The sequence below is a fragment of the Amblyomma americanum genome, unplaced genomic scaffold (genome assembly GCF_052857255.1).
Source record: "Amblyomma americanum isolate KBUSLIRL-KWMA unplaced genomic scaffold, ASM5285725v1 scaffold_428, whole genome shotgun sequence".
In the NCBI taxonomy this organism is placed as follows: Eukaryota; Metazoa; Arthropoda; class Arachnida; order Ixodida; family Ixodidae; genus Amblyomma; species Amblyomma americanum.
In genome coordinates, this window is record NW_027526899.1 from 1,273,415 (window position 1) to 1,417,593 (window position 144,179).

At 43.9% G+C, this 144,179-nt stretch overlaps 3 protein-coding genes across 3 annotated transcripts; all 3 read left to right on the forward strand.

Moving 5' to 3' along the window:
- The first annotated feature begins 50,741 nt into the window (after positions 1-50,741).
- On the forward strand, positions 50,742-52,485 carry LOC144112598 (uncharacterized). Its single transcript, XM_077645394.1, has one exon. It carries the CDS (start codon positions 50,851-50,853, stop codon positions 51,559-51,561), a length of 711 nt encoding a protein of 236 aa, XP_077501520.1. The 5' UTR covers positions 50,742-50,850; the 3' UTR covers positions 51,562-52,485.
- Positions 52,486-60,124: 7,639 nt separating this feature from the next.
- LOC144112608 (uncharacterized) lies at positions 60,125-94,072 on the forward strand. The gene is made up of 3 exons (XM_077645406.1): positions 60,125-60,139; positions 85,579-85,704; positions 93,932-94,072. Exons 1-3 carry the CDS (start codon positions 60,125-60,127, stop codon positions 94,070-94,072), a joined length of 282 nt encoding a protein of 93 aa, XP_077501532.1.
- A 44,891-nt stretch (positions 94,073-138,963) lies between these two features.
- On the forward strand, positions 138,964-142,525 carry LOC144112597 (uncharacterized). The gene has a single exon (XM_077645393.1). It carries the CDS (start codon positions 140,784-140,786, stop codon positions 141,498-141,500), a length of 717 nt encoding a protein of 238 aa, XP_077501519.1. The 5' UTR covers positions 138,964-140,783; the 3' UTR covers positions 141,501-142,525.
- The last annotated feature ends 1,654 nt before the right edge of the window (positions 142,526-144,179 follow it).

The following is a 144,179-nucleotide window of genomic DNA, read 5'->3' on the forward strand; positions in this document are numbered from 1 at the left end:
GTAGTTGTATGTTAAGCACAGTGCCTGTTTGCATATCTTTCTTGTCCAGATTCTTTCATATCTCTTGCTTCTTTAAGTAATGAATGGTCTTGAGTTCTTTTTATGTGCTGTCCAAAGTGCAGTCATATTTAAAGGAAGCATATTAACATAGCTGCTTTGGGCATTACAGTTTTTATTTTACTTCCGCTGCTTTTCTCTGTTAATTTTGCAGGGTAATATCAACGAGCCAAGGAATATATGCTACCAGATGAAGAAACCTGCAATTACAAATCTTCCCAACCCTCATAGACTCAATTGCCTGATGTTCATAGCCTGTAAAAAAGCTTGTTTACAGACCTTAGTGCATGGTCTATACGGACAAAGTGGGGTAGATAATAACACGTTTATTGAGAGCACAGATACTGGGACATCAATGATGGTTATTGTTTAAGATACCATGGGCAAGATGGCCTAAGCATAAATAAGGATATAAATATGCAGGTCACCTTGTTGTCATTTGATAGAGCAAGCAGAATATTTTTTTTCTGCAATATTTCAAGATTTTTGCTGAATTAATAAGGTGCAGCAAAAGTAATACATTCTGTGCAATGATGAGCCATTGAATGGATGTATGTGTGGTGAACCATCCTTGATCTCGTTTCTGGTGCTAAAGGGCTTTTAGTTTTTGGAAATGTCTTGCCTTACTTGACTTTGTTGTTATAGTACCATGCGCATTTCTGATTATTTTGTTTATTTTCTCTGCTGCTTCTTGTTTTTGCTTTAGTCATGTCTGAGACCGTATGAAGTATCTCTACCAAAGCTGCAGCAACAGCTTTTATTACTGTTCAAGCAGATTTTCGGTGTTGAACTTTAACCAGTTCTGTTTTACCTGCTCTTGAGGAAAAGCCATAATTGGTTGCTTATTCGAAGTGCACATAGAAGTCTGATGATATTTTTTATGTGTATGACACTGCTGACACTAGCTGGCTAAACAGTATGTGTTGCTACATGAGTTTAACTCAAACCTTGACGTCAATTCCACTTTTCGGTTTGTGTTAACAGCACGTGTCTGTTTGCAGAATGAACTGTAGCTTTCTCATCTTTAACTGTAATTTTTAAAAATCTTCCTTATCTTTAAGTGTTTTTTTTTAAATTTTGTGTCTGAACATGGAAACTATGTTTATGTCTATTACTAAGTGTATGTTAGCTTGGTATGGGACGAGGTATGAACCAGCTTTAAGATAGGAGGGTTTTGCACTCTTACGGTCTGCCGGTAACATGCGCTTTTTGCCAGCTGAAATGCGAACTGTATGCAGAATTCAAAGAAGGAAATTTCACTTCACAACTGTGCACTATTTAATCCCTCCAGTCATAGTTCATTCATGTGTGCACATTAAATTTCTGTCTGTTTTTACTACTGCCGTGAATTTTTTTGCTGAAAATGGCTGCTACCTATATATATGGAACCCTTTGCAGCAGGCTTTGAGAACCGTCTCAAGCCAGTCTTGTAAAATTAACGAAAAAGTTTTTGATGTGTGCCTCTTGTTTATTAATAGGTGTAGTGTGTGATGTCAGTGCACGTTAAAGAACATCAGCTGGTCGATATTTCCGAAGCCCTTCACTAGAGTGTCCCTGATAGCCTGAGTTGCTTTTGGATGTTAAACTCCCCTATACCATAAACCATCTTCTATAATAATATTAATAATAGTTCTGGCAAGACTACTTCATGTGTGCTTTCATTTGCTTGTTTTGATACCTTAGTTCTAAAATGGTACTCTAGTGACAGGAATGAGTCGGAACGGTTTGAGGCTCTGAAGTTGTGTCAGATACAGACTTATGAGAGGATGTCGATATTGAAAATAAGGGTGGCAGTGTAAATATTCGAAATTCCTATATCGAATTGAACATGTTTGTTATTCGGCTCGTACTCAGTTCAAGAATTTAGTATCTGAGTTTTTTATTTTCGAAAGTTTTGAAATATTTAGTTAGCAGCAATCCAATATTTTGCTGACTTTCATTAATCCATTCATGGCAGAACCAAAATATCTGGGCAAATTATCCAAACATTAAGTTTAAGGTGTCAGGTAAACTGTACAATGGCATTTGTTTCTGTCATTTATCGGGTCGACTGTTATCACCCAGGCACCGATTTTCTTGGATGTTTAGCAAATTTCTGCAGGTGGGTTGGTCACATCACACAAGCTGTTAACATGATCGTGACCACCTGCTTCAAACTATCACAGAATGAGAACACATCTTTTCATCATCAGCAGCAGCAGCCTGACTACGACCATTGCAGGCCAAAGGCCTCTCCCATGCCTCTCCAGTTATCCCTGTCCTTTGCCAGCTGTGCCAACTGAATGCCCGCAAACTTCTGAATCTCATCAGGCCATCTAACTTTCTACCACCCCCTGCTACACTAACCACAGTCAGAAAAAAAAGGTTGGGAATTTTCTTTCGATCCAATTGGACATTCAAACTGGTTTCATTTGGATCTTCGAATTGATTCTAGCTGTGTTTTTAGCCACCCGACCAATTGAACCTCACTGGATTCAACTGGACCAACAGATTGGACGAATCAGGTACTAGCAGTTGTTGCATCCAGAATATATTCCCAAAATATGCCTCACAACATGTGAGAAATACTTCTGCAACTTAACATATTATTAATATGGAAAAGGAAAACTGATTTGTGAGGAATTTAGGGAAACATTGTGTCTGTGTGGTTCTTCCAGTGCGCCGAAACTGCACATTTGTCACGGGCTTATCACTGTTTGCACTGTGAGCCTCCCCACAAGGATTTACCGCAATTTTTTTTATCAGTGATGTGGGAGGGGGCGTTTTATAACTCAACCGTTGGATAAATCGGTAGTTTCTACCAGTCCCTCGAAATTCAAAATTAGGTATTGTTACCCATAATGTTACCCTTAATTGTTGCTTCATATGAATTCATTGATTTCATTTTGTTTCTCATCGCCTGTGGCATACTTTTAAGTACTGTTTCTGTTAGCTTGATCTCTCCTCCTTTACATATAAAAAGGATCAGAGCTAGAAATCACGAAATTATTAAAAACCTGGGTTAATGCTGTTAATGCTGGCATTGATTTCCAGCCATAGTATAAGCTAAGCAGTTGTATCATAAGCACGATGTCTGCTGGTATTTCTTTCTTGTCCACATTCTTTCATATCTTTTTTTCTCTGTAACTGATGGATGGTGCCGAGTACTTTTTGTGTGTTGTGCAACGTGCAGTCATTTAGAAAGAAAGAATTTAAGCATCGTTGTTTATGGCAGTGCAGTTTTTTTTTCACTTAACACTGCTTTTCTCTGTTAATTTTGCAGACTAATATGGACAAGCCAAAGGAATACATGCTACCACAGGAAGAAGCCTTCAATATAAATCCTCGCCTTCACAGATGCTTTGGCCTGATGTTCATAGCCTGTGAATTAACTTGTTTTTAGACCTTAGTGCCTGGTGTCCATGGACGCATAATGCCCCATCCATGAAAAGCACAGATACTTTAAGCATCGATGAGGGTTATTATTGAAGATATCATGGGGCAACATGGTATAAGCATAAAGAAGGGTATGAGTATACAGGACATCTTGTTATCATTTGGTAGAGCACAGTGCAAGCAGAATATTTTGTTTCCCCCACTATTTCAAAATTTTCATGGAGCAAGGTGTTGTAAACAAAAATACATTCTGTGCAATAAGTAGCCATTGGATGAATGTGCTATTGGTGGCCATCCTTAATCTCCCTTCTGGTGCTAAATGGACTTTAAGAAATGTCTAGTCTTACTTGTTTTTGTTGTTACAGTGCCATGCGAGTGCATTTCTTATTATTTGGTTATTTTCTCTGTTGTTTTTTGTTTTTGCTTTAGTCACATTTGGAACATTATGATGAAGCATGTCTGCCAAAGCTGCAGCAACAGCTTTTATTACTGTTCAGCCAGACATTCAGGGTGGCATTTTAATCCGTTATATTTCAACTGCTCTGAAATGAAAGCCACATTTAATGTGCATTTCACTGCAGTTGCTAATTCAAAGTACACAGTGTAGCGTGGCTTGTTGTGGCTGGGCATTGGAGCTTGGCATTATTTTTCATGTGTATAACACAGCTCACACAGGCTGGCTGAACAGTGTCTGTTGCTACATGGGTTTAGCTCGCACCATGACGTCTGTTTCATTTTTAGGTTTGCGGTAACAGAAGGTGACTTTTTGCTGAATGAAGTATAATAATATTATATTTACATGTAATTCTTTATAATTTTCTGACCGAAAATGGAAACCGTGTTTATGTCCATTGCTCATGATGTATGTGTTTGTTATGCAATCCATGACTGTGGTATGAACTATGAACCAGCTTTGAGAAGAAATGAGGCAGGGGGCTATTTATAGCTTAACCTTTGAATAATTAGAGAATATCTTCCAGCCCCTTGAAGTCCGAATTAATGAGGTTTTACTATTCTTCCTGTTAGCTTTAAATGTTGCATCTTATGAATTCATGGTTTCGTATTGTTACTTATTCTGCGTGTCTACATCACCTATTGCATGCTGTTAATGCTGTCCAATCAAGAAATCTACATTTCTATGGACATCATGTTTTTTTTAGTATCGTAGTCAGTATAGTTTTGTATATTTTGGTTGCAAAGACCAGATACTATTTTAAAAAAGAACATGGAGTTATGTTTGCAAGTTTATATTTTTAAATTGTTTTTATACAAAACATACATTCGATTAGATATTGGAAGGTATATTTTTCTTAATATTCACATTTGATAATTTAAGCATTCACACACCTCTAATAATTGGGTAACTGGAACGGTGGGAATTTTTTCTGAGCTGTTGGACATGTTCCTTATAGAAATATAAAAACTAAAAATTCTAGTGGACTGTTGTTCTTGACTGAAGGGATTAAGCTCTACATATGAAATTTAACTCTACTCAAGTAACGCAGCTATTGCATAGCACTCTTGTCTACAGTCACAATCTGATAGCCCTAGCAGTATGTGAGCTGTGGCGTATTGGGCCCCACGTTTTAATAAAAGTGGTCAGGTTTTTAATGCAGGAATGGCCACCACAGACTGCAAGGCTGGCGTGTTTCCTGGACATAGTCCACCTGATGAAAAGCGCCCTGTCAAACACAGTGAGCCATCCATTAGTACAAGCATGAGTACTCACCGGGACAAGTCCACAGGCGAGCATATTCACCAATGCCCACCCTGCGGCAAGATTTTCAAGAAGAGATCACACCTGGTGGAGCACATTCGCACCCACGCAGGCGACCGCCCGTATCATTGCAGTCACTGTGATAGCACATCCGCTTATAAGAACAGCCTGGTCAGACACCTGCGCACCCATACCGGTGATCGTTCATATCATTGTGACCATTGTGACAGCAAATTTGCAGTTAAGAGCAATTTGGACAATCACCTGCGCACCCATACGGGTGATCGTCCGTACCATTGTGGCCACTGTGGCAATGCATTTGTACAAAAGAGCCACCTGGTAGATCATGTCCGCATCCACACTGGTGAGAAGCCGTTCCAGTGCCAGCTGTGCCCCATGGCATTTGCACGAAAGGGAACCCTTGTGGCACACGTGCGGTCCCACAAGGGTGAAAAACCATTCCAGTGTGACTTGTGCTCAAAGGCGTTCTCAGTTAAGTGGAATTTAAAACCACAAAGAGACACGACACTAAAGGAATAATAGTGTTCCGTGATGCCCTTTGGAGAGAGTTTTGGTAGCAATCTTGCTGGCAACCAGATAACGGCATGCTAGCTAGGTGGCCTGTTACAAGTGTTCTATCCTAAAATGGCGCTCGACTGCGGTCCCGATAGGCACGACTTCGATCCTGGCTGCGACAGCAGCATTTCAATGGAGGCGAAATGTTGAAGGCATGTGTACTGTGCGATGTCGACCACCACAGGTGGACAAAATTACCAGAGGTCTGCACTACGGCGCCACTCGTAGCCTGAGTCGCATCGGTGTGTTAAACTCCATAAACCGAATGAAACCCTATGTCCGTAGTTAGTTTGATTTGCAAGTAATCTTTAGTGTTGACACTGCACTGGCACTGGGCTATTCTGTTTCCCCTTTCTGAACCACGAGCCTGCTATGCTTCCAGACTTACGTGGACAGGAAAAGATTGACATGTAGGGATGACATCACTTCCTATTGAAGGAATGTTTTCAGTGATAATGTGTCCAATATTTTCGCCTCGTGTTCTCAGCTTTCCGATGAAGATCAGAAGAAAATGTGGCCTGATTATTCATTGAAATTTATTTCCCTAAGCACACTTGTGTTATTTAAATGTTTTATCAATTTACGGATTCCTAATGCAGCAGCTCTATTTGCATAACACCAAAAGATAATATGCTGCTGTGATGTTTTTTCAGTGTTGTGTTCTTGTAGTACTAGCAGAATGTATGAGAGGAGAGAACAAAAGATTGTGTGGCATGCTTTTGTTTTTATTCTTTAAAACTACTTTTTTAACCAAAAACGTTAAAAGAGTTTAACTGCACCAGTACCACTTCTCAGAACAGTTTCGGTGCTGCATGCAAATGGCAGATTTGGCAGAATATTGCAGCCTTTTTTCAGCCTTTTTGGTCAGAATAGCAGTTGTGCTGGATTTGTGCTTTGAGTTAACTTGTTTGTAAGGTGTATGTGTTACTGAAGCTAGCCTTGTGACATTTTCAATGGGTGTTAATGACAAGAAGGCTATTGGGTTTGTCACCACTGATGTCAGTGTTGTTCTAATTTCTCTGATTCATTATAAGCTGTTCAGCTGATGTGCTTTTAGAAACATTTAGTCCACTGAGGCAAGAAGTCTTTCAGTGTATTTTCAGATTCTATTTTATTTCTTCTTGTGTGTTCTTGGTTCCCTTGTATGAATATTTTGTTACAGCTGGTGTCAAAAAGTGGTCTCAACATTTTGGCTCTTTGCAGTACTAATTCCTTTTATTACTATTCTGTGCATTAAAACTCAAAAGCATTCATACTCTTTGGTTTCCCATTTCTGTGAGTAGCTAAGCTGCTCCTCTCCCTAAACTGAGCTTTTATGTTGACAGGCAGTTCTAGCCTCCCGCCCGAAAATAATTTTTGGTGTCACTAGTTGTATTGCTCAGCGCAATGTCTGCAACTATACTACTCTGTGTGGTTGCATTCCCTGCCTATTGACACAACATTGTACAGAGGTTTAGTTGGTTTGTTCGGAGAAATTTGTTTACTTTTCATTCTGCACATCAACGGTTGTTTACTTAAGTTAGGGTTGTTAACAAATAAACATGCGGCAACCAGAACTGGGCTCTTAAAAATTATTCCCCAAGTTCTGGTTGCATCCGTCTATAGGGCTGTCTGAAAAATTTGTGGAGAAAAGCAGTGCAGCATTCCTTTATAGCAGCTCTAATCTTGTCCGACATGTTTGCAGGTCGTAGAGGTTCAACTGGCATCAATGTTTTTACTTTATTGGGGCAGTGTTAGTTCACACTTACACTGTATTGTTCACAATAAAAATAGTTATGTGGCTCTTTCTGGCTATGATGATGTCTGTTCAGTGGCAAAAAAATGCAATTATTGCCAGGAAAATTTGATTATAAAAGTTTGGCCCCCACCGAATTCAAACTCGTGACATCAAGATCAAGACAAACTCTACGATGACTGTTTATAAGTGAATGGCGGCGTAGCCTCATGGATCACATGAAAAGAACTGTCTTGATGCACTGCAGACTGCTTGCAAAAGCCGCTGGTTGTGGTGACATGTATATATCATTTTAAAGCAAAAGCATTGCTTGTCTCATTATGAGAAACACCAGCAGCACGTGTTAGTGTACTCGCAGGTGGTACAGTAAATCCCAGGGTTGGAACCCGACCGCAGTGGCCATGTTTCGGTAGAGGCGAAACACAAAAGGCACCGTGTGCTGTGTGATATTGGTGGATTAAAGATGCCCAGGTGGTCGGAACCCTCCACAACAGCACCTCTCTCTTCTTTTCTTCTTCCACTCCCTCCTTTATCCTTTCTCTTATGTGGTGTCCACCAAGATAAGCGAGACAATTACTGAGTCATTTCCTTTCCTCAAATCCAATATTCCTTTTCAAGTGCTGGGACTTATCACACCCGCAGCTAAACACCCAAAGGATTGTAGAAATAATTTCTATTATGAATATGCACTTAATACTTGAACATGCGATGAAAATAATGCTGCGACTGGTAGCTAAATATGTGCTCACAAATATGGTGTACAATGAGCTACACCACTTACTGTTTTGGAAAATGTCATTGGCTACGTTGACTGTATAGCATAAAAAACAACCTTATTTGCGAGATAAAGGATAAAAAATTCATCTGATACAAAGAAATCACCACTAGATGTAGCCCACTATCAGAAAAAGCTGTGAGTTTACTTTCTATGTACACAATTGTGTACATACAGCACCAAAGGGTATTTCGGGGTGAGTTGCTAGTCCACTTTATAGCAGACAAGGATAGAAAAGGAGATGTAGGGAAACCAGACCACTATGCTTTACCATTTTATGCTTTACTATCTTTACGTTTAAGCATCTCCCTTACACAAAGAAAATGGTGTGAAATACGGGTACAAAAGAGAAACAAACACAACAGGACCAGAGATCTCCCTTAGTCTTTTTCTCCTACTGTCTGCTTCACAGAACTAGAACTATGCTATGGAAGCCCCTACTTACCCTAGATAATGCTTCCCTTTCGGTGGCAGATAATTACTGTGGAAATATTGATTCCCAGAAAAAAAAAAATATGGTAATGATTGCTTAACATGCTTGCTGGGTACAGAGTAATCAGTTTTCTGCCGTTATTTTCCAAATGATTCCCTTTACAGCCTTGTCATCACCTAAACACTGTGCTGTCTTTTGAGGCAAGGTTCTCCATTTGTATTGAGGCATCTTTACAGCCAAAGGAAAGATCTGGTCATTTCCTTGTTATTGATATGTTATGTGAACTGTATTAAACTTGCATTTATGTCAACCTTGCTGGTTTTGCTTTGCTGTTACTTGTAGCTAGAAGAGTTGTTGTTTGACATGACATGATGACTTTGCTTTTTTGTGACAATGGAAACAAAGTGCAGATATTAGAGATGCTTGAATGATACATGAAGCAGTCAAACTTCGATATAATGAACACATATATAACGAATAATTGGATATATCAAACTCTCGCAAAAATTTTGGTCAAACGTGTATATTTAACTTCCTCGCTATAGCGAACGCAGTTCGGCATTAAACGTATATAACGAACTGCGCGACGCCAAGCCCTACCTCACTTTAATAGCAGGCGGCAGGCTTCGTTTCACTACCAGATTGTGCTGCGGCGCAGCAAACGTCCAGGACTACCTCGCCGGCGCTCGGCATCGAGAGTTGACAGCCAAAGAAATCGTCCGCATCTCACAACTGCTGGCAGCGGCGCTTCAGCAGCGGCGGCAGCGGCGTGATCGAATGTTTTTTTTTTTTTGCCTTTTAGTGTTAGCAGCGGCGTGTCCGCCGTTGCGTTCTTTGGAGGCTCTGTCGGTGGTCGTGTCGTGCAGTGTGGTGCGCGGGTAGAGTCAGCGCTGGTAGAGTGAACTAGAAGAGTGTCAAACGCATATGCCGCCTGTGTATCAAAATTGAGGTAAAAACCGGTAATTTCCGCTTGGAGCGCTGCGAACGTTATCCTTGCCTAATTACCTCTTTAAAGGCGGCAGAACCCACGCGGTGCATAAGTACCGCTGGCGAACGTGGCCCGTGCCGTGACAACGCAAGCACTGCATCGGTCGCCCGGGCACAACCACGAGGGCCAGCTCACCGGCTACTCGCAACTGGTGTGGCAAATCATCCACCTTCATTCCAGGCTTCAACTTGAGTAGCACGGTCCTGGTGGTTGAGCCTTTCTCCTTCATCCCTTGGACGCGCCAACGCTCCCGCGTCACCTCCGTCACGTTTCCGAACGCCGCGAAAGCAGTCCTGATGTCTTCGTCAGCCACACCGTGCAGCATCCAATGCAGGCGCAGCTTAACCTGCTGATCCTCCGGGTCGAAAATGATGCACCGGCGTCCTTTCACTTGTAGCTCCTTCAATGCAGCAAGCTTTTTCGTGGCTTCAGCACTGCTGAGCGTCACCGCCCACACATGATTTATCTGATACGCCCCCAACGCCACGACGTCGGGGAGCGCACCAGCGTTGGCGTCCCGAAAATCTTCCACCCGGTAGGGCCTCGCTCGCACGTCACCATGCAGAAACACCGTGTTAAACACAACACGTCCTGTTGGCAGAGTAGGCAGAACAATCTCGTAGTCCTTATCTGCGTCGGCAACAAGCCTGTTTCCGCGGCCAGCAAGGGCCGCAATCGCCGCTCCGCCGGAGCTCATGATCCCGCGTCCGTCACGCTCGGTGGCCGGAAGTAGAATGCAAGGTTCCCAGGTGTTCCCAGTGCAGGCGCTATGGACACGCGGACTGCGTCCGTACCTACGCGTCGGCTACCGGTCTCGGAAAGGCGAACGACACCGCGGAACTCATGGACGTCGCCGAGGCGGAGGAAGCAGCGACTGGCACGGACGAGGCGGGCAAGCCGGCTTCAACGCTTGCCACGTGTGTGAGTTCCAGGAATAGCACCAAGGCGGCCGACGAACCAGCGAGCCAACCGCCGACGGTAGACTGCCCCCGCTTTGCTAACGAGACGTCAGGGAACGGGGCCTGCCCAACAGAGCCTGAGGACGTCGAGGCAAAAGAGCCGAGCGAGGACATCCACGAGAAGAGCGGCGCCCGTGTAACTAGCGTCACGCCCCCCGTCACTACAACGGCGAAGCGTCCCCACGACCAGACCAGCCCCGAAGGGGACAAGGTGGTAGCGCCCGGCGTCGAGGAACCCCCTGCAAAGACGGCTCAATCCCGGCGTCCGAAGTTACGGCCGCGCCCGAACCTTTCGGATGACAAGCGGGCCGGCGGCAAAGTACTCCACGAGCAGGCCGATGTTCTTCCGCCGGATGATACCGGCGGCCACAGTGGCGTCTAGCCGCGCGCTAGACGTGGGAGGTAAGCGCCATGCTGTTGGGTCCTTCCTCTTAAGTTAAAATGGCTCCCGCCTCTGCCTTTAAAGTCGCTACGCTGAATGTACGAGGCCTGGCGACTAGGAAAAAACAAGGTCAGGTGTATCGACTTATTACGGAGCGCGAGATAGATGTATTGGCCGTGCAAGAGACGAAAGTGGACGGCAACGAAGGAACCGACAGCATGGTGCAACGTTTCACGACTAGATTCTTTGCTGTCGTCAGTCATGCAGTGGGGACATCTACTGGTTGCGTGCTCTTTGTAAAGAAGATCCCGGGGCTAGAGGTGAAAGCGTATTTTTCGTGTGTGTCTGGCCGGTGTATTGTCCTTGACTTTTCCCTGAATAGCATTGAGCGGCGCATTGTTGTCGTGTATGCACCGAATGGGGTAGAGGAAAGAGTTGCTTTTTTCCAAAGCCTCCTAGAGCGCGTTTGCACGGAGAGGCAGCTCATCGTCTTAGGTGACTTCAATTGTGTCCTAAATGCTCGCGATAAGTCAAGCATCCGGGGGTTTCGAGACAGGAGCACTGAAGTGTTGATCAGAATTATTGATAACGGAAACCTCGAAGATGTGGCTGAATGTCTTGAGGGTGCGCGGGCAGAGAAGTTCACCCATTTTCAGGGCTCAAGCCATGCACGGCTGGACCGCATTTATACATCAGTTGACCTTGCCCCTGTATGCAGCCAGTACGAAGTTGTGGGAGTGTCATTCTCAGACCACTGTTTAGTTGAGTGCTGCCTCGGAAGTGTCAAGCGAAGCAAGGCATTTTCATGGGAAATGTGGAAGCTAAACAACACGCTTCTTCGACGATGTCTACTGTTGAGCAGTAAAGGATGAAATAGGAAAAATAAACCCGTGCAAGTCCCTGAAGATATGGCAACAGTGGGAGTTAAGCAAAGAATCTTTAAAAATCAAAGCAATAGAAAGGGCCACTTGCATCCGGTATAAGGAAAAACAAGACGAAGCTGAGTTAAAGGCACAACTGCAAACGTTGCTGAAGCAGGAATGCAAGGCGCCTGGGAAATGGATTGAAGATGTCAGGAAAACCAAGCAAAAGATAGAACTCATCGAAGAACGGCGTTATCGCGGAGCACTGGTGAGGGCGAGGGCGGAAGACACAGCTGCTGGCGAAGCGCCATCAAAACGTGCTCTCGGTTTAGAAAAAGCCCACGCTGAAAGTAATCACATCGATGAAATAGAATGGGGGGGTATCTTATCGGCAGACAATGACCACATCGAAGCAGCCTTTACACAATTCTACCAGAGGCTTTTTTCGTGGCATGCGGCAGACGCAGTTGCATTTAAGCATCAGTTTCTTGGTGCAATGCCACGGTTGGACGAAGAAAGGAAAAAGAAAATGGAACTAGAAATAACTGAAAACGAAGTAGGGCATGCGATAGATGAATTAAACCTCGGAAAATCACCAGGACCAGATGGATTCAGTGAGGCATTTTATAAAGAATTTAAGCATGAAATTGCCCCGGTGCTATGTACAATGTTTAACGAAGCCTATGGAATAAACTTTTTGCCTCCGTCTTTTGGGACTTCCCATACGGTACTCATACCGAAAACTGATGATATAGAGAAATTAAAATCTGTTACCGCATATCGACCGATAGCACTCACTAATGTGGACTACAAAATTTTTATGAAGGTAATATGGCGCGAAGACTACAGACAGTGATAATGGATATTGTTGGACCCCACCAGACATGTGGAATAAAAGGGCGATCGATTTTTTCCAACATTCACAAAGCACGCAGTGTACTTAATTGAAACCTGCGATGCAATTAATGGGTGGGTGGCCATGCTTCAGATTGATCTCGAAAAAGCTTTTGATTGTGTTTCTCATGAAATCTTGTTTTCCGTTTTAGACCATGTGAATGTCGGTTCAGTTATCCGCGAGGGTGTAGCCCTGGCGTATCGAAACTGCACGACAAGATTGATTGTTAACAAGTGCCTGGGGGCCCCCATTAGCGTGCAGCGTTCGGTGCGTCAGGGCTGCCCCCTCAGCCCTCTCTTATTTTGTATTTACATCGAAACACTGTGTAGGAAAATAATAGAAGACAATAGTATTAATGGCTTTAGGTTGCAAGCTGCTGAAGTTAAGCTGCTGGCGTATGCTGACGACGTTGCTGTATTCACGGCTGATCAGGGGAGCATAAGCGAAGCTGTCGGGTGTGTACGCGAGTTCAGCGAAGTCACCGGTAGCGGGGTTAATTGGTCCAAATGCCTCGGACTCTGGCATGGATGGTGGCCATCCCACCCGGACCATTTTGCCAACGTACCGTGGACGACGACACCGGGCAAGTATTTGGGCGTTCCGCTCGATGCTTATCGCGAAAGCGAGGAGTATTGGAAACAGCAAACGAAAGAAGCACGTGACAGAGCTGGAAAATGGAAAGGCACCAATCTCTCCATTTTCGCCAGAGCTACAGTCTGCAACCTGTTTTTTATTAGCAAGCTCTGGTATGTGATGCAGGTTTTGCATTGCTCTCGGGTGCACATTCAGAAGTTACACCGGATTTTTGCCGTCTTTATATGGGGTTCCGAATGGGAACGTTGCAGCCGAACGAACCTGTTCCGGCGGGTAAAAGACGGTGGGTTGGGGCTAGGGCACCTCTTTTTAAGGCAGCTTTTGAACCGTTTTTTGTTTTTTCGCGACGTCTCAGACCCGTTCTTGCGCACCGTGTGCCAGGTGAGGCTGCGGCGATTGCTGCCCGAGTTTGTTGTTACCACAGAAGAGCTCTCGGGTGGAATTTTTGGTTACTACAAAGAGATTGTAGCAAGCGTTAGGTTTCTTTCAACGCGTTTTTCTAGCGATTATTTGTATATAACTAGAAGAAAGAAGTTGTACCATGATCTTTGTGATATTGTTTTCCCAGAGCCTATGTACAGGGCCTTGTACAGTGGAGGTCCTGGAGCTGATGTTTTAAAAAGGGTAAAGAAAATGCAGGTGCCACCAGGAGTAAAGACCATCTTTTTTAAATTACACACCGGGACACTCCCAGTTAAAAAGTTTTTGGAAGGAAAGGATTTCTTTTTACCGTGGGGATCGAACAGCTTAATTTGTAAACAGCCCGAAACAATAGACCATGTTTTTTTGCATTGCTGGGAAGGGGTTTATTTTTGGGATGTGTTACAAAGGACAATAAAGAAAGAGCTACCACTTGACGCGCAGGGAATTCGTTATTTAAGCACAGACAATGAGGATGGGGTACCATTTGATCTCATAATGCTCTTGGGCCTCTACTGTATATGGCGCTCCAGAATGGCAGGCTATTATTGTGACAAAGACGCACGACCTGCCCGAATTTATTTTCGGGAAAGAATGGACTGCTTTCTGGCCATCCAGAAAGCAGCTGCGGAGCCTCCCGAGTGGCTCTCGAGGCTAGAACCGCTCTGTATGCTTCGTGAATTTTAGAATGACGAAGCCAGACTCATGCTGGCTGACCACGACAGTGTCTTATGTACATAGTGTTTTGTGTGTTTTTTTGTTGAATGTTTTTTTTTGTTAAATGTTATGAGCCAAAGCCAGGCAATAAAGAAAAAAAGCATAAGTACCGCTGTGGTTAGTGAACTCGCTTCACACGCGGAAGACTAGAGTTCAATTCCCGCTGAATGAGCGGTATATTTTATTTTGATTTATTTTAAATCACAGTTTATTTTAGTGCAAACAAGTCGTGCTAGCTAAAAAAAAAGACAACCGAAACAAGTTTGTGCAGTGCTGCCTTGCTGCTACCGTGGACTTCACCTTGTCGAAACATATTTGACCTGAATCTCCGTGCCACGCAGTGCCAATTTTGAATGCGCGTTTAGAGCACATACGACGTTACTCTCCAAGCTCCGATCTGTACTTTTAGCAGATGAGTAATACAAACACGCCCTTCAAACAGTGCTGGGAATTGTTTCGTTCAGCTTGACGTCTGCCAGCTGCAGAGTGCGTCACGCAGACTACAGTGAACTAGAATACTATTAGGTATTCTAGTTCACTATAACGCAGGTACGCTGTCGATCACTGAACGGAGTTTTCGTCTGCGAGGTGACTGTAGTGTTTTCTTTCAACTTGTGAAAGAGGGAAAAAAATCACAACTGGATCAGCTCAGACTTGGCGGCGGCTCACAACACACAATGCAGCGAACGTTAATGCGTTAAGGATCCTGCAGCCATCGGTTAAACATGTCCGCCGAAGGATGCGCGAGATGCATGATTGCGAAGCATGGACGGCTAGGTCATCGATAAAGTGGGCACACTTCGTTCTTGTCACTGTGGAAGTATGAGTGAATTCAGAAGTACAATCAAGCCGCCTTTCTGAACTGCAGTGCAGCGTATGCAACAAGGATAGTTTTATTCAAAAGCATGGGCGCATTGCACTTAACTGCACGAAGAAAAAGATTGCAGTAATTTAGACATAATATAGCACCATCTCCGCACATCAGGCTATAATGAGAGCATGTGTGCAGTAGAAATGAAAGAAAAATCAGCTAAAGTAGGTATTCTTCATTGTTTTTAAATCGAAAATGTTGTACATAATCTTCATTTCGAATAGTAGGCAAGGAAAATGCTATTTTAAATCAGCTTGAGCGGTCCCCCAAAACTCCACAACTGCACCTTTAAATGGGAAAGGATTAAAATTTTTGCATTTCGCATTTTCTCATACAGTGGTAAATATATAGATAACCACGTGGTAATCAACTATAGGTACCCGGTAAACAGACTATGATTGCGATCACAAAGACAGTTGTTTGTTCGGTCGCTCACATTCCGGCTTATGGGGAAGGCTACTATACGGTTAAGAGGCACAGGTTAATAAAACCGCGAGGGAGTCATTGTAGCTTTTTGTACATATGTTACGTGAGCACTAAATTTACATGTTACACTGCTTCACTGCTGAAACCAAACTGCATGAAAGAAACATTTGTATATAGAGTTAAGTGGACAGGTTTTATATGGAGCAGGGAACACGGCGCAGAAAAGATGTCAAGTAAATGCCGCTCTTGGGGCGAACACGGCAGGCCACCAGATGCCGTGATCGCCTCTTCTCGCCGGCTAATTCGCTCTAATCGTCTTCATCAGACGTTCAAGCAAGGTTAGAAATTAAACAACGTGGCTTAGGGAGGCTATCTTTGGGAGCACATGGCAATACACCAAACCAAGGGGTACAGAGTGATATGGGATGGGCGTCGTTCGAGAGAAGAGAAGCTAGCAGTAATTAAGATAGCACTTGAGGAGCGATTGATAAAAAAAAATGTGAGAAAAGCAGTGGGCTAGGAAAGTTTTCAGATACCTGTATATAAGGATATGTTGATACGAAATGGAGAAAGCGAACTAGTAAAGTAATTTGGCAAGAACTAGTAAATTGGCAAGTAAATACCTGGACAGCAGTAGGGGGGCAAATCAGCAATTATCGGTTAAGAAAAAGGTCAAAGAAACAGAGAGAGCTCTGTGGAAAACAGGTATGCTGACGAAATCAGCACTGGGAACATACAGGATTTTTAAGCAGGAAATTACCAAATAAAATATCTAAGATAATTGTAGGGGAAGCTCTTTGTTGTTTGAGGCCAGGACTGGAGTTCAGGTACCATATGAGTCAGGTACCATATGAGATAGACACGTTGTGCGTTGCGTACGGAGAGGAGGAGGAAATGGCTGAACACTTGATAGTTTTCGGTAAAGGGCTTCATGTGACCCTACAGTGGAAAGCAGCGCAGCTGATTTATCCAAGGCATTGGAGTTTAAGGAAATTGAAGGGAAAGTAGATTTTAAGCGGGTAGAAGTAACCAAGCGAAGGTTATCTGATTGGTGGCTAAAATCAAGAGAAGAGTAAAATTTAATAAGTCATGGCTAGGTGCCTTGAGCCACAGCCTAATGTAAAGGGTCGGCCGTATCCATCCATCCATCTAGCAGACGACACGCATGCAGCACAAAATTTTCTTGTGACTGCCGTTGCAGCAAAATGTATGCCTTTTGGTGCGCTGTTTCTCATATTATTTGTGTGGCACGTGTGTTTAGTGTTACCGTTTTACAAGTGACGCGTTGATGACTGCAGTTGCTGGAGAGAGTAGCGAGCGAAAATGCATTGCTGTTGCGTTCCGTTTCGCATGTTCAGTCAGCGAAACAAGAAACCCGGCGTTTCATTCCATGAAATTCCTGCCGACTAAGACCATTGGGAAATACTGCTCAAGGTAACTCGAAGAAAGGACTGGCAGCAAAACACAATATCAAATTATTCTGCAGTTTGTAGCTTGCATTTCCAGCCTAGGAAATGCTACACGTAGACAGTTTACTTTCCATCAAGACAGGTGTGGACTCTTTTACCTGACATCAGCGCTCCTAAGAGTGTTACATGGCCCCAAGAAGTATGTACGTCGATATCATGCTCAAAGCCGGCGAACGCATCTTCAAAGGCCATTGGACACATGCTTGCTCTACAGTGTGAATAAAATCGCGGGTTTGCCTGTCCTGATAACAAGGACAGCGGCATATTATGTGCAAGAAGTTCATCAAACCATTGCTAATAAACCATGCACTTGACATAATTAACAGACAAGAACGCAGTTGCAAAGATGCACAACAAGAAACCTCTTTCCAGAAATTATTGAAACTGGAGTAAAACGAATTCCGCCGCCCTCATCGCACCTACACATGCCATTTTTCCTTGTGAGTGCTAACGTGTCTCTGTCTTCAAGTGCAGTTTTTTTTAGTATTAACAAGTCGCCCGCCATATGTCTGATACTCCTCTTGTGCCAGTTGTCATTTCATTAACGCACGCGCTTGTCATTTGGTGAAATCCGGTCAGTCAGGCCTGCTGTGTTACTCCCAACGTCACTGTGCGCGTGTACATCACACAGGAACCTAGTGAGCTGTGTTTCTTGCGGAAAGAATAGAGAGGAGGGTCATGGGTTTATTTGAAATTTGGCAACGTTATTCAAGAGGGTACCGTTCAGCGAAAGCTCGTCGGAAAAATGTCCAGAAACAGCGCAGGCGGGGCCTTCCAAGATCTGCTTCATCCGATCAAGAGATCTCTCACAATGCTCCGCAGCAAGATTGTTACAGAGGAGTGCTTCACAATGTTCTAAGAACATTATAGATATGAGGGACGTGCCCCCTGCGGGCCAGGGACTCCCCAGGAAGCTAGTTTACCGCGTCGTCTCGGCATTCATCCATTGAGCGCCATTCAGTCCTCCTTTCCCACGGGTCACCTGACTACAGTTGAGAGCGCAGGTAATTCCGGAGTTCCTCCAGCCCTTATTCTATCTCATGGATTATTTTCCCTTTTTGCTTGTCCTAAGTACTTGTCGATTTCTTGCCACTGGCAGCAGTACAATATACAACCATGCATCATGCAGTGAAAATACTTATTTTGCTGCATTTCTAGCCACTTCAAGCACTGGTTGCTATATGGATGTTACGAACATGTTCCTTTTGCTGTAAATCGTCCAAAAGTTACTGATTATGCAGCAGACAAATGGTCCTAACGGCATGATAGAACAGCGTGCATAGCATGCTTTCAGATTTCGAAATCGAAGCTCATGGTCCTCTTTCAGTATTATGTGGAAGTCAGCTCAGACTTCTTAAGCATTTGCTGCACTCTGAGACATTCAAAAACAAGTTTTTTGCCATTAACAAAATAAAAGTTGTTGCTCAAAGCCCGAAAATAAGGATGAAAGAGCATGATCGAGTGCCGCACATCACAGCCTCCCAGCCATTGAAACCGAAATTGGATGGATGGATACGGCTGAACCCTTTAAATCGGGTGGTGGCTCAAGCCATATAGCCATGACTTATGAAATATTACTCTTGTCTTGCTTTTAGCCACCAATCATATAACCTTCGCTTGGCTACTACTACCCGCTTAAAATCTACTTTCCCTTCACTGTCCTTAAACCCCAATGCCTTGGATAAATCAGCCCTGCTGCTTTCCACTGTAGGGTGAAGCCCTTTACAGAAAAGTATCAAGTGTTCAGCCGTTTCCTCCTCTTCTCCACAAGCAATGCACAAGTTAACGTGTCTATCTCGTGGTCCATAACTCTGTATGTCTTTGTCCGCAAAACTCCAGTCCTGGCCTCAAACAACAAAGACCTTCCCCTACTATTATGATAGATATTTTCTTTGGCAATTTCCTGCTTAAAGATCCTGTATGTTCCCAGTGCCGATTTCATCATCATCCCTGTTTTCCACAGAGCTCTCTATGTTTCTTTAATCTTTTTCTTAACCGATAATTGCTGATTTGCCCCCTTACTGCTGTCCAGATATTTGCTTGTCAAGTAAACAGATATGTCAAGTAAATGCCGCTCTTAGGGACAACACGGCAGGCCGCCAGACGCCGTTCGCCTCTTCTCGCCTTCTTCGTCAGGTCCCTCACACGCAGCTTCTCCCTGGATCCCTGGGCAGCCGAAGGTCCCTGCGTGATGCATGGTTAACCGCTCGGGCACGGCAGGCAGGGACACGTGGTCGACTACAGTCCTAGAAGAACCACGTGCACTGCTATTGAGCCACTGCATGTAACCTGCAACTGTGAGGTCGCTGACTATATAGATCGACAACATAACTAAAGTGGAACGTAATGTGGCAACATTTATGTTTACATGGTAGGGAGAGGGTGTGCAGATGGTGTCTTGGCACTCACAAAGTGAAGAAGCTAGGCCTTCTGCTTCGAAACAATTATCTTTAAATAATTACCCTATGAATCTGCAATTACTGCATGAACACCACAATGTAAAAAAAAAACATACGCTCCTTGTTTTCGGTGACATCAAGGGAGGGGAAAGCCTCAGAGTGCTTGCCAACGTTTCAACTAGAGGAGTTGTCGTCGTCTGGGTAAAGCCGATGGCGGGGAGTATCGCCTTGCCTCCGAGGAAAAAGGCCCGGTGGGGGGGAAAAGGTTTTAAGTTGGAAGGGTGTTGGAATGGGGAGGGTGAATCTTGTCTAGGCTTGGCGGCTGCTAAAGCGGCTTGACCGGTGGACCTGCCAAATAGAGAAAATAAAAAGGCTGGCTCATCAGAAAGGAATATGAGCGTGGAGAGATATGGCGAACGTGGGGGCTTTGTGTCCACCTGCAACAGGTGGCGTGGTACGACTGGCTTCGTTGACCTGAAGAACGAAAAAAATATGATGAAACAATTTGAAGCACCACTTTGAAGGCAGAGTGAAATGCGGGAGAACAACGAAAAAGGGAATTAGAGGAAATAGAGAATAGGGGCGAGATTAGAAAAATTGCGAGAGGAGGGGGAGGGAATGTGGAAGCCAAGGGTTCCTGAGAAATGACAGCAAGAGCTTCAGGGCATAAGGAAAAAGTACAACGATCAGAAATAAAAGGGAGGGAAGAGGAAAAACTCGGGTTGGGGCGGAGGGACAGAGTGAAAGGAAGGAGAAAGCGGCGATATGAAGCGCCAAAAGAACATCTTACCACGTGCAAGACATTTTTACAGAATTATGCCAGCACTGGAATAGATTCTAAGTTTCCTTTTCACATATGTTGTTCTCTGCATGGTTTCAATGCTTTAAACTTGCGGATTACGGATACCTCTCTTTGTTTTCTATTTCTTGCAAATTTCAAGCCATTTTTGCATGCTATATAGAACACATTTTTCTCACTCGCCGAGCATAAAGAAGGCGTGGGGTTCGAGCCACCTTATCTGCAAAGCCCGTACTCCAGCGCTTTTCTCCCGAGGACTCTTTCCTGTATCCAGCTGTGCAGAACGCAAGCTTTATGAGCACCTGCTTTTTTTTTCTCTGTGGTTTGCCACTGGTTGATATGCACCAAGTGGTTTTTTGCTTGCAATGGATCCACTGGTCCCAGAAGAAATTCCTTCTGGTCTTGTGCTGGGGTCTACTGCTCCCAGAAGGAAGCCTTCTGGTTTGCGCTGCTGGTCAATTGAAATGGTCCCTGTAGGAATCGAGCCTCTTCTGGTCACTGCTGGGCTTCTGGTTCTGAAGTGTCTACTGGTTCCTGCAGATAACTTTTTGTTGTTCGATTGACAACTTTTTGCTGTTGTTTATGTTCCAATGGTATTCCTTAAATAACAAAATTTTTCACTTAAATTTCTTTAAGTTTTTCTGCTATAAATTGCAGAAATAGTGCTAAAATTTAGTGAGAAAACTATGGTTATTAACTGTTCCCCACTAACACCTGTGGGATGCCCTTAATCAGGGAGTATATATAAGCATTCATGAGCTCTTAGTAACTTCTTGTATACTAACGTGAGTGCATGTTTCTCATATAAGTTATGTATAATGCAGTGCTTTGTTGTTGGGCTTGTTGGCGCTTGCTACGATTAAAGCTGTGTGTTCTCACCACCCAGTAAACCACAAATATCCATTCGACGTGCCGGAAAGATCCAAACGTCATGTCCTGAAAGGAGCGTCTATTAGATGTCCATCATAAGGATCACCATATGGACGTGTTAGACGTTGATAGGACGTCAATAACATGAATGTTTTTTATATCTAGAGCACGTCCGCAAAGCGTGGACACTAGATGCCTAATATATAGCTAGTGCATGTCCACCAAGCGTGAACACTCGATGCACAAATTATGTTCTAATGTGTGTCCAACAAACACGGATATTGGATGCGCAAACTGTACCAATTAATATTGCCCATATATCTTTGGCAGCTTTAGTGCCGCATTTGAACATACGAAAAGCTTGAATCTTAAGATGCGTGCCATATGGAATCAATTTATTATGGCGCAGTATCTGTCTCATACAGTATCGTGCGTTTTTATCGCTGACACTTTCAAAAATTTCCCCGCCTCAACCGCTGGCTCGTTTGCGGTGAAACTGCACACAGAGCTTGCGTATTATGGTAACTTTTGTACCGTAGCAAGTTTGACTACGGTACTTACTTAGTTGAGCCGTGCATGATGCGAAAACATAATCGTCTACGTAGAGATCGGCAACCAAAACCCGCAGACGACGCTTTTTCGCTGAATGGCGGCAGTGGCGTCATCTGTTTGCGGTAGCGCAAAGCGAACGACAAGGCCGTCGAGGAGAGCGTTGCAAGGAGCGCGGGCCGTTTGAATATGCCGTTCCTGTCGTTTCGTCTGCTTCTACTGAAGCGCTTACAACATTTTCGACTAATTAAGCGGAAAAATATCAGAACAAATGATTTAACGAGGCTTTACCTTTTAAAGAATATTGTTTGTAATGCTCGCCTCGGCGGCCTTGTCGTGACGGTTTCCACTGCCCAAAACAGATGGCGCCACTGCCGCCCTTCAGCGAAAAAGCGTCGTCTGCGGGTTTTGGTTGCCGATCTCTACGTAGACGATTATGTTTTCGCATCATGCACGGCTCAACTAAGTAAGTACCGTTGTCAAACTTGCTACGATACAAAAGTTACCATAATACGCAAGCTCTGTGTGCAGTTTCACCGCAAACGAGCCAGCGGTAGAGGCGGGGAAATTTTTGAAAGTGTCAGCGATAAAAACGCACGATACTGTATGAGACAGATACTGCGCCATTTCCTTTCCCCCCAAAACCAATTATTATTATTATTATTAATCGGAAGCTTAATTCCTGCATATTCCAAAATGCTAAAGCATACGTGCGGTGCATTTGCTTGCAAACTGAGTCGTTCGAACTCGGCAAACTAGAGAAACAGCTTTACAGTGAAGGCAGTTATCCAAAGGCGTGCTAAGCGAAGTGCATACCGTAGCAGACGACGGCGCAGGCCGCTCGGCGTCCGTGTGGGCGCGCGACCGTGTCACGCGTCCACACAAGCGCAAAAAAAAAAAACTTCAATCATTCTTTTTTTTTGTATAAATGGTGCATGAGAAAGACAACGCAAACATAATTTCTGGCCTGAAAGGTTTTGTATGAGCACAAAAAGCCATAACGGGAAAAACTCATGCCAGCCTCACCTCGCGGCACCTATCAGTACATAGTAGTACCAGTAGTACTCGATGCTCCGCATGTTGCGTGGTAGCGCGGTCTTCGACTCGGCGCGGCAGCTCAGCTTTAACTGCTTTAGCTTTACCAGCGGTAGCGCTGAAGTTGTCGGTTTGTTGGGTTCTGGCTTCCTACCACACAATATTTTTGCGTGTTCTACCATTTCTGCACTCCACATATGGCTCGACATTCATGAAAAGTATGTGCTATAGCCCCGTTTGCATAGCGGTTTCTTTCCATGTGCTCTGCATGCCGTGCAGCCGTTTGCTGTCAGTTGACTAACGTTTAATTGAAAAGGCTTAGACCTTACTTCTTTGTTGCAGCATCGGACGATTTGTACTGAACTATTTAAGACCATCCTTTTCTTAGGTAGCGGTGTAGGTTGATTATAGATGCCCACGAAGAATAATTGGTGTGTCTGCTGAGTGGCACCGCTTCGTGGCGATGCCGAAACCAAGCAAAGCGCGGTCTGTTCGTTACAAAGCCCGGATAGAAGTTCAGGCGCTTTTCCGAGCATCTCAAGCGCCGAGCTCTTCGCAGACTCGCTTTACGAGTTCAATTCCGAGTCATTCAGGTGAACCGGATGGCGAAATTAACTCGCCGCGATGCGAGTGATGCCGACTACTTTGCACTTCCTTGCGACAATGCAAGCGGTGCCAGCGGTTCTTCAGATGACCCTTGCGCCAGCGTTCTTGAGCAAGCTGCTGATTCTTCGTACGCTCGGCTCGACTTGCCTTCGGAGCACACTGCAAGCTCAAGTGACTCTAGCGATGCCGACATAATGAGCAGCGTGGCGAGTGGCATTTCTCAGTGTGCACTGGTCGCTGCTTCCCAAGGATTGGGACACGACGTCCCGACAACTGAAAGCGTTGGAACCGTTGACGAGTTTTGTTCTCGGCTGGTTGGTTGGGCGTCACTTGAACACAACATATCCCATCGCTCTCTAACGGACTTGCTGCGTCTTTTGAAAGGTCGCAGCTGCTTTTCTGATTTTCCAACAGACGCACGAACGTTGCTTAAAACTCCTCGTCGAACTACAGTTATAGCTGGCGTTACTGAATTGCCTCCTGAACACTACTGCAATTTCGGACTTAAGAAAGGCTTGGAGGATGTTCTGTGTCCCGCAAAGCACCCGCCACAGGTCGTTGGCCTTTCTTTCAGCATAGATGGCCTGCCTTTTTCAAAGAGCTCCCGTCTGCAGCTCTGGCCAATTCAATGCCAGATTCAACTTAGTGCCACCCATAAATTACCAGAGCCGGTGATCGTTGGTGCTTTTCTGGGCCCTGCAAAGCCAAACTCTGCCATTGAATTCCTTTGCCCTTTTGTTCTCGAGCTAAAAAATTTAATTCGGGTAGGTCTAATGATCTCTGGCAAACTGGTTAAGGTAGAAATGAGAAGCTTTATCTGCGACGCACCTGCGCACGCATTTATATTCTTGACAAAATTACATGCTGGCTACGCAGTGTGCCCTAAATGTACTGCAGAAGGCAGTTTCAATGAGAAGATGTTTTTTCCTACCTCAGAATCGACGCTAAGAACTGATAAGTCATTCCGGAAACAGGAAGATTTTGTGCACCACCACGGTGTGTCATTGTTGACGGAACTTCCTATTGACTGTGTGAGCAACGTGCCACTTGGTCTCATGCATTTGCTGTACCTTGGTGTAGTTCGTAAGCTGATAAACTTGTGGTTTGCGGGACCACTGACAGTCCACCTTAGTCCCGCAGATTGTAAAGAAATATCAGCCAAAAGGGCCGCCCTTGAGGGTTGTGTTCCACTTGAGTTCGCTAGTAATCCTTGTGGACTCTGGATGAGAAAGGCTGCTGGAAGGCTACAGAGTTTAGGCTTTTTCTGCAATACACTAGCCCACTATTGCAAAGGGAGTAACTGCCAAGTCCCAAGCTTTTGAATTTTCTGACTTTGCATGCAGCTGCAACTATTCTTAGCACTCCATCACTTTGCCAACAGTATGCAGACTATGCAGAAACACTGCTTCAGCATTTTGTGAAATACTTTGCTAGAGTTTATGGACAGGAGGAGGTTTCTTACAATGTTCACTGTTTGTTGCATCTAGCAACAGACGTTTGTTTGTATGGAACGCTTGACTCTTTTTCTGCATTTTCTTTTGAGAAGAACATGCAGGCAATCAAAAAGCATCGTAAACCTGGTCGTGCATTGAATCAGATATATAATCGGTTAGAGGAAAAACGTGCCACCAGAGCACAGCAAAGTTACTTTGAAAGGCGGGCAAGGGAACTCTCCCTCCAAGCTGTAGACTCCCGCAGTACAAAAGAAGCAGCTTTAAATCCTTCACTCTGAGCTTAAGACCTAATGACAGCTGCTGCCAAATCAATGAAGATGTCATTCTCATAGAAAATATTGCTCATAGAGTGTCTGACGGAGAACCGTGCATAGTTGGCAGAAAGTTCTGTGAAACGGAACCATTGTACTATAGCCCGCTTGACTCTAGACGGGTTGACATTTCAGTTGTGAGCAAACTCTCCTCAATAATGTGTTGGCCTATTGAAAATGTGAAAAAACTGGTGAAGCTGCCGTACGAAGGCAAGTCTGTTGTCTTGCCACTTTGGACACAGCGTAATTTTCGGGTAGTGCCTGTATGAAGGTTGTAAAGCTTCCTAAGAAAGGTTGTTTTTCGGCACACAAGCGTGGACTTTGACATCATTTGGGATGTTCATCTGGTCTGATGGCTTCTTGAATTTCGTTTCGCAATGTGCTTTGTATTTTCATTATCACAACTTTACAACTCCTTTCATTTGCTCATTTCTTACGGTTTTTGTGGTGAAGCACCGTTCAGCACGCCTAAAGCATTAGGATGCTTAGCACCAGTATTTATTTGGCTCAGCTAGATAAGCTGTATTCTGGTGCTAAATTTTTAGCATATTTGCGCTTTAGTTTTTTGCTCTCTGGACGCCTACCCAGTTCTTGTATGCGCTTGGAGCGTTGGACTACAGTTTGTCTTATGTGCTACCTTGTAATGTTCCACTCATGCACATGTGCACATATGGAAAGTGGCTCAGTCTTTTCTTGCTCTGAGAACAATAAAAATTCTAATTTTGTGACCTTGTTAAGAATGCTACGAGCATTCAGCAGAACTATCCTGGGCTATGAATTATTTGCACTTTTGGAATGCGATCTGTTATGGTAGTCACCTGCTGTTGGTGATTCGTTATGGTTTTTTCAAGCACCCTTACGTTGGGTCCGGCAGAGCAAACGCTTGTTTCGAGTGTCGTCCAGAAAATACAAATGGTCATCGATCTTCAGCTTATCGTGAACCAACGATACCCTTTGTCTGTTCAATCTCTCGACAGCAACGGACTTCCACAATTTCTTGTACAACTTGTACAATATCTTTTGCATAGTCATTGGTGATGCTACCAGATGTGCCTTTAAGTTTCTGGCAGTTCTTAAGAGCACTGTCTTTTTCTCCGGAGTCATAGAATTTCAAAATTACTGGTCTAGTGGCGTAAATGATGTAAATGTACTTTTCTCAGCTCCTAATAAACTTGGTAAGGCGGGGAAGAGAAAGCGGGAAGATTTGAGACAAAAAGCGCCTGCAATATAAACCATGCGAATAATTTCGTTTCCTGCAGGTGGGCGTAATACATCATATTCCCTTTGGTTTATAGCCTCGCTTACATGGACCAGACAGGCTGTCGCATTGTCAGGCTCATAGAACACAAGACTTCTTTGGAAAAGAACGCAAACCTGGCAGAACAATACAACTTCTCAAAATCCAGTTGTAGGTTCAGTGCCGTGTTAGTCTCCACGTTCTTTGTCCTGCTGTCCTGTGCTGCTGTAAAAAGCTCGTTATGGATTACCAACTCACTCAATATACCACACTTCTGCTCTAAAGTTACATATGCTAGGGGCGTTGTTTTCAACTCGCGACTCTAATGGCATTCGTGCATCCTTTGGCGCAAGGTGGCCAAAATTTGTTGAGCAACAATGCCGAGGGTGATTGCATTTTTGCCAGATCTAACGGCCCGGCACAAATCATCGTAACCACATGTCTAATCGGGGAAGTCCAAAGGTTAGCTATGAGCCATCATAAATTAGAATCATTTGACGAACTTGGTACAATGGTACGATGCTACAACTAAAAAAAATAGCAGTTAACACTTGGCCATGGCCCGTGCCATCACATATTACTTGGCTAACTGATCACAACAATACATGAACTGAGCTTTTTAAAGTTTGAAATCATTAAAGAACCTGATATCAAAACACTCGAGCATACAATTTCTTTTTCTTGCGATTAGCTTCTTGTTTAGGTAACAAGATAGCTTTTAACTACGGACTATTTTTTTTGTCATAGAGAAATTTCGTGCGGTGGTCCTGAATGGGGCGAAGCTTCACTGTAGACATAGTCAACATGCTTCGCTTGTTTTCTTATGTCTATCAACACTATTTCTATGCTGCAGAAGCCATCTTTATATCTCAAAAAACCCATTTTATTAAATTAGTGACGAGCTTCGTTGAAACACCTGTAATTATTTGAGTTCTGGTCTGGAGTAACTTGTCTCGAGCTAGTTGAAGGCTGATTCTGCTCTTTGGATCTGTGCGCATTAACCCACTGTGCATGCATGTGCTGAACCTCTGCATGAGAAGCAAGCCGCCGCGGTGGCTCAGTGGCTATGGCGCTTGGCTGCTGACCCAAAAGACGTGGGTTCAATGCCGGCCACGGCAATTGAATTTTGATGGAGGCGAAATTATAGAGGCCTGTGTGCTGAGCGACGTCAGTGCACGTTAAAGAACCCCAGGTGGTCGAAATTTCAGAAGTCCTTCACTATGGCATACCTCATAGCCTGAGTCTCTTCGGGCGTTAAACCCTCATAAACTATTAGCCATCTGCATGATAAGCAAGAGTTCTAGCAAGGCACGATTAGACAGAGGGCCTCTTTGGGAAACAAATGAGCGAATTAGTGTGTGTTGAATGTATACTGTCCCAATTCTCTTCTGTGGTCAGGTGTCCTTCAGAAATGTGCAGCACAAACCACTGGTTCCTGTCGAACCGTTGCGTAAACAGGAAGCAGTTTCAGCATTCCACAAAACTCTTTGGCATAGAAATCATGCATGTCTCCTACCAAATGCATTTCTACATCTTAAAGGGACCATGAATTGACATACCGAGGTTAAGAAAAGCACGAGTGATAGGTATTCTATCAGTCATCATCGCACCGCAAATATTTTTAAGCCACCTTCGTTAAAACTGAAGGTCATCATCATCATCATCACCAGCCTTACTACACCCACTGCAGGGCAAAGGCCTCTCCCATGTCTCTCCAATTAACACTATCCTAAAGAAAAAAAATCCGCGTGTCGATGGAATTGCATAACCAGGCCTGGAGTGCGGCCTGATCTTGGTGACCAGAACCGACAACGCACTCTCGCACCAGAGCAGGATTTGGCCACCCTGGTGTAGTATTTGGCCACAACCTTCTATGATCAAACCAAAACTGAAGGTATCGGCGATTAAAAATGGTGCTCCACTTCGTATCCCTCAACTCATACACGCCAATGTTCCAGAGAAAAAAAGATAATAAAAACAGGCTTGGACTCTACCCCTGCACCCCATCCTGCCCACTCGCCCACATACGCTCTCTCAGCATGCCCGATGACGTCAGTAGGCTTGTCCAGACTGCCCTTTAACGTCATTGAGGTAGGGGATATGTGGTGAACAGTCGCCGTAATCGGTTCCGAGCTGCTGCGATAAACAATTAAAAATAATATTTGTAAATTATAAGGTCCACACAGAGCTTATAAATTTGATTCGAATACTCACAAAGATCATCTCTACAGATCTGTTGCATTAGAATGTGACCATCAGAGTCATTCCAGGGACCCTCTAGTACATACTTGACTGTGAAGAACTGTTATTACCCAAGGCCATCTTAACTTCACTAATCCGCTCTTGAAATCAACATAGTTCTGCCATATTATCATCGTTTGCTCTTAAAGTAGGTAAACATCTGAGCGAACGGAATTTGGGTTTTATTAGACTTTTTAGCCTTTGTTCTTGAGTTTACAGTACAATCTAGGCGAACAATCGCAAGCTGTTGAGAAATGACCTTTCTGTTATGAGTACATTGATATTCAAGGCGTGTAAATTTACATCTGTAGTTGCAGTAATGTGTGGTGTATGCACACACCTGCATCATTAGCACTACCTCATGATGCCTTTCCAATGCACGATTACCTGCGTTTGCAGATGAACAATGCCCTTGTGTCTGTGGGGCTTTTCACCTGCATATGCGACTATGCTTTGCTTCACTTTGCAGGCATCGTAGCCAACAGAGAGAGTTCAAGGAATACAGGAAGCCTAAGGGAGGTCCTCCAAAACAACTGCTGCCAACTACGCTGTCCCACAACGTTTTGCTCGTATCCTTTATCGCTGCATATTCAGTGATTTGCGTGCGCAAAGATGAGTGTGTAACAAGAAATGTGGTGGCACTTTGGGCAGGATTACTTCATCATCATCATTAGCCTGATTGCACCCACTTCAGGGCAAAGACCTGTCCCATGCCTCTCCAACTGACCCTGTTGTTTGCCAGCTTCTGCCACCGTATGCCAGCAAGCTTGTTAATCTCAACCACCCACCCAGCTTTCTGCCGACCTTTGCTACACTTGCCTTGTCTTGGAATCCACTGTTACCTTTAAGGACCAGTGGTTATCATGCCTTCGCATTGCATTACCGTGGCTAAAATGCCATGGCAAGGATTGAGAATGATATCGTGTGTGATATTATTTGGAGCCCGTAGAAAAACATCAGGTTTAGAACTTAGTAATCATATCCTGAAGCACAGTACCAGGTGTACTTTTGTTTTCTATCCTTGTTATTTGAAATCTGCCTGAAAGAGAACAAATGGGCAGCTACATGTGCTAAGGCTGTTCTTGACCTCGCCTTTTATTCATTAGACCCTTTAGTATTGCTCATATCCTGTCTTTGCTCATGTACCGGGATCAAGCTCCAACTTGTTTCACTGCTGTTTGTTTCTGGTTTTCTTTTTAGCTTAACAACATCCTTGGAACCTTCTGATGAGACTATATGTCATGATGGAATTACATTAAAGGGGCCATGACAGCCTATTTTCACACATACCCTGCTTACTACAGTTAATTCTCAACTTGTTAAATTAAAATTCTCCCAAGTTTCAGTTGATTCTGTGGGGTAAATATTTTTAAAATGATTTTTTGCCGTTTCTTCAGCGAACTGCTTGCTGGTCTGGCAACTTGTGATTGCTCACGTCACAAGGACATACCCATCCCGCGTCGTCTGCTGCGTGCTGTTGTGCTGTTGAGGTGCTTGCATACACACCGTACACGGCGGTCGCTCGGAATTTTTCTCTTTTTTAGCTTATCGAAATAAAATGCATTTTCAGTGTTTTCTTTTTGGTAGCCCTCAGCTTAGTACGCGACCTGAGTGATCCTTAAAAAAGCGGACTTACTCGTGGCACCCCTTTTCTGTTTGTTGAGGAAAGAGAAATCGGTGGACCCTTGCTGTATTATTTACGCTCATAAACATGTTATTTTTATGTTATGAGTGTAGTTTCTTTTGAGCAGTCAAGCTCTCCTGTATGTGAAAAGCGGCATGTGCCGTGCATGCCGTCGCCGATGTGCGCCATGAAAGCCACTGCGTTTTGTAGCTGGCTCCCAGTTTCTTGTCCGCTATGCATCGGCTCGATAATTAAGCTCAAATCATCACAAGGTGGCACTAGAGTAACCTTGGGGCGCGAAAAGAGCAGAGGAAAGTGCCGAATGAGACGACTTCCCTCTGCATGTGTGCATTTGTAAGTCGAACACACATTCCCTTCGGCTCGTAGAACCCTTTTGCAGGAACCAAGTCGCTTGCAAAACCCTAGGCAACTTGAATGCTTTCACTGCCCGCACCGATGAATAATCTCCGCCGTCTAAATGAGTGCTTGGAAATAATAGTACATCATTTATCGTTTACTGTGCGTGCGCATTGTGTCCTGGGAATGCGACGATCACGGCAACTGCAGTGCCGCGCTGGGGTTGTTTACATAGCTGTGTGCAAATAGTATGGCTCGTTTGCTTGGCATAAAACGCAAGGTGGGCTCTCCTTATCTTAAATATTACATAGTGTTGCTCACAAATTGTAGTTTTACTCATTTACATGCTATGATAACACTGCAATAAGTGCCGCTGATGCTATATCGCCTGCCTGGGAAACACTTCGCATAGGACCGGCGCTTCCCGCAAATTGTATCTGCATCCTTTTGTGTCATCAGTATATTTGATTTTAATGCGCTTTTGCTAAAGTTATGTTCAGACATTACTTGAATTAATTTAAGCAACCAGATTTGTTGTCCACAGTCGTCGCCGGCGGCTGCTACCGGCTGGTTTTCAGCACATGCTATACAGACTGGGTTACATATCGGCACTTCCGCCTTATTGTACTCGCACCCTGCGATGTAGGCAGTTGTCGCTTTGAGGGCACTGTGGCCAAAACTATGCTCGACAGCTATTTTCAGGCGCTAAAACTTGCGAATTCGCTCTCCGCAATCACCGAAATCGCACACACGATTCCTGTTTACTCGCTAGGCCTCGTCACAAAAGGGGCTGGCGGTCCACCGTTGGCCGAAATTCAAGCATCTGGCAGGATTTCCCCACTGATTAGTAAGGAAGTAGTAGTAAGTGTTTATTACCCTGTATCTGCCATCACGGTGGCGGCAGCACCTGAGCTGGGGCAGTGGAAATAAAGGATAGCAAGCAGTATGAAGGAATTGAATGTTAGAAGTGAGGGGATAGCGAGAAAGGGCATAGGGAGTGGTCATATATACACTATTTACAAAGGGTAACAATAAAGGTGTCCAGGTTGTGCGTATGTACAGTCAAGAAAGAAAAAATAAGAACGCGTGCACAACACTTTGCCCGCAACACCTGAAGTTGGGTGCCCAGCTGTTAATCGTCCTAGGCAGTGTATCAGGAGCGTTTGGTCACTGCGCGTCACTACCTGGCGCAAACAGACGGGACGTCAAGCCCGTCTCTTCAAGAAATGCACAGAGGCTCACCAAGGTTCGCTCACGGGTGCGCACACTGCCCTGCGGCCACAATAGCGTATTGAGCGAGTCCAGGAGTATGCCCAGTGCCCTGTAGGCTGCGAGCATATCACGACGAGCGTCGGCGAAACGCGGCACAGCAAAGGAGCAGGTGCTCCAGTGTCTCCACTGCACTGCATCTATCACACATATCACTCGTCGCGAGCCCGTGACGCACTCTTCGTACCCCAGGCCACGCGCAGCCTATGCGCGCGCTGAGGATCATTACGCGTTGGGACCGCGAAAGAGCTCGGCAGCCGTTGATGTTGGTAATACGCTCACCTGCGGCGGTGCGTGGGTCGGGGTGCTGCCATCGGAGATGTTCATGGATGAGCGCACGCACGTCCTCCAGCACAAGGGGGAGATCACTTGGAAGTAGTTGGTGCGCGACGGTCGTGAGTTGGTTGGCCTCCTCATTGCCAGCGATGCCGCAGTGGCCGGGCACCCACTGTGCACGCACAACGTACCTTCTCTGTGCTGGGCACTCGATGCTTGTGCGAACGCCACCCACTAGTGGGGTACCACGGCCATTGCACTGCAGGCGGGTGAGGGTGGTGCGGGAGTCGCATAGCAGAGCACTCCTGGGTGGCGGAGGGACGATGGAGAGCAGCATGTCCAGCCCGACCCAGATTCCCATGAATTCCGCCATAGTGTAGGAGCCCAGGAAGGTTGCGTGTTGCTGGCTGTGCAGCTGCAGGGTGTGTATGGTAGCCGCCACTGCGAGGAGCGGCTGTCACGGCCCACTGAGCCGTCGGTGTACACGAGGAGATGGTCATGAAGCTCCTCGTGTATGACGGCTCTGGTCAGCTGCTGCACAGGAGGGGTTTGCTCCACTTTCCCGTGATGCCGACAATCTCTTGCTGTATCTCCGATGCAGCAGGCCAGGGCGGGCAATGGCCGTAGGGGGGTGCGGCTTCTGTTAGGCGCTCATATTCCTGCAGCGCCGCAGCCATTCGTGAGCGTGGGTGCGTGCGCATCCACTGCAGTAGCGAGCCGCCGTCTGGTGCGCATGGGAGCCGGTCTATGTAATGCCACGTTCTTCACGCTGCTTGGAGCTGGAGCGGCCACGCTTCTGCCTTTGCCAGTGTTGCTGTGCACTAGGAATTTTTCAGCACGCCGATTCACACGCGCAGGGACTTGCAGTGCTGGAGCTCCAGTTTTCTCCAGCAGGGTTTGCGCACCAAGACGAGCGGTAGCACGTAGAGTGCAGCCCCCAATCCTGCGGCGTTGTACAGTCGCAGCGCGGCTTGCTGGGTGATGCCCTGTCCTTGAGCGGTAAGCTCGTGCACGGCGGCGGTGATCCTCTTCATCTGCAAAGAGGACTTGGTTGCAGCGGGGCGGAAGGAAAGGCGCCGGTCGATGGCCAGGCCAAGGTACCGCGCCGATTTACGCCAAAGAATCGAAGTCCCGTCCAGTGACTGTGGCGTAAGGTGCGCGCGCGAGCGCGAAACGCAAGCCATGGTTACCGATCTGTGCACGTCCAGCGACAGACCTAGGCCGTGCAAGCAGGCGCCATTTGCTGCCAGCACTCCCTGAAGGCACTCCTGCACATGGAGCGCCTCGCCCGGTGGCCGGCCCCCGGCACCGCAGAGCAATGTTGTCCACGTATGTGTACATGTACACATGGTGTCGGCCGCTCGTGGGGAGGCAGGCCGGCACCGCTGACATGGCCACATTAAACAGAAACGGTGATAAGACAGAGCCCTGCGGCACGCCCAGTTCCACCAGACGAGGCTCGGAGAACTTACCCCATACTCGTACTCGCATGGTGCGCCCGCTCAGGAAGCATGAGCATATTGCAAATGGTTCCCGTTCACACCGGCTCCCTCAAGCACCGCGAGAATTGGTGATCGGTGGACATTGTCAAAAGCTCTCGAGACGTCCAGTAGCAGCAGCAGCGTGACCTGTCCTGCCACCCTGGCGTGCTCCACCGCTGTGACGTCCGACATCGAATCAGCCGTACACCGCATCCCACGGAAACCCGTCTGCCGCTCCTCAAACAAACCAACCATCTGCAGCTCACTCGTTCAAACGCTGCAACGCCATATGCTCCATGAGCTTACCCGCCGCTGATGTTAATGCCACTGGTCGGTATCCGTTCAGTTCCGTAGGTGAGCGCCGTGGCTTTCGAATAGGACAGACGACAGCGGTGCGCCAGTCCTCCGGTAGCTCCCGGCGTTCCCACACCACGTTAATCTGCTGCAGGAGGATCTGTCGTTGCTCCGCATCCAGGTTTCGCAGCATTTGGTAGGTCACCCCGTTCAGTCCAGTCGCCGATCGGCGGCGACAGCGCTACAGCACGTTGTTCAGTTCCGTCACAGTGAAAGGCACGTCACAGGGACCTTCCAAGGTGACGGGAGAGGGAGTGGCACCGCTTCTGAGGCTCTCGGGTGCAGCCTTGCTAGCTGCACCTGCGGGGCTGTGCGGCATGAACCGGTCGGCAAACCGCTCTGCGAGGTCTTCGTAGCTTTGCCTTCTGGATATAGCCAGGTCAGCAATCAGTTGATGGTTCGCCTTCGGTTCTGGGATGCACCGCATGGTGTCAAACAGCATCCGCAATCTGGCGTCTTCCTCCATCTTTTGGCATAATGAAGCCCACTGCCGACGGTAGTTTGTTGGCGTGGCGGCGCGCTGCCGTGTCCATGCGGTTGTAGACCGTCCAGTTGGCAGTTCTGTCAGTACGTCGCGCCCTTCGCTCAGCGCAGTCCCTTTTCTCGCGCAGCTCGAGCAGTTTGTTGTCTGGTGTGGACTACCCCGCTCTCACCCCTGCTCTTCTGGTGGCTGCAAGGGTGCTCTGGACCAAACTATTGAAAAAGGGGGTGTCTGAGGCGGCCACCTGGTCTACAGCCTGTCTGAACGCACTCCAGTTGACGATGGAGTATGAGTGTGTGGCGTGCGCCTCCGCCGCAGTGGGTTCAATCAGAATTGAGTAGTGGTCCGAGCCGCAAAGAGATGATGATTGGTGCCATGTCATGTCACCTCGATGCTTCTGGATGCAAAGGCAACGTTGATGCAGGAGTTGGGTGTTCCGCGTCGTCGAAAGGTGGGCTCGCTGGTGTTCAATGGAGTGAGTCCCAGCTGCGTTGCTGCGTCATGCAGGCCGTCTCCTTGTGCAGAGTGGCGCGCACTGCCCCACGCACTGTGAAGTCACCGCAGATGATTTGGTGCGAGGCACAGCACGAACTCACTGCACGAAAACATAGCGCGTTCCACGAGACAGCTGGGCGCACGTAAACGCAGGCCATCGACATGTCAACACCACCGATGCGCACTGTCACCACAACACACTCCTGGGCATCGGTTGTCGCCGCAGCTGAGCCGATGAGAGTTAGTTGTACATCCCGCCGCACATACACCGCACACAGCAATTTCCCAGGCCCGTGGGAGCAGTCCACACGGCACTTCAGCACAGGACATCTCCTCACAAGTCGTTGCCGAATGGTAGCCGACATAGCCGGGTAGCCGTCGTTGGGGCTCCCCATTGTGGACCCGCACATATGTCTCCTGCAGCGCGATAACCTCCGGTGCTTTCAGCGATTCACATGCGGAGCTCAGAGTACCGTGCTGCAAGAGAGTAGACGTTCCACTGAAGGATTGTGGGGATCCGTGGTGGATCCCGGCGACTAGCCATGCTTTTCGGCATCCTGTCGAAGAAAGCCTGCAGCTTCTAAGCAGGCCCGGCGTTCTTCTGATCCCTCTGGAAGCAGGGACCTGAGCGCCCGCAGGGCGAGCTTCAGCTTCAAAGCACAGCAAAGTTACCTCCAAAGCACAGCAAAGTTACTTTGAAAGGCGGCCAAGGGAATTCTTGCTGGAAAATGATAATGTGGGAACTCTCCCTCTAAGCTGTAGACTCCCGCGGTACAAAGGAAGCCGGTTTAAATCCTTCACTCTGAGCTTGAGGCCTAATGACGGCTGCTGCCAAATCAATGAAGATGTCATTCTCATAGAAAATTTTGCCCATAGAGTGTCTGATGGAGAGCCGTGCATAGTTGGCAGGAAGTTCTGTGAAACGGAACCATTGTACAAAAGCCCGCTTGACTCTAGACGGGTTGGCATTTCAGTTGTGAGCAAACTCTCCTCAATAATGTGTTGGCCTATTGAAAATGTGAAAAAACTGGTGAAGATGCCGTACAAAGGCAAGTTTGTACAAAGCCTTGCCGCTTTTGCACACAGCTTAATTTCTGGTAGTGCATGTACGAAGGGTCTAAAGCTTCCTAAGAAAGGCTGTTTTTTGAAACAAGCATGGACTTGGATATCATTTGGGATGTTCATCTGGTCTGATGGCTCCTTGAATTTCGTTGCACAGTGTGCTCTGTATTTTCATTGTGACAGCTTTATAACTCCTTTCATTTGATCGTTTCTTACAGTTTTTGTGGTGAAGGACCGTTCAGCATGTCTAAAGCATAAGGATGCTTAGCACCAGTATTTATGCTGGGACTCAGCTAGATAAGCTATATTCTGGTCCTAAAATTTTAGCATCTTTGCGCTTTAGTTTTTTGCTCTGTGGGCGCCTACCCAGTTCTTGTATGCGCTTGGAGCGTTGGACTGCAGTTTGTCTTATGTGCTACCTTTTAATGTTCCACTCATGCACATGTGCTGCTGTTTATATGGAAAGTGGCTCGGTCTTTTCTTGCTCTGAGAACAATAAAAATTCTAATTTTGTTACCTTGTTAAGAATGCTGCCAGCATTCAGCAGAACTATGCCGAGCTACAAATTATTTTCACTTTTGGAAAGTGATTCATTATGGTAGTCACCTGCTGTTGCTGATTCGTTATGGTTTTTCCAAGCACCCTTACGTTGGGTCCGGCAAAGCAAACGCTTGTTTCGAGTGTCATCCAGAGAATACAAATGGTCATCGATCTTCAGCTTATCGTTAACCAACGATACCTTTTGTCCGTTCAATTTTTGACAGCAACAGTCTTCCACAATTTCTTGTACAACTTGTACAATATCTTTTGCATCGTCATTGCTGATGCTAACAGATGTGCCTTTACGTTTCTGACAGTTCTTAAAAGCACTGTCTTTTTCTTTGGAGTCATAGAATTTCTTAATTACTGGTCTAGTGGCATAAATGATGTAAATGTACTTTTCTCAGCTCCTAATAAACTTGGTAAGGTGGGGAAGTGAAAGCGAGAAGATTTGAGACAAAAAGCGCCTGCAATATAAACCATGCGAATAATTTCGTTTCCTGCAGGTGGGCGTAATACATCATATTCCCTTTGGTTTATAGCCTCGCTTACATGAACCAGACAGGCCGTCGCATTGTCAGGCTCATAGAACACAAGACTTCTTTGGAAAAGAACGCAAACCTGGCAGAACAATACAACTTCTCAAAATCCAGTTGTAGGTTCAGTGCCGTGTTAGTCTCCACGTTCTTTGTCCTGCTGTCCTGTGCTACTGAAAAAAGCTCGTTATGGATTACCAGCTCGCTCAATATACCACTCTTCTGCTCTAAAGTTACATATGCTAGGGGCGTTGTTTTCAACTCGCGACTCTAATGGCATTCGTGCATCCTTTGGCGCAAGGTGGCCAAAATTTGTTGAGCAACAATGCTGAGGGTGATTGCATTTTTGCCAGATCTAACGGCCCGGCACAAATCATCGTAACCACATGTCTAATCGGGAAAGTTCAAAGGTTAGCTATGAGCCATCATAAATTAGAATCATTTGACGAAGTTGGTACAATGGTATGATGCTACAACTAAAAAAAATAACACTTGGCCATGGTCCGTGCCATCACATATTACTTGGCTAACCGATCACAACAATACATGAAATGAGCTTTTTAAAGTTTGATATCATTAAAGAACCTGATATCAAAACACTCGAGCATACAATTTCTTTTTCTTGCGATTAGCTTCTTGTTTAGGTAACAAGATAGCTTTTAACTACGGACTATTTTTTTTGTCATAGAGAAATTTCGTGCGGTGGTCCTGAATGGGGCGAAGCTTCACTGTAGACATAGTCAACATGCTTCGCTTGTTTTCTTATGTCTATCAACACTATTTCTATGCTGCAGAAGCCATCTTTATATCTCAAAAATCCCATTTTATTAAATTAGTGACGAGCTTCGTTGAAACACCTGGAATTATTTGAGTTCTGGTCTGGAGTAACTTGTCTCGAGCTAGTTGAAGGCTGATTCTGCTCTTTGTATCTGTGCGCATTAACCCACTGTGCATGCATGTGCTGAACCTCTGCATGAGAAGCAAGCCGCCGCGGTGGCTCAGTGGCTATGGCGCTTGGCTGCTGACCCAAAGGACGTGGGTTCAATGCCGGCCACGGCAATTGAATTTCGATGGAGGCGAAATTATAGAGGCCCGTGTGCTGTGCGACGTCAGTGCACGTTAGAGAACCCCAGGTGGTCGAAATTTCAGAAGCCCTTCACTACGGCGTACCTCATAGCCTGAGTCTCTTCGGGCGTTAAACCCTCATGAACTATAAGCCATCTGCATGAGAAGCAAGAGTTCTAGCAAGGCACGATTAGACAGAGGGCCTCTTCGGGAAACAAATGAGCGAATTAGTGTGCGTTGAATGTATACTGTCCCAATTCTCTTCTGTGGTCAGGTGTCCTTCAGAAATGTGCAGCACAAACCACTGGTTCCTGTCGAACCGTTGCGTAAAAAGGAAGCAGTTTCAGCATTCCACAAAACTCTTTGGCATAGAAATCATGCATGTCTCCTACCAAATGCATTTCTACATCTTAAAGGGACCATGAAAGGACACATACTGAGGTTAAGAAAAGCACGAGTGATAGGTATTCTATCAGTCGTCATCGCACCGCAAATATTTTTAAGCCACCTTCGTTAAAACTGAAGGTCATCATCATCATCATCACCAGCCTTACTACACCCACTGCACGGCAAAGGCCTCTCCCATGTGTCTCCAATTAACACTATCCTAAAAAAAAAAATCCGCGTGTCAATGGAATTGCATAACCAGGCCTGGAGTGCGGCCTGATCTCGGTGACCAGAACCGACAACGCATTCTCGCACCAGAGCAGTATTTGGCCACCCTGGTGTAGTACTTGGCCACAACCTTCTATGATCAAACCAAAACTGAAGGTATCGGCGATTAAAAATGGTGCTCCACTTCGTATCCCTCAACTCATACACGCCGATGTTCCAGAAAAAAAAAAGATAATAAAAACAGGCTTGGACTCTACCTCTGTACCCCATCCTGCCCACTCGCCCATATACGCTCTCTCAGCATGCCCGATGACGTCAGTAGGCTTGTCCAGACTGCCCTTTAACGTCATTGAAGTAGGGGATATGTGGTGAACACTCGCCGTAATCGGTTCCGAGCTGCTGCGATAAACAATTAAAAATATTATTTGTAAATTATAAGGTCCACACAGATTTGATTCAAATACTCACAAAGACCATCTCTGCAGATTTGTTGCATTAGAATATGACCATCAGAGTCATTCCAGGGACCCTCTAGTACATACTTGACTGTGAAGAACTGTTATTACCGAAGGCCATCTTAACTTCACTAATCCGCCCTTGAAATCAACATAGTTCTGCCATATTATCATTGTTTGCTCTTACAGTAGGTAAACATTTGAGCGAACGGAATTTGGGTTTTATTAGACTTTTTAGCCTTTGTTGTTGAGTTTACAGTCCAATCTAGGCGAACAATCGCAAGCTGTTGAGAAATGACCTTTCTGTTATGAGTACATTGATATTCAAGGCGTGTAAATTTACCTCTGTAGTTGCAGTAATGTGTGGTGTATGCACACACCTGCATCATTAGCACTACCTCATGATGCCTTTCCAATGCACGATTACCTGCGTTTGCAGATGAACAATGCCCTTGTGTCTTTGGGGCTTTTCACCTGCATATGTGACTATGCTTTGCTTCACTTTGCAGGTATCAGGGCCAACAGAGAGAGTTAAAGGAATACAGGAAGCCTAAGGGAGGTCCTCCAAAACAGCTGCTGCCAACTACGCTGTCCCACAATGTTTTGCTCGTATCCTTTATTGTTGCATATTCAGTGATTTGCATGCGCAAAGATTAGTGCATAACAAGAAATGGGGTGGCGCTTTGGGCAGGATTACTTCATCATCGTCATTAGCCTGATTGCACCCACTTCAGGGCAAAGGCCTCTCCCATGCTTCTCCAATTCACCCTGTCCTTTGCCAGCTTCTGCCACCGTATGCCAGCACACATGTTAATCTCAACCACCCACCTAACTTTCTGCCGACCTTGGCTACACTTGCCTTCTCTTGGAATACACTCTGTTACCCTTAAGGACCAGTGGTTATCATGCCTTCGTATTGCATTACCGTGGCTAAAATGCCATGGCAAGGATTGAGAATGATATCGTGTGTGATATTACTTGGAGCCCGTAGAAAAACATCATGTTTAGAACTTTGTAATCATATCCTGAAGCACAGTACCAGGTGTACTTTTGTTTTCTATCCTTATTTGAAATCTGCCTGAAAGAGAACAAATGGGCAGCTACATGTGCTAAGGCTGTTCTTGACCTCGCCTTTTATTCATTAGACCCTTTAGTATTGCTCATATCCTGTCTTTGCTCATGTACCGGGATCAAGCTCCAACTTGTTTCACTGCTGTTTGTTTCTGGTTTTCTTTTTAGCTTAACAACATCCTTGGAACCTTCTGATGAGACTATATGTCATGATGGAATTACATTAAAGGGGCCATGACAGCCTATTTTCACACATACCCTGCTTACTACATTTAATTCTCAACTTCTTAAATTAAAATTCTCCCAAGTTTCAGTTGATTCTGTGGGGTAAATTATTTTTTATAATGATTTTTTGCCGTTTCTTCAGCGAACTGCTTGCTGGTCTGGCAACTTGTGATTGCTCACGTCACAAGGACATACCCATCCCGCGTCGTCTGCTGCGTGCTGTTGTGCTGTTGAGGTGCTTGCATACACACCGTACACGGCGGTCGATCGGAATTTTTCTCTTTTTTAGCTTATCGAAATAAAATGCATTTTCAGTGTTTTCTTTTTGGTAGCCCTCAGCTTAGTACGCGACCTGAGTGATCCTTAAAAAAGCGGACTTACTCGTGGCACCCCTTTTCTGTTTGTTGAGGAAAGAGAAATCGGTGGACCCTTGCTTTATTATTTACGCTCATAAACATGTTATTTTTATGTTATGAGTGTAGTTTCTTTTGAGCAGTCAAGCTCTCCTGTATGTGAAAAACGGCATGTGTCATGCATGCCGTCGTCAATATGCGCCATGATAGCCGCTGGGTTTTGTAGCTGGCTCCCAATTTCTTGTCCGCTATTCTTTGGCTCGATAATTAAACTCAAATCATCACAAGGTGGCACTAGAGTAACCTTGAGGCACGAAAGGAGCAGAGAAAATACCGAATGAGACAACTTCCTCCCTGCATGTGTGCATTTGTAAGTGGAACATACATTCCCTTCGGCTCGTAAAACCCTTTTGCAGGTACCAAGCCGCTTGCAAAACCCTAAGCGACTCGAATGCTTTCACTGCCCGCGCCGATGAATAGTCTCCACCATCTAAATGAGCGCTTGAATACAATAGTACATCATTTAGCGTTTACTGTGCGTGCACATTGTGGCCTAGGAATGCGACGATCACGACAACTGCAGCCCCGGGCTGGGGTTGTTTACATAGCTGTGTGTAAACACTACTGCTCGTTTGCTTGGCATAAAATGCAAGGTGGGCTCTCTTTATCTTAAATATTACATAGTATTGCTCACAAATTGTAGTTTTACTCATTTACACGCTATGATAACACTGCAATAAGCATCGCTGATGCTATATCGCCTGCCTGGGAAACGCTTCGCGTAGGACCGGCGCTTTCCGCAAATTGTTTCTGCTTCCTGTTATGTCGTCAGTATTTGATTTTAAAGCGCTTTAGCTAAAAATACGTTCAGACATCACTTGAATCAATGAAAACAACCAGATTTGTTGTCCACAGACGACGCCGACGGCTGCTGCCGGCTGCCTTCAGCGCATATCGGCACTTTCCCCTTATTGTACTTGCACCCTGCGATGTAGGCTGCCGTTGCGTTTAGGGTTCTGTGGCCAAAATTACGTTTGACAGCTATTTTCAGATGCTAAAGCTTGCGAATTCGCTGTCCGCAGTCGCCGAAATCGCACACACGAATCCTCCGTACCCACTAGGCCTCGTCACGAAAGGGGCGGGCAGTCCACTGTCGGCCAAAATTCAAGCATCTGGCAGGAGTTCCCCACTGATTAATAAGAAAGTAGTAGTAAGTCTTTTTTAAAAATAATAATAAAAATGGAAGTTAAAAGATTTTTGGTGACCCTGGCATCTGCCATCACTGTGCTGATGGCACCTGAGCTGGGGCAGCGGAAATAAAGGATAGCAGGCAGCTGTATAAAGAAGTGAGATGAAAGAAATGAGGGGACAGCAAGAAATGACATAGGGAGTGGTCATTGAGACGCTATTTACAAAGGGTAACAATAAAGTTGTCCAGGTTGTGCGCATGTACAGTCAAGAAAGAAAAAATAAAAACGCGCGCACAACACTGCACACAACAGCTGGGTTGGGGCTCCCAGCTGTTTCTCGTCCTAGGTAGTGCACGCGGAGGGTTCGGTTCGGTCACTGCGCGTCACTACGTGGCGCAAAATAGACGGGATGTCAAGCCCGTCTGTTCGAGAAATGCTCAGAGGCTCACCAAGGTTTGCTCACGGGTGCGCGCACTGCCCTGCGGCCACAACAGCGTCTTGAGCGAGTCCGGGAGTATGCCCAGCACCCGGTAGTTGCGAGCATATCGCGACGAGCGTCAGCGAACATGGCCATGCGAAGTAGCAGGTGCTGCAGTGTCTCCACTGCACCGCATCCATCAGACACATCACTCGTATCGAGCCCGAGACGCACCTTTAAAAAAACAATGCCTGCTCACCTCGCTCGTAAGCAGGCCATTCTAAGAAAGTGTGAAGATATGAAATGCAGCTGCTCGGTTCGCTTTTTTCGATAAGGATAAGGTGCACAAGCGCAGTTTTTTTTTTGGCCGTCTATTCACCGGGCGGGAAGCTTTCACTCGGCCGCACAAGCCCAGGCGACGGCGACGAGCGGCACCGTCGTGCGGCGTTTTCTGCCCGTGTCGCTCAATTGCCTCGCTGATATGTTCTATGCGCAGGCGCCAAATGAAAGCACATCTTTGCTGGTGCACGCACATCGCATATGTCGCCGCGGCTAGCATCAGGTACAATAAGTTATAAAATTCTTAAATTTATATAATGTCGTACCAGCTAGTCCCCCACCACACTCTGCCAGTTCACACTAAGTTCACTCTTACACTACTGCGATACGGGGTCGTCTGTCGTGCTGGCGTCGTCGTCGGTTTAGCTTGACAGACCAGTGCGTCAATGATGACATTTGCATACCGACCAGCCAACCGACCGCCGATCGCCGCCCCATCGGCCTAGTGTAGCCAGACCCTATACCTATTCCGAAGAATAACTGCGTTACTATTATTAACGCCAAATTTCAGAAACTGAATCATAAGCTCTTGTATTAGTTACTGAAGCATAAAGCTGCAATATGAAGAACGACCATGTCATGGCCCCTCTAAGAGTTTCACAGTTGTAATCAAATATTGAGTGATACATTGTGAGCAGAAGCATTTTCTCTGCTGCTACTGAATAGGATATATGCTTTATTTTATTTTGTTTTGGGATTAGTGTTTGTAAATATTCTGTGTAAACACTGCTGGTTGTAATTTTTCTTGTGTTCTCTCGGCACGTTTAATTGTATCCCTAGCATTGGCAGCAACGTGTTAAACGAACCGACAACTCACCAAAAACAAAACATATCATGAGAGTATGATGGGAATTAAAAGATCTCTATTCATATTGTAAAACTTAAGCACTGTAATTAGAGAAATAAGGATCTGTAGTGTACAATTGGCATAGGAATAAATTGTAGGGGACACTTAAGCTCTGCCTTCCGAGTGACCAATAATTAATTTAGCTGCCATGTGCCATGGTATGCAGTTTTCTCACTACCCAGTGGGCAGGTTGTGATGATGCCATAAGGTCACATGACCTAGGTGGCCCAGCTGCCTCCTAGGTTATTTTCTGGGGACTGCCTGGCAGACCCATGCCCGTGACTTTTCGCTCACAACGCCGGCAGCACTGATAATTGATTTTTTGGTGAACGGGGCCTTTAGCCCTGTCGCGATGAGAACGCATCATACCTACTGAAGCACCATCCCGTGGTGAAACCTTGCTGTTATCGGTATATCCCATAACATGACCACACCTCTGTAAACTATTACTTATTTCTGGATAAGATGTGTCCATCATATCTGATTATAATTTATGCTCTCTCCAATGCACCTTTTGAGCAATGATCCCTTCACCACGGTGGCTTAGTGGTGAGGGCGCTCGGCTACTGAGCCGAAGTTCATGGTTTCGAACCTGGCTGCGGCAGCCACGTTTCGATGAAGGTGAAAGGCAGGAGTGCCCATGTACTGTGCAATGTCAGTGCACATTAAAGATCGCCGAGTGGTCAAAATTATTCTGGACAGGACTATGGCAGCTCTTTCTCTTTCTTCTTTCACTCTCACATTCTTCCCTTTTCTTGTGGTGTGGTCCTGGGTGTCCATGACATAAGTGAGACAATTACTGTGCATTTCCTTTCCTCAGAAACCATTTTTCAGTTTTCAATTTTTGCATCACTAATGATGTGCTTTCAACTTTCATTCCTAGATGGTGCCGCAGTGCTTTACATTTCTTGGTTGACATGGTAGCCATGTTCCACTGAAATTTCCAAGGAGGTACACATCACTGTACATAACAACTCTGGGTGTGGAGACTGAAATGGTCGCTATGCTCTACCATCACTGCCTAATTAATATTTGACGGCTGTAACTGTGTCAGCTTTAGTTCATTATTTTTTTCTGGTGCATGATTGTCGTCATGCTCACTGATCATTGTTTCCAGCATAGGGGCACATGAAACAGGCTCATTGACTGTTTGAAAAATTCCTGGTAAAAACTTTTTATCGCATTTGTCACAAAACCATTGTGGAGTCGAACACCTTAGACAGTAAGCTTTTTGTTGTGGTGAAAAAGTATTGATGCCTAAAATTAAGTTGTTGGTCTTATTAAGAGTGTCTGTCTTTCCATGCTCTGTAGGTGGAATTCTTTTCCTCGTGTTTTGAATTACACATTTAAGTTGCCATGGGCTACATTTTTCTGTTCAATGCAAATAAACTGTTACCTTTTTTTACTGGTTTTGTCAAACACTGAAAGGTAATGTAATTGTCACTCAAAATGTGTCATTCTAGTTCAAGCCAGGCTGTGTTTTTTGTATTAATGTGATGACACCTAAAGAAAGTACCTTTTTCAAGGCTTGGTCACTGGTCACTGACCAAGGTCAACAAAAAATGACGTTTCGGGAGCGCTACGGCTTAGAGCTTGTTGCTCTAAGCAGTCAAAAATTTTGGCTTAAGTTTTTGTGTTGAGGGACATACTGTGGTGCACACAAACAGATACTTTGCTTACATGAATTGGTTTAATACCAATCCTGATGACACTGCAGAGTGAATTCAGGAATGAACATATGCGCTGCAATAGTGTGTAGGTTGCAGGTGAATTGGATAAAAATTGGGTTTTTTTGGGCCTTACCCCACACTGGGGCTCTGTCGGTCTGCTACCGGTGTTTTGTACCTTTTAATTTTAGTCACAATGTGAATTCACTTCTCTAATTCTTTTCGAGTACTTTTCCAGCTTAGCTGCTGGCATCAGATAAGTACCAACGCTATAGCAAAGAAACCTCTCGCTTTAAATCTAGGGGTGCCTCTCAAAGGCCTTCCCTTCTTGCAACAAACATGTTGAGGGGGCAACAAAGTGGCCTCATTGGCCTGACAGTGAGTGTGTCCTTTCTACCTGTGTATCTTTCCACTGGTGTATGCACTCTCACTTTAAAGGCAATGGAGCTGTTTCATGTATCAGGTAAGCCCGAAAGGGCTCCTGTAAAGTTGTTTTCATGCTGGTGCCTTAGCAGTTCTACTGCATTCAAATAAAGTACTGTATTGGCCTCACCACTGATTAATGTGGCAGAAGGAATGGTGAAACACTTATGACTGGAAAGGCAGAACAACCACCGTGCAGGGGATTCAATTGAGGGCCTTCTTTGTAGCTGCCGGAGCTCTTTATTTATGTGCACAATGAGAAATGAGTCTCTTTGCTGGCATTGTTGCAGTTGGCATTGCACTTGACTTCTTTCTAGGTAAACCAAGCAAGTTGTGCACCGTGAAGTGGCAGTATTCGAACATTCCAGTCATTAAGCACTCGTGTTGGATGTATGAACGGCAGCTGTCCAGTGATTTAAGTGGCTGCTATGGGACTTTCGTTAGGATATCACTGTTATGTTCTCCCCTGGAGATGGGGAAAGTTGGAGAATTTTTCTTTTTTTAAATGCATGCTTCTACACTTCAAGTCTGTCCTGTAAATATCTGCATGAGTTAGGTTACTGTGCGTGTGCTAAAACTCTAGATCAGGAAGCATAGGGACTGCAGAGCAGAATTCGATAGAGTGATCTGACTTTGAGGAACAACCGTGTGATGCAGTGTGTACCATGAGTGTCGTTCCGGTACTGCTTTATTGTCAGCAGTCCCTACTTGCAGCACCAATCAGGTCTTGACACTGAAAAACGTTAAGAGTGGGCACAAATTACAGTCTACCACTGAGCGGTTTATAAAGTGAAGAGTTCCTTTCTACCAAATGAATTTGTTTTGTTATCCACTATTATGCCACAAGAAATATGCTTCTACCACTTCTATTGGACATGACTAAGATATTATCATTGTTTATACTGGAAGCAGCTCTGCTTGCGGCATCGTGTGAGGCTTATGCTGCTTTGCTCTGCCTATTTTACAAGACAGTGCGGACAAGCCAAGAAGCGCCTGCTGTCGGCAATGCACCTTTCTGAACAACTCTTGCGAACATTAACATTTCCAAGTGTTTCAGTGTTCTTGGCCGTTCAAATGCATTGTCTGGGCAATCATTGTCTGGGGTTTGCACACAAAACACAGTACATCAGGCCTTGTCTTTTTTGCACTATGAGTACAGCCAGATCCCTTCGCCTTCCAAGTTCAATATGAACTTGAGTATTGGAATACACAAAGCATGCATACAAAGAATGCTGCTATGGCTTTGAAGCTTTGCTTCTGCATGAGCTAATTTGCTGTTCTTTATTTTGCAGCATTATAATCAATGCTGAGAAGACAAGATGCTTGCGGAAGAATGTTTTGAAATCAACTGCGGTCAAGCTGTATGCAAATGCATATAGCTTATTGCTCACATTCTGTAGAAGAGCATATTCAGTGATCCAAAGGGGTGAAACTCTGCAGGCAAACCAAATCAGTCTTCAAATCCAACATGCCCAGTCACCAAGGCTTAAATTACAAACATTGTAGAAGATACCTTATGTGGCATGGCACTAAAGCATACAGCAAATGTCATGTTCAAACCTACGTAGGCATATCATAAGCAAGATGCCTATAGTACTTTTTCTTTCTTGTCCATTATCTTTCCTATCTTTTTGCGTCGAGAACTAATGGTTAGTTCAGAGTAATTTTTTTGTGTTTTGTTGTACAGTCATTTCTAAAGCAAGTGCTCAAACATCTCTTCTCGTGGCACTGCAGTTTGTATTTTACTTCCACTGTTTTTCTCTGCTTAATTTTGCAGGCTGATATCGAGCCAAGGGGTATATGCTACCACAGGAAGAAATCTTCAATACCTATCCTCATAGGCTCAATGGCCTGATGTTCATAGTCTGTAAAATAGCTTGTTTACAGACCTCAGTGCGTGGTGTATATGGACAAATGGGGTGCATGATGCCCTTTCTATCGAGAGCACAGATACTGGGACATCAACGATGGTTATTGTTTAAGATATTATGGGCAACATGGTCTAAGCATAAAGAAGGGTATACGTATACAGGTCACCTTGTTGTCATTTGATGGAGCACAATGCAAGCAGAACATTTTTTTTTTCATAATCTTTCAAGATATTTGCTGAAAGAATAAGGTTCAGTAAAAGAAATACATTCTGTGCAGTGAGTAGCCATTGAATGCATGTGCCTTTGGTCAACCATCCTTGAGATCTCGCTTCTGGTGCTTAAGGGCCTTTAATTTTTCGAAATGTCTCGCCTTGTCTTTCGTGTTACAGTGCTATGCGTGTGCATTTCTCTTTATTTTGTTTATTTTCTCTGCTGTTTCTTGTTTTTTTCCTTTAGCCATGGTTGAGGCTTTATGATCAGAGCATCTCTGCCAAAGCTGCAGTAACAGCTTTTATTGCTGCTCAGCCAGAAATTCGGTGTTGAATTTTAACCTGTTCTGTTTTACCTGAAAGCCATAATTGGTTGCTAATTCAATGTTTGCAATATAATCTGCTTTTTTGTGGTTGGACATAGAAGTCTGTTGATATTTTTCATCTGTATAACATTGCTGACACTAGCTGGCTAAGTAATATCTATTCCTACATGCGTTTAACACAAACCTTGACATTTATTTCATTTCTAGGTTTTTGGCAATATGTGTCTGCTTGTGTAATGAAGTGTTGCATTCTTATCTTTAGATGCATTTTTATTAAATTTTTTGTGTTACATGAACCGTGCTTATTTCTATTACAATGTGTATGTTAGTTTCATATGTGACAAAGTATGAACCAGCTTTGAGATGAGAGGGTTTTGCACTCTTACGGTCTGCTAGTAACCATGAGCTTTTTGCTGGCTCAAATGCCAACTGTAGGGAGAATTCAAAGAAGGAAATTTCGCTTCACAACTATGCTATCTTTAATCCCTCCAGTCACAGTTCGTTTTTATATGCACATTATATTTGGTGTCTGGTGTCCAGTGAAACGGAGCAGCGAAGGACTGACTTTGCAATTCGACTGAGCCAGTTCCACTCGGCCAGCTGTAGCTATCACGTCACTTCAGGTTTATCCAGACCATAACCACAGCCTTTTTTGTGTGCTTTCATTTGCTTGTTTTGCTACCTTTAGTCCTCTAAAGGCCTAAATTGTGATTTGTTTAGATAGTTACTCATCTTGTGACAGGAATGAGTTTGAGGCCTTGAAGTTAAGTCATGGTACAGACATATGAGAAGCTGTAGATATTGCAAATAGGAATGGTTGTGTAAATATTTGAAATTTCTATTATAAATATAATATGTTATTCGGTTTATATTCAGTTCAAGAAATTAGTATCTAACAGTTTTTGAATGTTGGAAAATTTTGAAATACTTAGCAGAAATCGAATACTATGCTGACTTTCGTTAATCCATTCATGGCAAAACCAAAATATTGCCAAATTATCTGAATATTAAGTTTAAGGTGTCTGTCAGGTAAACTGTGCAATGGAATTTGTTTCTGTCCTTCATCGGGTGGACCGTTATCATGTGGGCACTGATTGGCTTGGACATCAGGCAAAATTCTGCTGGTGGGTTGGTCACATCACATGAACTGAGTACATGACGGGTAACCACCTGCTTCAAACTATCATAGATTGAGAACACATCTTTTCATCACCAGCAGCAGCAGCCTGACTACGCCCACTGCAGGCCAAAGGCCTCTCCCATGTCTCTCGAATTAACCCTCTCCTTTGCCGGCTGTGCCCATGATATATCTGCAAGCTGCTGAATCTCATCAGCCCACCTAACTTTCTACTGCCCCCTGCTACTGTAGCAACAGTAAAAAAAAAAAGCTATGGAAATTTCCGTTGGAACTGATTGGACATTCCAACTGGTTTTAGTTGGATCTTCCAATCGGTTCCAGTCGTGTTTTTATCCAACCAACCAATCAACCTCGCTAAATCCAACTGGACCAACAAATTGGATGCATTAGGCCCTAGCAGTTAGTGCATCCAGAAAATATTCACGAAATATACCTCACAATAGGTGCAAAATATTTCTACAACTTAACATATTATGAATATGATAAACAAAAACTGATTTGTGATTATATTAGAGAGACACTGTGTCTCTTGTTCTTCCAGTACACCGAAACTGCACAGTTGCCATGGCTTATCACTGCACATTGAGCTTCGTTGCAAGGCTTCACTGCATTTTTTTTGTCAGTGATGTGGAAGGGGGCATTTTATAACTCAACCTTTGAATAAATCTGTAATTTCTTCCAGTCCCTCGAAATTGGAATTAATGAGGTTTTGCTACCCATAATGTTACCTTCAATTGTTGGATCATATGAATTCACTGATTTCATTTTGTTACTCATATTGCATGATCACATCACCTGTTGCGTATTATTAAGGGGACATGTTTGTCAAAAAGCGGCGATTTTCATTTTAAAAATTCAATTTATTTTTTTTTACTGTGTCTAACTTTCATCTCTCCTCTTTTACATATAAAAAGTTCAGAGCTGGAAATCATCCAGAAATTATTAAAACACTCCTTTAATGCTGTCTAATAAAACACTATACATTTCTGTGCACACCATCGTATTTTGTACAGTGTTGAGTCAGTATAGTGTTTTATATTTTGGTTGCAAAGGCCTGAACTTTTTTGAAAAAGAACTCCGGGCAATGTTTGCTTATTAATATTTCATAACATCTTTTATTCATATTCAATATTTAAATATTTGCAGACTACTAATAATTGCGCATTTGGGTTGGTGGGAATTATTTCTTTGCCATGTTCCTTACATATATCCAAGAAGTTGGAAGATTTAATTCCACTGGACAGTCCTTCTCGACTGAAGGGCCCAAACTCTGCATCCAGATGTTTGCTGGAAAATAAGATATGACTTGATACTAAATTTGGCTTTTGTTTCCTTGTCATAAACAAGCTCTGGCATCTTGGGCCCTAGGTTTTAATGAAAGTGCTCTTGTTTTGAAATGCAGGATCAGTCATGGCAGACCAGAACGTTGGTGTGTTTCCTGGAGAAATTCCACCTGATGAAAAGTGCCCGGTCAACTACAGTGTGCCATTCATTAGTACAAGCATGCGTACTCACCGGGACAAGCCCACAGGCAAGCAGATTCACCAGTGCACCCACTGCGGCAACATTTTCAAGCAGAGATCACACCTGGTGGAGCACATTCGCACCCACGCAGGCGACCGCCCGTATCGTTGCAGTTACTGTGATAGCGCATTCGTTTCTAGGGGCAGCCTGGTCAGACACCTGCGTACCCATACGGGTGATCGTCCATACCGTTGTGACCACTGTGGCAGCACATTTTCAATAAAGAGCAATTTGGACAGACACCAGCGCACGCATACGGGTGATCGTCCATACCGTTGTGACCACTGTGGCAGCACATTTTCAATAAAGAGCAATTTGGACAGACACCAGCGCACGCATACGGGTGATCGTCCATACCGTTGTGACCACTGTGGCAGCACATTTGTAGAAAAGGGCCACCTCGTAACACACGTCCGCATCCACACTGGTGAGAAGCCATTCCAGTGTCAGCTGTGCCCCATGGCCTTTGCACAAAAGGGATCCCTTGTGGCACATGTGCGGTCGCATAAGGGTGAAAAACCATTCCAGTGTGACTTGTGCTCAAAGGCGTTCTCAGTTAAGTGGAAGTTAAAACACCACAAAGAGACAAGACACTGAAGGAATAGCAGTGTTCCATGATGCCCTTTGGAACGCGTTTTGGTAGCTATCCTGTTGTAACCAGATAACAGCATGCTATCTGGGTGACCTATGAGAAGCGTGCTATGCTGTCATGGTGCTCGACTGCTGTCCCGAAAGACCAGGTTTTGATCCTGGCTGTGATGGCCGCATTTCAATGGAGCCGAAATGTTGAACGCATGTGTATTGTGCGATGTCGGTGCACGTTTAAAGGACCCCAGGCAGTCGAAGCTACCGGAGTCTTCACTGCGGCGTCGCTCGTAGCCTGAGTCGCTTTTGGATGTTAAACTCCATAAACCAAATGATACTCTATGTCCGTAGTTAGTTTAATTTGCAAGCATTGTTTAATTTTTAATGCTGACACTACACTGGCACTGGACTATTTCGTATGTTCTTTTGGAACCACTAGCCTACTATGCTTCCAGACTTCTGTGGAGTAGAGGAAATTGTGACACATAGGGATGACATCACTTCCCATTAAAGAAAGGTTTTCAGTGATAATGTGTCCAGGATTTATACCTCGTGTTCGCAGCTTTCCAATGAAGATCAGAAGAAAATCTGGCCTTATTGTTTATTGAAATTTATTCCCCTCAGCACACTTGTGTTGCTTAGATGTTTTATCACTTTACGGATTCCTATTGAAGCAGCTCTATTGACATAACGTCAAAAGAAAATCTGCTGTGTTGTTTTTTCAGTGTGGCACTCTGGTAGTGCTAGCAGAATGTATGAGAGAAGAGAACAAAAGATTGCATGGCTTGCTTCAGTTTTTAGGCTTTAAGAACTAATCTTTTTAACCAAAAGCACGAAAAAGTTTCACTGCACTGGTGTCACTTGTCAGATTGCTCTTTCTGTGCTGCGTGCAAATGGCATATTTTGTGGAATATTGCAGCCTATTCTCAGCCTTTTTGTCAGAATAGCAGTTGTGCTGGAATTGTGCTTTGAGTTAGCTCCTTCGTAAGGTGTTTGTGTTACTGAAGCTAGCCTTGTCATATTTTCATTGGGTGTTTATGACAAGAAGGCTATACGGTTTGTCACCACTGATGTCAGTGTTTCTGTAATTGCTGTGAATCATCATAGGCTGTTCAGCTGATGTGCTTGTAGAAACAATCACTTCGTAGCATCGAGAAGTCTTTCAGCATGTTTTCTGTTTACATTTTATTTCTTGTGTGTTCTTGGTTCCTTTGTATGAGTGTTTTGTTACACCTGCTGCCAAATGTCGTCTCGGCATTCTTGCTGTTTGCAGTGCTTATTTCCTTATTTGTGCTCTGTACATTAAAACTCAAAAGCATTAGTACTCTTTGGTTTCCCATCTGTGTAAGTTTTAGCCCTCCCCATGATTTCTGGTGTCACTAGCTGCATTGGTCAGCACTATGCCTGCAATATTACTACTCTGTGTGGTTGCATTCCCTCACTACTGACACAACAGTGGACAGTTGTTTTGTTGGTTGGCTTGGAGAAAGATGCTTTCATTCTTTCCATCAGCAGTCATTTACTTGAGTTCGGGTTGGTAACATTTGGACGAGCAGCAATCAGAACTGCGTACTTAAAAATTACTCCCCAAACTGTGGTTTCATTACTGTAGTCTGAAACACTTGTGGAGAAATACAGTGCAGCATTTGTAGAGTGCAGCTATAATCTTGTTTGACATGTATGCTGGTCATAAACTAGCATCATTGTCTTTACTTTATTGGGCAGTGTTAGCTGACAGTTGCGCTGTATTGTTTGTAATAAAACGGGTTATGTGGCTCTTTCTTGCTATACTGATGTGTCTCCAGCAGCAAAAAAAATGCATTTATTGCCAAAAAAATGTGATGAAAAATGTTCTCTCCACCTGATCCATACTCAAGACATCAGGATCAAAACAGATCCGCAGTGACTGCTTGTAAGAGAATGGCAGTGTACCCTCAGCGATCCACATGAAAAAAATTGTCTTGATGCGCTGCGTGTTTGCTTGCAAAGACGGCTGCTAGTGGTGACACCTATATGTTATGTTGGTAGTGTGGTGATATATCGATTTGTGTCGGATTCAAATTGTCTTATGTGTCCCTTTGGTGTGCTATTTCTTGTTATCATCAAAATTAAGTAATTTTCAGCCTCAATAGTATTTTCATGCCTTAAGAAAGACAATTTGTTAATTCTTCAGTGCAAACCACTGGATGTTTTATTGCGGAAATGTGGGAAGTTGTGTACACACTGTCGTAATTAATGAAAACAGCAACGCACATAAGCCGCGACTCATAAAGTGAATATGCAACGCGTCGCGTAAATAAATTTTTTTTGCAAGTGCACATTACGCTTGACGTTGAGAGTAAACAAATCGTTTTACAACTGGCCACAAAATATGTACGCAGAAAAATGGCAGATGACTTGCTACCCCGCTCACTGTTTTGTGAAATTATTCATTATGTGGCATAAACAAACTAGCTTATTTGTAACTTGAAGGATTCGAAAATCACCTGAAACAAAGAAATTGCTGTTAGATGCTGTCCACTCTCTGAAAAAACTGAGTTCGCTTTATACGCAATCGTGCCCTTAACGTGTCGGAAGGTTAAAGTGTATTTTAGAGCGAGTTGCTATTCCACTTTGTAGCAGACAGGGATAAAAAATAGGAAACGGAGAGATACCAGATCATTATTGTGGCACTTTATGCTTCACCATTTTTCAGTGTTTAAGCATCTCCCATTTCTGCTTGACAAAATTTGAACAAATATGTTTCGGAAATTCCTCAATACTTTGTGCATTGATTCCCATTCAGTTTCAAATGATTAGTGTGGAAAAATTTATTCCCTGCACAAAAAAAATCTGACAATGCTTGCCTGACATGCTGAGTACATTGTGACCAGTTTCCTACAATTTTTCAAATCATTCACTTCACATCCTTCTAGTCATCACGTTAACACTGTGTTATCTTTTGAGGCGAGATGTGCTATTCACAGTATTCTTTAAGCTAAATAGAAGATCTGGTCATTTTTTCCGGGTATTGCTGTGGTATTAAAGGGGCTCCGAAACGTCTTCCGAGGAGAGCACATTAACGCGCTTAATCACTGCACTGTGTTGCCATGAAAACATGAGCCAAATAATACTCTTCTACACGCAGCAGACGACCCACAATCACGCATCAAAATTGACGAGCCCTTCCCGGCGACTTTTTCATCCTAGCACCCTCCTGCGTCCCCCGCATCTGTGCAGACAAGGTGAGAGGTGGCCATTGGCTAGATTCTTGCAGACGTCAGGCAGTGGCGGCGGCCAATAAGCCGCTTTGCTCCTGTGTGTCGGGAAGCTTCGCTCTCAGAGGGGGGTCGGCGAAGGAGCGCCTACCTTCCAGCGTGCAAAAAGTGACGAGAGGAGGGGGAAAGGCGCTGAAATTCGAATTTAACTACAGATAACTCAGCCTTTACAAAGCACATTTAAATATGCCTTGCTAAACACTATTCGTGGAGTGACGTGCTTCAATATCCCATGCATGCCACAACTTTATTAGAGCATCCTTCACAGCCCCTTTAATACTTCTGTTTGGGTGAGCGGGCACATTTCTATTAAAATACGTACTTGCACGAAGAGAACTGGATGCAACAAAGAAACACATTTGGCATGTTTCGCTCTGTTCATGTCGTACATGTTTGTTCATAGTGTCCTGTCTTCCTGCTAGTATGTTCCTTATTAGAGGTGGTGTGGTATGCGACAAAACACATATGCAAACTGCCGCGATGGCAAAGTGGCTGTGGCGTTTGGCTGCCAAGTGCAATTAAATCCTGGCTACTGTGGCTACATTGTGAAAGAAGTTGAATACAAAGAAATTATGTGCTGTGTGGTGTCGGTGCACATCAAAGAAAACCAACGTAACAAATTATTGGAAACTAATAGGTACCTTGTTTTGGCAGAAACTAAGCCCCACTGCTCCCCATCTCCCAAGTCTAGAGTTACAACCACACACCTCCAAATGTTGGCTGCAGCCTAGGGCTGCTCTAGGCACAGATTTGTGACCATAGTATAAGCTGAGTAGTTGCTGAGCACAGTGCCTGTTTGCATATTTTTTCTTGTCCAGATTCTTTCATTTCTTTTGCTTCTTTAAGTAATGAATGGTCCCGAGTTCTTTTTATGTGTTGTCCAATGTGGAGTCATATATAAAGAAAGCATATTAAAATCGCTGCTTAGGGCATTGCAGTTTTTATTTTACTTATCCTGCTTTTCTCTCAACTTTGCAGGCTAATATCAATGAGCCAAGGAATACATGCTACCAGATGAAGAAGCCTGCAATTACAAATCTCCCCAACCCTCATAGCCTCAATGGCCTGATGTTCATAGTCTGTAAAAGAGCTTGCTTACAGGCCTCAGAACGTTGTCTATACGGACAAAGCGGAGTGCATGATGCCCCATTTTTTGAGAGCACAGATACTGGGAGATCAATGATGGCTATTGTTTAAGATACCATGGGCAAGATGGGCTAAGCATAAATAAGGATATAAGTATGCAGGTCACCTTGTTGTCATTTGATAGAGCAAGCAGAATATTTTTTTCCGTAATATTTCAAGATTTTTGCTGAATTAAGAAGGTGCAGTAAAAGTAATACGTTCTGTGCAGTGAGTAGCCATTGAATGGATGCATGTGTGGTGAACCATCCTTGATCTCACTTCTGGTGCTAAAGGGCTTTTAGTTTTTGGAAATGTCTTGCCTTACTTGACTTTGTTGTTACAGTACCATGCACATTTCTGATTATTTTGTTTATTTTCTCTGCTGTTTTTTGTTTTTGCTTGAGTCATGTCTGAGGCTTTATGAAGTATCTCTACCAGAGCTACAGCAACAACTTTTATTACTGTTCAAGCAGATTTTCGGTGTGGAACTTTAACCTATTCTGTTTTACCTGCTCTTGAGCAAAAGCCATAATTGGTTGCTAATTCAAAGTGCACATAGAAGTCTGATGATATTCTTATGTGTATAGCACTACTAACACCACCTGGGTAACCAGTATGTGTTGCTACACGAGTTTAACTCAAACCTTGACGTCAATTCCATTTTTCGGTTTGTGTTAATAGCACGTGTCTGCGGAATGAACTGTAGCGTCCTCATCTTTACCTGTAATTTTATAAATTGTCCTTATCCTTAAGTGTAATTTTTAAAAAGTTTGTGTCTGAGCATGGAAACTATGTTTACGTCTATTACTAAGTGTATGTTAGTTTGGTATGCGACGAGGTATGAACCAGCTTTGAGATAGGAGGGTTTTGCACTCTTACGGTCTGCCGGTAACATGCGCTTTTTGCCAGGTGAAATGCGAACTGTATGCAGAATTAAAAGAAGGAAATTTCACTTCACAACTGTGCACCTTTTAATCCCTCCAGTCACAGTTCATTCATGTGCGCACATTAAATTTGTGTCTGTTTTTACTACTGCTGTGAATTTTTTTGCTGAAAATGGCTGCTACCTATATATATGATACCCTTTGCAGCACGCTTTGAGAACCGTCTCAAGCCAGTCATAAAATTAACGGAAAAGTGTTTGATGTATGCCTCTTGTTTATTAATATGTGTACTATGCGATGTCAGTGCACGTTAAAGAACCCCAGGTGGTCGATATTTCCGAAGCCCTTCACTAGAGTGTCCCTGATAGCCTGAGTTCCTTTGGGACGTTAAACTCCCCTATACATTAATGATCTTCTTTAATAATATTAATAATAGCTCTGGCAAGAGTACTTCATGTGTGCTTTCATTTGCTTGTTTTGATACCTTAGTTCTAAAATGGTACTCTAGTGACAGGAATGAGTCGGAACGGTTTGAGGCCTTGAAGTTGCGTCAGATACAGACTTATGAGAGGATGTCGATATTGAAAATAAGGGTGGGAGTGTAAATATTCGAAATTTCTATTTCGAATTGAACATGTTTGTTATTCGGCTCGTACTCAGTTCGAGAATTTAGTATCTGAGAGTTTCTAATTTTCAAAAATTTTGAAATATTTAGTCAGCAGCAATCGAATATTGTGCTGACTTTCGTTTCATGGCAGAACCAAAATATCTGAGCAAATTATACAAACATTAAGTTTAAAGTGTCTGGTAAACTGTACAAAGGCATTTGTTTCTGTCATTCATCGGGTCGACCGTTATCACGCGGGCACCGATTGGCTTGGATGTTTAGCAAATTTCTGCAGGTGGGTTGGTCACATCACACGAGCTGTGAACATGATGCGTGACCACCTGCTTCAAACTATCACAGAATGAGAACACATCTTTTCATCATCATCAGCAGCAGCAGCAGCCTGACTACGACCATTGCAGGCCAAAGGCCTCTCCCATTCCTCTCCAATTATCCCTGTCCTTTGCCAGCTGTGCCGACTGTATGCCCGCAAACTTCTGAATCTCATCAGGCCATCTAACTTTCTACCACCCCCTGCTACACTATCCACAGTCAAAAAAAAAAGTTTGGGAATTTTGTTTGGAACAAATTGGACATTCCAACTGGTTCCATTTGGATGTTCGAATTGGTTCCAGTTGTGTTGTAGCCAACCGACCACTTGAACCTCACTGGATCCAACTGAACCAATAGATTGGACGTATCAGGCCCTAGCAATTATTGCATCCAGAAAATATTCCCAAAATATGCCTCACAATATGTGAGAAATACCTCTGCAACTTAACATATTATTAATAGGAAAAGGAAAACTGATTTGTGAGGACTTTAGGGAAACAATTTTGTCTGTGTTGTTCTTCCAGTATGCCGAAACTGCACATTTGTCACGGGCTTATCACTGTTTGCACTGTGAGCCTCCTCTCAAGGATTTACCGCAAATTTTTTTATCAGTGATGTGGGAGAGGGCATTTTATAACTCCAGCATTGGATAAATTGGTAGTATCTTCCAATCCCTGGAAATTCGAATTATGTTTTGCTACCCATCATGTTACCTTTAAATGTTGCTTCATATGAATTCATTGATTTCATTTTGTTTCTCATGTTGCGTGATCACATCACCTATGGTATCCTTTTAAGTACTGTTTCTGTTAGCTTGATCTCTCCTCCTTTACACATAAAAAGGATCAGAGCTGGAAATCATGAAATATTTAAAAACCTTGGTTAATGCTTTCTAATCACACAATATACAGTTCTGTGCACACCATTTTATATTGTGTAGTGCTGAGTCAGTATAGTGTTTTATCTTCTGGTTGCAAAGGCTATACACTTTTTTTTAAAAAAAGAAGTCTGTGCAATGTTTGCTTATTTATATCTTAAAATTTTTTGTTCATATTTGCAATTTAAATATTTGCAGACTCCTAATAATTGGGCATCGAAGTTGGTGGGAATTATTTTTTTGCTATGTTGCCATGTCCCTGACATAAACCCCAAAAATTTGAAGATTTACTTCCACTGGACAGTTCTTCTCGACTGAGGGGCCTAGACTCTGCATTCTAAATATGGCTTTTCTTCACTAGTTTTAAGCAAGCTGTGGCATCTTGGGCGCAAGGTTTTGATGAAAGTGCTGTGGTTTTGAAATGCAGGATCAGTCATGGGAGACCACAACGTTTGCATGTTTCCTGGACAAAGTCCACCTGATGAAAAGCACCCTGTCAACCACAGTGTGCCATCCATTAGTACAAGCATGAGTACTCACCAGGACAAGCCCACAGGCAAGCAAATTCACCAGTGCACCCACTGCGGCAAGATTTTCCAGGAGAGATCTGACCTCGTAGCGCATATTCGCACCCACACAGGCGAACGCCCGTATCATTGCAGTAACTGGGATAGCGCGTTCGCAACAAGGGACAGCCTGGTCAGACACCTGCACACCCATACAAGTGATCGTCCATACCGTTGCAGTTTTCGTGACAGTGCCTTTTCTAGAAAAGATACTTTGGTAAGACACGTCTGCATTCACACTGGTGAGAAGCCTTTCTAGTGCCAGCTGTGCCCCATGGCCTTTGAACAAAAGGTAACCCTTATGGTGCATGTGCGATCCCATAGGCATGAAAAACCATTCCATTGTGACTTGTGCTCTAAGGCGTTCTCAGTTAAGTGCAGTTTAAAACACCACAAAGAGCCAGGACACTAAAGGAACAGCTGAGTTCTCTGGTGCCCTTTGGAACGCATTTTGGTAGCTGTCCTGTTGACAACCAGCTGGCAGCATGCTAACTAGGTGACCTATGACAAGTGTTCCTTTTTAAGCTATGTCGGTAGCTAGTTTTATTTGCGACCATTGTTTAATGTTGACGCGCTCCTTGCCTGAAGGAGACACTGACACATGCTCTTGTACTGCACTGGTACTGAGCTATTCCATTTCTTCTTCTAGAGCCACAAGTATATTGGACTTCCAGACTTGCGTGAACGAAAAAAAAATATTCTGACATATGGGGTGGCATCACTTCCCATTGAAGAAAAGCATTCAGCGGCAGTGTGTCTAATATATTTATTGCTGGTACTAGTTCTCAGGTTTATGATGAAGATGGGGAAAAAAATGTGGCCTGACTCTCTGTTGAATTTTGTTGTCCCAAGTGTACTTGTATTTTTAGAGATGGCATTTCTGCAATATAATATTGTGACAGATTTTGCATAATTGGAATGTAATCATGATTGGAGTGTTGGTGAGTGAAAAAATAGAATCGGAATTGAATACATTGCCGTGCCGCAGTGGCTCAGTGCTTGGGGCGCTCGGCTACTGAACCGGAGTTCCGGGCTTCGAACCCGACCGCGGCAGCTGCGTTTTTATGGAGGCAAAACGCTAAGGTGCCCGTGTGCTGTGCGATCTCAGTGCACGGTAAAGATCCCCAGGTGGTCGAAATTATTCCGGAGCCCTCCACTACGGCACATCTTTCTTCCTTTCTTCTTTCACTCCCTCCTTTATCCCTTTCCTTACGGCACAGTTAAGGTTTTCAAAGATATACGGGACAGATACTGCAGACAGATACTGCGCCATTTCCTTTCTTTCGAAAACAAATTATTATTATTATTAATGTAATACATTGGTGAATGAAACGCAAAGGCTATCACATGCCCTCCACATCAGTCCAATTGATGACCCCTAAATTTTTAAAAATGGTTTTGGAGTACTGCCGTTTATCACTGCAGCTTTGTTTGCTTAGCGTCAAAATTGAAAACTTCGGATGTGTTGTGTTTTCAATTTGGCATTGGAATACTGCTAGCAAAACGTATGAGAGGGGAGAACAAAAGTTGAGCCTCGAGATTACGTGGCTTGCTTTTGTATTTAGGCTTTAAGAATTACGTTTTTTGAACAAAAAATTTGAAGAACTGGTGTCACTTGACAGATCACTGTTCCTGTGTTGCATGCAAATGGCATATTTTGTAGAATATTGTGTCCTCACTATATTCAGCCATTTTGTCTGAATAGCACTTGTGCTGAAATTGTGGTTTGAGTTAGCTTCTCTGTAAGCTGCACATGTTACTGAAGCTAGCCTTGTCATATTTTCAATGGGTGTTAATGACAAGAAGGCTATTGGGTCTGTCACCACTGATGTCAGTGTTGTAATTGCTGCGATTCATCATAAACTGTTCAGCTGATGTGCTTTCAGAAACATTCACTGCACTGTGGCGAGAAGTCTTTCAGTGTGTTTTCAGATTCCATTTTATTTCTTCCTGTGTGTTGTTGGTTGCTTCCCATGAGTATTTTGTTAAACCTGCTGCCAAAAACAGGTCTTGACATACTGACTGTTTGTTGCAGTACTAATGCCTTTTATTTGTGTCCTGTACTTTAAAACTCCACAGCACTGGCAATCTTTCGTTTGCCATTTGTGTGACTTTTAGCACCCCCACCCCCCAGAAAATGATTTCTGGCATCGCTTGTTGCACTGCTCAGCGCTGTGCCTTCAAGAGTACTACTGTGTGTGGTTGCATTCCCTCACTAGTGTCACAACAGTGGGCAGATGTTTTGTTTGTTGGTTTGGAGAAATATGCCAAGTGTTCATTCTGTATATCAGTAGTCGTTTACGTAAGTTAGGGTAATTAACATTTATATGAGCAGCAACCAGAACTGCACACTTAAAAATTATTCCCCATGATCTGGTTGCATTACTGCTGTGTGAAAAATTTGTGGACAAATGCAATGTGGTATTACTAGAGTGCAGCTCGATATGTATGCACACGATAAATGTTTAACTGGCATCGATGTTTTCACTTTGTTGGGCAGTGTTAGCTCACAGTTACACTGTAATGTTTGCAACAAAAATGGTTATGTATGGAATGCACCATTTCTTGTTTCATTGAAATGGAATATTTTTCAACCTAAATGATATATTCAGGTTTTTATGAAGACAGCCTGTCAGTTTTCCACCGCAAAAATCAAACATAATATGGCAAGAAGGTGCGAAATTTTATACAAAGTGTCGTAATTGACTAAAATAGCGACATAAATATGCTTTGGCTTAGAAGGTAAACTCCCGAAGGTCCATGAAAATAATTTCTATTTCGAAGGTGAGCATTACATTTGACATTGAGGCAAAGAGTTATGCTAAAATGGTGGCAAAATATTTTTGCAGAAGAATGGCGGACGATATGCTATACCGCTCACTGTTTCACAAAATATTCACTGCATTCACTGTATGGCATAAAAAAAATCTAGCGCATTTGCATTATGAAGGATGTGAAGTTCACCTCAATACAAAGAAAGGCTACTAGATGCAGCCCACTCTCGGAAAAAGCTGCGAGTTTGCTTTATGTGCTGTTGTGCACATAACGTGTCGAAGGGTTAAGGTGTGTTTTGGGGTGATTGCTATTGTACTCTGTAGCAGATGGATAAGAAAGAGGATACAGAGAGATACCAGATCACTACTGAGGCACTTTTTACTTTACCATTTTTGTATGTTTAAGCGTCTCCCATTTCTGCTTTACAAAGTTTCAATTTTGTTTCGGAAATTCCTAAATACTTGGGGAATTTCTTCTCTTTCAGTGCCAGATTATTACTCTGCAGAAATTTATCCCCTGAAAAAAAAATATCTGGCAATGCTTGCCTGACATACAGGGTATATTCAGTTTTTTGTGGAAACTTTTCAAATGGTTCACTTTCTATCCTTCTTGTCATCACCTTAACTATGTGTTATCTTTTGAGGTGGGATCTGCTGTTCACACTGAGATTCATTACACTGAAAGAAAAGATCTAGTCATTTTTCTCTGTTATTGGTATGGTATTATTACTATTGTTTGGACGAGTTTCGCTGTGACCTATTCTCTTTGCACAAGTACGTACCTGATTAGAGATGGCGTGGTATGCCAATTGTATTAAACTTGCATGTCACGTCAGCCTTGTACTTGTGTCTGGAAGACTTTTCATTTCATAGAATGGGCCAATTGGTGGAAACTGAGGGGAGAGATTAGCGATACTTGCACGAGAGAGGATAGTACTGTTACACGCACATGACAATTTCCTGTTTGGTCGTCATTGCTGGTCACGTTAACACCAGCGCATTTTTTCCACAGGACCAGGTAGAGCAGAAAGCGCTACTCACTTTTGTAGAAAATTATCGCCCCACAAAACTTCCCATTGTTGGGCCTTTCACACACTGTAATGGCAAGTAGAAAACACAGATCAAGTAAACGGTACCTGTCAACTCCTTTGTCTGCCCAGAGCTGTATGCAGCACTAGAAGAGCTTACTACTAGACCCAATCCATTGCATAAATATACAGATATCTCTATAGAGCATTTGAGGCACTCAGAGTGTGCTTGGAATTCTACCAGGCCTTGCTTTAGAGAGTGTTTTCAAGGAATTCCACAATGTGAAACAGATTCCAAAACAAGCAAATGAAACATAACTTCCATATGGTGAAACAGCCACTAGGAAATTGGGAGACATAACACCCTCTGAAATGCAACACAATGCAATTTTCTGCAGATGTAACGAAACAGGTTATTTCAGTGTTTTGTCAACCATGTTTAGCCATAACTGCAATCAACATGTAGCTCCGCGCAGCCAGGAGCTTCAAAAAATGTCCTTATTTGTAGCCAGCTCCCATGCTCGGGAGGAGTTTGATTGCAATTACTTCAATGTTATGCACAACTGTCGACTTTCATGAACACACCTGAGCCAAACATTCCAGTGCATGCAAATCTTCAAATGTGTATGCAACATCCGGTACCTATTTCATTGCAAGGCCAGAAACGCTTTTCTCACAAGTGAACAAATAGAAGCAGCAACCTGGCAACATGTGAAACATGGATATTGATGCAAACTGCTGTACTGGTTCAATGGCTTTTTTGTTTGGCTGCTGAGTGCAATGTTGTCGAATGAAATCCTGGCAACGGTCACTACATTTCGATGGAAGTTAGATGCAAGCACACCCATGTGGTATACGGTGTCAGAGCGCATTAAAGACCCTCATTTGATCGAAATTTTTCGAAATTGTCACCATGTTTTGGCATAAGCCAAGCCCCCTGCTTCCCATCTCACATGTCCAGAGCTACAGCCACTGACCTCCATAAGTGAGCTGCAACCAAGGGCTGCACAAGGCATTGATTTCCAGCCATAGTATAAGCTAAATAGTTGTATCATAAGCATAATGTCTGTTGATATTTCTTTCTTGTCCACATTCTTTCATATCCTTTTTTCTCTGTAACTGATGGATGGTTCTGGGTACTTTTTGTGTGTTGTCCAACATGCAGTCATTTATAAAGAAAAAATTTAAGCATCGCTGTTAATGGCAGTGCAGTTTTTATTCACTTACACTGCTTTTCTCTGTTAATTTTGCAGGCTAGTATTGACAAGCCAAAGGAATACATGCTACCACAGGAAGAAGCCAATATAAATCCTCGTCTTCACAGATGCTTTGTCCTGATGTTCATAGCCTGTGAATTAACTTGTTTATAGACCTTAGTGCCTGGTGTCCATGGACGAAATGGTGTGCATAATGATTGGCCCATCCATCAAAAGCATAGATACTTGCAGCATCGATGAGGGTTATTGTTGAAGATACCATGGGGCAACATGGTATAAGCATAAAGAAGGGTATGATTATACAGGACACCTTGTTATCATTTGATAGAGCACAGTGGAAGGAGAATATTTTTTTCCCCCAATTTTTCAAGATTTTCTTGGAGCAAGGTGTTGTAAACAAAAATACATTCCGTGCAATAAGTAGCCATTGGATGAATGGGCTATTGGTGGGCCATCCTTAATCTCCATTCTGGTGCTATAGGAACTTTAAGAAATGTCTAGCCTTACTTGTCTTTCTTGTTACAGTACCATGCGAGTGCATTTCTCATTATTTTGTTTATTTTCTCTGCTGTTTCTTGTTTTTGCTTTAGTCACATTTGGGACATTATGATGAAGCATCTCTACCAAATCTGCAGCAACAGCTTTTATTACTGTTCAGCCAGACATTCAGGGTGGCAATTTAATCCGTTATATGTCGACTGCTCTGAAATGAAAGCCACATTTAATGTGCATTTCACTGCAGTTGCTAATTCAATGTACACAGTGCAGTGTGGTGTGTCATGGCTGGGCATTGGAGCTTGTCATTATTTTTCATGTGTATAACACAGCTCACACCGGCTGGCTGAACAGTATCTGTTGCTACGTGGGTTTAACCCGCACCATGACGTCTATTCTATTTTTATGTTTGCGGTAACAGAAGGTGACTTTTTGCTGAATGAAGTGTAACAATATTATATTTACATGTAATTATTTAGAATTTTCTGTCCAAAAATGGAAACCTTGTTTTTGTCTGTTGCTCATGATGTATGTGTTTGTTACACAATCCATGACTGTGGTATGAACTATGAACCAGCTTCGAGAAGAATGGAGGCAAGGGGCTATTCATAACTCAACCTTCGGATAATTTGGGAATTTCTTCCGGTCCCTTGATGTCCGAAATCATGAGTTTTTACTATCCATCCTCTTACCTTTAAATGTTGCATTGTATGAATTCATGGTTTCATATGGTTACTCATTCTGCATGTCTACATCACCTATTGCATGCAGTTAATGCTGTTCAATCAAGCAATATACATTTCTAAGGACATGTTTTTTTTAGTATGGTAGAGTCAGTATAGTTTTGTATATTTTCGTTCGAAAGGCGGGATACTATATTGAAAAAGAACTTGGAACAATGTTTGCACGTTTATATTTTTAAATTGTTTTTTTTAGAAAACGTACACTCTATTCGATATTGCAAGGTATTTTTTTCTTATTATTGCATTTGAAAATTTAAATATTCACACATCAAGGTATCTGCGACGGTGGGAATTTTTTCTGAGCTGTTGGATATGTTCCTTATAGAAATCTAGAAACTAAAATTTAATTCTAGTGGACGGTTGTTCTTGACTGAAGGGATTAGGCTCTACATATGAAATTTATCTTTACTCAAGTAACGCAGCTATTGCATAGCACTGTTGTCTACAGTCACAATCTCACAGCCCTAGCAGTATGTGAGCTGCGGCGTATTGGGCCCCACGTTTTAATAAAAGTGGTCTGTTTCTACAGATTTACCACACACAGCACATGTGTCATCTTCTTCGTTAAATTTCTTCTTGTAGCTGAACGTTCTAAGACTCCCTGACCTATACTTCAAAGAGGAGGGCACTGCCCCTTGAGTTATCATAAAACGTTTCGTTCCTGATCTGCCTTTTCCAGCATCGATATAGTTCTACACTATGCTTCTTTTTCATTGAACGTGTCAAATTTTTACCTTCGACGTTTTTAACCTGCCGTTTAATGCTCTTTCTTTCTCCTTCCTCGTCCCTCGCAAACTTACTGGTCAGCTTTCTAGTTCGTTTCCGCCACTGTGTTTCATCGCTCTTTCTGTACAGGTATTTAAATACATTATCTGCCCAACTGTTATCGTCCAATTTCCCCAGGCGTTCTTCGTATAGTACTTTACTCTGAGCTTCCCGTGCTTCGAACATTGCCAAGTCCATATCCCCCTGTACTGCCTCGTTTGTGGTTTTCCCGTGGGCACCTAGTGCTAATCTTCCAACAGTTCTCCGATTTACTTCTAATCGCAACTGAACTTCAGCTCTTAAGCATAGAACCGCATTCCCGAAAGTAAGCCCCGGCACCATTATTCTTTTCCAAATACCTCTGAGGACTTCATACCTGTTGTACCCCCACAAGGCCCCATGTTTCATCATCCCGGCATCTCTTCGCCCTTTTGCTATGAGAGACTGTTCGTGTTTTTCCGTGTACATATGCCCTTTTTTCCCATACCCCGAGATACTTGTATTCGGCCACTCTGGGTATTTCATGGCCCTGTATTGTAAGCTCCTGATCAGTTGTGCCGTTGAAAACCATCACACCTGACCTAGTTGCGCTAAAACTGAAACCTAGACTGTCTCCTTCGTCTCCACAGAAGTTCACCAAAGTTTGCAAATCTTTCTGGTTATTCGCTAACAGTACAATATCGTCCGCATACATTAAACCCGGTAGTCGTTGCTCAACAACCTTTCCGCCTAATGTGTATGACAGATCATGACCTAATAATAATAACTGGTTTTGGGGGGAAGGAAATGGCGCAGTATCTGTCTCATATAGCGTTGGACACCTGTACCGCGCCGTAAGGGAAGGGATAAAGGAGGGAGTGAAAGAAGAAAGGAAGAAGAGGTGCCGTAGTGGAGGGCTCCGGAATAATTTTGACCACCTGGCATCGGCCACACCATGCTGAATACGCCGGTTCTCGTCCGATCACCTGGGGATCTTTAACGTGCACTGACATCGCACAGCACACGGGCGCCTTAGCGTTTTTCCTCCATAAAAACGCAGCCGCCGCGGTCGGCTTCGAACCCGGCAAAGATCATAACCTAGATTGCTTCCTTGTAGCCTTCTCTCCATACTTATCATATAAAGCATGAACAGCAGCGGTGATAGAGAACAACCTTGCCTTAATTTTTTTTGTACCTGGACAGTTGATGTACCCTTAATTCCTTCTCATGTATTTCAACTTTATTCTTTCGATATATTTCCTGTAGAATATTAATTAATCTCAAAACCGCTTACAGCGCCGCTTCAGCAGCGGCGGCAGCGGCATGATCGAATGTTGTTTTTGCCTTCTTGTGTTAGCAGCGGCGTGGCAGCCGTTGCGTTCTTTAGAGGGTCTCGTGTGGTCGTCGTGTGGTCGTCGGTGGTCGTGTCGAGGGTGGTGCGCGGGTAAAGTGAACTAGAAGAGAGGGTGGCAAACGCCTATGCCGCCTGTGTATCAAAATCTAGGTAAAAAAAAAAGGTAATTTCCGCTTGGAGCGCTGCGCACGTTATCCTTGCCTAGGTGCCTTTTTAGTGGCGGCAGAACCACTGGGATGCCGCATCGGGCGCCCGAAAGTGAAGCCACCTGAAGTTGGGCAGCATGTCCCGGATGTCAGCCTTTGGCAAAGCATGAACAAGCCGTGCTAGCTAAAAGAAAAATAACCGAAACCGAAACTGAAGTTTGTGCCGCGCCGTCTTCCTGCTGCCGTGGACTTAGACTCTCCGTGCCACGCAGCGCCACTTTTGAATACGCGTTTATAGCACCCACGACTTTACTCTCCCAACCCCAATAGGTGCTTTTGGCAGATGAGTACTACAAGCACGCCCTTCAAACCGTGCTGGGAATTGTTTCGTTCAGCTTGACGTCTTCCAGCTGCAGAGTGCGTCACGCAAACGCACGCTGTCGACCACTGAAAGGAGTTTTCGTCTGCGAGGTGACTGTAGTGTTTTCTTTCAGCTTGTGGAAGAGGGAAAATAAAGCACAACTGGATCAGCTCAGACTTGGCGGCGGCTCCCTGCACACAATGCAGCGAACGTTGCATTGTTAAGGATCCTACAGCCACCGGTTATACATGTCAGCCGATGGATGCGCGAGCTGCGTGATTGCGAAGCATGGACGGCTAGCTCACCGACAAAGTGGGCACACTTCGTTCTAGTCAATGTAAAAGTATGAGTGAACTCAGAAGTACAATCAAGCCGCCTTGTTGAACTTCAGTGCAGCGTATGCAACAAGGATAGCGTTATTCAAAAGCATGGGCGCATTGCACTTAACTGCACGAAGAAAAAGATTGCAGTAATTTAGACATAATAGCACCTATCTCCGCATATATCAGGCTATAATGAGAGCGTATACACGTGTGCAGTAGAAATGAAAGAAAAATCAGCTAAAGTAGATATTCTTCATTGTTTTTAACTCGAAAATGTTGTACATAAATAATATTCATTTCCAATAGGAGTCAAGGAAAAGGCTATATTAAATCGGCTTGAGCGGGCCTCCAAAACTCCACAACTGCACCTTTAAAGGGGGAAGGAACAAAATTTGTGTTTCGCATTTTCTCATACATTGGCAAATATAGATAACTACGTGGTAATCAACTATAGGTACCCGGTAAACAGACTGTGATTGAGGTCACGAAGACATAGCTGTTTGTTCGGTCGCTCGCATTCCGGCTCATGGGGAAGGCTAGTACGGTTAAGAGACACAGGTTAATAAAACCGCGAGGGAGTTATTGTAGCTCTTTGTACATATGTGACGGGAGCACTAAATTTACATGTTACACCACTTCACTGCTGATACCAAACTGCATGAAAGAAACATTTTTATATAGTGTTAAGTGGACAGGTTTTATATGGAGCAGGGAACACGGCGCGGAACAGATGTCAAGTAAATGCCGCTCTTAGGGGCACCACGGCAGGCCGCCGGACGCCGTTCTCCTCTTCTCGCCGGCTTCGCTCTAATCGTCTTCATCAGGTACGTCTCTCACACGCAGGTTCTCCCTGGATCCCTGGGCAGCCGAAGGTCCCTGCGTGACGGTTAACCCCTCGCGCATGGCAGGCAGGGCCACGTGGTCGACTGCAGTCCTAGAGGAACCACGTGCAGATGGTGTCTTTGCACTCGCAAAGTGAAGAAGGCCTTCTGCTTCGAAACAATTATCTTTAAATAATTACCCTATGAATCTCCTATTACTGAACACCACAATGTAAAAAAAAACACGCTCCTTGTTTTCGGTGACTTTTGGCTTCCATCAAGGGAGGGGAAAGCCTCAGAGTGCTTGCCAACGTTTCAACTAGAGGAGTTGTCGTCGTGTGGGTAAAGCATTCGTCAATGGCGTGGAGTATCGCCTTGCCTCCGAGGAAAAAGGCCCAGTGAGGGGGAAAAGGTGGGAAGGGTGTTATAGAATGGGGAGGGTGAATCTTGTCCAGGCTTGGTGGCTGCTACAGCGGCTTGAAATAAAAAGGCCGGCTCATCAGAAAGGAATACTGGGCTATTGAGCGTGGAGAGATGTGGCGAACGTGGAGGCTTTGTGTCCAGCTGCAAAAGGTGCACCGTGACACGACTGGCTTCGTTGGCCTGAAAAACGAAAAGAATATGATGAAACAATGAAGCAGCAGGCAGAGTGAAATGCGGGAGAACAAAAAAAGAAGGAATTAGAGGAAAAGAGATAGAATGGGGGCGAGATTAGATGAATTGTGAGAGGAAGGGGGAGGGAATTAATGCTGAAGCCAAGGGTTCCTGAGAAATGACAGCAAGAGCTTCAGGGCATAAGGAAAAAGTAGAACGATCAGAAATCAGAGAGAGGGAAAAAAGGAGACTGAAGGGGAAAAACTCGGGTTGGGGCGGAGGGACAGAGTGAAAGAAAGGAGAAAGCGGCGATATTGAAGCAGTGAGAGAACATATTCTACCACGTTCCAGACCTTTTTAAAGAATTACGCCAGTACAGGAATAGATTCTAAGTTTCCTTTGCATATATGTTGCTCCCTGCAAGGTTTGCAATGTTTTAAACTTGTGGACTACGGATACAACTTTTTGTTTTCTATTTCTTGCAAATTTCAAGCCATTTTTGCTTGTTATATAGAACACATTTTTCTCAGCAGCCGATCATAAAGAAATTGTGTGGCTCGAGCCACCTTTTCTGCAAAGCCCGTATGCCAGCGCTTTTGTCCCGAGGACACTGTCCTGTATGCAACTGTGTAGAACGCAAGCTTTATGAGCACCTGCTTTTTTTTTTCTACGGTTTGCCGATGGCTGAAACGGTCCCTGTAGTGCACCAACTTGTTTTTTGCTTTGATGTACTGGTCCCAGAAGGAATGCCTTCTGGTTTTGTGCTGGGGTCTACTGGTTTCAGAAGGAAGCCTTCGGGCTTTGTGCTGTCTACTGGTCCCAGAAGGAAGCCTTCTGGTTTGCGCTGCTGGTTGAAATGGTCCCTGTAAGGAGCCTCTTCTGGTACCTGCTGGGCTTCTGGTTCTGAAGTGGGGCCTACTGGCTTCTACAGAGAGCTTATTGTTGTTCGATTGACAACTTTTTGCTGTTGTTTATGTTCCAATGTTATTTCTCAATTAAGAAAATTTTTCACTTAAATTTGTTTGTGTTTTTGTGCTGTAAATTGCAAAAATAGTGGTGAAATTTAATGAGAAAACTATGTTTATTAACTGTTCCCCACTAACACTTGTGGGATGCCCTTAATCAGGGAGTATATATAAGCATGAGCTCATAGTAACAGTTTGTATACTAACGTGAGTCTATGTTTCTCATATAAGTTATGTATAATGCAGTGCTTTGTTGCTGGGCTTGTTGGCGCTTGCTACGATTAAAGCTGTGTGTTCTCACCACCCAGTAAACCACAAATATCCATTCGACGTGCCGGAAAGATCCAAACGTCATGTGATGAAAGGAGCGTCTATTAGATGTACATCATAAGGATCATCATTTGGACGTGCTACACGTTGATAGGACGTCAATAATATGAATGTTTTTATATCTAGAGCACGTCCGCAAAGCGTGGACACTAGATGCCTAATATATAATCTAGTACATGTCCACCAAGCGTGAACACTCGGTGGCGCTGCGAGCAGCCGAGGAGAGCGGACGCACTTCACATGCGCTCTGCAGTTTTCGGGACTTTTGACCCGGTTAACTCGACTGGACTGCCAAAATTTTGGTGGAAGACGACGTCGAAAGCGAAGCGGGCCACGAGGACACCTCTTTGAAACCACTGGGTCCAATATTTTTGGATTTATACGGTTTTGAAGATCTCCCACGTGGCCGACCGAAGCTAGGCCTATTAGGCCTAACACAGTAGCGGGGCTCTGCGGCCCTCCCGGCCTCGGCCAGCGGTAGAAGCGACGGAGCGATGACCCATGCACTAAATCCCAGCGTATATCGCGCACCGCTAAAAGACCAGACGAATTTTATGGCGGAAACCCAAGAAAATATGGACGAAGACTATCAAGACGCTACCGGGGAGACCTTCGCCCACGGACCAACGACAGCCTTTCAAGCCCTAAAAAGCAGCACCCCAGCGACAACAACGCTACAGGCAAGTCAGAAGAAGGTTTTGGACGCGGACTGGGAGATAGCCATGTCCAAGCGGCAAAAGAAACGCCAACGTGGATGCCAAGCAGGAGATTTGACGGGAAAAGCACTAGGGAACGAAAATTCCCTAGGCGTGGCGAAGAGCACAGGTGGCACGCCAACTGCACCTAAACAAGGAGAGGGAAAGGAGCGCCGAGGAGAAGGCTGCCTCCGCTTCCCAGGGATGATTTAAAGGTAGTACTTCGGCCGAAAGGACTGGCAGTGAAGAACCTGCAGACGCACCAAGTGGCGCGGGCGGTGGTCGCGGCTACCGGACACGGATGCAAGGCAGAAGATCTCATCATCCGACTGCGCACCGGCTCGAATATCATAATAATCAGTACCGATAACGAAAGCGCTGCTCAACATATCAGGCGCATCACGCAACTGAAGTTTGGAGAGCATAGCTACGGAATCAACGCACACGTGGCGGCGCCGGAGGGAACGCTGCGCGGGGTCATCCACGGAGTGGACCCGGGGTCTCCGGCCGAAGAACTCAAGGCGAATTTACGAACCCGCTCACAAGGGGTGAAGATCCTGGCGGCAAGGATGCTAGGCCGATCGAGCACAGTCGTCATCACCTTTGATGGCCCCATCCTCCCCAAGCAAGTCTTGTACTATACGGGGGATCGAGAGATGTGGTGCTACCCCTATAGGCCGACGCGGCAAATATGCTACGTTTGTTGCCAACACGGACATCGATCGGACGACTGTCCGAACCCGGGAATCAAGGCATGCAGACAATGCGGCCAGAAAGATCCGGAAGAACGACATCAATGTACACCCAAGTGCCTGCTATGCGGGGGCTCCCACGCGGCGGGCACGAAGGACTGTGCACAACGACTGAAGCCAATCAACGAACTGCGATGGGGACCCCAGAGCCAGCAGCGACGCGGCCGCAGCCGAAGCAGAGGCGGGGCACGGAGACCGCGCTGGTTCCGGAACGAGGACCAGGAGCGGCAAGGTGACTACCGGAGCGAATCCAGGAGTCGCAGCCGGGGGCGCAGCAGCAGCGAGGGCCAGGGCCGGAGCCGGGAGCGGGACGAGTCCTACCCACCCCTGGGCGGCCAGCAGTCCTGGGTGAAGCCGAAGCAGCAACAGAAGAAGAGCGGCGGAGTCAAGGTGACCTGGGGAGGGGAGCCGGCCCTCCCAAGGCGCTTTTTGCTCCGCACAACAACAACACAAACACACGAACAGAAAATGAAAAAAGGCTTACTGCCGAAATTAATAACATCAGGAAGGAACAAGAGCAGACCCGAGAGGAAAACGGACAGCTTAAGAAACAAATAAGCGAATTAATAGCGGAAATGCAAGAGATGCGAAAGGCAGGCTGCTCGCCTGTCAGGGCACCCTCACCCCCACAACAGAGTGTAGAAAGTTTACAAACTAATGAAGGAGGAAACTCAACAATAGACGATCTAAAGACATTCATGCAGCAGCAAATGCAGCAGATGCAGCAGCAGATACAGCAACTAAATCAAAAGATAGCCCTGCAAGATCAGAGCTTCCGCAACTATGTAAAGAGTCAAAACACACGGAAGACAGTAAATGACGCTAGGGACCGCCTCTACAATGAGCGCAGGTTTGGATCAGAATCCCAGGGAACAAACAACAGTACCAATACGATAACTTGGCAGGACAACAACAACTAGAGATATGGCAGTGGAATTGCCGGAGCTACAGGCGTAAGCAAGGGCTCCTACAGCAATTCATTAACACTAGAGGAAACCCACCAGGTCCAATACTTCTACAAGAGACAAATTGCACCTCAACCCTAAAAGGACACTCATGTCAGGAGAACGGAAGAACAGCAACTCTCATTAGGAACAAAATCACAAGCATAGCTCATAACGAGTTTGAAGACACACAGCTTGAACACATAATAACTGAAGTGATTCCCAAGAGAAAAAGAAAAGCTAAAAGCACTTTTATTGTAAATTTGTACAGCCCACCTAAAAATAAAGGAGACTTCATTAAGTTTTTTGCGGAAGCAAAGAAGCTTGCAGGGCAGAATACCCTAATAATAGCAGGGGACTTTAATGCGAAAAGCCCACAATGGGGCAGCAGGATCGAAGATAAAAAGGGGCGCGGCATCTGCACAGCAGCGGAAAACATAGGCTGCGAGTTACTCACAGATGAAAGTCAGCCTACTAGACAGGGTAATAGCGTAAGCGTGGACACATGTCCCGACCGAACCTTTGTCAGGGGCGCTAAGCAAGTCGAATGGGAGAACCTGCAAGAAAATCTCGGCAGCGACCACTACATCATTAGGGTCAGCACAGAGGCAGAAAGCATCAAAAGGAAGAACGGCAAGGCAAACTTAACTGACTCCATGGGATGCCTTCCGCACCTACTGCAAACAACTTAAGGACGACATAACTTCGGCAGAAGATTGGAGCCAACAGCTTAGACAAATCGGGGATCTCTACACTAAAGAAGTGGATCGAACAGAACAAGCACCAGAAGTGGACAAGGGACTTCTCAGGCTCTGGGAGGAGAGACGAGGCCTGACCAAGTGGTGGAAGCGCCAAAAGCTAAACAGAAAGCTAACGAAGAAGATTGCCGAAATCACCAGGCAAGCAGAGGAATATGCAACGCAGCTGGCAAGACAAGGGTGGCAGCAAGCACCTCGCTGAATGGCACCCTCAGCACGGCTAGAACGTGGCAGATCCTCAGAACACTCATAGATCCGAGCAAAAGCAAGGCGGAAAGCAGCAAATCCATCCAAAGGCTAATTCACCAGTACGAAGGTACAGAAGAACAGCTGCTCCAGGCAGTACGAGAGAATTGCTACGGGTAGGACCAGGTAGACGGCTACCAAGGCGACTACCAGGGCGAAGAAAACCCAACCACGGACAGACCCATCACAAGAGAAGAGGTCGTCGAGGCCATAAGGGCAACAAGGAAAAATTCGGCAGCAGGGGCGGACAAGATTCATAACTCGTTAATCCGAAATTTAAGCGACGAAGCAATCAGCCAACTCACCCTATACCTAAACAAACAATGGGAAGAAGGGACGGTCCCAGCGGAGTGGAAACACGCCGTAGTCGTCATGATCCCCAAGCCCGGCAAGAAACTCCAAATTGAAAATCTCAGACCAATCTCGCTAACATCATGCCTAGGCAAGCTGTACGAGAGAATAGTAACCCGACGAATACAAACGCATTTAGAAGACGGAGAATGGTACCCCAACACCATGTTCGGATTCGGGGCAAATTTATCAACCCAAGACATCTTGCTACAACTAAAAGAAGAGGTACTCGAAACAATGCCAAAGAACGGGGAGAACGTTGTCATGGCCATCGATATTAAAGAGGCCTTTGACAACGTATCCCATGCCGCCATTATGGAAGGACTTAACACCACCAACTGCGGGAAGAAGGTCCATGACTACGTTAGAAGCTTCCTCATGGACAGAACAGCGACGGTAGGCCTAGGAGACCTGCGGAGTGACACCTTTGAAACGCCATGCAAGGGCACTCCGCAAGGCTCAGTAATGTCGCCAATACTCTTTAACATAGCGATGGTCAACCTCGCCAAGAAACTCAGCCAAGTCCAGGGGATTAGTCATGCAATGTACGCAGACGATTTCACCATCTGGACCACCCAAGGCTCACTGGGGCAGAAGCAGGAGGCGCTACAAGAGGCTGCCACCTGCATTGAAGAATACACAAAACAAAGAGGACTTAAATGCTCCACGGAAAAATCTGAGCTCCTCAGAGTGGGTAGGCACCCTACGGATGCTCCACTCGAAATAAAACTAGAGGGCCGGAACATCCCGGAACAAAAGATGATCAGAATCCTCGGAGTGTGGCTGCAAAAAAGCCGGAAGTGCAGTCATAAACTCAGACTGCTAAGCAAAGCGGCAGGACAAGTAAGCCGGATGATCAGCAGAGTAGCGCACAAGAGGTATGGCATGATGGAGGAGGACACACTCAGGCTAGTCAACAGCCTAGTGGTCATCCGGGTAACATATTCATTACCGTACCATGTGACTATCAAAGCAGAGAAGGAGCAAGCGGAGACAATATTCCGGAAGGCATACAAAACAGCTCTTCATCCCCCAAGAAATACATCCAACGACAAGCTCATGCAACTCGTAATCAGTAACACCTTCGAAGAATTAAGAGAATGCCAGCTCAAGGCACAAATACGAAGACTTAGCAACACAACAACTGGAAGGGCGCTCCTGACAAAGCTAGGTCGGGAAATAGAAAAGCCACAAAATAGCAGGGCCGCAATACCGGACCCGCTAAGAAAGAAGCTATGCATACAACCTATCCCCCGAAACATGGATCCAAACATCCATGCTAACAGGAGACAGGTTAGGGCAGAATTTTATGAGAGGAACATGGGGCATCGGGACAACACAGTCTACACTGATGCCTCCCTATACCCCCAAGCACACAAAAATGCGCGGTAGCAGTAGTTGTAAATTACCACGGAGAACACATCACAAGCCTCACAGCCGAAGTATCTAACATAACGGAGGCAGAGGAGATTGCTGTCGCCCTGGACGCGAATGAAGGATATAGGACAGGGAGATCCCTTAACATCTTAACGGATTCACAAGAGGCGTGCCGGAACTATACTAGAGGCCGAATTAGCAGCACGGCACTCAAGATCCTCAGTAGAGCTCTGCTCCCTGAGGGACGACCAATACACAACATAATCTGGATACCGAGTCACGCAGGGATCAGGGGCAACGAAGGGGCAGACAACCTAGCTCGAGGAATGCCCAGCCGGACAGGAACGTCATTACCCCCGGAGGGGCCCCAGATTAATTGCGGGGACAGCTATTCGGAATTATTAAACCTATATAAGGGGCTAAGATTCCAATACCCCCCACCACATAAAGCATTATCCAAGGAGGAAGCCACAGGATGGCGAAGACTGCAAATAGGCTCCTTCCCAATCTTATACATATTAAACAAGATGTTCCCCACACAGTATAGCGCCACCTGTCCGTGTTGCGGAGCAAAACCAACACTATATCATGTCACATGGGAGTGCGGAAGAAATCAAGCATTCCACAAACACAAAACACCAAGTGCGGAGCAATGGGAGAGCCGGCTCACCAGCTGCGAGCTAGGGGTCCAAAGGGCCCTGATAGCACACGCAAGCGAGGTGGCCTGACTCAGTGGAGCCCTGGACTTGGGGCCCACCCACGGCCAAGGAGGACCCAAGCTTCAAGATGAAGACTTCGTCCTCTACCGCTACTTACTAAAGGAACCAATAAAGTTTTTCATTCATTCATTCGATGCGCAAGTTATGTTCTAATGTATGTCCAACAAACACAGATATTGGACGCACAAACTATCAATTAATATATCCCATATATCTCTGGCAGCTTTAGTGCCGCATTCGAACATAAGAAAAGCCCGAATCCTAAGACGCATGTCATATGGAATTAATTTATTAAGGTTTTCCATGGGCAATTAAAGAGCTTTTTGGCGATAATGCGGAACATTGATAATGCGAAACATTCCCATCGTTTGTGATGTAACCACGAGGTAGTGGCGGTGTTGTGACCGGGTGACCTAGAGGAAAGCGCGAGAGGCATGCAAAAAAAGTCACGTGCTACGCCGCACGTGTTCTAGAGCGGCGCTCGCGCACACTTTTCCTTTCCTAAACTTACTCCTTAATTATTGGTTTCGGCAAAACATACACTCGGTCATGAGGCTGAATATGCAGGAATGCGGCTAGTAGTGCTACTGCGCTATTAACGGGTCTTCCGCCGCTTTGCTATTAAGTTGTAAAGTATACTGTTACCTGTGCATTTCTGGCGAATCGGAAGCTTAATTCCTGCGTATTCCAAAATTCTTAAGCATACGTGCGGTGCATTTGCTTGCAAACTGAGTTGTTCGAAATAGGCAATCTAGACAAACAGCTTTACAGTGAAGGCAGTTATCGAAAGGCGTGTTGAGCGATGTGCATACCGTAGCAGACGACGGGCCTGGCCGCGACATGCGCAGGCCATTCGGCACCCGTGGGCGCGCGAGTTTGTCACGTGTCCACACAGACACGAAAAAAAAAAAACTTCAATCACTCTTTTTTTGCATAAATGGTGCATGAGAAAGACAACACAAACATATTTTCTGGCCTGAAAGGTTATGTATGAGCACATAAAAAGCCACAACAGGAAACAGGAAAAACTCATGCCAGCCTCACCTAACGGCACCTATCGGCACATAGTAGTACCAGTAGTACTCACGGCTCCGCATATTGCGTGGTAGCGCGGTCTTCGACTCGGCGTGGTAGCTCAGCTTCAGCTGCTTTAGCTTTGCCAGCGGTAGCGCTGAAGTTGTCGGTTTGTTGGGTTCTGGCGGTTTACCACACAATATTTTTGCGTGTTGTACCGTTTCTGCACTCCACATATGGCTCGACATCCATCAAAAGTATGTGTAATGGCCCCGTTTGCATAGCGGTTTCTTTCCATGTGTTCGGCATGCCGTGCCGCCGTTTGCTGTGAGTTGTCTAACGTTTGATTGAAAAGGCTTAGACCTTGCTTTTTTGTTGCAGCATCGGACGATTTGTGCTGCACTATTTAAGACTATCCTTGTCTTTATGTAGCGGTGTAGGTTGATTTTAGATGCCCACAAAGGATAATTGGTGTGTCTGCTGACTAGCACGGTTTTGTTGCGATGCCAAAACTAAGCAAAGCGCGGTCTGTTCGGAACAAAGCCCGGTTAGAAGTTCAGGCGCTTTACCAAGCATCGGAAGTGCCGAGCTCTTTGCGGGTTCGCTTTACGAGCTCAATTCCGAGTCATTCAGGTGAACCTGATGGCGAAACTCGGCGCGAAGCGAGTGATGCCGACTACTTAATTTGCACTCCCTTGCGACAATGCAAGCGGTGCCAGCGGTTCGACAGACGACCCTTGCGCCAGCGTTTTTGAGCAAGCTGCTGATTCTTCGTACGTACGCTCCCCTCGACTTGCCTTCGGAGCACACTGCAGGCTCAATTAAGTGACTCTAGCGATGCCGACATAATGAGCAGTGTGGCGAGTGGCAGTTCTCAGTGTACACTGGTCGCTGCTTCCCAAGAATTGGGACACGACGTCCCGACAATTGAAAGCGTTGGAACGGTTGACGAGTTTCGTTCTCGGCTGGTTGGTTGGGCGCCACTTGAACACAACATATCCCATCGCTCTCTAACGGACTTGCTGCGTCTTTTGAGAGGTCACAGCTGCTTTTCTGATTTGCCAACAGACGCACGAACGCGACTTAAAACTCCTCGTAGAACTGCAGTTATAGCTGGCGTTACTGAATTGCCTCCTGGACACTACTGCAATTTCGGGCTTAAGAAAGGCTTGGAGGATATGTTCTGTGTCCCGCAAAGCACCCGCCACAGTTGTTTGGCCTTTCTTTCAACATAGATGGCATGCCTTTGTCAAAGAGCTCCCGTCTGCAGCTCTGGCCAATTCAATGCCAGATTCAACTTAGTGCCACCCTTAAATTACCAGAGCCAGTGATCGTTGGTGCTTTTCTGGGCCCTGCAAATCCAAACTCTGCGCATGAATTCCTTCACCCTTTTGTTCTCAAGCTAAAAAATTTAGCTCGGGTAGGTCTAATGATCTCTGGCAAACTGGTTAAGGTTGAAATGAGAAGCTTTATCTGCGACGCACCTGCGCACGCATTTATATTCTTGACAAAATTACATGCTGGCTACGCAGTGTGCCCTAAATGTACTGCAGAAGGCAGTTTCGATGAGAAGATGTTTTTTCCTACCTCAGAATCAATGCTAAGAACGGATAAATCATTCCGGAAACAGGAAGATTTTGAGCACCACCACGGTGTGTCATTGTTGACGGAACTTCCTATTGACTGTGTGAGCAACGTGCCACTTGATCCCATGCATCTGCTGTACCTTGGTGTAGTTCGTAAGTTGATAAACTTGTGGTTTGCGAGGCCACTGACAGTCCACCTTGGTCCCACAGATCGTAAAGAAATAGCCAAAGGTGTCGCCCTTGAGGGTTGTGTTCCACTTGAGTTCGCTAGGAAACCTAGGACTCTGGATGAGAAAGACCGCGGAAGGCTACAGAGTGTAGGCTTTTTCTGCATTACACTGGCCCACTAGTGCTAAGGGAGTCACTGCCAAGTCCCATGCTTTTGAATTTTCTGACTTTGCATGCAGCTGCAACAATTCTCAGCACTCCATCACTTTGCCAACAGTATGCAGACTCTGCAGAAACACTTCTTCAGCATTTTGTGAAATGCTTTGGTAGACTTAATGAACAGGAGGAGGTATCGTACAACGTTCACTGTTTGTTGCATCTAGCAGCAGACGTTCGTTTGTATGGAACGCTTGACTCTTTTCCTGCATTTTCTTTTGAGAAGAACATACAGGCAATCAAAAAACTTCTTCGTAAACCTGGTCGTGCATTGAATCAGATATATAATCGCTTAGAGGAAAAACGTGCCTCAAATGCACAGCAAAGTTACTTTGAAAGGCGGCCAAGGGAATTCTTGCTCGAAAATGATGATGTGGGAACTCTCCCTTCAAGCTGTAGACTCCCACAGTACAAAGGAATCAGGTTTCAATCCTTCACTTTGAGCTTGAGACCTAATGACGGCTGCTGCCGAATCAGTGAAGATGTCATTCTCATAGAAAATTTTGCCCATAGAGTGTCTGACTGAGAGTCGTGCATGGTTGTCAGGAAGTTCTGTGAAGCAGAACCATTGTACAATAGACCACTTGACTCAAGAAGGATTGGCATTTCAGTTGTGAGCAAACTCTCCTCAATAACGTGTTGGCGTATTGAAGATGTGAAAAAACTGGTTAAGCCGCCGTTCCCGGGATCAAACCTCGCTGCAGCAGCCACATTTCCATGGAAGTGAAAGGCAGAAGTGCCCGTGTACTGTGCAATGTCAGTGCACATTAAAGATCGCCGAGTGGTCAAAATTATTCTGGAGAGGACTATGGCAGCTCTTTCTTCTTTCACTCCCACATTCTTCCCTTCCCTTGTGGTGTGGTCTGGGTGCCCATGACATAAGTGAGACAATAACTGTGCATTTCGTTTCCTCAGAAACCATTTTTCAGTTTTCAATTTTTGCATCACTAATGTTGTGCTTTCAACTTTTATTCCTAGATGGTGCCACAGTGCTCTATATTTCTTGGTTGACATGGTAACCATGTTCCACTGAAATTTCCAACAACGAGGTACACATCACTATACCATAACAGCTCTGGCTGTGGGGACTGAAATGGTCGCTATGCTATACTAAAAGTGCCTAATTAATGTTTTTTTGGCTGTAACTATGTCAGCTTTAGTTCATAATTTTTTTTCAGGTGTGCAATTCTCACGCTTGCTGATCATGGTTTTTAGCATAGAGGCACATGAAACACGCTCATCGACTGTTTGAAAAATTCTTGGTAAAAAGTTTTTATCGCATTTGTTGCAAAACCATTGCGTAGTCGAACAGCTTAGACAGTAAGCTTTTTGTTGTGGTGAAAAAAAATTTGATGCCTAAAATTTAGTTGTCGGTCTTATTAAGAGTGTTGTCGTTCCATGCTCTGTAGTTGGAATTTTTTTCCTTGTGTTTTGTATTACACATTTAAGTTGCCATGCAAATAAAGTGTTACCCTTTTTTTTTTACTGGTTTTGTCAAACACTGAAAGGTGATGTAATTGTCACTCACGATGTGTCATTCTTGTTCAAGCCAGGCTGTGTTTTTTGTATTAATGTGATGACACCTAAAGAAAGTACCCTTTTCAAGCTTTCTCTGGTGCTCCTGCAGACCTGCTTGCTTGCTTTGCGGGTAGAACTTGTTGCTCTAGGCAGTCCAAAATTTTGGCTTAAGTTATTGTTTTGGGGCACGCACTGTGGTGCACAGAAGCAGATGCTTTGCTTACATGAATTGATTTAATACCAGTCCTGTTGACATTGCAGAGTGAATTCAGGAATGAACATATGCGCTACGGTAGTGTATAGGTGGCAGACGGCTTGCATAAAAATTTCCTCTTTTTTTCTGGCCTTACCTCACACACACTGGTGCTCTGTTGGTCTGCTACCAGTGTTTTGTACCTTTTAATTTGGTCACAATGTGCATCCACTTCTCTAATTAGTTCTGACTTCTTTTCCAGCTTAGCTGCTGGCATGAAATGAGAACCAACACTCTAGCAAAGAAACCCCTTGCTTTAAATCTATGGGTGCCTCTCAAAGGCGTTTCTTGCAAGAAAAGTGTTGAGGAGGCAACAAAGTGGCCTCATTGGCCTGACAGTGAGTGTGTCCTGTCTACATGTGTACCTTTCCACTGGTGTATGCACTCTTTCCTTAAAGACAGTGGAGCTGTTTCATGTTTCGAGTAAGACTGCGAGGGCTACTGTAATGTTGTTTTCATGCTGGTGCCTTAGCAGTTTTACTGCATTCAACTAAAGTACCGTATTGGCCTCACCACTGATTAATGTACGCAGAAAGAAAGGTGAACCACTTATGACTGGAAAGGCAGAACAACCACCGTGCAGGGGATTCAATTAAGGGCCTTCTTTGTAGCTGCCAGTGCTCCTTATTTATGAGCAGAATGAGAGTATGAGTCTCTTCACTGGCATTGTTGCAGTTGGCATTGCACTTGACTTCTTTCTAGGTAAACCAAGCAAGTTATGCACCATGAAGTGGCACTATTCGAACACTGCAGTCTATAAGCACTCGTGTTGGATGTATGAACCTCAGACATCCAGTGATTTTAGTGGCTGCAATTGGGCTCTGGTTATAATATCACTGTCATCTTCTCGCCTGCAGATGGGAAAGCTGGAGACTTTTTTTTTCTAAATGCATGCATCCCACCCACACTTCGTCTTTCCTGTAAAAACCTTCTTGAGTTAGGTTACTGTGCGTGCGCTGAAACTCTAGATCAGGAAGCATAGGGACTGCAGGGCAGAATTCGATAGAGTGGTCTGACTTCGAGGAAGAACTGTCTGATACAATGAGTACCATAAGTGTTGTTTTGGTAATGCTTTATTGTCAGCAGTCTCTACTTGGAAGAATACAGCGCCAATCAGGTGTTGACACTGAAAAACAATAAAACCTGGCACAGGTTTCAGTCTGTCACTGAGCGGTTTTGAAAGTGAAGAGTTCCTCTCTACCAAATGAATATGCTTGTACCGAATCTCTTGGACATGACTAAAAAATTGATTGTTTATGCTGGAAGCACCTCTGCTTGTGGCAATGTGTGAGGCTTATGCTGCTTTGCTCTGCCTATTTTACAAGACAGCGCAGACAAGCCAAGAAGCACCTGCTGTCGGCAAAGCACCTTTCCGAACAACTTTTGTGAACATTAACATTTCTAAGTGTTTCAGTGTTCTTGGCCATTCAAATACATCCTGGGTAATCATTGTCTTGTGTTGGCATGCAAAGCACAGTACATCAGGCCTTGTCTTTTTTGAACCTCGAGTACAGAAAGATCCCTTCTTCTTCCAAGTTCACTTTGAACTTGAGTATTGGAATACACAAAGAATGCTGCTATGGCTTTGAAGCTTTGCTTCTGCATGAGCTAATTTGCTGTTCTTTATTTTGCAGGCATTATAACCAATGCTGTGAAGACAAGATGCTGGAAGGATGTTTCAAATCAACTGCAGTCAACCTATACGCAAGCGCATATAGCTTATTGCTCACATTCTGTAGAAGAGTATATTCAGTGATCCAAAGGGGTGAAACTCTGCAGGAAAACCAAATCGGTCTTCATATCCAACGTCCCCAATCACTAAGGCCTAAATTACGAGCATTGTAGAAGATGCAATATGTGGCATTGCACTTAAGCATACAGCAATTGTTATCGTCAAAGCTACGTAGGCATATCATAAGCAAGACGCCTGTAGTACTTTTTTTATTGTCCGTTATCTTTCCTATCTTTTTCCATCGAGAACTAATGGTGAATCCAGAGTAGTTTTTGCGTGTTGTTTGTTGTGCAGTCATTTCTAAAGCAAGCATTTTTGCAGTACTGCAGTTTGTATTTTACTTACACTGCTTTTCTCTGCTTAATTTTGTAGGCTAATATCAACGAGACAAGGGATACATGCTACCACAAGAAGAAATCTTCAATACCTTTCCTCATAGACTCAATGGCCTGATGTTCATAGTCTGTAAAATAGCTTGTTGCATGCACCTCTGTGCATGGTGTATATGGACAAAATGGGGTGCATATTGCCCCATCTATCGAGAGCACAGATACTGGGGCATCAATGATGGTTATTGTTTGATACCATGGGCACCATGGTCTAAGCATAAAGAAGGGTGTACGTCTGCAGGTCACCTTGTTATCATTTGATGGAGCACAGTGCATGCAGAACATTTTTTTTCCCATAATCTTTCAAGATATTTGCTGAAAGAATAAGGTGCAGCAAAAGTAATACATTCTGAGTAGTGAGTAGCCATTGAATGCATGTGCCTTTGGTCAACCATCCTTGAGATCTCGCTTCTGGTGCTAAAGGGCCTTCAGTTTTTGGAAATGTCTTGACTTTCTTGTTACAATGTCATGTGAGTGCATTTCTCATTATTTTGTTTATTTAATCTGTTGTTTCTTGTTTTATTTTTTTGCTTCAATCATGTTTGAGGCTTTATGAGCATAGAATCTGTACCAAAGCTGCAGTAACAGCTTTTATTAGTGCTCAGCCAGATATTTGGTGTTGAATTTTAACCTGTTCTGTTTTACCTGATATTGAGTGAAAGCCATAATTGGTTGCTAATTCAAAGTGCACATTATAATCTGTTTTATTGTGGTTGGACATAGATGTGTGTTGGTATTTTTGATGCGTCTTTCTGTTGATATTTTTCATGATCAAATCACCTGTTGCAGATTGCTAAGGGGAGATGTGAGTCAAAAAGCGGAAATTTTCATTAAAAAAAATTCAATTTATTTTTTTTCACTGTGTCCATAACTTTCATCTCCTCTTTTACATATAAAAAGTTCAGAGCTGTAAATTACACAGAAATTATTAAAAAACTAGGTTAATGCTATCTAATCAAACACTACATTTCTGTGCACACCATTTTATTTTGTATCATGCTGAGTCAGTATAGTGTTCTATATTTTGTTTGCAAAGGCCTTACACTTTTTTTGAAAAAGAACTCTGGCTAATGTTTGTTTATTAATATTTCATAAAAACTTTTTATTCATATTCAATATTTGCAGACTCCTAATAATTGCGCATTTGGGTTGGTGGGAATTATTTCTTTGCCATGTTGCCATGTTTCTAGCAGAAATCCAAAAAGTTTAAAGATTTACTTCCACTGGACAGTTATTCTCGACCGAAGGGCCTTAACTCGGCATCCAGATGTTTGCTGAAAAATAAATATGATTTTATTTGGTTAATACTAAATTTGGCGTTTGTTCCTTTGTTATATAAACAAGCTCTGGCATCTTGGGCCCTAGGTTTTAATGAAAATGCTCTGGTTTTGAAATGCAGGATCAGTCATGGCAGACCACAACTTTGGCGTGTTTCCTGGACAAAGTCCACCTGATGAACAGCGCCTTCTCAACCACAGTGTGCCATCCACTAGTACAAGCGTGAATACTCACCGGGACAAGCCCACAGGCAAGCAGATTTACCAGTGCACCCACTGCGGCAACGTTTTCAAGAAGAGATCATACCTAGTGCAGCACATTCGCACCCACACAGGCGACCGCCCGTATCATTGCAGTGACTGTGATAGCACATTCGCTTATAAGGACAGCCTGGTCAGACACCTGCGCACGCATACGGGTGATCGACCGTACCGTTGTGACCACTGTGACAGCAAATTTTCAGTAAAGAGCAGTTTGGGCAAACACCAGCGCACGCATACGGGTGATCGACCGTACCGTTGTGACCACTGTGACAGAAAATTTTCAGTAAAGAGCAGTTTGGACAATCACGTGCGCACCCATACGGGTGATCGTCCGTACCGTTGTGACCACTGTGGCAGTGCATTTGTACAAAGGAGCCACCTGGTAAAGCACGTCCGCATCCACACTGGTGAGAAGCCATACCAGTGCCAGCTGTGCCCCATGGCATTTGCAAAAAAGGAAACCCTTGTGGCACACGTGCGGTCCCACAAGGGTGAAAAACCATTCCAGTGTGACTCGTGCTCAAAGGCGTTCTCAGTTAAGTGTAGTTTAAAACACCACAAAGAGACAAGACACTAAAGGAATAGCATTGTTCCATGGTGCCCTTTGGAACACGTTTTGGTAGCTATCCTGTTGGCAACCAGATAACAGCATGCTAGCTAAGTGACCTATGAGAAGTGTTCTATCCTAACATGGTACTCGACTACTGTCCCGAAACATGCGGGTTCGATCCCAGCTGCGACAGCCGCATTTCAGTGGAGGCGAAATGTTGAAGGCATGTGTACTGTGCAATGTCGGTGCATGTTTAAAGGACCCCAGGTGGTCGAAATTACCAGAGCCCTTAACTACAGCGTCGCTCATAGCGTGAGTCGCTTTGGGATGTTAAACTCCATAAACCAAATGATACCCTATGTCCGTAGTTAGTTAAATTTCAAGCATTACTTTTTAATGCTGACACTACACTGGCACTGGGCTATTCCGTATCTTCTTTTGGAACCGCTAGCCTACTATGCTTCCAGACATGTGTGGAGTAGAGGTAATTGTGACACATAGGGATGACATCACTTACCATTAAAGAAAGGTTTTCAGTGATAATGTATCCAGGATTTATACCTCGTGTTCTCAGCTTTCTGATGAAGATCAGAAGAAGAAAATCTGGCCTTATTGTTTATTGAGATTTATCCCTAAGCACACTTGTGTTAAATAAATGTTTTATCACTTTACAGATTCCTATTGCAGCAGCTCTATTTGCATAACGTCAAAAGAAAACATGCTGCTGTGTGATTTTTTCAGTGCGGCATTCTAGTTCTAGCAGAATGTATGAGAGAAGAGAACAAAAGATTGCATGGCTAGCTTTTGTTTTTAGGTTTTAAGAACTACCTTTTTAACCAAAAACATTGAAAGAGGTTCACTGCACTGGTATCACTTGTCAGATTGCTCTTTTTGTGCGGCGTGCAAATGGCATATTTTGTGGAATATCGTGGCCTATTTTCAGCCTTTTTGTCGGAGTAGCTGTAGTGCTGGAATTGTGCTTTGAGTTAGCTTCTTCGTAAGGCATACATATTACGGAAGCTAGCCTTGTTGCATTTTCTCAAGGTATTTATGACAAGAAGGCTATTGGGTTTGTCACCACTGATGCCAGTGTTGCTGTAATTTCTTTGATTCATCATAGGCTGTTCAGCCGATGTGCTTGTAGAAACAATCACTTCGTGGCAGCGAGAAGTCTATCGGTGTGTCTTCAGATTGCGTTTTATTTCTTCTTGTGTGTTCTTTGTTCCTTCGTATGAATATTTTGTTGCACCTGGTGTCAAAAAGTGGTCTCAACATTTTGGCTGTTTGCAGTGCTTTTTTCCTTTATTTATGCTCTGTACTTTAAAACTGAAAACCATTGGTACTCTTTGGTTTCCCATCTGTGTAGGTTTTAGCCCTCCCCATGATTTGTGGCATCACTAGCTGCATTATTCAGCTCTGTGCCTGCAAGATTACTACTCTGTGTGGTTGCATTCCCTCACTACTGACACAACAGTGAACAATTGTTTTGTTGGTTGGCTTGGAGAAAGATGCTTTCATTCTTTGCATCAGGAGTCATTTACATGAGTTAGGATTGGTAACAATTGAATGGGCAGCAATTATAAACTGCCTACTTAAAAACTATTCCCTAAGTGGTTGCATTACTGTTGTCTGAAACACTTGTCGAGAAACACAGTGCGGCATTTCTAGAGTGGAGCTCTAATCTTGTTTGACATGTATGCTGGTCATAAAGGTTCATCTGGCATAATTGTCTTTCTTTTATCGGGCAAGTTTAGCTCACAGTTGCGCTGTATTGTTTGCAATAAAAATGGTTATGTGGCTTTTTCTTGCTGTACTGATGTTTCTCCACGAGGAAAAAAATGCATTTATTGCCAAGAAAATTGGATGAAAAATGTTCCCTCCACCTGATCCAAACTCAAGATATCAGGATCAAAACAGATCCGCCGTTTCTTTTCATAAGTGAATGGCAGTGTATCCTCAGCGATCCACATGAAAAAAATTTTCTTGATGCACTGCATGTTTGCTTGCAAAGACGGCTGCTAGTAGTGACACCTATTTTTCATGTCGGTAGAGTGCGGTGATGTATCTATTTGGGTCGGCTTCAAATTGTCTCATGTGTCCCTTTGGTGTGCTATTTCTTGTTTTCATCAGAATTATATATTTTTCAGCCTAAATAGTATGTTCATGCCCTAAGAAAGACAAGAAAGCACTGGGTGTTTATTGCGGAAAGTGAGAAATTGTATACAAAGTGTCGTAATTGAAAACAGCAACGTAGATAAGCTGCGATTTGTGAAGTAAACATCCGAATTGTTAAGGAAGTAATTTCTTTTTCAAAAGTGCACATTACACTTTACATTGAGAGTAAACAAATCGTTTTACAACTGCCCACAAAATATGTACGTAGAAAAATGGCAAATGGCTTCCTACCACACTCACTGTTTTGTGAAATAATATTTACTGCATTCACTATGTGGCATAAACAATCTAGCTTATTTGTAACTTGAAGGATTCGAAATTCACCTGAAACAAAGAAGTCACTGTTAGATGCTGCCCACTCTCTGCAAAAGCTATGAGTTCGCTTTATACGCAATCGTGCCCTTAACGTGTCGGAAGGTTAAAGTGTATTTTAGAGCGAGTTTCTATTCCACTTTGTAGCAGACAGGGATAAAAAATAGGAAACGGAGAGATACCAGATCATTATTGTGGCACTTTATGCTTCACCATTTTTCTATGTTTAAGCATCTCCCATTTCTGCTTGACAAAATTGGAACTATGTTTAGGAAATTCCTCAATACTTTGTGCATTGATTCCCATTCAGTTTCAAATAATTACTGTGGAAAACTTTATTCCCTGCACAAAAAAAATCTGACAATGCTTGCCTGACATGCTGAGTACATTGTGACCAGTTTCCTACAATTTTTCAAATCATTCACTTCACATGCTTCTAGTCATCACCTTAACACTGTGTTATCTTTTGAGGCGAGATATGCTATTCACAGTATTCTTTAAGCTAAATAGAAGATCTGGTCATTTTTTCCGGGTATTGCTGTGGTATTAAAGGGGCTCCGAAACATCCTCCGAGGAAAGCACATTAACTCGCTTAATCACTGCACTGTGTTGCCATGAAAACAAGAGCCAAATAATACTCTTCTACACGCAGCAGGCGACCCACAATCACGCTTAAAAGTTGGCGAGCCCTTCCCGGCGACTTTTTCATCCTAGCACCCTCCTGCGTCCCCCGCATCTGCGTAGACAAGGTGAGAGGTGGCCATTGGCTAGATTCTTGCAGACGTCAGGCAGTGGCGGCGGCCAATAAGCTGCTTTGCTTCTGTGGTTCGGGAAGCTTCGCTCCCAGAGGGGGGTCGGCAAAGGAGCGCCTACCTTCCAGCGTGCAAAAAGTGACGAGAGGAGAGGGAAAGGCGCCAAGGTGCTGAAATTCGAATTTTAACTACAGATAACTCAGCCCCTACAAAGCGCATTTAAATATGCCTTGCGAAACGCTATTCATGCAGTGACGTGCTTCAATATCCCATGCATGCCACAACTTTATTAGAGCACCCTTCACAGCCCCTTTAATACTTCTGTTTAGGTGAGCGGGTTCATTTCTAATAAGGTACGTACTTGCGCGAAGAGGACTAGATGCAACGAAGAAACACATTTGACTTGTTTCGCTCTGTTCATGCCGTACATGTTTGTTCATAGTGTCCTGTCTTCCTGCTCGTATGTACCTTATTAGAGATGGTGTGGTATGCGATAAAACGTACATATTCATGCAAACTGTCGCGATGGCTAAGTGGCTGTGGCGTTTGGCTACCGAGTGCAATGTTGTGGAATAAAATCCTGGCTACTACGGCTGCATTTCGACAGAAGTTGAATGCAAAGAAGTTATGTGCTGTGTGGTGTCAATGCACATCAAAGAACCCCACGTGACAAATTATTTGAAACTAATAGGTACCATGTTTTGGCAGAAACGAAGCCTCACTGTTTCCCAGCTCCAAGATCCCAATTTGCAGCCACTGACCTTCAAAAGTGAGGTGCGGCCTAGGGCGGCTCTAGGCACTGATTTCCAATCATACTATGGGCCGCCGCGACGGCTAAGTGGTTATGGCATTTGGCTGCCGGACTGAAAGACGCGGGTTCGATCCCCGCGGCAGCGGTGGAATTTCGATGGAGGCGAAATTCTAGAGGCCCGTGTACTGTGCGATGACAGTGCACGTTAAAGAACCCCAGGTGGTCGAAATTTCCGGAGCCCTTCACTACGGCGTCTCTCATAGCCTGAGTTGCTTTGGGACGTTAAACCCCTATAAACCAAACCATACTATAGGCTAGGTAGTTGTATGTTAAGCACAGTGCCTGTTTGCATATTTTTCTTGTCCAGATTCTTCCATATCTTTTGACTGTGTAAGTAATGAATGGTCCCGTGTTTTTTTTATGTGTTGTCCAAAGTGCAGTCATATATAAAGGAAGCATATTAACATTGCTGCTTTGGGCATTACAGTTTTTATTTTACTTCCGCTGCTTTTCTCTGTTAATTTTGCAGGGTAATATCAACGAGCCAAGGAATATATGCTACCAGATGAAGAAACCTGCAATTACAAATCTTCCCAACCCTCATAGACTCAATTGCCTGATGTTCATAGCCTGTAAAAAAGCTTGTTTACAGACCTTAGTGCATGGTCTATACGGACAAAGTGGGGTAGATAATAACACGTTTATTGAGAGCACAGATGCCGAGACATCAATAACGGTTATTGTTTTAAGATACCATGGGCAAGATGGCCTAAGCATAAATAAGGATATAAATATGCAGGTCACCTTGTTGTCATTTGATAGAGCAAGCAGAATATTTTTTTTTCCGCAATATTTCAAGATTTTTGCTGAATTAATAAGGTGCAGTAAAAGTAATACATTCTGTGCAATGATGAGCCATTGAATGGATGTATGTGTGGTGAACCATCCTTGATCTGGCTTGTGGTGCTAAAGGGCTTTTAGTTTTTGGAAATGTCTTGCCTTACTTGACTTTGTTGTTATAGTACCATGCACATTTCTGATTATTTTGTTTATTTTCTCTGCCGTTTCTTGTTTTTGCTTTAGTCATGTCTGAGACCGTATGATGAAGTATCTCTACCAAAGCTACAGCAACAGCTTTTATTACTGTTCAAGCAGATTTTCGGTGTTGAACTTTAACCAGTTCTGTTTTACCTGCTCTCGAGCGAAAGCCATAAATGGTTGCTTATTCGAAGTGCACATAAAAGTCTGATGATATTTTTTATGTGTATGACACTGCTGACACTAGCTGGCTAAACAGTATCTGTTGCTACATGAGTTTAACTCAAACCTTGACGTCAATTCCGTTTTTCGGTTTGTGTTAACAGCACGTGTCTGTTTGCAGAATGAACTGTAGCTTCCTCATCTTTACGTGTTATTTTAAAAAAGTTTTGTCTGAACATGGAAACTATGTTTATGTCTATTACTAAGTGTATGTTAGTTTGGTATGCGACGAGGTATGAACCAGCTTTGAGATAGGAGGGTTTTGCACTCTTACGGTCTCCCGGTAACATGAGCTTTTTGCCAGGTGAAATGCGAACTGTATGCAGAAATCAAAGAAGTAAATTTCACTTCACAAGTGTGCACTTTTTAATCCCTCCAGTCACAGTTCATTCATCTGTGCACATTGAATTTGTGTCTGTTTTTCCTACTCCCGTGAATTTTTTTGCTGATAATGGCTGCTACCTACATATATGGAACCCTCTACAGATGGCTGCGAGAACCGTCCCAAGCCAGTCATTTAAAATTAACGAAAAAGTTTTTGGTGTATGCCTCTTGTTTATTAATATGTGTACTATGCGATGTCAGTGCACGTTAAAGAACCCCAGGTGGTCGATATTTCCGAAGCCCTTCACTAGAGTGTCCCTGATAGCCTGAGTTGCTTTTGGATGTTAAACTCCCCTATACCATAAACCATCTTCTTTAATAATATTTATAATAGCTCTGGCAAGAGTACTTCATGTGTGCTTTCATTTGCTTGTTTTGATACCTTATTTCTAAAATGGTACTCTAGTGACAGGAATGAGTCGGAACGGTTTGAGGCCTTGAAGTTGTGTCAGATACAGACTTATGAGAGGATGTCGATATTGAAAATAAGGATGGGAGTGTAAATATTCGAAATTCCTGTATCGAATTGAACATGTTTGTTATTCGGCTCGTACTCAGTTCGAGAATTTAGTATCTGAGTTTTTTATTTTCGAAAGTTTTGAAATATTTAGTTAGCAGGAATTGATTATTGTGCTGACTTTCATTAATCCATTCATGGCAGAACCAAAATATCTGGGCAAATTATCCAAACATTAAGTTTAAGGTGTCAGGTAAACTGTACAATGACATTTGTTTCTGTCATTCATCGGGTCGACTGTTATCACCCAGGCACCAATTTTCTTGGATGTTTAGCAAATTTCGGCAGGTGGGCTGGTCACATCACACGAGCTGAGAGCATGATGGGTGACCACCTGCTTCAAACTATCACAGAATGAGAACACATCTTTTAATCATCAGCAGCAGCAGCCTGACTACGCCCACTGCAGGCCAAAGGCCTCTGCCGTGTCTCTCCAATTATCCCTGTCTTTTGCCAGCTGTGTCCACTGTATGCCCGCAAACTTCTGTATCTCATCAGGCCATCTAACTTTCTACCACCCCCTGCTACACTAACCACAGTCAGAAAAAAAAAGTTTGGGAATTTTTTTTTGGATCCAATTGGACATTCGAACTGGTTTCATTTGGATCTTCGAATTGGTGCTAGCTGTGTTTTTAGCCACCCGACCAATTCAACCTCGCTGGATCCAACTGGACCAACAGATTGGACGTATCAGGTCCTAGCAGTTATTGCATCCAGAAAATATTCCCAAAATATGCCTCGCAACATGTGAGAAATACTTCTGCAACTTAACATATTAATAATATGGAAAAGGAAAACTGATTTGTGAGGAAATTAGGGAAACATTGTGTCTGTGTTGTTCTTCCAGTACGCCGAAACTGCACATTTGTCACGGGCTTATCACTGTTTGCACTGTGAGCCTCCTCACAAGGATTTACCGCAATTTTTTTTATCAGTAATGTGGGAGGGGGCGTTTTAAAACTCACCCGTTGGATAAATCGGTAGTTTCTTCCAGTCCCTGGAAATTCAAATTAATTAGGTATTGCTACCCATAATGTTACCTTTAATTGTTGCTTCATATGGATTCATTGATTTCATTTTGTTTCTCATTTTGTTTCTCCACCTGTGGCATACTTTTAAGTACTGTTTCCGTTAGCTCGATCTCTCCTCCTTTACATATAAAAAGGATCAGAGCTAGAAATCACGAAATTACTAAAAACCTGGGTTAATGCTGTCTAATCATACAATATACACTTCTGTGCACACCATTTTATATTGTATAGTGCTGAGTCAGTATAGTGTTTTATCTTTTGGTTGCAAAGGATATACACTTTTTTTTTTAAAAAGAAGTCTGTGCAATGTTTGTTTTTTTATCTTAAAAAATTTTATTCATATTTGCAATTTAAATATTCGCAGACTCCTAATAAGTGGGCATCTAAGTTGTGGGGAATTATTTCTTTGCTATGTTGCCATGTCTCTTAGATGAATCCAAAAAGTTTGAAGATTTACTTCCACTGGACAGTTCTCGACTGAAGGGCCTAGACTCTGCATACTAAATATGGCTTTTGTTCTCTAGTTGCAAGCAAGCTGTGGCATCTTGGGCCTGAGGTTTTGATGAAAGTACTCTGGTTTTGAAATGCAGGATCAGTCATGGCAGACCACAACGTAGGCGTGTTTCCTGGACAAAGTCCACCTGATGAAAAGCACCCTGTCAACCACAGCGTGCCATCCATTAGTACAAGCTTGAGTACTCACTGGGACAAGCCCACAGGCAAGCAGATTCACCAGTGCACCCACTGCGGCAAGATTTTCCAGAAGAGATCTGACCTCGTAGCGCATATTCGCACCCACACAGGCGATCGCCCGTATCATTGCAGTAACTGTGATAGCGCGTTCGCAACAAGGAACAGCCTGGTCAGACACCTGCGCACCCATACAGGTGATCGTCCATACCGTTGCAGCTTTTGTGACAGTGCCTTTTCTAGAAAAGATAACTTGGTAAGACACGTCTGCATTCACACTGGTGAGAAGCCTTTCTAGTGCCAGTTGTGCCCCATGGCCTTTGAACAAAAGCTAACCCTTATGGTGCACGTGCGGTCCCACAGGCATGAAAAACCATTCCATTGTGACTTGTGCTCTAAGGCGTTCTCAGTTAAGTGCAGTTTAAAACACCACAAAGAGCCAGGACACTAAAGGAACAGCTGAGTTCCCTGGTGCCCTTTGGAACGCATTTTGGTAGCGGTCCTGTCGACAACCAGCTGGCAGCATGCTAGCTAGGTGACCTGTGACAAGTGTTCCTTTTTAAGCTATGTCGGTAGCTAGTTTTATTTGCGGCCATTCTTTAATGTTGACGCGCTCCTTGCCGGAATGGGACGCTGACATGCCCTTGTACTGCACTGGTCCTGGGCTATTTCATTTCTTCTTCCAGAGCCACAAGTATATTGGACTTGCAGACTTACGTCAACGAAAAAAAAAATAATCTGACATATGGGGTGGCATCACTTCCCATTGAAGAAAGGCATTCAGCGGCAGTGTGTCTAATATATTTATTGCTGGTACTAGTTCTCAGGCTAATGATGAAGATGGGGAAAAAAAAGGGTGGCCTGACTGTCTGTTGAATTTTATTGTCCCAAGTGTACTTGTGTTTTTAAAGAGATGGCATTGCTGCAATATAATATTGGCAGATTGTGCGTAATTGGAATGTAATCAGAATTGGAGTGTTGGTGAGTGAAAAAATAGAGTCGGAATGGAATACATTGCCCCGCCGCGGTGCCTCAGTGGTTAGGGTGCTCGGCTACTGATCCAAAGTTCCCGGGTTCGAACCCAACCGCGGCGGCTGCGTTTTTATGGTGGCAAAACGCTAAGGCGCCTGTGTGCTGTGCGATGTCAGTGCACATTAAATATCCCCAGCTGGTCGAAATTATTCCGGAGCCCTCCACTACGGCACATTTTTCTTCCTTTCTTCTTTCACTCCCTCCGTTATCCCTTCCCTTAGGGCGCAGTTCAGGTGTCCGATATATGAGACAGATACTGTGCCATTTCCTTTCTTCAAAAAACCAATTATTATTATTATAATGGAATACATTGGAGAATGAAAAAGCAAAGGCTATCACATGCCCTCCACATCAGCCCAATTGATTGCCCCGAAATTTTTAAAAATGGTTTTGGAGTGCTGCCGTATATCACTGCAGCTTTGTTTGCTTACTGTCAAAATTGAAAACTGCGGATGTGTTGTGTTTTCAATTTGGCATTGGAATACTGCTAGCAAAACGTATGAGAGGGGAGAACAAAAGTTGAGCCTCGAGATTACGTGGCTTGCTTTTGTATTTAGGCTTTAAGAATTACGTTTTTTGAACAAAAAATTTGAAGAACTGGTGTCACTTGACAGATCACTGTTCCTGTGTTGCATGCAAATGGCATATTTTGTGGAATATTGTGTCCTCACTATATTCAGCCATTTTGTCAGAATAGCACTTGTGCTGAAATTGTGGTTTGAGTTAGCTTCTTTGTAAGCTGCACATGTTACTGAACCTAGCCTTGTCATATTTTCATTGGGTTTTAATGACAAGAAGGCTATTGGGTCTGTCACCACTGATGTCAGTGTTGTAATTGCTGCGATTCATAATAAGCTGTTCAGCTGATGTGCTTTTAGAAACATTCACTGCACTGTGGCGAGAAATCTTTCAGTGTGTTTTCAGATTCCATTCTATTTCTTCCTGTGTGTTGTTGGTTGCTTCCCATGAGTATTTTGTTAAACCTGCTGCCAAAAACAGGTCTTGACATACTGACTGTTTGTTGTAGCACTAATGCCTTTTATTTGTGTCCTGTACTTTAAAACTCCACAGCACTGGCATTCTTTCGTTTGCCATTTGTGTGACTTTTAGCACCCCAACCCCCAGAGAATGATTTCTGGCATCGCTTGTTGCACTGCTCAGAGCTGTGCCTTCAAGAGTAATACTGTGCGTGGTTGCATTCCCTCACTAGTGTCACAACAGTGGGCAGATGTTTTGTTTGTTGGTTTGGAGAAATATGCCAAGTGTTCATTCTGTACTTCAGTAGTCGTTTACGTAAGTTAGGGTAATTAACATTTATATGAGCAGCAACCAGAACCGCACAATTAAAAATTATTCCCCATGATCTGGTTGCGTTACTGCTGTGTGAAAAATTTGTGGACAAATGCAATGTGGTATTACTAGAGTGCAGCTTGATTTGTATGCACACGATAAATGTTTAACTGGCATCGATGTTTTCACTTTGTTGGGCAGTGTTAGCTCACAGTTACACTGTATCGTTTGCAACGAAAATGGTTATGTATGGAATGCACCATTTCTTGTTTCATTGAAATGGAATATTTTTCAACCTAAATAATATATTCAGGTTTTTATGAAGACAGCCTGTCAGTTTTCCACCGCAAAAATCAAACATAATATGGCAAGAAGGTGCGAAATTTTATACAAAGTGTCGTAATTGAATAAAATAGCGACATAAATATGCTTTGACATAGAAGGTAAACTCCCGAAGGTCCATGAAAATAATTTATATTTCGAAGGTGCGCATTACATTTGAAATTGAGGCAAAAAGTTATGCTAAAAATGGTGGCAAAATATTTTTGCACAACAATGGCGGACGATATGCTACACCGCTCACTGTTTCACAAAATATTCACTGCATTCACTGTATGGCATAAAAAAAATCTAGCGTATTTGCGTTATGAAGGATGTGAAGTTCACCTCAAAACAAAGAAAGGCTACTAGATGCAGCCCACTCTCGGAAAAACCTGCAAGTTTGCTTTATGTTCTGTTACATAATGTGTCGAAGGGTTAAGGTGTGTTTTGGGGTGAGTTGCTATTGTACTCTGCAGCAGATGGATAAGAAAGATGATACAGAGAGACACCAGACCACTACTGAGGTGCTTTATACTTTACCATTTTTGTATGTTTAAGCATCTCCCATTCCTGCTTCACAAAGTTTGAATTTTGTTTCAGAAATTTCTAAATACTTGGGGAATTTCTACTCCTTCAGTGGCAGATTATTACTGTGCAGAAATTTATCCCCTGAAAAAAAAAATAGGCAATGCTTGCCTGACATATTGGGTATATTCAGTTTTTTTCGGAAACTTTTCAAATGATTCACTTTATATCCTTCTTGTCATCACCTTAACTATGTGTTGTCTTTTGATGTCGGATCTGCTGTTCACACAGATTTTTTTACACCGAAAGAAAATGTCTAGTCATTTTTCTCTGTTATTGGTATGGTATTAATACTATTGTTTGGACGAGTTTCACTGTGACCTTTTTTCTTTGCGCAAGTACGTACCTGATTAGAGATGGCGTGGTATGCCAAGTGTATTAAACTTGCATGTCACGTCAGCCTTGTACTTGTGTCGGGAAGACTTTTCGTTTCACACGTCGGGCCAATTGGTGGAAACTGAGGGGAGACATTAGCGATACTTGTGCGAGAGAGGATAGTACTGTTACACGCACATGACAATTCCCTCATTGGTCATCATTGCTGGTCACGTTAACACCAGTGCATTGCTTCCACAGGACCAGGTAGAGCGGAAAGCGCTACTCACATCTCTTGAAAATTATCGCGCCGCAAAACTTCCTATTGTTGGGCCTTTCACACACTGTAATGGCAAGTAGAAAACACAGATCAAGTAAACGGTGCCTGTCAACTCCTTCGTCTGCCCAGAGCTGTGTGCAGCACTAGAGAAAGCAGATAGGCTTTCTACTAGACCCAATCTATTGCATAAATATACAGATATTTCTATAGAGCATCGGAGGCACTCAGAGTGTGCTTGGAATGCTACCAGGCCTTGCTTTAGAGACTGCTTTCAAGGAATTCCACAATGTGAAACAGATTCCAAAACAAGCAAATGAAACAACTTCCATTTGGTGAAACAGCCACTAGGAAATTAGGAGACATAAGACCCCCTGAAATGCAACACAATGCAATTTTCTGCAGATGTAACGAAACGGGTTTTTTCAGTGCCCTGTCAATCATATTTAGCCATAACTGCAATCAACATGTAGCTTGGCACAGCCAAGAGCTACAAAAAATGTCCTTGTTTGTAGCCAGCTCCCGTGCTCGGGAGGAGTTTGAGTGCAATTACTTCAATGTTATGCACAACTGTGGACTTTCATGAACACACCTGAGCCAAACATTCCAGTGCATGCAAATCTTCAAATGTGTATGCAACATCCGGTACCTATTTCATTGCAAGGCCAGAAACGCTTTTCTCACAAGTGAACAAATAGAAGCAGCAACCTGGCAACATGTGAAACATGGATATTGATGCAAACTGCTGTACTGGTTCAATGGCTTTTTTGTTTGGCTGCTGAGTGCAATGTTGTCGAATGAAATCCTGGCAACGGTCACTTCATTTCGACGGAAGTTAGATGCAAGCACACCCATGTGGCATGCGGTGTCATAGCGCATTAAAGAACCTCATGTGATCGAAATTATTCGAAGCTATCACCATGTTTTGGCATAAGCCAAGCCCCACTGCTTCCCATCTCCCAAGTCCAGAGCTACAGCCACTGACCTCCATAAGTGAGCTGCAGTCTAGGGCTGCACTAGGCGTTGACTTCCAGCCATAGTATAAGCTAAGCAGTTGTATCATAAGCACGATGTCTGCTGGTATTTCTTTCTTGTCCACATTCTTTGATATCTTTTTGTCTCTGTAACTGATGGATGGTTCCGGGTACTTTTTGTGTGTTGTCCAACATGCAGTCATTTATAAAGAAAGAACTTAAGCATCGCTGTTTATGGCAGTGCAGTTTTTATTCACTTACACTGCTTTTCTCTGTTAATTTTGCAGGCTAATATTGACAAGCCAAAGGAATACATGCTACCACAGGAAGAAGCCTTGAATATAAATCCTCGCCTTCACAGATGCTTTGGCCTGATGTTCATAGCCTGTGAATTAACTTGTTTATAGACCTTAGTGCCTGTCGTCCATGGACGAAATGGTGTGCATAATGCCCCATCCATGAAAAGCACAGATACTTTAAGCATCGATGAGGGTTATTATTGAAGATATCATGGGGCAACATGGTATAAGCATAAAGAAGGGTATGAGGATACAGGACACCTTGTTATCATTTGGTAGAGCACAGTGCAAGCAGAATATTTTTCCCCAATTTTTCAAGACTTCATGGAGCAAGGTGTTGGAAACAAAAATACAGTCTGTGCAATAAGTAGCCACTGGATCAATGTGCCATTGGTGGCCATCCTTAATCTCCCTTCTGGTGCTAAATGGACTTTAAGAAATGTCTAGCCTTACTTGTCTTTGTTGTTACAGTGCCATGCGAGTGCATTTCTTATTATTTGGTTATTTTCTCTGTTGTTTTTTGTTTTTGCTCGTCACATTTGGAACATTATGATGAAGCATGTCTGCCAAATCTGCAGCAACAGCTTTTATTACTGTTCAGCCAGACATTCAGGGTGGCATTTTAATCCATTATATGTCAACTGCTCTCAAATGAAAGCCACATTTAATGTGCATTTCACTGCAGTTGCTAATTCAAAGTACACAGTGTAGCGTGGCTTGTTGTGGCTGGGCATTGGAGCTTGGCATTATTTTTCATGTGTATAACACTGCTCACACAGGTTTGCTGAACAGTATCTGTTGCTACATAGGTTTAACTCGCACTATGACGTCTATTCTATTTTTAGGTTTGCGGTAACAGAAGGTGACTTTTTGCTGAATGAAGTATAATATTATTATATTTACATGTAATTCTTTATAATTTTCTGACCAAAAATGGAAACCTTGTTTATGTCCATTGCTCATGATGTATGTGTTTGTTATGCAATCCATGACTGTGGTATGAACTATGAACCAGCTTTGAGAAGAAATGAGGCAGGGGGCTATTTATAGCTTAACCTTTGAATAATTAGGGAATATCTTCCGGCCCCTTGAAGTCCGAATTAATGAGGTTTTACTATCCATCCTGTTAGCTTTAAATGTTGCATCATATGAATTCATGGTTTCATATTGTTACTTATTCTGCGTGTCTACATCACCTATTGCATGCTGTTAATGCTGTCCAATCAAGAAATCTACATTTCTATGGACATCATGTTTTTTTTTTAGTATGGTAGAGTCAGTATAGTTTTGTATATTTTGGTTGCAAAGACCAGATACTATTTTGATAAAGAACATGGAGTTATGTTTGCACGTTTATATTTTTGAATTGTTTTTATACAAAACATACATTCGATTCGATATTGGAAGGTATTTTTTTCTTAATATTCACATTTGAAATTTAAGCATTCACACACCCCTAATAATTGGGTAACTGGAACGGTGGGAATTTTTTCTGAGCTGTTGGATATGTTCCTTATAGAAATATAAAAACTGAAAATTTACTTCTAGTAGACTGTTGTTCTTGACTGAAGGGATTAAGCTCTACATATGAAATTTAACTCTACTCAAGTAACGCAGCTATTGCATAGCACTCTTGTCTACAGTCACAATCTGATAGCCCTAGCAGTATGTGAGCTGTGGCGTATTGGGCCCCATGTTTTAATAAAAGTGGTCTGGTTTTGTAATGCAGGAATGGCCACCACAGACTGCAAGGCTGGCGTGTTTCTCGGACAAAATTCACCTGATCAAAAGTGCCCAGTCAACCACAGCGTGCCATCCATTAGTACAAGCACGAGTACTCACCGGGACAAGCCCACAGGAAAGCAGATTCACCAGTGCACCCACTGCGGCAACATTTTCAAGAAGAGATCACTCCTGGTGGAGCATATTCGCACCCACACAGGCGACCGCCCGTATCATTGCAGTGACTGTGATAGCACATTCGCTTATAAGAACGGCCTGGTCAGACACCTGCGCACCCATACCGGTGATCGGCCATACTGTTGTGACCACTGTGGCAGCACATTTGCTGTGAAGAGCAATTTGGACAGACACCTGCGCACGCATACGGGTGATCGTCCATATCATTGTGACCACTGTGACAGAAAATTTTCAGTAAAGAACAATTTGGACAATCACCTGCGTCCATTCACAATCACACAATCACACAATCACAATTGTCCATACCGTTGTGACCACTGTGGCAATGCATTTGTACAAAAGAGCCACCTGGTAGATCATTTCCGCATCCACACTGGTGAGAAGCCATTCCAATGCCAGCTGTGCCCCATGGCATTTGCACAAAAGGCAACCCTTGTGGCACACGTGCACTCCCACAAGGGTGAAAAACAATTCCAGTGTGATTTGTGCTCAAAGGCGTTCTCAGTTAAGTGGAATTTAAAACACCACAAAAAGACACGACACTAAAGGAATAATAGTGTTCCATGGTGCCCTTTGGAGGAAGTTTTGGTAGCAATCTTGCTGGCAACCAGATAACGGCGTGCTAGCTAGGTGTCTTGTGACAAGTGTTCTATCCTAAAATGGAGCTCGACTGTTGTCTCGAAAAGCCCAAGTTCGATCCTGGCTGCGACGGCCGTATTTCAGTGGAGGCGAAATGTTGAAGGCATGTGTACTGTGCGATGTCGACCACCCTAGGTGGTCGAAATTACCAGAGCTCTTCACTTTGGCGTCGCTTTGGGTCGTTAAGCTCCATAAAGCAAATGAAACCGTATGTCCGTAGTTAGTTTAATTTGCAAGCATTCTTTAATGTTGACACTACACTGTCACTGGGCTCGTATCTTCTTTCGGAACCGCTAGCCTACTATGCTTCCAGACTTATGTGGACTAGAGGAAATTGTGACACATAGGGATGACATCACTTCTCATTAAAGAGAGGTTTTCAGTGATAATATGTCCAGGATTTTTACCTCGTGTTCTCAGCTTTCTGATGAAGATCAGAAGAAGAAAATCTGGCCTTATTGTTTATTGAGATTTAGTGCCCTAAGCACACTTGTGTTACTTAAATGTTTTATCACTTTACGGATTCCTATTGCAGCAGCTCTATTTGCATAACATCAAAAGATAATATGCTGCTGTGATGTTTTTTCGGTGTGGTGTACCAGTGGTACTAGCAGAATGTATGAGAGAAGAGAACAAAAGATTGCATGGATTGCTTGCATGGCTTGCTTTTGTTTTTATTCTTTAAGAACTACTTTCTTTAATCATAGACGTTAAAAGAGTTTAACTGCACCAGTACCACTTCTCAGATCACTTTCGGAGCTGCATGCAAATGACAAATTTGGTGGAATATTTCAGCCTTTTTGGTCAGAATAGCAGTCGTGCTGGTATTGTGCTTTGAGTTAGCTTCTTTGTAAGGTGTATGTATTACTGAAGCTAGCCTTGTCACATTTTCATTGGGTGTTAATGACAAGAAGGCTGTTAGGTTTGGCACCATTGATGTCAGTGTTGTTCTAATTGCTCCGATTCATTATAAGCTGTTCAGCTGATGTGCTTTTAGAAACATTCACTCCACTGAGGCAAGAAGTCCTTCAGTGTATTTTCAAATTCTATTTTATTTCTTGTGTGTTCTTGGTTCCTTCGTATGAATATTTTGTTACACCTGGTGTCAAAAAGTGGCCTCAACATGTTGGCTGTTTGCAGTACTAATTCCTGTTATTACTATTCTGTGCATTGGTACTCGTTGGTGTCCCATTTCTGTGAATAGCTAAGCTGCTCCTCTCCCTAAACTGAGCTTTTATGTTGACAGGCAGTTCTAGTTTCCCCCTCGAAACTAATTTTTGGCATCACTAGTGTTTTGCTCAGCGCAATGCCTGCAACTATACTACTCTGTGTGGTTGCATTCCCTGCCTATTAACACAACATTGTACAGAGGTTTTGTTGGTTTGTTTGGTGGAATTTGGTTACTTTTCATTCTCCACATCAACGGATGTTTACTTAAGTTAGGGTTGTTAAATAAACATGCGGCAACCAGAACTGGGCACTTATAAATTATTCCCCAAGTTCTGGTTGCATCCGTCTATAGGGCTGTCTGAAAAATTTGTGGAGAAAAACAGTGCAGCATTCCTTGATGGCAGCTCTAATCTTGTTCGACATGTTTGCAGGTCATTGAGGCTCAACTAGCATCAATGTTTTTACTCTAACGGGGCAGTGTTAGCTCAACGTTACACTGTATTGTTCGCAATAAAAATTGTTATGTGGCTCTTTCTGGCTATGATGATGTCTGTTCAGCAGCAAAAAATGCATTTATTGCCAAGAAAATTGGATTATAAAAATATTTCCCGCGCCTGAATAAATTACTCGTGACAACAAGATCAAGAAAAGCTCCACAATGACTGTTTATAGGTGAATGGCGGCGTAGCCTCGGGGATCACATGAAAAGAACTGTCTTGATGCACTGCAGACTGCTTGCAAAAGCCGCTGGTTGTGGCGACATGTATATTTCAGTATTTTTTTTAATACAAAAGCATTGCTTGTCCCATTATGAGAATCACCAGCAGCACGTGTTAGTGTACTCGCAGGTGGTACAGAAAATCCCAGGGTTGGAACCCTACCGCGGCGGCCATGTTTCAACAGAGGCGAAACACAAAAGGCGCCGTGTGCTGTGTGATATTGGTGGATTAAAGATGCCCAGGTGGTCCGAGCCCTCCACAACAGCACCTCTCTCTTCTTTTCTTCTTCCACTGCCTTCTTTATCCCTCCTCTTATGTGGTGTCCGCCAAGATAAGTGAGACAATTACTGAGTCATTTCCTTTCCTCAAATCCAATTTTGATTTTCAAATGCTGGGACTTATCACACCCACAGCTAAACACCCAAAGAATTGTAGAAATAATTTCTATTATGAATGTGCAATTTATACTTGAAATTGTGATGAAAATAATGCTGCAACTGGTAGCTAAATATGTGCACACAAATATGGTGAACGATGAGCTACACCGCTTACTGTTTTGCAAAATGTCATCGGCTACGTACGTTGACTGCACAGCATAAAAAGCAACCTTGTTTGCAGGATGAAGGATATAAAATTAATTTGTTACAAAGAAATCACCACTAGATGTAGCCCACTATCGGAAAAAGCTGAATTTACTTTCTATGTACAGAATAGTGTACCCACATACATACAGTGCCAGAGGGTGTATATTGGGGTGAGTTGCTAGTCCACTTTGTAGCAGACAAGGATAGAAAAGGAGATGTAGAGAAACCAGACCACTATGCTTTACCGTCTTATGCTTTACTATCTTTACGTTTAAGCAAAAGGAAGGACAAACGGAAGGTGGCTGCCACGGGAAGATGCCGAAGGGCGATGGATGGATGGATGGAAGGTAGGAGCGGACCCTTTGAAACTGGGCAGTGGTAGTTGCCACCATGCTCAGTTTTTTTTCCTTTATTTTTGTTTAACTCTGCTGTAAGTTGTTAATAAAATTCGCCATTTTCTTTAAAATACGATTTCCTTCTCTTTAAATCTTATGTCACGGCTCTGCTTTTGTGCCACCAATCCTCCAATCTCTTTTTGCTAATTTCCACCGCTGATTTATTTACATGACTATTTTTATCTCTAAACCCTAAGGCCTCAGGAAGAGTGACTGTGCATGCATCGACAACTGGATGGATACCATCACAATTTAGAATGAGGTGTTCTGTTGTTTCTACACATTAACCACACACAGCACATGTGTCATCTTCTTCGTTAAATTTCTTTTTGTAGCTGAACGTTCTAAGACTCCCTGACCTATACTTCAAAGAGGAGGGCACTGCCCCTTGAGTTATCATAAAACGTTTCCTTCCTGATCTGCCTTTTCCAGCATCGATATAGTTCTACACTATGCTTCTTTTCCATTGAATCTGTCAAATTTTTACCTTCGACGTTTTTAACCTGCCGTTTAATGCTCTTTCTTTCTCCTTCCTCGTCCCTGGCAAACTTACTGGTCAGCTTTCTAGTTCGTTTCCGCCACTGTGTGTCATCGCTCTTTCTGTACAGGTATTTAAATACATTACCTGCCCAACTGTTAGCGTCCAATTTCCCCAGGCGTTCTTCGTATAGTACTTTACTCTGAGCTTCCCGTGCTTCGAACGTTGCCAAGTCCATATCCCCCAGGCCTGTACTGCCTCGTTTGTGGTTTTCCTGTGCGCACCTAGTGCTAATCTTCCAACAGTTCTCTGATTTACTTCTAATCGCAACTGAACTTCAGCCCTTAAGCATAGAACCGCATTCCCGAAAGTAAGCCCCGGCACCATTATTCTTTTCCAAATACCTCTGAGGACTTCATACCTGTTGTACCCCCACAAGGCCCTATGTTTCATTATCCCGGCATCTCTTCGCCCTTTTGCTATGAGAGACTGTTCGTGCTTTTCCGTTTACATATGCCCTTTGTTTGCCCATACCCCGAGGTATTTGTATTCGGCCACTCTGGGTATTTCATGGCCCTCTATTGTAAGCTCCTGATCAGTTGTGCCGTTGAAAACCATCACACCTGACATAGTTGCGCTAAAACTGAAACCTAGACTGTCTCCATCGTCTCCACAGAAGTTCACCAAAGTTTGCAAATCTTCCTGGTTATTTGCTAACAGTACAATATCGTCCGCATACATTAAACCCGGTAGTCGTTGCTCAACAACCTTTCCGCCTAATGTGTATGACAGATCATAACCTAATAATAATAATTGGTTTTGGGGGGAAGGAAATGGCGCAGTATCTGTCTCATATAGCGTTGGACACCTGTACCGCGCCGTAAGGGAAGGGATAAAGGAGGGAGTGAAAGAAGAAAGGAAGAAGAGGTGCCGTAGTGGAGGGCTCCGGAATAATTTTGACCACCTGGGGATCTTTAACGTGCACTGACATCGCACAGCACACGGGCGCCTTAGCGTTTTTCCTCCATAAAAACGCAGCCGCCGCGGTCGGGTTCGAACCCGGCACAGATCATAACCTAGATTGCTTCCTTGTAGCCTTCTCTCCATACTTATCATATAAAGCATGAACAGCAGCGGTGATAGAGAACAACCTTGCCTTAATTTTTTTTGTACCTGGACAGTTGATGTACCCTTAATTCCTTCTCATGTATTTCAACTTTATTCTTTCGATATATTTCCTGTAGAAAATTAATTAATCTCAAAACCGCGTACAGCGCCGCTTCAGCAGCGGCGGCAGCGGCATGATCGAATGTTGTTTTTGCCTTCTTGTGTTAGCAGCGGCGTGACAGGCGTTGCGTTCTTTAGAGGGTCTCGTGTGGTCGTCGTGTGGTCGTCGGTGGTCGTGTCGAGGGTGGTGCGCGGGTAAAGTGAACTAGAAGAGAGAGTGTCAAACGCCTATGCCGCCTGTGAATAAAAATCTAGGTAAAAAAAAAAGGTAATTTCCGCTTGGAGCGCTGCGCACGTTATCCTTGCCTAGGTGCCTTTTTAGAGGCGGCAGAACCACTGGGATGCCGCATCGGGCGCCCGAAAGTGAAGCCACCTGAAGTTGGGCAGCATGTCCCGGATGTCAGCCTTTGGCAGTGCATGAACAAGCCGTGCTAGCTAAAAAAAAAATAACCGAAACCGAAACTGAAGTTAGTGCCGCGCCGTCTTGCTGCTGCCGTGGGCTTTGACTCTCCGTGCCACGCAGCGCCACTTTTGAATGCGCGTTTAGAGCACCCACGACTTTACTCTCCCAACTCCAATAGGTGCTTTTGGCAGATGAGTACTACAAACACGCCCTTCAAACCATGCTGGGAATTGTTTCGTTCAGCTTGACGTCTTCCAGCTGCAGAGTGCGTCACGCAAACGCACGCTGTCGATCACTGAAAGGAGTTTTCGTCTGCGAGGTGACTGTAGTGTTTTCTTTCAGCTTGTGGAAGAGGGAAAATAAAGCACAACTGGATCAGCTCAGACTTGGCGGCGGCTCCCTGCACACAATGCAGCGAACGTTGCATTGTTAAGGATCCTACAGTCACCGGTTATACATGTCAGCCGATGGATGCGCGAGCTGCATGATTGCGAAGCATGGACGGCTAGCTCATCGACAAAGTGGGCACACTTCGTTCTAGTCAATGTAAAAGTATGAGTGAACTCAGAAGTACAATCAAGCCGCCTTGTTGAACTTCAGTGCAGCGTATGCAACAAGGATAGCGTTATTCAAAAGCATGGGCGCATTGCACTTAACTGCACGAAGAAAAAGATTGCAGTAATTTAGACATAATTGCACCTATCTCCACACATATCAGGCTATAATGAGAGCGTATACACGTGTGCAGTAGAAATGAGAGAAAAATCAGCTAAAGTAGATATTCTTCATTGTTTTTAACTCGAAAATGTTGTACATAAATAATATTCATTTCCAATAGGAGGCAAGGAAAAGGCTATATTAAATCGGTTTGAGCGGGCCTCCAAAACTCCACAACTGCACCTTTAAATTGAATTCAAATTCTCGCGCGCTGCGCTTTTTACGGACGCCTAGCGCCATCTAGGTTAGAAAGGGAGAAACAAACGACGTTTTCCGCCTTGTTTTGTCGATGTTTTGCTTTTGGGCTCTTCTCCCTGAGCCGCGGAAAGTTTTGGGTTGACGGGGAGCGCTTCGATCATGGCGTCGTCATCACGTGCGGCCGCTCCTAGAAGACGTTGTGTTTCTAGGCGATCGAGCGCTTCAGGAGCCGATTTTGCTGATGCCATCAGCAGTAGTGAGCCGGAAGAAGACGTGGACACGTCAGATTTCAGCGCAGATGACGAGGATGCGTCAAGTCAAGCCGGAACATCCAGCGGGTGAGTGTCGGCTCTATGTGCCGCGCACATTTCGATTACTAATAAATAGTTATGAGCGGCGCAGCATGTACTCACGGCTATATTATTTATTTTCAGAGTCTCAACGTCATATGGACGTGATTCCTTGCCTGCAGCGGTGAAACGCGTGCAGTTTTTGCCTAGACGAATCCCGGGAGTCGAAGTTGGCGGCACGGTCCGGAGTAGCGCACGGCACTTCGTGCGGGCCGTCGATGTCTTCAAACTTTTTTTCACCGCAGAGCTAATCAACATGATCTGCGAAAACACGAACAAATATGCGTGGATGCATATTTTAGAGAGGCAGACGTACGCAGAAAAGGACGGCTCATGGAAAAATTTCAGTCCCGATGAAGTAATGCAGTGCATAGGAATTCTGATCTACATGGGAATTGTGGAACTGCCTCGCCTCCATCTATACTGGAACACCTCAGCGTTATTTTCGGGCCTCATTCCTCCAAAGATTATGCCCAGGAGCCGATTTTTCGCGTTCCTTGCGTTTATCAGTGTCATGGACCCGGAGAAGACTGACCCCGTCCGCGATGGCAAGCTTCGCAGGATCTCACATCTACTGCAGCACATGAATGACGTGTCACGTCAGCATTTTCAACCATACAGAAATTTGTGCGTGGATGAACGGATGGTGAAATCAAAAGGACGATCGGGCATTCGGCAGTATATGCGTGACAAGGGAGTCAAATGGGGGTACAAGCTGTGGGTCCTTGCTGACTCTAGCACAGGCTACACTGTACAATTCAGCGTTTACACCGGGAAGAGAGAAACACCTAGCTCAAAGGGACTGGCTTATGATGTAGTAACCCGCCTGTGTGATGAATATTTGGATCAAGGGTACATTATCTACCTTGATAACTTTTACACATCTACCTCCCTTTTTGAACATCTTCTTGAGAGGAAAACTCTCTCTTGTGGAACAACGCGCAAAGATCGTCGCTGGTTTCCCTCCCAGTTGAAAGATACCGCTTGGGAGAAAAGATCAAATCGAGGGGACATTCGCTGGCTGCGCTGCCGTGATGTGCTGTATTTGCAGTGGAAAGACAAGCGCATTGTGAACATGATGAGCGCAGCACACACTGCCAACAATCACGTCACAGCAGTGCGAAAAGTGAAGAGAGGAGACCAATGGACAAAGATACCCGTCATGAAGCCGCTCTTGATAGACGACTATAATAAGGGCATGCTTGGTGTTGACAAGTCAGATCAACTGATAGCTTCTTACAATGTATTGATGAAATGTGTCAGGTGGTGGAAGACACTGTTTTTCCACTGCATTGACATTGCTGTCGTAAACAGCTTTGTCATCTTCCAAGGACACAGGGAACATCACCGCGAGATAGAGGAGCTCACCAGACAGGCTGGTTTTGACCAGCTCGCATTCCGAATTGAGCTGGTCAACCAGATTTTTGGGATGGACGACAGAGCTGTCCACCCTCCACCTCCTCCAAAGAAGCCCGAGCACAAGCCCCAGGTGCAAGAAAAGCGTCACAACTGCAAGCTCTGCTACGGGAAGAGCAAAGTCGAAAGAAAGACGGCAGTTTTTTGTGAGCCATGCAGTGTGTATCTGTGTTTCATCCCGACAAGGGACTGCTTTGGAGAATGGCACGCCACACACCCATGCAAACTTTTTTTTTTGCGGGAAGAACAGTTTTCGGCAATACCCTCTGCAAATTGTGTTATCGCTTTATGATATAATTACCTACAGAATGTATATCTTGAATTTTTTTCACTCTTGATATTTTTAAAGTTGTGCTCCTTTTTTCAAGCAGAACGATACCATTACTGTATAAATTTTGACAATATAAACTTTTTTTCATTAACTTGTGTAATAAATATATAGGCAAGGTTTACGATCCTGAACAGCAAATTCTTTTAGCTACATTTTGATACCAAACAATATAAATGACGCATTACTGTCTAGCCGCCAAAAAATATTTCCTTCCACCTAGTGAAAACTGCCCTTTTTCCCGTGGTAGCGAAAGAGTTAAGAGACACAGGTTAATAAAACCGCGAGGGAGTTATTGTAGCTCTTTGTACATATGTGACGGGAGCACTAAATTTACATGTTACACCACTTCACTGCTGATACCAAACTGCATGAAAGAAACATTTTAATATAGTGTTAAGTGGACAGGTTTTATATGGAGCAGGTAACACGGCGCGGAACAGATGTCAAGTAAATGCCGCTCTTAGGGGCAACACGGCAGGCCGCCGGACGCCGTTCTCCTCTTCTCGCCGGCTTCGCTCTAATCGTCTTCATCAGGTGTACGTTTCTCACACGCAGGTTCTCCCTGGATCCCTGGGCAGCCGAAGGTCCCTGCGTGTTGGTTAACCCCTCCGGCACGGCAGGCAGGGCCACGTGGTCGACTGCAGTCCTAGTGGAGCCACGTCCACTGCTAACCTGCAACTGTGAGGTCGCTGAGTAGATCGACAACAACGCGAAGATGGAACGTAATGCGGCAACATTTATGTTTACATGGTGGAGAGAGGGTGTGCAGATGGTGTCTTTGCACTCACAAAGTGAAGAAGGCCTTCTGCTTCGAAACAATAATCTTTAAATAATTACCCTATGAATCTCCTATTACTGAACACCACAAAGTAAAAAAAAAACATACGCTCCTTGTTTCCGGTGACTTGGCTTCCATCAAAGGAGGGGAAAGCCTCAGAGTGCTTGCCAACGTTTCAACTAGAGGAGTTGTCGTCGTGTGGGTAAAGCATTCGTCAATGGCGTGGAGTATCGCCTTGCCTCCGAGGAAAAAGGCCCAGTGAGGGGGAAAAGGTGGGAAGGGTGTTATAGAATGGGGAGGGTGAATCTTGTCCAGGCTTGGTGGCTGCTACAGCGTCTTGAAATAAAAAGGCCGGCTCAACAGAAAGGAATACGGGGGTATTGAGCGTGGAGAGATGTGGCGAACGTGGAGGCTTTGTCTCCAGCTGCAACAGGTGCACCGTGACACGACTGGCTTCGTTGACCTGAAAAACGAAAAGAATATGATGAAACAATGAAGCAGCATGGCAGAGTGAAATGCAGAACAATAAGAAGGAATTACAGGATAAGAGAGGGAATGGGGGCGAGCTTAGATGAATTGTGAGAGGAAGGGGGAGGGAATTAATGCTGAAGCCAAGGGTTCCTGAGAAATGACAGCAAGAGCTTCAGGGCATAAGAAAAAAGTAGAACGATCAGAAATCAGAGAGAGGGAAAAAAGGAGACTGAAGGGGAAAAACTCGGGTTGGGGCGGAGGGACAGAGTGAAAGAAAGGAGAAAGCGGCGATATTGAAGCAGTGAGAGAACATATTCTACCACGTTCCAGACCTTTTTAAAGAATTACGCCAGTACTGGAATAGATTCTAAGTTTCCTTTGCATATATGTTGCTCCCTGCAAGGTTTGCGATGTTTTAAACTTGTGGACTACGGATACAACTTTTTGTTTTCTATTTCTTGCAAATTTCAAGCCATTTTTTGCTTGTTATATAGAACACATTTTTCTCAGCAGCCGATCATAAAGAAGGTGTGTGCCTCGAGCCACCTTTTCTGCAAAGACCGTATGCCAGCGCTTTTGTCCCGAGGACTCCGTCCTGTATGCAGCTGTGCAGAACGTAAGCTTTATGAGCACCTGCTTTTTTTTTCTACGGTTTGACGCTGGCTGAAACGGTCTCTGTAGGGCACCAACTGGTTTTTTGCTTTGATCTACTGGTCCCAGAAGGAATGCCTTTCGGTTTTGTGCTGGGGTCTACTGGTTTCAGAAGGAAGTCTTCGGGCTTTGTGCTGTCTTCTGGTCCCAGAAGGAAGCCTTCTGGTTTGCGCTGCTGGTTGAAATGGTCCCTGTAAGGAGCCTCTTCTGGTACCTGCTGGGCTACTGGTCCTGAAGTGGGACCTACTGGCTCCTACAGAGAGCTTTTTGTTGTTCGATTGACAACTTTTTGCTGTTGTTTATGTTCCAATGTTATTTCTCAATTAAGAAAATTTTTCACTTAAATTTGTTTGTGTTTTTATGCTGTAAATTGCAAAAATAGTGGTGATTTTAATGAGAAAACTATGTTTATTAACTGTTCCCCACTAACAATTGTGGGATGCCCTTAATCAGGGAGTATATATAAGCATGAGCTCATAGTAACAGTTTGTATACTAACGTGAGTGTATGTTTCTCATATAAGTTATGTATAATGCAGTGCTTTGTTGCTGGGCTTGTTGGCGCTTGCTACGATTAAAGCTGTGTGTTCTCACCACCCAGTAAACCACAAATATCCATTCGACGTGCCGGAAAGATCCAAACGTCATGTGATGAAAGGAGCGTCTATTAGATGTACATAATAAGGATCATCATTTGGACGTGCTACACGTTGATAGGACGTCAATAATATGAATGTTTTTATATCTAGAGCACGTCCGCAAAGCGTGGACACTAGATGCCTAATATATAATCTAGTACATGTCCACCAAGCGTGAACACTCGGTGGCGCTGCGAGCAGCCGAGGAGAGCGGACGCACTTCACATGCGCTCTGCAGTTTTCGGGACTTTTGACCCGGTTAACTCGACTGGACTGCCAAAATTTTGGTGGGAGACGACGTCGAAAGCGAAGCGGGCCACGAGGACACCTCTTTCAAACCACTGGGTCCAATATTTTTGGATTTATACGGTTTTGAAGATCTCCCACGTGGCCGACCGAAGCTAGGCCTATTAGGCCTAACACAGTAGCGGGGCTCTGCGGCCCTCCCGGCCTCGGCCAGCGGTAGAAGCGACGGAGCGATGACCCATGCACTAAATCCCAGCGTATATCGCGCACCGCTAAAAGACGAGACGAATTTTATGGCGGAAACCCAAGAAAATATGGACGAAGACTATCAAGACGCTACCGGGGAGACCTTCGCCCACGGACCAACGACAGCCTTTCAAGCCCTAAAAAGCAGCACCCCAGCGACAACAACGCTACAGGCAAGTCAGAACAAGGTTTTGGACGCGGACTGGGAGATAGCCATGTCCAAGCGGCAAAAGAAACGCCAACGTGGAAGCCAAGCAGGAGATTTGGCGGGAAAAGCGCTAGGGAACGAAAATTCCCTAGGCGCGGCGAAGAGCACAGGTGGCACGCCAACTGCACCTAAACAAGGAGAGGGGGAAGGAGCGCCGAGGAGAAGGCTGCCTCCGCTTCCCAGGGATGATTTAAAAGTAGCACTTCGGCCGAAAGGACTGGCAGTGAAGAACCTGCAGACGCACCAAGTGGCGCGGGCGGTGGTCGCGGCTACCGGACACGGATGCAAGGCAGAAGATCTCATCATCCGACTGCGCACCGGCTCGAATATCATAATAATCAGTACCGATAACGAAAGCGCTGCTCAACATATCAGGCGCATCACGCAACTGAAGTTTGGAGAGCATAGCTACGGAATCAACGCACACGTGGCGGCGCCGGAGGGAACGCTGCGCGGGGTCATCCACGGGGTGGACCCGGGGTCTCCGGCCGAAGAACTCAAGGCGAATTTACGAACCCGCTCACAAGGGGTGAAGATCCTGGCGGCAAGGATGCTAGGCCGATCGAGCACAGTCGTCATCACCTTTGATGGCCCCATCCTCCCCAAGCAAGTCTTGTACTATACGGGGGATGGAGAGTTGTGGTGCTACCCCTATAGGCCGACGCGGCAAATATGCTACGTTTGTTGCCAACACGGACATCGATCGGACGTCTGTCCGAACCCGGGAATCAAGGCATGCAGACAATGCGGCCAGAAAGATCCGGAAGAACGACATCAATGTACACCCAAGTGCCTGCTATGCGGGGGCTCCCACGCGGCGGGCACGAAGGACTGTGTACAACGACTGAAGACAATCAACGAACTGCGATGGGGACCCCAGAGCCAGCAGCGACGCGGCCGCAGCCGAAGCAGAGGCGGGGCACGGAGACCGCGCTGGTTCCGGAACGAGGACCAGGAGCGGCAAGGTAACTACCGGAGCGAATCCAGGAGTCGCTGCCGGGGGCGCAGCAGCAGCGAGGGCCGGAGCCGGGAGCGGGACGAGTCCTACCCACCCCAGGGCGGCCAGCAGTCCTGGGTGAAGCCGAAGCAGCAGCAGAAGAAGAGCGGCGGAGTCAAGGTGAGCTCGGGAGCCGGCCCTCCCAAGGCGTTTTTGCTCCGCACAACAACAACACAAACACACGAACAGAAAATGAAAAAAAGGCTTACTGCCGAAATTAATAACATCAGGAAGGAACAAGAGCAGACCCGAGAGGAAAACAGACAGCTTAAGAAACAAATAAGCGAATTAATAGCGGAAATGCAAGAGATGCGAAAGGCAGGCTGCTCGCCTGTCAGGGCACCCTCACCCCCACAACAGAGTGTAGAAAGTTTACAAACTAATGAAGGAGGAAACTCAACAATAGAGGATCTAAAGACATTCATGCAGCAGCAGATACAGCAGATGCAGCAGCAGATACAGCAACTAAATCAAAAGATAGCCCTGCAAGATCAGAGCTTCCGCAACTATGTAAAGAGTCAAAACACACGGAAGACAGTAAATGACGCTAGAGACCGCCTCTATAATGAGCGCAGGTTTGGATCAGAATCCCAGGGAACAAACAACAGTACCAATACCATAACATGGCAGGACAACAACAACTAGAGATATGGCAGTGGAATTGCCGGAGCTACAGGCGTAAGCAAGGGCTCTTACAGCAATTCATTGACACTAGAGGAAACCCACCAGATCTAATACATCTACAAGAGACAAATTGCACCCCAACCCTAAAAGGACACTCATGTCAGGAGAACGGAAGAACAGCAACTCTCATTAGGAACAAAATCACAAGCATAGCTCATAAGGAGTTTGAAGACACACAGCTAGAACACATAATAACTGAAGTGATTCCCAAGAGAAAAAGAAAAGCTAAAAGCACTTTTATTGTAAATTTGTACAGCCCACCTAAAAATAAAGGAGGCTTCATTAAGTTTTTTGCGGAAGCAAAGAAGCTTGCAGGGCAGAATACCCTAATAATAGCAGGGGACTTTAATGCGAAAAGCCCACAATGGGGCAGCAGGATCGAAGATAAAAAGGGGCGCGGCATCTGCACAGCAGCGGAAAACATAGGCTGCGAGTTACTCACAGATGAAAGTCAGCCTACTAGACAGGGTAATAGCGTAAGCGTGGACACATGTCCCGACCGAACCTTTGTCAGGGGCGCTAAGCAAGTCGAATGGGAGAACCTGCAAGAAAATCTCGGCAGCGACCACTACATCATTAGGGTCAGCACAGAGGCAGAAAACATCAAAAGGAAGAACGGCAAGGCAAACTTAACTGACTCCATGGGATGCCTTCCGCACCTACTGCAAACAACTTAAGGACGACATAACTTCGGCAGAAGATTGGAGCCAACAGCTTAGACAAATCGGGGATCTCTACACTAAAGAAGTGGATCGAACAGAACAAGCACCAGAAGTGGACAAGCGACTTCTCAGGCTCTGGGAGGAGAGACGAGGCCTGACCAAGTGGTGGAAGCACCAAAAGCTAAACAGAAAGCTAAAGAAGAAGATTGCCGAAATCACCAGGCAAGCAGAGGAATATGCAACGCAGCTGGCAAGACAAGGGTGGCAGCAAGCACCTCGCTGAATGGCACCCTCAGCACGGCTAGAACGTGGCAGATCCTCAGAACACTCATAGATCCGAGCAAAAGAAAGGCGGGAAGCAGCAAATCCATCCAAAGGCTAATTCACCAGTACGAAGGTACAGAAGAACAGCTGCTCCAGGCAGTACGAGAGAATTGCTACGGGTAGGACCAGGTAGACGGCTACCAAGGCGACTACCAGGGCGAAGAAAACCCAACCACGGACAGACCCATCACAAGAGAAGAGGTCGTCGAGGCCATAAGGGCAACAACGAAAAATTCGGCAGCAGGGGCGGACAAGATTCATAACTCGTTAATCCGAAATTTAAGCGACGAAGCAATCAGCCAACTCACCCTATACCTAAACAAACAATGGGAAGAAGGGACGGTCCCAGCGGAGTGAAAACACGCCGTAGTCGTCATGATCCCCAAGCCCGGCAAGAAACTCCAAATTGAAAACCTCAGACCGATCTCGCTAACATCATGCCTAGGCAAGCTGTACGAGAGAATAGTAACCCGACGAATACAAACGCATCTAGAAGACGGAGGATGGTACCCCAACACCATGTTCGGATTCAGGGCAAATTTATCAACCCAAGACATCTTGCTACAACTAAAAGAAGAGGTACTCGAAACAATGCCAAAGAACGGGGAGAACGTTGTCATGGCCATCGATATTAAAGAGGCCTTTGACAACGTATCCCATGCCGCCATTATGGAAGTACTTAACACCACCAACTGCGGGAAGAAGGTCCATGACTACGTTAGAAGCTTCCTCATGGACAGAACAGCGACGGTAGGCCTAGGAGACCTGCGGAGTGACACCTTTCAAACGCCATGCAAGGGCACTCCGCAAGGCTCAGTAATCTCGCCAATACTCTTTAACATAGCGATGGTCAACCTCGCCAAGAAACTCAGCCAAGTCCAGGGGATTAGTCATGCAATGTACGCAGACGATTTCACCATCTGGACCACCCAAGGCTCACTGGGGGAGAAGCACAAAACACAAAACAAAGAGGACTTAAATGCTGCACGGAAAAATCTGAGCTCCTCAGAGTGGGTAGGCACCCTACGGATGCTCCACTCGAAATAAAACTAGAGGGCCGGAACATCCCGGAACAAAAGATGATCAGAATCCTCGGCATGTGGCTGCAAGGAAGCCGGAAGTGCAGTCATAAACTCAGACTGCTAAGCAAAGCGGCAGGACAAGAAAGCCGGATGATCAGCAGAGTAGCGCACAAGAGGTATGGCATGATGGAGGAGGACACACTCAGGCTAGTCAACAGCCTAGTGGTCATCCGGGTAACATATTCATTACCGTACCATGTGACTATCAAAGCAGAGAAGGAGCCAGCGGAGACAATATTCCGGAAGGCATACAAAACAGCTCTTCATCCCCCAAGAAATACATCCAACGACAAGCTCATGCAACTCGGAGTCAGTAACACCTTCCAAGAATTAAGAGAATGCCAGCTCAAGGCACAAATACGAAGACTTAGCAACACGACGACTGGAAGGGCGCTCCTGACAAAGCTAGGTCGGGAAATAGAAAAGCCACAAAATAGCAGGGCCGCAATACCGGACCCGCTAAGAAAGAAGCTATGCATACAACCTATCCGCCGAAACATGGATCCAAACCTCCATGCTAACAGGAGACAGGTTAGAGCAGAATTTTATGAGAGGAACATGGGGCATCGGGACAACACAGTCTACACTGATGCCTCCCTATACCCCCAAGCACACAAAAATAGCGCGGTAGCAGTAGTTGTAAATTACCACGGAGAGCACATGACAAGCCTCACAGCCGAAGTATCTAACATAACGGAGGCAGAGGAGATTGCTGTCGCCCTGGCCGCGAATGAAGGATATAGGACAGGGAGATCCCTTAACATCTTAACGGATTCACAAGAGGCGTGCCGGAACTATACTAGAGGCAGAATTTGCAGCACGGCACTCAAGATCCTCAGTAGAGCTCTGCTCCCTGAGGGACGACCAATACACAACATAATCTGGATACCGAGTCACGCAGGGATCAGGGGCAACGAAGGGGCAGACAACCTAGCTCGAGGAATGCCCAGCCGAACAGGAACGTCCTTACCCCCGGAGGGGCCCCAGATTAATTGCGGGGACAGCTATTCGGAATTATTAAACCTATATAAGGGGCTAAGATTCCAATACCCCCCACCACATAAAGCATTATCCAAGGAGAAAGCCACAGGATGGCGAAGACTGCAAACAGGCTCCTTCCCAATCTTATACATATTAAACAAGATGTTCCCCACACAGTATAGCGCCACCTGTCCGTGTTGCGGAGCAAAACCAACACTATATCATGTCACATGGGAGTGCGGAAGAAATCAAGCATTCCACAAACACAAAACACCAAGTGCGGAGCAATGGGAGAGCCGGCTCACCAGCTGCGAGCTAGGGGTCCAAAGGGCCCTCATAGCACACGCAAGCGAGGTGGCCTGACTCAGTGGAGCCCTGGACTAGGTGCCCACCCACGGCCAAGGAGGACCCAAGCTTCAAGATGAAGACTTCGTCCTCTACCGCTACTTCCTAAAGGAACCAATAAAGTTTTTCATTCATTCATTCGATGCGCAAGTTATGTTCTAATGTATGTCCAACAAACACAGATATTGGACGCACAAACTATCAATTATTATATCCCATATATCTCTGGCAGCTTTAGTGCCGCATTGGAACATAAGAAAAGCCTGAATCCTAAGACGCATGTCATATGGAATTAATTTATTAAGGTTTTCCATGGGCAATTAAAGAGCTTTTTGGCGATAATGCGGAACATTGATAATGCGAAACATTCCCATCGTTTGTGATGTAACCACGAGGTAGTGGCGGTGTTGTGACCGGGTGACCTAGAGGAAAGCGCGAGAGGCATGCAAAAAAAGTCACGTGCTACGCCGCACGTGTTCTAGAGCGGCGCTCGCGCGCACATTTTCTTTCCTAAACTTCCTCCTTAATTATTGGTTTCGGCAAAACATACACTCGGTCATGAGGCTGAATATGCAGGAATGCGGCTAGTAGTGCTACTGCGTTATTAACGGGTCTTCCGCCGCTTTGCTATTAAGTTGTAAAGCATACTGTTACCTGTGCATTTCTTGCGAATCGGAAGCTTAATTCCTGCGTATTCCAGAATTCTTAAGCATACGTGCGGTGCATTTGCTTGCAAACTGAGTTGTTCGAAATAGGCAATCTAGAGAAACAGCTTTACAGTGAAGGCAGTTATCGAAAGGCGTGTTGAGCGAAGTGCATACCGTAGCAGACGACGGGCCTGGCCGCGACATGCGCAGGCCATTCGGCACCCGTGGGCGCGCGAGTTTGTCACGTGTCCACACAGACACGAAAAAAAAAAAACTTCAATCACTCTTTTTTTGCATAAATGGTGCATGAGAAAGACAACACAAACATATTTTCTGGCCTGAAAGGTTATGTATGAGCACAAAAAGCCACAACAGGAAAAACTCATGACAGCCTCACCTAACGGCACCTATCGGTACATAGTAGTACCAGTAGTACTCGCTGCTCCGCATGTTGCGTGGTAGCGCGGTCTTCGACTCGGCGCGGTAGCTCAGCCTCAGCTTTAGCTGCTTTAGCTTTGCAAGCGGTAGCGCTGAAGTTGTCGGTTTGTTGGGTTCTGGCGGCCTACCACACAATATTTTTGCGTGTTCTACCGTTTCTGCACTCCACATAAGGCTCGACATCCATCAAAAGTATGTGTGATGGCCCCCCGTTTGCATAGCGGTTTCTTTCCATGTGTTCGGCATGCCGTGCCGCCGTTTGCTGTCAGTTGACTAACGTTTGATTGAAAAGGCTTAGACCTTGCTTCTTTGTTGCAGCATCGGACGATTTGTGCTGAACTATTTAAGACTATCCTTGTCTTTAGGTAGCGGTGTAGGTTGATTGTAGATGCCCACGAAGGATAATTGGTGTGTCTGCTGAGTAGCACGGTTTTGTTGCGATGCCAAAACTAAGCAAAGCGCGGTCTGTTCGGATCAAAGCCCGGTTAGAAGTTCGGGCGCTTTTCCAAGCATCGGAAGTGCCGAGCTCTTTGCGGGCTCGCTTTACGAGCTCAATTCCGAGTCATTCAGGTGAACCGGATGGCGAATTAAACTCGGCGCGAAGCGAGTGATGCCGACTACTTAATTTGCACTCCCTTGCGACAATGCAAGCGGTGCCAGCGGTTCGACAGACGACCCTTGCGCCAGCCTTTTTGAGCAAGCTGCTGATTCTTCGTACGTACGCTCCCCTCGACTTGCCTTCGGAGCACACTGCAGGCTCAATTAAGTGACTCTATCGATGCCGACATAATGAGCACTGTGGCGAGTGGCAGTTCTCAGTGTGCACTGGTCGCTGCTTCCCAATAATTGGGACACGACGTCCCGACAATTGAAAGCGTTGGAACGGTTGACGAGTTTCGTTCTCGGCTGGTTGGTTGGGCGCCACTTGAACACAACATATCCCATCGCTCTCTAACGGACTTGCTGCGTCTTTTGAAAGGTCACAGCTGCTTTTCTGATTTGCCAACAGACGCACGAACGTTGCTTAAAACTCCTCGTAGAACTGCAGTTATAGCTGGCGTTACTGAATTGCCTCCTGGACACTACTGCAATTTCGGGCTTAAGAAAGGCTTGGAGGATATGTTCTGTGTCCCGCAAAGCACCCGCCACAGGTTGTTGGCCTTTCTTTCAACATAGATGGCATGCCTTTGTCAAAGAGCTCCCGTCTGCAGCTCTGGCCAATTCAATGCCACATTCAACTTAATGCCACCCATAAATTACCAGAGCCAGTGATCGTTGGTGCTTTTCTGGGCCCTGCAAAGCCAAACTCTGCCCATGAATTCCTTCACCCTTTTGTTCTCGAGCTAAAAAATTTAGTTCGGGTAGGTCTAATGATCTCTGGCAAACTGGTTAAGGTAGAAATGAGAAGCTTTATCTGCGACGCACTGGCGCGCGCATTTATATTCTTGACAAAATTACATGCTGGCTACGCAGTGTGCCCTAAATGTACTGCAGAAGGCAGTTTCAATGAGAAGATGTTTTTTCCTACCTCAGAATCGACGCTAAGAACGGATAAATCATTCCGGAAACAGGAAGATTTTGAGCACCACCACGGTGTGTCATTGTTGACGGAACTTCCTATTGACTGTGTGAGCAACATGCCACTTGATCCCATGCATTTGCTGTACCTTGGTGTAGTTCGTAAGTTGATAAACTTGTGGTTTGCGAGGCCACTGACAGTCCACCTTGGTCCCACAGATCGTAAAGAAATAGCCAAAGGTGTCGCCCTTGAGGGTTGTGTTCCACTTGAGTTCGCTAGGAAACCTAGGACTCTGGATTAGAAAGACCGCTGGAAGGCTACAGAGTGTAGGCTTTTTCTGCATTGCACTGGCCCACTAGTGCTAAGGGAGTCACTGCCAAGTCCCATGCTTTTGAATTTTCTGACTTTGCATGCAGCTGCAACAATTCTCAGCACTCCATCACTTTGCCAACAGTATGCAGACTCTGCAGAAACACTTCTTCAGCATTTTGTGAAATGCTTTGGTAGACTTAATGAACAGGAGGAGGTATCGTACAACGTTCACTGTTTGTTGCATCTAGCAGCAGACGTTCGTTTGTATGGAACGCTTGACTCTTTTCCTGCATTTTCTTTTGAGAAGAACATACAGGCAATCAAAAAACTTCTTCGTAAACCTGGTTGTGCATTGAATCAGATATATAATCGCTTAGAGGAAAAACGTGCCTCAAAAGCACAGCAAAGTTAGTTTGAAAGGCGGCCAAGGGAATTCTTGCTCGAAAATGATGATGTGGGAACTCTCCCTTCAAGCTGTAGACTCCCACAGTACAAAGGAATCAGGTTTCAATCCTTCACTTTGAGCTTGAGACCTAATGACGGCTGCTGCCGAATCAGTGAAGATGTCATTCTCATAGAAAATTTTGCCCATAGAGTGTCTGACTGAGAGTCGTGCATAGTTGTCAGGAAGTTCTGTGAAGCAGAACCATTGTACAATAGACCACTTGACTCAAGAAGGCTTGGCATTTCAGTTGTGAGCAAACTCTCCTCAATTATGTGTTGGCGTATTGAAGATGTCAAAAAACTGGTTAAGCCGCCGTTCCCGGGATCGAACCTCGCTGTAGTAGCCACGTTTCCATGGAAGTGAAAGGCAGAAGTGCCCGTGTACTGTGCAATGTCAGTGCACATTAAAGATCGCCGAGTGGTCAAAATTATTCTGGAGAGGACTATGGCAGCTCTTTCTTCTTTCACTCCCACATTCTGCCCTTCCCTTGTGATGTGGTCTGGGTGCCCATGACATAAGTGAGACAATAACTGTGCATTTCATTTCCTCAGAAACCATTTTTCAGTTTTCAATTTTTGCATCACTAATGTTGTGCTTTCAACTTTTATTCCTAGATGGTGCCACAGTGCTCTATATTTCTTGGTTGACATGGTAACCATGTTCCACTGAAATTTCCAACAACGAGGTACACATCACTGTACCATAACCGCTCTGGGTGTGTAGACTGAAATGGTCGCTATGCTATACTGAAACTGCCTAATTAATGTTTGACGGCTGTAACTATGTCAGTTTTAGTTCATAATTTTTTTTCAGGTGCGCAGTTCTCGCGCTTGCTGATCATGGTTTTTAGCATAGAGGCACATGAAACACGCTCATCGACTGTTTGAAAAATTCTTGGTAAAAAGTTTTTATCGCATTTGTTGCAAAACCATTGCGTAGTCGAACAGCTTAGACAGTAAGCTTTTTGTTGTGGTGAAAAAAAATTTGATGCCTAAAATTTAGTTGTCGGTCTTATTAAGAGTGCCTGTCGTTCCATGCTCTGTAGTTGGAATTCTTTTCCTTGTGTTTTGTATTACACATTTAAGTTGCCATGCAAATAAAGTGTTACCCTTTTTTTTTTACTGGTTTTGTCAAACACTGAAAGGTGATGCAATTGTCACTCACGATGTGTCATTCTAGTTCAAGCCAGGCTGTGTTTTTTGTATTAATGTGATGACACCTAAAGAAAGTGCCCTTTTCAAGCTTTCTCTGGTGCTCCTGCGGACCTGCTTGCTTTCTTTGCGGGTAGAACTTGTTGCTTAGGCAGTCCAAAATTTTGGCTTAAGTTATTGTTTTGGGGGATGCACTGTGGTGCACAGAAGCAGATGCTTTGCTTACATGAATTGATTTAATACCAGTCCTGTTGACATTGCAGAGTGAATTCAGGAATGAACATATGCGCTACGGTAGTGTATAGGTGGAAGACGGCTTGCATAAAAATTTCCTCTTTTTTTCTGGCCTTACCTCACACACACTGGTGCTCTGTTGGTCTGCTACCGGTGTTTTGTACCTTTTAATTTGGTCACAATGTGCATCCACTTCTCTAATTAGTTCTGACTTCTTTTCCAGCTTAGCTGCTGGCATGAAATAAGTACCAACACTCTAGCAAAGAAACCCCTTGCTTTAAATCTATGGGTGCCTCTCAAAGGCCTTTCTTCCAAGAAAAGTGTTGAGGAGGCAACAAAGTGGCCTCATTGGCCTGACAGTGAGTGTGTCCTGTCTACATGTGTACCTTTCCACTGGTGTATGCACTCTTTCCTTAAAGACAGTGGAGCTGTTTCAAGTTTCGAGTAAGACTGCGAGGGCTACTGCAATGTTGTTTTCATGCTGGTGCCTTAGCAGTTTTACTGCATTCAACTAAAGTACTGTATTGGCCTCACCACTGATTAATGTACGCAGAAAGAAAGGTGAACCACTTAGGACTGGAAAGGCAGAACAACCACCGTGCAGGGGATTCAATTAAGGGCCTTCTTTGTAGCTGCCAGTGCTCCTTATTTATGAGCAGAATGAGAGTATGAGTCTCTTCACTGGCATTGTTGCAGTTGGCATTGCACTTGACTTCTTTCTAGGTAAACCAAGCAAGTTGTGCACCATGAAGTGGCACTATTCGAACACTGCAGTCTATAAGCACTCGTGTTGGATGTATGAACCTCAGACATCCAGTGATTTTAGTGGCTGCAATTGGGCTCTGGTTATAATATCACTGTTATCTTATCCCCTGCAGATGGGAAAGCTGGAGACTTTTTTTTTCTAAATGCATGCATCCCACCCACACTTCGTCTTTCCTGTAAATACCTTCTTGAGTTAGGTTACTGTGTGTGCGCTGAAACTCTAGATCAGGAAGCATAGGGACTGCAGGGCAGAATTCGATAGAGTGGTCTGACTTCGAGGAAGAACTGTCTGATACAATGAGTACCATAAGTGTTGTTTTGGTACTGCTTTATTGCCAGCAGTCTCTACTTGGAAGAATACAGCGCCAATCTGGTGTTGACACTGAAAAACATTAAGACCGGGCACAGGTTTCAGTCTGTCACTGAGCGGTTTTGAAAGTGAAGAGTTCCTCTGTACCAAATGAATATGCTTGTACCGAATCTCTTGGACATGACTAAAAAATTGATTGTTTATGCTGGAAGCACCTCTGCTTGCGGCAATGTGTGAGGCTTATGCTGCTTTGCTCTGCCTATTTTACAAGACAGCGCAGACAAGCCAAGAAGCACCTGCTGTCGGCAAAGCACCTTTCCGAACAACTTTTGTGAACATTAACATTTCTAAGTGTTTCAGTGTTCTTGGCCATTCAAATACATCCTGGGTAATCATTGCCTTGTGTTTGCATGCAAAGCACAGTACATCAGGCCTTGTCTTTTCTAAACCATGAGTACAGAAAGATCCCTTCTTCTTCCAAGTTCACTATGAACTTGAGTATTGGAATACACAAAGAATGCTGCTATGGCTTTGAAGCTTTGCTTCTGCATGAGCTAATTTGCTGTTCTTTATTTTGCAGGCATTATAACCAATGCTGTGAAGACAAGATGCTGGAAGGATGTTTCAAATCAACTGCAGTCAACCTATACGCAAGCGCATATAGCTTATTGCTCACATTCTGTAGAATAGTATATTCAGTGATCCAAAGGGGTGAAACTCTGCAGGAAAACCAAATCGGTCTTCATATCCAACGTTCCCAATCACTAAGGCCTAAATTACGAGCATTCTAGAAGATGCAATATGTGGCATTGCACTTAAGCATACAGCAATTGTCATGGTCAAAGCTACGTAGGCATATCATAAGCAAGACGCCTGTAGTACTTTTTTTATTGTCCGTTATCTTTCCTATCTTTTTCCATCGAGAAATAATGGTGAATCCAGAGTAGTTTTTGCGTGTTGTTTGTTGTGCAGTCATTTCTAAAGCAAGCATTTTTGCATTGCTTCTTGCGGTACTGCAGTTTGTATTTTACTTACACTGCTTTTCTCTGCTTAATTTTGCAGGCTAATATCAACAAGCCAAGGGATATATGCTACCACAGGAAGAAATCTTCAATACCTTTCCTCATAGACTCAATGGCCTAATGTTCATAGTCTGTAAAATAGCTTGTTTACAGACCTCTGTGCATGGTGTATATGGACAAAATGGGGTGCATAAAGCCCCATCTATCGAGAGCACAGATACTGGGACATCAATGATGGTTATTGTTTATGATACCATGGGCAGCATGGTCTAAGCATAAAGAAGGCTATACGTATGCAGGTCACCTTGTTATCATTTGATGGAGTACAGTGCATGCAGAACATTTTTTTTCCCATAATCTTTCAAGATATTTGCTGAAAGAATAAGGTGCAGCAAAATTAATAAATTCTGTGCAGTGAGTAGCCATTGAATGCATGTGCCTTTGGTCAACCATCCTTGAGATCTCGCTTCTGGTGCTAAAGGGCCTTCAGTTTTTGGAAATGGCTTGACTTTCTTGTCTTTCTTGTTACAATGTCATGCGAGTGCATTTCTCATTATTTTGTTTATTTAATCTGTTGTTTCTTGTTTTATTTTTTTGCTTCAATCATGTTTGAGGCTTTATGAGCATAGAATCTGTACCAAAGCTGCAGTAACAGCTTTTATTAGTGCTCAGCCAGATATTTGGTGTTGAATTTTAACCTGTTCTGTTTTACCTGATCTTGAGTGAAAGCCATAATTGGTTGATAATTCAAAGTGCACATTATAATCTGTTTTATTGTGGTTGGACATAGATGTGTGTTGGTATTTTTGATGCGTCTTTCTGTTGATATTTTTCATGATCAAATCACCTGTTGCAGATTGCTAAGGGGAGATGTGAGTCAAAAAGTGGCGATTTTCATTTTAAAAAATTCAATTTATTTTTTTTCACTGTGTCCATAACTTTCATCTCCTCTTTTACATATAAAAAGTTCAGAGCTGTAAATCACACAGAAATTATTAAAAAAACTAGGTTAATGCTGTCTAATCAAACACTACATTTCTGTGCACACCGTTTTATTTTGTATCATGCTGAGTCAGTATAGTGTTCTATATTTTGTTTGCAAAGGCCTTACACTTTTTCGAAAAAGAACTCTGTTTAATGTTTTTTTATTAATATTTCATAAAAATTTTTTATTCATATTCAATATTTGCAGACTCCTAATTGTGCATTTGGGTTGGTGGGAATTATTTCTTTGCCTTGTTGCCATGTTTCTAGCATAAATCCAAAAAGTTTAAAGATTTACTTCCACTGGACAGGTCTTCTGGACCGAAGGACCTAAACTTGGCATCCAGATGTTTTCTGAAAAATAAATATTATTTTATTTGGTTAATACTAAACTTGGCATTTGTTCCTTAGTTATAAACAAGCTCTGGCATCTTGGGCCCAAGGTTTTAATGAAAATGCTCTGGTTTTGAAATGCAGGATCAGTCATGGCAGACCACAACTTTGGCGTGTTTCCTGGACAAAGTCCACCTGATGAAAAGTGCCTTCTCAACCACAGTGTGCCATCCACTAGTACAAGCGTGAATACTCACCGGGACAAGCCCACAGGCAAGCAGATTCACCAGTGCACCCACTGCGGCAACGTTTTCAAGCAGAGATCATACCTAGTGAAGCACATTCGCACCCACACAGGCGAGCGCCCGTATCATTGCAGTGACTGTGATAGCACATTCGCTTATAAGGACAGCCTGGTCAGACACCTGCGCACCCATACGGGTGATCGTCCGTACCGTTGTGACCACTGTGGCAATGCATTTGTAGAAAGGCACCACCTGGTAAAGCACGTCCGCATTCCACACTGGTGAGAAGCCATTCCAGTGTCAGCTGTGCCCCATGGCCTTTGCACAAAAGGCAACCCTTGTGGCACACGTGCGGTCGCACAAGGGTGAAAAACCATTCCAGTGTGACTTGTGCTCAAAGGCGTTCTCAGCTAAGTGTAGTTTAAAACACCACAAAGAGACAAGACACTAAAGGAATAGCATTGTTCCATGGTGCCCTTTGGAACACGTTTTGGTAGCTATCCTGTTGGCAACCAGATAACAGCATGCTAGCTAAGTGACCTATGAGAAGTGTTCTATCCTAACATGGTACTCGACTACTGTCCCGAAACATGCAGGTTTGATCCCGGCTGCGACAGCCACATTTCAGTGGAGGCGAAATGTTGAAGGCATGTGTACTGTTCAATGTCGGTGCATGTTTAAAGGACCCCAGGTGGTCGACATTACCAGAGCCCTTAACTACAGCGTCGCTCTTTGCGTGAGTCGCTTTGGGATGTTAAACTCCATAAACCAAATGATACCCTATGTCCGTAGTTAGTTAAATTTCAAGCATTAATTTTTAATGCTGACACTACACTGGCACTGGGCTATTCCGTATCCTCTTTTGGAACCACTAGCCTACTATGCTTCCAGACATGTGTGGAGTAGAGGTAATTGTGACACATAGGGATGACATCACTTACCATTAAAGAAAGGTTTTCAGTGATAATGTATCCAGGATTTATACCTCGTGTTCTCAGCTTTCTGATGAAGATCAGAAGAAGAAAATCTGGCCTTATTGTTTATTGAGATTTATTGCCCTAAGCACACTTGTGTTTATTAAATGTTTTATCAATTTACAGATTCCCATTGCAGCAGCTCTATTTGCATAACGTCAAAAGAAAACATGCTGCTGTGTGATTTTTTCAGTGCGGCATTCTAGTTCTAACAAAATGTATGAGAGAAGAGAACAAAAGATTGCATAGCTAGCTTTGTTTTTTGGTTTTAAGAACTACTTTTTTTTTAACCAAAAACATTGAAAGAGGTTCACTGCACTGGTATCACTTGTCAGATTGCTCTTTCTGTGCTGCATGCAAATGGCATATTATGTGGAATATCGTGGCCTATTTTCAGCCTTTTTGTCGGAGTAGCTGTAGTGCTGGAATTGTGCTTTGAGTTAGCTTCTTCGTAAGGCATACATATTACGGAAGCTAGCCTTGTTGCATTTTCTCAAGGTGTTTATGACAAGAAGGCTATTGGGTTTGTCACCACTGATGCCAGTATTGCTGTAATTTCTTTGATTCATCTTAGGCTGTTCAGCCGATGTGCTTGTAGAAACAATCACTTCGTGGCAGCGAGAAGTCTATCGGTGTGTCTTCAGATTGCGTTTTATTTCTTCTTGTGTGTTCTTTGTTCCTTCGTATGAATATTTTGTTGCACCTGGTGTCAAAAAGTGGTCTCAACATTTTGGCTGTTTGCAGTGCTTTTTTCCTTTATTTATGCTCTGTACTTTAAAACTGAAAACCGTTGGTACTCTTTGGTTTCCCATCTGTGTAGGTTTTAGCCCTCCCCATGATTTGTGGCATCACTAGCTGCATTATTCAGCTCTGTGCCTGCAAGATTACTACTCTGTGTGGTTGCATTCCCTCACTACTGACACAACAGTGAACAATTGTTTTGTTGGTTGGCTTGGAGAAAGAAATGCTTTCATTCGTCGCATCAGGAGTCGTTTACATGAGTTAGGATTGGTAACAATTGGATGGGCAGCAATTATAAACTGCCTACTTAAAAACTATTCCCCAAAGTGGTTGCATTACTGTTGTCTGAAACACTTGTGGAAAAACACAGTGCGGCATTTCTAGAGTGCAGCTCTAATCTTGTTTGACATGTATGCTGGTCATAAAGGTTCATCTCGCATAATTGTCTTTCTTTTATCGGGCAAGTTTAGCTCACAGTTGCGCTGTATTGTTTGCAATAAAAATGGTTATGTGGCTTTTTCTTGCTGTACTGATGTTTCTCCACCAGGAAAAAAAATGCATTTATTGCCATGAAAATTGGATGAAAAATGTTCCCTCCACCTGATCCAAACTCAAGATGTCAGGATCAAAACAGACCCGACGTTTCTGTTCATAAGTGAATGGCAGTGTATCCTCAGCGATCCACATGAAAAAAATTTTCTTGATGCACTGCATGTTGGCTTGCAAAGACGGCTGCTAGTAGTGACACCTATATTTCATGTCGGTAGAGTGTGGGGATGTATCTATTTGGGTCGGCTTCAAATTGTCTCATGTGTCCCTTTGGTGTGCTATTTCTTGTTTTCATCAGAATTATATATTTTTCAGCCTAAATAGTATGTTCATGCCCTAAGAAAGACAATTTGTTAGTTTTTCTGCGCAAAGCACTGGGTGTTTATTGCGGAAATGTGAGAAATTGTATACAAAGTGTCGTAATTGAAAACAGCAACGTAGATAAGCTGCGATTTGTAAAGTAAACATCCGAATTGTCAAGGAAGTAATTTCTTTTTCAAAAGTGCACATTACGCTTGACATTGAGAGTAAACAAATCGTTTTACAACTGCCCGCAAAATATGTACGCAGAAAAATGGCAAATGGCTTCCTACCACACTCACTGTTTTGTGAAATAATATTTACTGCATTCACTATGTGGCATAAACAATCTAGCTTATTTGTAACTTGAAGGATTCGAAATTCACCTGAAACAAAGAAGTCACTGTTAGATGCTGCCCACTCTCTGCAAAAGCTATGAGTTCGCTTTATACGCAATCGTGCCCATAACGTGTCGGAAGGTTAAAGTGTATTTTAGAGCGAGTTGCTATTCCACATTGTAGCAGACAGGGATAAAAAATAGGAAACGGAGAGATACCAGATCATTATTGTGGCACTTTATGCTTCACCATTTTTCTATGTTTAAGCATCTCCCATTTCTGCTTGACAAAATTTGAACTATGTTTTGAAAATTCCTCAATACTTTGTGCATTGATTCCCATTCAGTTTCAAATAATTACTGTGGAAAAATTTATTCCCTGGACAAAAAAAATCTGACAATGCTTGCCTGACATGCTGAGTACATTGTGACCAGTTTCCTACAATTTTTCAAATGATTCACTTCACATCCTTCTAGTCATCACCTTAACACTGTGTCATCTTTTGAGGCGAGATATGCTATTCACACTATTTTTTAAGCTAAATAGAAGATCTGGTCATTTTTTTCGGGTATTGCTGTGGTATTAAAGGGGCTCCGAAACGTCTTTTGAGGAGAGCACATTAAAGCGCTTAATCACTGCTCTGTGTTGCCATGAAAACAAGAGCCAAATAATACTCTTCTACACGCAGCAGGCGACCCACAATCACGCTTAAAAGTTGGCGAGTCCTTCCCGGCGACTTTTTCATCCTAGCACCCTCCTGCGTCCCCCGCATCTGCGTAGACAAGGTGAGAGGTGGCCATTGGCTAGATTCTTGCAGACTTCAGGCAGTGGCGGCGGCCAATAAGCCGCTTTGCTTCTGTGGTTCGGGAAGCTTCGCTCCCAGAGGGGGGTTGGCGAAGGAGCGCCTACCTTCCAGCGTGCAAAAAGTGACGAGAGGAGAGGGAAAGGCGCCAAGGTGCTGAAATTTGAATTTTAACTACAGATAACTCAACCTCTACAAAGCGCATTTAAATATGCCTTGCTAAACACTATTCGTGCAGTGACGTGCTTTAATATCACATGCATGCCACAACTTTATTAGAGCACCCTTCACAGCCCCTTTAATACTTCTGTTTGGGTGAGCGGGTTCATTTCTAATAAGGTACGTACTTGCGCGAAGAGGACTGGATGCAACAAAGAAACACATTTGACTTGTTTCACTCTGTTCATGCTGTACATGTTTGTTCATAGTGTCCTGTCTTCCTGCTAGTACGTACCTTATTAGAGATGGTGTGGTATGCGATAAAACGTACATATTCATGCAAACTGTTGCGATGGCTAAGTGGCTGTGGCGTTTGGCTACCGAGTGCAATGTTGTGGAATAAAATCCTGGCTACTACGGCAGCTTTTCGACAGAAGTTGAATGCAAAGAAGTTATCGGTGTGGTGTCAATGCACATCAAAGAACCGCACGTGACAAATTATTCAAAACTAATAGGTACCATGTTTTGGCAGAAACGAAGCCTCACTGTGTCCCAGCTCCAAGATCCCGATTTGCAGCCACTGACCTTCAAAAGTGAGCTGCGGCCTAGGGCGGCTCTAGGCACTGATTTCCAACCATACTATAAGCTAGGTAGTTGTATGTTAAGCACAGTGCCTGTTTGCATATTTTTCTTGTCCAGATTCTTTCATATCTTTTGCTTCTTTATGTAATGAATGGTCTTGAGTTCTTTTTATGTGTTGTCCAAAGTGCAGTCATTTATAAAGGAAGCATATTAACATAGCCGCTTTGGGCATTACAGTTTTTATTTTACTTCCGGTGCTTTTCTCTGTTAATTTTGCAGGGTAATATCAACGAGCCAAGGAATATATGCTACCAGAAGATTTTTGCTGAATTAATAAGGTGCAGTAAAAGTATTACATTCTGTGCAATGATGAGCCATTGAATAGATGTATGTGTGGTGAAATATCCTTGATCTCGTTTCCGGTGCTAAATGACTTTTTGTTTTTGGAAATGTCTTGCCTTACTTGTCTTTGTTGTTACAGTACCATGCACATTTCTGATAATTTTGTTTATTTTCTCTGCCGTTTCTTGTTTTTGCTTTAGTCATGTCTGAGGCTTTATGATGAAGTATCTCTACCAAAGCTACAGCAGCAGCTTTTATTACTGTTCAAGCAGATTTTCGGTGTTGAACTTTAACCAGTTCTGTTTTACCTGCTCTTGAGCAAAAGCCATAATTGGTTGCTTATTCGAAGTGCACATAGAAGTCTGATGATATTTTTTATGTGTATGACACTGCTGACACTAGCTGGCTAAACAGTATCTGCTTGCTACATGAGTTTAACTCAAACCTTGACGTCAATTCCGTTTTTCGGTTTGTGTTAACAGCACGTGTCTGTTTGCAGAATGAACTGTAGCTTCCTCATCTTTACCTGTAATTTTTAAAAATCTTCCTTATCTTTACGTGTTATTTTAAAAAAGTTTTGTCTGAACATGGAAACTATATTTATGTCTATTACTAAGTGTATGTTAGTTTGGTACGTGACGAGGTATGAACCAGCTTTAAGATAGGAGGGTTTTGCACTCTTACGGTCTGCCGGTAACATGCGCCTTTTGCCAGGTGAAATGCGAACTGTATGCAGAATTCAAAGAAGGAAATTTCACTTTACATCTATGCTCTTTTTAATCCCTTCAGTCACAGTTCATTCATGTGTGCACATTGAATTTGTGTCTGTGTTTCCTACTGCCGTGAATTTTTTTGGTGATAATGGCTGCTACCTATATATATGGAACCCTCTACAGATGGCTGCGAGAACTGTCTCAAGCCAGTCATATAAAATTAACGAAAAAGTGTTTGATGTATGCCTCTTGTTTATTAATATGCGTACTATACGATGTCAGTGCACGTTAAAGAACCCCAGGTGGTCGATATTTCTGAAGCCCTTCACTAGAGTGTCCCTGATAGCCTCAGTTGATTTGGGACGTTAAACTCCCCTATACATTAATAATCTTCTTTAATAATATTAATAATAGCTCTGGCAAGAGTACTTCATGCGTGCTTTCATTTGCTTGTTTTGCTACATTATTTCTAAAATGGTACTCTAGTGAGAGGAATGAGTCGGAACGGTTTGAGGCCTTGAAGTTGCGTCAGATACAGACTTATGAGAGGATGTCGATATCGAAAATAAGGGTGGGAGTGTAAATATTCGAAGTTCCTATATCGAATTGAACATGTTTGTTATTCGGCTCGTACTCAGTTCGAGAATTTAGTATCTGAGAGTTTTTTATTTTCGAAAGTTTTGAAATATTTAGTTAGCAGCAGTCGAATATATTGTGCTGACTTTCATTAATCCATTCATGGCAGAACCAAAATATCTGGGCAAATTATCCAAACATTAAGTTTAAGGTGTCAGGTAAACTGTACAACGGCATTTGTTTCTGTCATTCATCGGGTCAACCGTTTTCACGCGGGCACCGATTGTCTTGGATGTTTAGCAAATTTCGGCAGGTGGGCTGGTCACATCACACGAGCTGAGAACATGATCGGTGACCACCTGCATCAAACTATCACAGAATCAGAACACATCTTTTAATCATCAGCAGCAGCAGCAGCAGCCTGACTACGCCCACTGCAGGCCAAAGGCCTCTCCCGTGTCTCTCCAATTATCCCTGTCCTTTGCCAGCTGTGCCCACTGTATGCCCGCAAGCTTCTGAATCTCATCAGGCCGTCTAACTTTCTACCACCCCCTGCTACACTATCCACAGTCAAAAAAAAAAGGTTGGGAATTTTCTTTTGATCCAGTTGGACATTCGAACTGGTTTCATTTGGATCTTCGAATTGGTTCTAGCTGTGTTTTTAGCCACCCGACCAATTCAACCTCACTGGATCCAACTGGACCAACAGATTGGACGAATCAGGTCCTAGCAGTTATTGCATCCAGAAAATATTCCCAAAATATGCCTCACAACATGTGAGAAATACTTCTGCAACTTAACATAATATTAATATGGAAAAGGAAAACTGATTTGTGAGGAAATTAGAGGAACATTGTGTCTGTGTTGTTCTTCCAGTAAGCCGAAACTGCACATTTGTCACGGGCTTATCACTGTTTCCACTGTGAGCCTCCTCACAAGGATTTACCGCAATTTTTTTTATCAGTAATGTGGGAGGGGGCGTTTTATAACTCAACCGTTGGATAAATCGGTAGTTTCTTCCAGTCCCTGGAAATTCAAATTAATTAGGTTTTGCTACCCATAATGTTACCTTTAATTGTTGCTTCATATGAATTCATTGATTTCATTTTGTTTCTCATGTTGCGTGATCACATCACCTGTGGCATACTTTTAAGTACTGTTTCTGTTAGCTTGATCTCTCCTCCTTTACATATAAAAAGGATCAGAGCTGGAAATCACGAAATTATTAAAAACCTGGGTTAATGCTGTCTAATCATACAATATACAATTCTGTGCACGCAATTTTATATTGTATAGTGCTGAGTCAGTATAGTGTTTTTTCTTTTGGTTGCAAAGGATATACACTTTTTTTTAAAAAAGAAGTCTGTGCAATGTTTGCTTATTTATATCTTCTTAAAATTTTTTATTCATATTTACAATTTAAATATTCGCAGACTCCTAATAATTGTACATCGAAGTTGCTGGGAATTATTTCTTTGCTATGTTGCCATGTCCGTTACGTAAATCCAAAAAGTTTGAAGATTTACTTCCACTGGACAGTTCTCGACTAAAGGGCCTAGACTCAGCACACTAAATATGGTTTTTGTTCTCTAGTTGCAAGCAAGCTGTGGTATCTTGGGCCTGAGGTTTTGATGAAAGTACTCTGGTTTTGAAATGCAGGATCAGTCATGGCAGACCACAACGTTGGCGTGTTTCCTGGACAAAGTCCACCTGATGAAAAGCACCCTGCCAACCACAGTGTGCCATCCATTAGTACAAGCTTGAGTACTCACTGGGACAAGCCCACAGGCAAGCAGATTCACCAGTGCACCCACTGCGGCAAGATTTTCCAGAAGAGATCTGACCTCGTAGCGCATATTCGCACCCACACAGGCGATCGCCCTTATCATTGCAATTACTGTGATAGCGCATTCACTAAAGAAAGCTGCCTGGTCAGACACCTGCGCACCCATACAGGTCATCGTCCTTACCGATGCAGCTTTTGTGGCAGTGCCTTTTCTAGGAAAGATAACTTGGTAAGACACGTCTGGATTCACACTGGTGAGAAGCCTTTCTATTGCCAGCTGTGCCCCATGGCCTTTGAACAAAAGCTAACCCTTATGGTGCACGTGTGGTCACATAGGCATGAAAAACCATTCCGTTGTGACTTGTGCTCTAAGGCGTTCTCAGTTAAGTGCAGTTTAAAACACCACAAAGAGCCAGGACACTAAAGGAACAGCTGAGTTCCCTGGTGCCCTTTGGAACGCATTTTGGTAGCTGTCAGGTTGACAAACAGCTGGCAGTATGCTAGCTAGGTGACCTGTGACAAGTGATCCTTTTTAAGCTATGTCGGTAGCTAGTTTTATTTGCGGCCATTCTTTAATGTTGACGCGCTCCTTGCCGGAATGGGACGCTGACATGCCCTTGTACGTCACTGGTGCTGGGCTATTTCATTTCTTCTTCCAGAGCCACAAGTATATTGGACTTCCAGACTTATGCGAACGGAAAAAAAAAAATCTGACATATGCGGTAGCATCACTTCCCATTGAAGAAAGGCATTCAGCGGCAGTATGTCTAATATATTTATTGCTGGTACTAGATCTCAGATTTATGATGAAGATGGGGAAAAAAAGGGTGGCCTGACTGTCTGTTGAATTTTATTGTCCCAAGTGTACTTGTGTTTTTAAAGAGATGGCATTGTTGCATTATAATATTGTGACAGGTTTTGCGTAATTGGAATGCAATCAGAATAGGAGTGTTGGTGAGTGAAAAAATAGAATCGGAATGGAATACATTGCCCCGCCGCGGTGCCTCAGTGGTTAGGGTGCTCGGCTACTGATCGGGAGTTCCCTGGTTCGAACCCGACCGCGGCGGCTGCGTTTGTATGGCGGCAAAACGCTTAAGGCGCCTGTGTGCTGTGCGATGTCAGTGCACGTTAAAGATCCCCAGCTGGTCAAAATTATTCCAGAGCCCTCCACTACGGCACATCTTTCCTCCTTTCTTCTTTCACTCCCTCCGTTATCCCTTCCCTTAGGGCGCAGTTCAGGTGTTCTAGGATATATGAGACAGATACTGTGCCATTTCCTTTCTTCGAAAAACCAATTATTATTATTATTAATGGAATACATTGGAGAATGGAAAGCAAAGGCTATCACATGCACTCCACATAAGTCCAATTGATTGCCCCGAAATTTTTAAAATTGGTTTTGGAGTGCTGCCGTATATCACTGCAGCTTTGTTTGCTTACTGTCAAAATTGAAAACTGCGGATGTGTTGTGTTTTCAATTTGGCATTGGAATACTGCTAGCAAAACGTATGAGAGGGGAGAACAAAAGTTGAGCCTCAAAATTACGTGGCTTGCTTTTGTATTTAGGCTTTAAGAATTACGTTTTTTGAACAAAAAATTTGAAGAACTGGTGTCACTTGACAGATCACCGTACCTGTGTTGCATGCAAATGGCATATTTTGTGGAATATTGTGTCCTCACTATATTCAGCCATTTTGTCAGAATAGCACTTGTGCTGAAATTGTGCTTTGAGTTAGCTTCTTTGTAAGCTGCACATGTTACTGAAGCTAGCCTTGTCATATTTTCATTAGGTGTTAATGACAAGAAGGCTATTGGGTCTGTCGCCACTGATGTCAGTGTTGTTGTAATTGCTGCGATTCATTATAAGCTGTTCAGCTGATGTGCTTTTAGAAACATTCACTGCACTGTGGCGAGAAATCTTTCAGTGTGTTTTCAGATTCCATTTTATTTCTTCCTGTGTGTTGTTGGTTGCTTCCCATGAGTATTTTGTTAAACCTGCTGCCAAAAACAGGTCTTGACATACTGACTGTTTGTTGCAGTACTAATGCCTTTTATTTGTGTCCTGTACTTTAAAACTCCACAGCACTGGCACTCCTTCGTTTGCCATTTGTGTGACATTTAGCACCCCCACCCCCCAGAAAATGATTTCTGGCATCGCTTGTTGCACTGTTCAGCGCTTTGCCTTCAAGAGTACTACTGTGTGTAGTTGCATTCCCTCACTAGTGTCACAACAGTGGGCAGATGTTTTGTTTGTTGGTTTGGAGAAATATGCCAAGTGTTCATTCTGTACTTCAGTAGTCGTTTACGTAAGTTAGGGTAATTAACATTTATATGAGCAGCAACCAGAACTGCACACTTAAAAATTATTCCCCATGATCTGGTTGCATTACTGCTGTGTGAAAAATTTGACAAATGCAATATGGTATGACTAGAGTGTAGCTCGATTTGTATGCACACGATAAATGTTTAACTGGCATCGATGTTTTCACTTTGTTGGGCAGTGTTAGCTCACAGTTACACTGTAATGTTTGCAACAAAAATGGTTATGTATGGAATGCACCATTTCTTGTTTCATTGAAATGGAATATTTTTCAACCTAAATAATATATTCAGGTTTTTATGAAGACAGCCTGTCAGTTTTCCACCGCAAAAATCAAACATAATATGGCAAGAAGGTGCGAAATTTTATACAAAGTGTCGTAATTGACTAAAATAGCGACATAAATATACTTTGACTTAGAAGGTAAACTCCCGAAGGTCCATGAAAATAATTTCTATTTCGAAGGTGTGCATTACATTTGAAATTGAGGCAAAAAGTTATGCTAAAATTGTGGCAAAATTTTTTTGCAGAAGAATGGCTGATGATATACTACACCGCTCACTGTTTCACAAAATATTCACTGCATTCACTGTATGGCATAAAAAAAATCTAGCGTATTTACACTATGAAGGATGTGAAGTTCACCTCAAAACAAAGAAAGGCTACTAGATGCAGACCACTCTCGGAAAAAGCTGCCAGTTTGCTTTATGTGCTGTTACATAATGTGTCGAAGGGTTAAAGTGTGTTTTGGGGTGAGTTGCTATTGTACTCTGTAGCAGATGGATAAGAAAGAGGATACAAAGAGAGACCAGATCACTACTGAGGCGCTTTATACTTTACCATTGTGGTATGTTTAAGCGTCTCCCATTTCTGCTTCACAAAGTTTGAATTATGTTTCGGAAATTCCTGAATGCTTGGGCAATTTCTTTACTTTCAGTGGCAGATTATTACTGTGCAGAAATTTATCCCCTGAAAAAAAAAATATATCTGGCAATGCTTGCCTGACATACTGGGTATATTCAGTTTTCTGGAGAAACTTTTCAAATGATTCACTTTATATCCTTCTTGTCATCAACTTAACTATGTGTTCTCTTTTGAGGTGGGATCTGCTGTTCACACAGATTTTTCTCTGTTATTGGTACGGTATTAATACTATTGTTTGGACGAGTTTCACTGTGACTTATTTTTTTTGCATAAGTACGTACCTGATTAGAGATGGCGTTGTATGCCAAGTGTATTAAACTTGCATGTCACGTCAGCCTTGTACTTGTGTCTGGAAGACTTCGTTTCACAGGATGGCCAATTGGTGCTTTGCTTTTGTCACAATAATGGAAACTGAGACATTAGCGATACTTGCACGAGAGAGGACAGTACTGTTACACGCACATGACAATTCTCTGTTTGGTCATCATTGCTGGTCACGTCAACACCAGTGCATTGCTTCCACAGGACCAGGTAGAGCGGAAAGCGCTACTCACTTCTCTTGAAAATTATCGCCCCACAAAACTTCCCATTGTTGGGCCTTTCACACACTGTAATGCCAAGTACAAAACACAGATCAAGTAAACGGTGCCTGTCAACTCCTTTGTCTGCCCAGAGCTGTATGCAGCACTAGAGGAAGCAGATATGCTTACTACTAGACCCTATCCATTGCATAAATATACAGATATTTCTATAGAGCATTCGAGGCACTCAGAGTGTGCTTGGAATTCTACCAGGCCTTGCTTTAGAGAGTGCTGTCAAGGAATTTCACAATGTGAAACAGATTCCAAAACAAGCAAATCAAACATAACTTCCACATGGTGAAACAGCCTCTAGGAAATTGGGAGACATAAGACCCCCTGAAATGCAACACAATGCAATTTTCTGCAGATGTAACGAAACGGGTTATTTCAGTGCCCTGTCAACCATGTTTAGCTATAACTGCAATCAGCATGTAGCTTGACGCAGCCATGAGCTACAAAAAATGTCCTTGTTTGTAGCCAGCTCCCATGCTCGAGAGGAGTTTGATTGCAATTACTTCAATGTTATGCACAACTGTGGACTTTCATGAACACATCTGAGCCAAACATTCCAGTGCATGCAAATCTTCAAATGTGTATGCAACATCCGGTACCTATTTCATTGCAAGGCCAGAAACGCTTTCCTCACAAGTGAAAAAATAGCAGCAGCAACCTGGCAACATCTGAAACATGGATATTCATGCAAACTGCTGTACTGGCTCAATGGCTTTTTTGTTTGGCTGCTGAGTGCAATGTTGTCGAATGAAATCCTGGCAACGGTCACTACATTTCGATGAAATTTAGATGCAAGCACACCCATGTGGTATGCAGTGTCATAGCGCATTAAAGAACCTCATCTGATAGAAATTATTCGAAGCTATCACCATGTTTTGGCATAAGCCAAGCCCCACTGCTTCCCATCTCCCAAGTCCAGAGCTACAGCCACTGACCTCCATAAGTGAGCTGCAGTCTAGGGCTGCACTAGGCGTTGATTTCCAGCCATAGTATAAGCTAGATAGTTGTATCATAAGCATGATGTCTGCTGGTATTTCTTTCTTGTCCACATTCTTTCATATCCTTTTTTCTCTGTAACTGATGGATGGTTCCGGGTACTTTTTGTGTGTTGTCCAACGTGCAGTCATTTGTAAAGAAAGAATTTAGGCATCGTTGTTTATGGCAGTGCAGTTTTTATTCACTTAACCCTGCTTTTCTCTGTTAATTTTGCAGGCTAATATTGACAAGCCAAAGGAATACATGCTACCACAGGAAGAAGCCTTCAATATAAATCCTCGCCTTCATAGATGCTTTGTCCTGATGTTCATAGCCTGTGAATTAACTTGTTTATAGACCTTAGTGCCTGGTGTCCATGGACGAAATGGTGTGCATAATGAATGCCCCATCCATCAAAAGCATAGATACTTGAAGCATCGATGAGGGTTATTGTTGAAGATGCCATGGGGCAACATGGTATAAGCATAAAGAAGGGTATGAGTATACAGGACACCTTGTTATCATTTGGTAGAGCACAATGCAAGCAGAATATTTTTTTTCCCCAATTTTTCAAGATTTTCACGGAGCAAGGTGTTGTAAACAAAAATACATTCCGTGCAATAAGTAGCTATTGGATGTATGTGCTATTGGTGGGCCATCCTTAATCTCCATTCTGGTGCTAGAGGAACTTTAAGAAATGTCTCGTCTTACTTGTCTTTCTTGTTACAGTACCGTGCGAGTGCATTTCCTATTATTTTGGTTATTTTCTTTGTTGTTTTTTGTTTTTGCTTTAGTCACGTTTGGGACCTTATGATGAAGCATGTCTACCAAAGCTGCAGCAACAGCTTTTATTACTGTTCAGCCAGACATTCAGGGTGGCAATTTAATCCGTTATATGTTGACTGCTCTGAAATGAAACCCACATTTAATGTGCATTTCACTGCAGTTGCTAATTCAATGTACACAGTGTAGTGTGGTTTGTCATGGCTGGGCATTGGAGCTTGTCATTATTTTTCATGTGTATAACACAGCTCACACCGGCTGGCTGAACAGTATCTGTTGCTACATGGGTTTAACTCGCACCATAACGTCTATTCTATATTTATGTTTGTGGTAACAGAAGGTGACTTTTTGCTGAATGAAGTGTAACTATATTATATTTACATGTAATTTTTTAGAATTTTCTGTCCCAAAATGGAAACCTTGTTTTTGTCTATTGCTCATGATGTATGTGTTTGTTACACAATCCATTACTGTGGAACTATGAACCAGCTTCGAGAAGAATTGAGGCAAGGGGCTATTCATAACTCAACCTTCGGAAAATTCGGGAATTTCTTCCAGTCCCTTGATGTCCGAATTCATGAGGTTTTACTATCCATCCTGTTACCTTTAAATGTTGCATTGTATGAATTCATGGTTTCATATGGTTACTCATTCTGCGTGTCTACATCACCTATTGCATGCAGTTAATGCTGTTCAATCAAGCAATATACATTTCTAAGGACATCATGTTTTTTTTTAGTATGGTAGAGTCAGTATAATTTTGTATATTTTGGTTCGAAAGGCGGGATACTATTTTGAAAAAGAACTTGGAACAATGTTTGGACGTTTATATTTTTAAATTGTTTTTTTACAAAACGTACACTCCATTCGATATTGCAAGGTATTTTTTTCTTATTATTCGCATTTGAAAATTTAAATATTCACACACCAAGGCATCTGCGACGGTGCGAATTTTTTCTGAGCTGTCGGATATGTTCCTTATAGAAATCTAAAAACTAAAATTTAATTCTAGTGGACGGTTGTTCTTGACTGAAGGGATTAAGCTCTACATATGAAATTTAACTTTACTCAAGTAACGCAGCTATAGCATGGCACTGTTGTCTACAGTCACAATCTTACAGCCCTAGCAGTATGTGAGCTGCGGCGTATTGGGCCCCACGTTTTAATAAAAGTGGTCTGGTCTTGTAATGCAGGAATGGCCACCACAGACTGCAAGGCTGGTGTGATTCTCGGACAAAATTTACCTCATCAAAAGTGCCCTGTGAACCACTGTGTGCCAACTATCAGCACCAGCATGAGTAATCACCGGGACAAGCCTACAGGCAAGCAGGCTCAGCAGTGCACCCACTGCGGCAACATTTTAAAGAAGAGATCTGACCTGGCGGCGCACGTTTGCACCCACACAGGCGACCGCCCGTATCATTGCTGTTACTGTGATAGCACATTCGCTTATAAGAGCTATCTGGTCAGACATCTGCGCACCCATACGGGTGATCGTCCATACTGTTGCGACCATTGTGGTAGCACATTTGCAGCAAAGAGCAGTTTGGCCAGACACCAGCGCATGCATACGGGTGATCGTCCGTACCCTTGTGACCACTGTGACAGCAAATTTGCACTAAAGAGCAGTTTGGACAATCACGTGCGCACCCATACGGGTGATCGTCCGTACCGTTGTGACCACTGTGGCAATGCGTTTGTACAAAAGATCCATTTGGTACAACACGTCCGCATCCACACTGGGGAGAAGCCATTCCAGTGCCAGCTGTGCCCCATGGCGTTTGCACAAAACGCAGCCCTTGTGGTGCACATGCGGTCCCACAAGGGTGAAAAACCATTTCAGTGTGACTTGTGCACAAAGGCGTTCTCAGTTAAGTGCAGTTTAAAACACCACAAAGAGACGAGGCACTAAAGGAATAAGAGTGTTCCCTGGTTTCCTTTGGAGAAAGTTTTGGTAGCAATCTTGTTGGGAACCAGATAACGGCATGCTAGTTAGGTGGCCTGTGACAAGTGTACCATCTTAAAATGGCGCTCGACTGCTGTTCTGAAAGGCGCGGGTTCGATCGAGCCGCGTCGGCCACATTTCGATGGAGGTGAAATGCTCAAGGCCCCTGTGCGATATCGATACACGTTTAAAGGACCCCAGGTGGTCGAAAATTGCCAGAGCCCTTCACTACGGCGCCACTCGTAGCCTGAGTCGCATCGGTGCGTTAAACTTTATAAACCAACAGAAACCCTATGTCCGTAGTTAGTTTGATTTGCAAGTAATCTTTAGTGTTGACACTGCACTGGCACTGGGCAATTCCGTATCTTCTTTCTGAACCACGAGCCTACTATGCTTGCAGACTTCTGTGGAGAGGAAAAAAATGATACATAGATATAACATCACTTCCCATTGAAGGAAGGTTTTCAGTGATGATGTGTCCAATATATATTTCTCGTGTTCTCAGCTTTCTGATGAAGATCAGAAGGCAGGGTGGACTGATTATTTATTGAAATTTATTGCCCTAAGCGCACTTGTGTTACTTAAATGTTTTATCAATTTACGGATTCCTATTCCATTGGCTCCACCCTCAAGATTGTGTGGCTTGGTTTGGTTTTTAAAAAAAGCTTTAAGAATTTTTTTTAAAAAAGCAAAAATATTAAAGGGGGAAGAGGGTCTTAGAAAAAAATTTATTAATGAAGTCACAATTATGAAATCTTAAGGGAACATGTATATTTGCATGCTGATTCTATATATGGAATTTAATTTCATGTGCAACAATTTGTTGAGCACTTATGTAATTTGTTATGTAACTTTTTGTGGAGAGCTTTCAAGAAATCCTGCTACAGAGAACTTGCTAGAATGCATGCCATTGGTTTCTCTTGACATTAAGCTATGCAATAAAGCTAAAATTATCATCCTACCTGTCATAGAAGTTGAGGTATAGAATTTTGAACTTGTCACATCAGAAACAGGAAGACAAATTTTTCTTCCCGTTCGTGAAGTACGAAGTTCAAAACCCTGTAACTCAACTTCTGTGATAGGCAGGATAATAATTTTATCCTTATTGCATAGATTGTTGTCAAGACAAGCGGAAGGCATACATTCTAGCAAGTTCACTGCAGCAAAATTTCATTAAAGCTCTCCACAAGGGTTACATAATATATTGCATCAAGTCCACAAAGACTTAATGTACATTAAAATAAATTCCACATTTGGAATCGGCATGCAAAAATACTTGTTCCCTGAAGATTTCATAATCGTGATTTCATTAATAAAATTTTTTTTCTAAGAGCACCTTCCCTCCTTAAAAGAGCTTCACTGCACCGGTCTCACTTGTCAGATTGCTGTTTCTGTGCTGCATGCAAATGCCATATTTTGTTGAATATTGTGGCCTATTTTCAGCCTTTTGTCGCAATAGGAGTTGTGTTGTAATTCTTCAATTTTGCATATTTGTAAGCTAAAGCTAGCCTTGTTCCATTTTCATAGGGTGCTTATGACAAGAAGGCTATTGGGTTTGTCACCACTGATATCAGTGTTGCTGTAATTGCTGCGATTCATCATAGGCTGTTCAGCTGATGTGTTTGTAGAAACAATCACTTCGTAGCAGCGAGAAGTATTTCAGTGTGTTTTGAGATTGCATTTTATTACTTCTTGCGTGTTGGTTTCTTCTTATGAGTATTTTGTTACACCTGCTGTCAAAAAGTGGCCTCGACAGTCTGGTTGTTTGCAGTACTAATTCCTTTTATTACTAATCTGTACATTGATACTCAAAAGCATTGGTACTCTGGTTTTCCATTTGTGTGAATAGCTAAGGTGCTCTTCTCCCTAAACTGAGCTTTTATGTTGACAGGCAGTTCTAGCCTCCCCCCCCCCCCCCCACCGAAAAGAATTTTTGGCATCACTAGTTGCATTCCTCAGTGCTATGCCTGCAACACTACGAATTTGTGTCACTGTATTCCCTCTGTAGTGACACTACATTGTGCACATGTTTTGTTGGTTAGTTTGGAGAAATTTGTTTACTTTTCGTTCGGCACATCAACAGTTGTTTACTTAAGTTAGGGTTGTTAACAAATAAACAAGTGGTAACCAGAACTGAGTACTTAAAAGTTATTCCCCAAGATCTGGTTTCATTCGTCTTGAGGTGTGTCTGAAAAATTTCCGGAGAAAAACAGTGCAGCATCCCTTGATTGCTCTAATTTTGTTCGACATGTATGCAGGGCATGGAGGTTCAAATGGCATCAATGTTTTTACTTTATCGGGGCAGTCTTAGCTCACAGTTACACTGTATTGTTCGCAATAAAAATTGTTATGTGGCTCTTTCTGGCTATGATGATGTCTGTTCAGTGGCAAAAAAAATGCATTTATTGCTGGGAAAATTGGGTTATAAAAATTTGTCCCACAACCGAATTCAAACTTGTGACATCAAGATCAAGAAAAACTCCACGATGACTGTTTATAAGCGAATAGCGGCATCGCCTCAGGGGTCATATGAAGAGAACTGTCTTGATGCACTGCAGATTGCTTGCAAAAGCAGCTGGTTGTGGCAACATGTATATTTTTTTTAATGCAAAAGCATTGCCTGTCTCATTGTGAGAAACACCAGCA

Coding starts and splice junctions, on each gene's coding strand:
- LOC144112598 (XM_077645394.1), top strand. CDS start 50,851: ATGGCAGACCAGAACGTTGGTGTGTTTCCTGGAGAAATTCCACCTGAT.
- LOC144112597 (XM_077645393.1), top strand. CDS start 140,784: ATGGCCACCACAGACTGCAAGGCTGGTGTGATTCTCGGACAAAATTTA.
- LOC144112608 (XM_077645406.1), top strand. Junction 85,705..93,931: donor CGTACCGTTGTGACCACTGT/GGCAGTGCATTT, acceptor AGCGCGTTCGCA/ACAAGGAACAGCCTGGTCAG.